Genomic DNA, 122,054 nt, shown 5'->3' on the forward strand with positions numbered 1-122,054 from the left:
GCAGAAGAATGGTCCAAAATCCACCTGAGCAATGCAGGCGACTAGTGTCTCCATACAGGATGTGAGGAGTGTGTGCAGAAGAATGGACCAAAATCCACCTGAGCAATGCAGGCGACTAGTGTCTCCATACAGGATGTGAGGGGTGTGTGCGGAAGAATGGACCAAAATCCACCTGAGCAATGCAGGCGACTAGTGTCTCCATACAGGATGTGAGGAGTGTGTGCGGAAGAATGGACCAAAATCCACCTGAGCAATGCAGGCGACTAGTGTCTCCATACAGGATGTGAGGAGTGTGTGCGGAAGAATGGGCCAAAATCCACCTGAGCAATGCAGGTGACTAGTGTCTCCATACAGGATGTGAGGAGTGTGTGCGGAAGAATGGACCAAATCCACTTGAGCAATGCAGGCGACCAGTGTTTCCATACAGGATGTGAGGAGTGTGTGCGGAAGAATGGACCAAAATCCACCTGAGCAATGCAGGCGACTAGTGTCTCCATACAGGATGTGAGGAGTGTGTGCGGAAGAATGGGCCAAAATCCACCTGAGCAATGCAGGCGACTAGTGTGTCCATACAGGATGTGAAAAGTGTGTGCGGAAGAATGGGCCAAAATCCACCTGAGCAATGCAGGTGACTGATGTCTCCATACAGGGTGTGAGGAGTGTGTGCGGAAGAATGGACCAAAATCCACCTGAGCAATGCAGGCGACTAGTGTCTCCATACAGGATGTGAGGAGTGTGTGCGGAAGAATGGACCAAAATCCACCTGAGCAATGCAGGTGACTAGTGTCTCCATACAGGATGTGAGGAGTGTGTGCGGAAGAATGGGCCAAAATCCACCTAAACAATGCAGGCGACTAGTGTCTCCATACAGGATGTGAGGAGTGTGCGGAAGAATGGGCCAAAATCCACCTGAGCAATGCAGGTGACTAGTGTCTCCATACAGGATGTGAGGAGTGTGTGCGGAAGAATGGACCAAAATCCACCTGAGCAATGCAGGTGACTAGTGTCTCCATACAGGATGTGAGGAGTGTGTGCGAAAGAATGGACCAAAATCCACCTGAGCAATGCAGGTGACTAGTGTCTCCATACAGGATGTGAGGAGTGTGTGCGGAAGAATGGGCCAAAATCCACCTGAGCAATGCATGCGACTAGTGTCTCCATACAGAATGTGAGGAGTGTGCGGAAGAATGGGCTAAAACCCACCTGAGCAATGTAGGCGACTAGTGTCTCCATACAGGATGTGAGGAGTGTGTGCGGAAGAATGGGCTAAAATCCACCTGAGCAATGCAGGTGACTAGTGTCTCCATACAGAATGTGAGGAGTGTGTGCGGAAGAATGGACCAAAATCCACCTGAGCAATGCAGGTGACTAGTGTCTCCATACAGGATGTGAGGAGTGTGTGCGGAAGAATGGGCCAAAATCCACCTGAGCAATGCAGGCGACTAGTGTCTCCATACAGAATGTGAGGAGTGTGCGGAAGAATGGGCTAAAACCCACCTGAGCAATGCAGGCGACTAGTGTCTCCATACAGGATGTGAGGAGTGTGTGCGGAAGAATGGACCAAAATCCACCTGAGCAATGCAGGCGACTAGTGTCTCCATACAGGATGTGAGGAGTGTGTGCGGAAGAATGGGCCAAAATCCACCTGAGCAATGCAGGGGACTAGTGTCTCCATACAGGATGTGAGGAGTGTGTGCAGAAGAATGGGCCAGAATCCACCTGAGCAATGCAGGTGACTAGTGTCTCCATACAGGATGTGAGGTGTGTGCGGAAGAATGGACAAAATCCACCTGAGCAATGCAGGCGACTAGTGTCTCCATACAGGATGTGAGGAGTGTGTGTGCAGAAGAATAGGCCAAAATCCACCTGAGCAATGCAGGCGACTAGTGTCTCCATACAGGATGTGAGGAGTGTGTGCGGAAGAATGGGCCAAAATCCACCTGAGCAATGCAGGTGACTAGTGTCTCCATACAGGATGTGAGGAGTGTGTGCGGAAGAATGGGCCAAAATCCACCTGAGCAATGCAGGGGACTAGTGTCTCCATACAGGATGTGAGGAGTGTGTGTGGAAGAATGGGCCAAAATCCACCTGAGCAATGCAGGTGACCAGTGTCTCCATACAGGATGTGAGGAGTGTGTGCGGAAGAATGGGCCAAAATCCACCTGAGCAATGCAGGCGACTAGTGTCTCCATACAGGATGTGAGGAGTGTGTGCAGAAGAATGGGCCAGAATCCACCTGAGCAATGCAGGTGACTAGTGTCCCCATACAGGATGTGAGGTGTGTGTGCAGAAGAATAGGCCAAAATCCACCTGAGCAATGCAGGCGACTAGTGTCTCCATACAGGATGTGAAGAGTGTGTGCGGAAGAATGGGCCAAAATCCACCTGAGCAATGCAGGGGACTAGTGTCTCCATACAGGATGTGAGGAGTGTGTGTGGAAGAATGGGCCAAAATCCACCTGAGCAATGCAGGTGACCAGTGTCTCCATACAGGATGTGAGGAGTGTGTGCGGAAGAATGGGCCAAAATCCACCTGAGCAATGCAGGCGACTAGTGTCTCCATACAGGATGTGAGGAGTGTGTGCAGAAGAATGGGCCAGAATCCACCTGAGCAATGCAGGTGACTAGTGTCTCCATACAGAATGTGAGGTGTGTGTGCAGAAGAATAGGCCAAAATCCACCTGAGCAATGCAGGCGACTAGTGTCTCCATACAGGATGTGATGAGTGTGTGCGGAAGAATGGGCCAAAATCCACCTGAGCAATGCAGGCGACTAGTGTCTCCATACAGGATGTGAGAAGTGTGTGCGGAAGAATGGACCAAAATCCACCTGAGCAATGCAGGGGACTAGTGTCTCCATACAGGATGTGAGGAGTGTGTGCGGAAGAATGGACCAAAATCCACCTGAGCAATGCAGGTGACCAGTGTCTCCATACAGGATGTGAGGAGTGTGTGCGGAAGAATGGGCCAAAATCCACCTGAGCAATGCAGGCGACTAGTGTCTCCATACAGGATGTGAGGAGTGTGTGCGGAAGAATGGGCCAAAATCCACCTGAGAAATGCAGGTGACTAGTGTCTCTATACAGGATGTGAGGAGTGTGTGCGGAAGAATGGACCAAAATCCACCTGAGCAATGCAGGCGACTAGTGTCTCCATACAGGATGTGAGGAGTGTGTGCAGAAGAATGGGCCAGAATCCACCTGAGCAATGCAGGCGACTAGTGTCTCCATACAGGATGTGAGGAGTGTGCGGAAGAATGGGCCAAAATCCACCTGAGCAATGCAGGCGACTAGTGACTCCATACAGGATGTGAGGAGTGTGTGCGGAAGAATGGACCAAAATCCACCTGAGCAATGCAGGTGACTAGTGTCTCCATACAGGATGTGAGGAGTGTGTGCGGAAGAATGGACCAAAATCCACCTGAGCAATGCAGGCGACTAGTGTCTCCATACAGGATGTGAGGAGTGTGTGCGGAAGAATGGACCAAAATCCACCTGAGCAATGCAGGTGACCAGTGTCTCCATACAGGATGTGAGGAGTGTGTGCGGAAGAATGGGCCAAAATCCACCTGAGCAATGCAGGCGACTAGTGTCTCCATACAGGAGGTGAAGAGTGTGTGCGGAAGAATGGGCCAAAATCCACCTGAGCAATGCAGGTGACTAGTGTCTCCATACAGGATGTGAGGAGTGTGTGCGGAAGAATGGACCAAAATCCACCTGAGCAATGCAGGCGACTAGTGTCTCCATACAGGATGTGAGGAGTGTGTGCGGAAGAATGGGCCAAAATCCACCTGAGCAATGCAGGTGACTAGTGTCTCCATACAGGATGTGAGGAGTGTGTGCAGAAGAATGGGCCAGAATCCACCTGAGCAATGCAGGCGACTAGTGTCTCCATACAGGATGTGAGGAGTGTGCGGAAGAATGGGCCAAAATCCACCTGAGCAATGCGGGGACTAGTGTCTTCATACAGGATGTGAGGAGTGTGTGCGGAAGAATGGGACAAAATCCACCTGAGCAATGCAGGCGACTAGTGTCTCCATACAGGATGTGAGGAGTGTGTGCGGAAGAATGGACCAAAATCCACCTGAGCAATGCAGGGGACTAGTGTCTCCATACAGGATGTGAGGAGTGTGTGCAGAAGAATGGGCCAAAATCCACCTGAGCAATGCAGGTGACTAGTGTCTCCATACAGGATGTGAGGAGCGTGTGCGGAAGAATGGACCAAAATCCACCTGAGCAATGCAGGTGACCAGTGTCTCCATACAGGATGTGAGGAGTGTGTGCGGAAGAATGGGCCAAAATCCACCTGAGCAATGCAGGCGACTAGTGTCTCCATACAGGATGTGAGGAGTGTGCGCAGAAGAATGGGCCAAAATCCACCTGAGCAATGCAGGTGACTAGTGTCTCCATACAGGATGTGAGGAGTGTGTGCGGAAGAATGGGCCAGAATCCACCTGAGCAATGCAGGCGACTAGTGTCTCCATACAGGATGTGAGGAGTGTGCGGAAGAATGGGCCAAAATCCACCTGAGCAATGCAGGCGACTAGTGTCTCCATACAGGATGTGAGGAGTGTGTGCGGAAGAATGGGCTAAAATCCACCTGAGCAATGCAGGCGACTAGTGTCTCCATACAGGATGTGAGGAGTGTGTGCGGAAGAATGGGCTAAAATCCACCTGAGCAATGCAGGTGACTAGTGTCTCCATACAGGATATGAGGAGTGTGTGCGGAAGAATGGCCAAAATCCACCTGAGCAATACAGGCGACTAGTGTCTCTATACAGGATGTGAGGAGTGTGTGCGGAACAATGGCCCAAAATCCACCTGAGCAATGCAGGTGACTAGTGTCTCCATACAGGATGTGAGGAGTGTGTGCAGAAGAATGGGCCAGAATCCACCTGAGCAATGCAGGCGACTAGTGTCTCCATACAGGATGTGAGGAGTGTGCGGAAGAATGGGCCAAAATCCACCTGAGCAATGCAGGCGACTAGTGTCTCCATACAGGATGTGAGGAGTGTGTGCGGAAGAATGGGCTAAAATCCACCTGAGCAATGCAGGTGACTAGTGTCTCCATACAGGATGTGAGGAGTGTGTGCGGAAGAATGGACCAAAATCCACCTGAGCAATGCAGGTGACCAGTGTCTCCATACAGGATGTGAGGAGTGTGTGCGGAAGAATGGGCCAAAATCCACCTGAGCAATGCAGGCGACTAGTGTCTCCATACAGGATGTGAGGAGTGTGTGCGGAAGAATGGGCCAAAATCCACCTGAGCAATGCAGGCGACTAGTGTCTCCATACAGGATGTGAGGTGTGTGTGCAGAAGAATAGGCCAAAATCCACCTGAGCAATGCAGGCGACTAGTGTCTCCATACAGGATGTGAAGAGTGTGTGCGGAAGAATGGGCCAAAATCCACCTGAGCAATGCAGGGGACTAGTGTCTCCATACAGGATGTAAGGAGTGTGTGTGGAAGAATGGGCCAAAATCCACCTGAGCAATGCAGGTGACCAGTGTCTCCATACAGGATGTGAGGAGTGTGTGCGGAAGAATGGGCCAAAATCCACCTGAGCAATGCAGGCGACTAGTGTCTCCATACAGGATGTGAGGAGTGTGTGCAGAAGAATGGGCCAGAATCCACCTGAGCAATGCAGGTGACTAGTGTCTCCATACAGGATGTGAGGTGTGTGTGCAGAAGAATAGGCCAAAATCCACCTGAGCAATGCAGGCGACTAGTGTCTCCATACAGGATGTGATGAGTGTGTGCGGAAGAATGGGCCAAAATCCACCTGAGCAATGCAGGCAACTAGTGTCTCCATACAGGATGTGAGAAGTGTGTGCGGAAGAATGGACCAAAATCCACCTGAGCAATGCAGGGGACTAGTGTCTCCATACAGGATGTGAGGAGTGTGTGCGGAAGAATGGACCAAAATCCACCTGAGCAATGCAGGTGACCAGTGTCTCCATACAGGATGTGAGGAGTGTGTGCGGAAGAATGGGCCAAAATCCACCTGAGCAATGCAGGCGACTAGTGTCTCCATACAGGATGTGAGTAGTGTGTGCGGAAGAATGGGCCAAAATCCACCTGAGAAATGCAGGTGACTAGTGTCTCTATACAGGATGTGAGGAGTGTGTGCGGAAGAATGGACCAAAATCCACCTGAGCAATGCAGGCGACTAGTGTCTCCATACAGGATGTGAGGAGTGTGTGCAGAAGAATGGGCCAGAATCCACCTGAGCAATGCAGGCGACTAGTGTCTCCATACAGGATGTGAGGAGTGTGCGGAAGAATGGGCCAAAATCCACCTGAGCAATGCAGGCGACTAGTGTCTCCATACAGGATGTGAGGAGTGTGTGCGGAAGAATGGACCAAAATCCACCTGAGCAATGCAGGTGACTAGTGTCTCCATACAGGATGTGAGGAGTGTGTGCGGAAGAATGGACCAAAATCCACCTGAGCAATGCAGGCGACTAGTGTCTCCATACAGGATGTGAGGAGTGTGTGCGGAAGAATGGACCAAAATCCACCTGAGCAATGCAGGTGACCAGTGTCTCCATACAGGATGTGAGGAGTGTGTACGGAAGAATGGGCCAAAATCCACCTGAGCAATGCAGGCGACTAGTGTCTCCATACAGGAGGTGAAGAGTGTGTGCGGAAGAATGGGCCAAAATCCACCTGAGCAATGCAGGTGACTAGTGTCTCCATACAGGATGTGAGGAGTGTGTGCAGAAGGATGGGCCAGAATCCACCTGAGCAATGCAGGCGACTAGTGTCTCCATACAGGATGTGAGGAGTGTGCGGAAGAATGGGCCAAAATCCACCTGAGCAATGCAGGGACTAGTGTCTTCATACAGGATGTGAGGAGTGTGTGCGGAAGAATGGGACAAAATCCACCTGAGCAATGCAGGCGACTAGTGTCTCCATACAGGATGTGAGGAGTGTGTGCGGAAGAATGGACCAAAATCCACCTGAGCAATGCAGGGGACTAGTGTCTCCATACAGGATGTGAGGAGTGTGTGCAGAAGAATGGGCCAAAATCCACCTGAGCAATGCAGGTGACTAGTGTCTCCATACAGGATGTGAGGAGCGTGTGCGGAAGAATGGACCAAAATCCACCTGAGCAATGCAGGTGACCAGTGTCTCCATACAGGATGTGAGGAGTGTGTGCGGAAGAATGGGCCAAAATCCACCTGAGCAATGCAGGCGACTAGTGTCTCCATACAGGATGTGAGGAGTGTGTGCAGAAGAATGGGCCAAAATCCACCTGAGCAATGCAGGCGACTAGTGTCTCCATACAGGATGTGAGGAGTGTGTGCGGAAGAATGGGCCAGAATCCACCTGAGCAATGCAGGCGACTAGTGTCTCCATACAGGATGTGAGGAGTGTGCGGAAGAATGGGCCAAAATCCACCTGAGCAATGCAGGCGACTAGTGTCTCCATACAGGATGTGAGGAGTGTGTGCGGAAGAATGGGCTAAAATCCACCTGAGCAATGCAGGCGACTAGTGTCTCCATACAGGATGTGAGGAGTGTGTGCAGAAGAATGGGCTAAAATCCACCTGAGCAATGCAGGTGACTAGTGTCTCCATACAGGATATGAGGAGTGTGTGCGGAAGAATGGCCAAAATCCACCTGAGCAATACAGGCGACTAGTGTCTCTATACAGGATGTGAGGAGTGTGTGCGGAATAATGGCCCAAAATCCACCTGAGCAATGCAGGTGACTAGTGTCTCCATACAGGATGTGAGGAGTGTGTGCAGAAGAATGGGCCAGAATCCACCTGAGCAATGCAGGCGACTAGTGTCTCCATACAGGATGTGAGGAGTGTGCGGAAGAATGGGCCAAAATCCACCTGAGCAATGCAGGCGACTAGTGTCTCCATACAGGATGTGAGGAGTGTGTGCGGAAGAATGGGCTAAAATCCACCTGAGCAATGCAGGTGACTAGTGTCTCCATACAGGATGTGAGGAGTGTGTGCGGAAGAATGGACCAAAATCCACCTGAGCAATGCAGGGACTAGTGTCTCCATACAGGATGTGAGGAGTGTGTGCGGAAGAATGGGCCAAAATCCACCTGAGCAATGCAGGCGACTAGTGTCTCCATACAGGATGTGAGGAGTGTGTGCAGAAGAATGGGCCAAAATCCACCTGAGCAATGCAGGCGACTAGTGTCTCCATACAGGATGTGAGGAGTGTGTGCGGAAGAATGGGCCAGAATCCACCTGAGCAATGCAGGCGACTAGTGTCTCCATACAGGATGTGAGGAGTGTGCGGAAGAATGGGCCAAAATCCACCTGAGCAATGCAGGTGACTAGTGTCTCCATACAGGATGTGAGGAGTGTGTGCGGAAGAATGGGCCAAAATCCACCTGAGCAATGCAGGCGACTAGTGTCTCCATACAGGATGTGAGGAGTGTGTGCGGAAGAATGGGCTAAAATCCACCTGAGCAATGCAGGTGACTAGTGTCTCCATACAGGATATGAGGAGTGTGTGCGGAAGAATGGCCAAAATCCACCTGAGCAATACAGGCGACTAGTGTCTCCATACAGGATGTGAGGAGTGTGTGCGGAAGAATGGGCCAGAATCCACCTGAGCAATGCAGGCGACCAGTGTCTCCATACAGGATGTGAGGAGTGTGTGCAGAAGAAAGGGCCAAAATCCACCTGAGCAATGCAGGCGACTAGTGTCTCTATACAGGATGTGAGGAGTGTGTGCGGAAGAATGGCCCAAAATCCACCTGAGCAATGCAGGCGACTAGTGTCTCCATACAGGATGTGAGGAGTGTGTGCGGAAGAATGGGCCAAAATCCACCTGAGCAATACAGGCGACTAGTGTCTCCATACAGGATGTGAGGAGTGTGTGTGCGGAAGAATGGGCCAAAATCCACCTGAGCAATGCAGGGACTAGTGTCTCCATACAGGATGTGAGGAGTGTGTGCGGAAGAATGGCCAAAATCCACCTGAGCAATGCAGGCGACTAGTGTCTCCATACAGGATGTGAGGAGTGTGTGCAGAAGAATGGGACAAAATCCACCTGAGCAATGCAGGTGACTAGTGTCTCCATACAGGATGTGAGGAGTGTGTGCGGAAGAATGGGCCAAAATCCACCTGAGCAATGCAGATGACTAGTGTCTCCATACAGGATGTGAGGAGTGTGTGTGGAAGAATGGACCAAAACCCACCTGAGCAATGCAGGTGACTAGTGTCTCCATACAGGATGTGAGGAGTGTGTGCGGAAGAATGGGACAAAATCCACCTGAGCAATGCAGGTGACTAGTGTCTCCATACAGGATGTGAGGAGTGTGTGCGGAAGAATGGGACAAAATCCACCTGAGTAATGCAGATGACTAGTGTCTCCATACAGGATGTGAGGAATGTGTGTGCGGAAGAATGGGACAAAATCCACCTGAGTAATGCAGATGACTAGTGTCTCCATACAGGATGTGAGGAGTGTGTGCGGAGGAATGGGACAAAATCCACCTGAGCAATGCAGGTGACTAGTGTCTCCATACAGGATGTGAGGAGTGTGTGCGGAGGAATGGGCCAAAATCCACCTGAGCAATGCAGGCTACTAGTGTCTCCATATAGGATGTGAGGAGTGTGTGCGGAAGAATGGCCCAAAATCCACCTGAGCAATGCAGGGACTAGTGTCTCCATACAGGATGTGAGGAGTGTGTGCGGAAGAATGGCCAAAATCCACCTGAGCAATGCAGGCGACTAGTGTCTCCATACAGGATGTGAGGAGTGTGTGCAGAAGAATGGGACAAAATCCACCTGAGCAATGCAGGCGACTAGTGTCTCCATACAGGATGTGAGGAGTGTGTGCGGAAGAATGGGCCAAAATCCACCTGAGCAATGCAGATGACTAGTGTCTCCATACAGGATGTGAGGAGTGTGTGCGGAAGAATGGGACAAAATCCACCTGAGTAATGCAGATGACTAGTGTCTCCATACAGGATGTGAGGAGTGTGTGCGGAAGAATGGGCCAAAATCCACCTGAGCAATGCAGGCGACTAGTGTCTCCATACAGGATGTGAGGAGTGTGTGCGGAAGAATGGGCCAAAATCCACCTGAGCAATGCAGGCGACTAGTGTGTCCATACAGGATGTGAGGAGTGTGTGTGGAAGAATGGCCCAAAATCCACCTGAGCAATGCAGGTGACTAGTGTCTCCATACAGGATGTGAGGAGTGTGTACGGAAGAATGGACCAAAATCCACCTGAGCAATGCAGGTGACTAGTGTCTCCATACAGGATGTGAGGAGTGTGTGCAGAAGAATGGGCCAAAATCTACCTGAGCAATGCAGGGACTAGTGTCTCCATACAGGATGTGAGGAGTGTGTGCGGAAGAATGGACCAAAATCCACCTGAGCAATGCAGGTGACTAGTGTCTCCATACAGGATGTGAGGAGTGTGTGCGGAAGAATGGCCAAAATCCACCTGAGCAATGCAGGCGACTAGTGTCTCCATACAGGATGTGAGGAGTGTGTGCAGAAGAATGGGCCAAAATCCACCTGAGCAATGCAGGGACTAGTGTCTCCATACAGGATGTGAGGAGTGTGTGCGGAAGAATGGACCAAAATCCACCTGAGCAATGCAGGTGACTAGTGTCTCCATACAGGATGTGAGGAGTGTGTGCAGAAGAATGGGCCAAAATCCACCTGAGCAATGCAGGGACTAGTGTCTCCATACAGGATGTGAGGAGTGTGTGTGCGGAAGAATGGGCCAAAATCCACCTGAGCAATGCAGGTGACTAGTGTCTCCATACAGGATGTGAGGAGTGTGTGCGGAAGAATGGACCAAAATCCACCTGAGCATTGCAGGTGACTTGTGTCTCCATACAGGATGTGAGGTGTGTGTGCAGAAGAATGGGCCAAAATCCACCTGAGCAATGCAGGCGACTAGTGTCTCCATACAGGATGTGAGGAGTGTGTGCAGAAGAATGGACCAAAATCCACCTGAGCAATGCAGGCGACTAGTGTCTCCATACAGGATGTGAGGAGTGTGTGCAGAAGAATGGGCCAAAATCCACCTGAGCAATGCAGGGACTAGTGTCTCCATACAGGATGTGAGGAGTGTGTGCAGAAGAATGGGCCAAAATCCACCTGAGCAATGCAGGTGACTAGTGTCTCCATACAGGATGTGAGGAGTGTGTGCGGAAGAATGGACCAAAATCCACCTGAGCAATGCAGGGACTAGTGTCTCCATACAGGATGTGAGGAGTGTGTGCGGAAGAATGGACCAAAATCCACCTGAGCAATGCAGGCGACTAGTGTCTCCATACAGGATGTGAGGAGTGTGTGCAGAAGAATGGGCCAAAATCCACTTGAGCAATGCAGGTGACTAGTGTTTCCATACAGGATGTGAGGAGTGTGTGCGGAAGAATGGGCCAAAATCCACCTGAGCAATGCAGGTGACTAGTGTCTCCATACAGGATGTGAGGAGTGTGTGCAGAAGAATGGGCCAAAATCCACCTGAGCAATGCAGGTGACTAGTGTCTCCATACAGGATGTGAGGAGTGTGTGCAGAAGAATGGACCAAAATCCACCTGAGCAATGCAGGCGACTAGTGTCTCCATACAGGATGTGAGGAGTGTGTGCAGAAGAATGGGCCAAAATCCACCTGAGCAATGCAGGGACTAGTGTCTCCATACAGGATGTGAGGAGTGTGTGTGCGGAAGAATGGCCCAAAATCCACCTGAGCAATGCAGGTGACTAGTGTCTCCATACAGGATGTGAGGAGTGTGTGCAGAAGAATGGGCCAAAATCCACCTGAGCAATGCAGGTGACTAGTGTCTCCATACAGGATGTGAGGAGTGTGTGCGGAAGAATGGACCAAAATCCACCTGAGCAATGCAGGGACTAGTGTCTCCATACAGGATGTGAGGAGTGTGTGCAGAAGAATGGACCAAAATCCACCTGAGCAATGCAGGTGACTAGTGTCTCCATACAGGATGTGAGGAGTGTGTGTGCGGAAGAATGGACCAAAATCCACCTGAGCAATGCAGACGACCAGTGTCTCCATACAGGATGTGAGGAGTGTGTGCAGAAGAATGGGCCAAAATCCACCTGAGCAATGCAGACGACTAGTGTCTCCATACAGGATGTGAGGAGTGTGTGCGGAAGAATGGGACAAAATCCACCTGAGCAATGCAGGTGACTAGTGTCTCCATACAGGATGTGAGGAGTGTGTGCGGAAGAATGGACCAAATCCACCTGAGCAATGCAGGTGACTAGTGTCTCCATACAGGATGTGAGGAGTGTGTGCGGAAGAATGGGACAAAATCCACCTGAGCAATGCAGGCGACTAGTGTCTCCATACAGGATGTGAGGAGTGTGTGCAGAAGAATGGGACAAAATCCACCTGAGCAATGCAGGCGACTAGTGTCTCCATACAGGATGTGAGGAGTGTGTGCAGAAGAATGGGACAAAATCCACCTGAGCAATGCAGGCGACTAGTGCCTCCATACAGGATGTGAGGAGTGTGTGCAGAAGAATGGGACAAAATCCACCTGAGCAATGCAGGCGACTAGTGTCTCCATACAGGATGTGAGGAGTGTGTGCGGAAGAATGGGACAAAATCCACCTGAGTAATGCAGGCGACTAGTGTCTCCATACAGGATGTGAGGAGTGTGTGCGGAAGAATGGACCAAAATCCACCTGAGCAATGCAGGGACTAGTGTCTCCATACAGGATGTGAGGAGTGTGTGCGGAAGAATGGGCCAAAATCCACCTGAGCAATGCAGGCGACTAGTGTCTCCATACAGGATGTGAAGAGTGTGTGCAGAAGAATGGGCCAAAATCCACCTGAGCAATGCAGGCGACTAGTGTCTCCATACAGGATGTGAGGAGTGTGTGCAGAAGAAAGGGCCAAAATCCACCTGAGCAATGCAGGTGACTAGTGTCTCCATACAGGATGTGAGGAGTGTGTGCGGAAGAATGGGCCAAAATCCACCTGAGCAATGCAGGTGACTAGTGTCTCCATACAGGATGTGAGGAGTGTGTGCAGAAGAATGGACCAAAATCCACCTGAGCAATGCAGGCGACTAGTGTCTCCATACAGGATGTGAGGAGTGTGTGCAGAAGAATGGGCCAAAATCCACCTGAGCAATGCAGGGACTAGTGTCTCCATACAGGATGTGAGGAGTGTGTGTGCGGAAGAATGGCCCAAAATCCACCTGAGCAATGCAGGTGACTAGTGTCTCCATACAGGATGTGAGGAGTGTGTGCAGAAGAATGGGCCAAAATCCACCTGAGCAATGCAGGTGACTAGTGTCTCCATACAGGATGTGAGGAGTGTGTGCGGAAGAATGGACCAAAATCCACCTGAGCAATGCAGGGACTAGTGTCTCCATACAGGATGTGAGGAGTGTGTGCAGAAGAATGGACCAAAATCCACCTGAGCAATGCAGGTGACTAGTGTCTCCATACAGGATGTGAGGAGTGTGTGTGCGGAAGAATGGACCAAAATCCACCTGAGCAATGCAGGGACTAGTGTCTCCATACAGGATGTGAGGAGTGTGTGCGGAAGAATGGGACAAAATCCACCTGAGTAATGCAGATGACTAGTGTCTCCATACAGGATGTGAGGGGTGTGTGCAGAAGAATGGGCCAAAATCCACCTGAGCAATGCAGACGACCAGTGTCTCCATACAGGATGTGAGGAGTGTGTGCAGAAGAATGGGCCAAAATCCACCTGAGCAATGCAGACGACTAGTGTCTCCATACAGGATGTGAGGAGTGTGTGCGGAAGAATGGGACAAAATCCACCTGAGCAATGCAGGTGACTAGTGTCTCCATACAGGATGTGAGGAGTGTGTGCGGAAGAATGGACCAAATCCACCTGAGCAATGCAGGTGACTAGTGTCTCCATACAGGATGTGAGGAGTGTGTGCGGAAGAATGGGACAAAATCCACCTGAGCAATGCAGGTGACTAGTGTCTCCATACAGGATGTGAGGAGTGTGTGCGGAAGAATGGGACAAAATCCACCTGAGCAATGCAGGCGACTAGTGTCTCCATACAGGATGTGAGGAGTGTGTGCAGAAGAATGGGCCAAAATCCACCTGAGCAATGCAGGCGACTAGTGTCTCCATACAGGATGTGAGGAGTGTGTGCAGAAGAATGGACCAAAATCCACCTGAGTAATGCAGATGACTAGTGTCTCCATACAGGATGTGAGGAGTGTGTGCGGAAGAATGGGCCAAAATCCACCTGAGCAATGCAGGCGACTAGTGTCTCCATACAGGATGTGAGGAGTGTGTGCGGAAGAATGGGACAAAATCCACCTGAGCAATGCAGGTGACTAGTGTCTCCATACAGGATGTGAGGAGTGTGTGCGGAAGAATGGACCAAATCCACCTGAGCAATGCAGGTGACTAGTGTCTCCATACAGGATGTGAGGAGTGTGTGCGGAAGAATGGGACAAAATCCACCTGAGCAATGCAGGCGACTAGTGTCTCCATACAGGATGTGAGGAGTGTGTGCAGAAGAATGGGCCAAAATCCACCTGAGCAATGCAGGCGACTAGTGTCTCCATACAGGATGTGAGGAGTGTGTGCAGAAGAATGGACCAAAATCCACCTGAGTAATGCAGATGACTAGTGTCTCCATACAGGATGTGAGGAGTGTGTGCGGAAGAATGGGCCAAAATCCACCTGAGCAATGCAGGCGACTAGTGTCTCCATACAGGATGTGAGGAGTGTGTGCAGAAGAATGGGCCAAAATCCACCTGAGCAATGCAGGCGACTAGTGTCTCCATACAGGATGTGAGGAGTGTGTGCAGAAGAATGGACCAAAATCCACCTGAGTAATGCAGATGACTAGTGTCTCCATACAGGATGTGAGGAGTGTGTGCAGAAGAATGGGCCAAAATCCACCTGAGCAATGCAGGCGACTAGTGTCTCCATACAGGATGTGAGGAGTGTGTGCAGAAGAATGGGACAAAATCCACCTGAGCAATGCAGGCGACTAGTGTCTCCATACAGGATGTGAGGAGTGTGTGCAGAAGAATGGGACAAAATCCACCTGAGCAATGCAGGCGACTAGTGCCTCCATACAGGATGTGAGGAGTGTGTGCAGAAGAATGGGACAAAATCCACCTGAGCAATGCAGGCGACTAGTGTCTCCATACAGGATGTGAGGAGTGTGTGCGGAAGAATGGGACAAAATCCACCTGAGTAATGCAGGCGACTAGTGTCTCCATACAGGATGTGAGGAGTGTGTGCGGAAGAATGGACCAAAATCCACCTGAGCAATGCAGGGACTAGTGTCTCCATACAGGATGTGAGGAGTGTGTGCGGAAGAATGGGCCAAAATCCACCTGAGCAATGCAGGTGACTAGTGTCTCCATACAGGATGTGAGGAGTGTGTGCAGAAGAAAGGGCCAAAATCCACCTGAGCAATGCAGGTGACTAGTGTCTCCATACAGGATGTGAGGAGTGTGTGCGGAAGAATGGGACAAAATCCACCTGAGTAATGCAGATGACTAGTGTCTCCATACAGGATGTGAGGAGTGTGTGCGGAAGAATGGGCCAAAATCCACCTGAGCAATGCAGGTGACTAGTGTCTCCATACAGGATGTGAGGAGTGTGTGCAGAAGAAAGGGTCAAAATCCACCTGAGCAATGCAGGTGACTAGTGTCTCCATACAGGATGTGAGGAGTGTGTGCGGAAGAATGGGCCAAAATCCACCTGAGCAATGCAGGCGACTAGTGTCTCCATACAGGATGTGAGGAGTGTGTGCGGAAGAATGGGCCAAAATCCACCTGAGCAATGCAGGCGACTAGTGTCTCCATACAGGATGTGAGGAGTGCGTGTGGAAGAATGGGCCAAAATCCACCTGAGCAATGCAGGCGACTAGTGTCTCCATACAGGATGTGAGGAGTGTGTGCGGAAGAATGGGCCAAAATCCACCTGAGCAATGCAGGTGACTAGTGTCTCCATACAGGATGTGAGGAGTGTGTGCAGAAGAAAGGGTCAAAATCCACCTGAGCAATGCAGGCGACTAGTGTCTCCATACAGGATGTGAGGAGTGTGTGTGGAAGAATGGACCAAAATCCACCTGAGCAATGCAGGCGACTAGTGTCTCCATACAGGATGTGAGGAGTGTGTGCAGAAGAAAGGGTCAAAATCCACCTGAGCAATGCAGGTGACTAGTGTCTCCATACAGGATGTGAGGAGTGTGTGCGGAAGAATGGCCCAAAATCCACCTGAGCAATGCAGGCGACTAGTGTCTCCATACAGGATGTGAGGAGTGTGTGCAGAAGAAAGGGTCAAAATCCACCTGAGCAATGCAGGTGACTAGTGTCTCCATACAGGATGTGAGGAGTGTGTGCGGAAGAATGGCCCAAAATCCACCTGAGTAATGCAGATGACTAGTGTCTCCATACAGGATGTGAGGAGTGTGTGCGGAAGAATGGCCCAAAATCCACCTGAGCAATGCAGGTGACTAGTGTCTCCATACAGGATGTGAGGAGTGTGTGCGGAAGAATGGACCAAAATCCACCTGAGTAATGCAGATGACTAGTGTCTCCATACAGGATGTGAGGAGTGTGTGTGGAAGAATGGGCCAAAATCCACCTGAGCAATGCAGGTGACTAGTGTCTCCATACAGGATGTGAGGAGTGTGTGCGGAAGAATGGGACAAAATCCACCTGAGTAATGCAGATGACTAGTGTCTCCATACAGGATGTGAGGAGTGTGTGCGGAAGAATGGGCCAAAATCCACCTGAGCAATGCAGGTGACTAGTGTCTCCATACAGGATGTGAGGAGTGTGTGCAGAAGAAAGGGTCAAAATCCACCTGAGCAATGCAGGTGACTAGTGTCTCCATACAGGATGTGAGGAGTGTGTGCGGAAGAATGGACCAAAATCCACCTGAGCAATGCAGGGACTAGTGTCTCCATACAGGATGTGAGGAGTGTGTGCGGAAGAATGGGCCAAAATCCACCTGAGCAATGCAGGTGACTAGTGTCTCCATACAGGATGTGAGGAGTGTGTGCAGAAGAAAGGGCCAAAATCCACCTGAGCAATGCAGGTGACTAGTGTCTCCATACAGGATGTGAGGAGTGTGTGCGGAAGAATGGGACAAAATCCACCTGAGTAATGCAGATGACTAGTGTCTCCATACAGGATGTGAGGAGTGTGTGCGGAAGAATGGGCCAAAATCCACCTGAGCAATGCAGGTGACTAGTGTCTCCATACAGGATGTGAGGAGTGTGTGCAGAAGAAAGGGTCAAAATCCACCTGAGCAATGCAGGTGACTAGTGTCTCCATACAGGATGTGAGGAGTGTGTGCGGAAGAATGGGCCAAAATCCACCTGAGCAATGCAGGCGACTAGTGTCTCCATACAGGATGTGAGGAGTGTGTGCGGAAGAATGGGCCAAAATCCACCTGAGCAATGCAGGCGACTAGTGTCTCCATACAGGATGTGAGGAGTGCGTGCGGAAGAATGGGCCAAAATCCACCTGAGCAATGCAGGCGACTAGTGTCTCCATACAGGATGTGAGGAGTGTGTGCGGAAGAATGGGCCAAAATCCACCTGAGCAATGCAGGTGACTAGTGTCTCCATACAGGATGTGAGGAGTGTGTGCAGAAGAAAGGGTCAAAATCCACCTGAGCAATGCAGGCGACTAGTGTCTCCATACAGGATGTGAGGAGTGTGTGTGGAAGAATGGACCAAAATCCACCTGAGCAATGCAGGCGACTAGTGTCTCCATACAGGATGTGAGGAGTGTGTGCAGAAGAAAGGGTCAAAATCCACCTGAGCAATGCAGGTGACTAGTGTCTCCATACAGGATGTGAGGAGTGTGTGCGGAAGAATGGCCCAAAATCCACCTGAGCAATGCAGGCGACTAGTGTCTCCATACAGGATGTGAGGAGTGTGTGCAGAAGAAAGGGTCAAAATCCACCTGAGCAATGCAGGTGACTAGTGTCTCCATACAGGATGTGAGGAGTGTGTGCGGAAGAATGGCCCAAAATCCACCTGAGTAATGCAGATGACTAGTGTCTCCATACAGGATGTGAGGAGTGTGTGCGGAAGAATGGCCCAAAATCCACCTGAGCAATGCAGGTGACTAGTGTCTCCATACAGGATGTGAGGAGTGTGTGCGGAAGAATGGACCAAAATCCACCTGAGTAATGCAGATGACTAGTGTCTCCATACAGGATGTGAGGAGTGTGTGTGGAAGAATGGGCCAAAATCCACCTGAGCAATGCAGGTGACTAGTGTCTCCATACAGGATGTGAGGAGTGTGTGCGGAAGAATGGGACAAAATCCACCTGAGTAATGCAGATGACTAGTGTCTCCATACAGGATGTGAGGAGTGTGTGCGGAAGAATGGGCCAAAATCCACCTGAGCAATGCAGGTGACTAGTGTCTCCATACAGGATGTGAGGAGTGTGTGCAGAAGAAAGGGTCAAAATCCACCTGAGCAATGCAGGTGACTAGTGTCTCCATACAGGATGTGAGGAGTGTGTGCGGAAGAATGGACCAAAATCCACCTGAGCAATGCAGGGACTAGTGTCTCCATACAGGATGTGAGGAGTGTGTGCGGAAGAATGGGCCAAAATCCACCTGAGCAATGCAGGTGACTAGTGTCTCCATACAGGATGTGAGGAGTGTGTGCAGAAGAAAGGGCCAAAATCCACCTGAGCAATGCAGGTGACTAGTGTCTCCATACAGGATGTGAGGAGTGTGTGCGGAAGAATGGGACAAAATCCACCTGAGTAATGCAGATGACTAGTGTCTCCATACAGGATGTGAGGAGTGTGTGCGGAAGAATGGGCCAAAATCCACCTGAGCAATGCAGGTGACTAGTGTCTCCATACAGGATGTGAGGAGTGTGTGCAGAAGAAAGGGTCAAAATCCACCTGAGCAATGCAGGTGACTAGTGTCTCCATACAGGATGTGAGGAGTGTGTGCGGAAGAATGGGCCAAAATCCACCTGAGCAATGCAGGCGACTAGTGTCTCCATACAGGATGTGAGGAGTGTGTGCGGAAGAATGGGCCAAAATCCACCTGAGCAATGCAGGCGACTAGTGTCTCCATACAGGATGTGAGGAGTGCGTGCGGAAGAATGGGCCAAAATCCACCTGAGCAATGCAGGCGACTAGTGTCTCCATACAGGATGTGAGGAGTGTGTGCGGAAGAATGGGCCAAAATCCACCTGAGCAATGCAGGTGACTAGTGTCTCCATACAGGATGTGAGGAGTGTGTGCAGAAGAAAGGGTCAAAATCCACCTGAGCAATGCAGGCGACTAGTGTCTCCATACAGGATGTGAGGAGTGTGTGTGGAAGAATGGACCAAAATCCACCTGAGCAATGCAGGCGACTAGTGTCTCCATACAGGATGTGAGGAGTGTGTGCAGAAGAAAGGGTCAAAATCCACCTGAGCAATGCAGGTGACTAGTGTCTCCATACAGGATGTGAGGAGTGTGTGCGGAAGAATGGCCCAAAATCCACCTGAGCAATGCAGGCGACTAGTGTCTCCATACAGGATGTGAGGAGTGTGTGCAGAAGAAAGGGTCAAAATCCACCTGAGCAATGCAGGTGACTAGTGTCTCCATACAGGATGTGAGGAGTGTGTGCGGAAGAATGGGCCAAAATCCACCTGAGCAATGCAGGCGACTAGTGTCTCCATACAGGATGTGAGGAGTGTGTGCGGAAGAATGGCCCAAAATCCACCTGAGCAATGCAGGTGACTAGTGTCTCCATACAGGATGTGAGGAGTGTGTGCGGAAGAATGGACCAAAATCCACCTGAGTAATGCAGATGACTAGTGTCTCCATACAGGAGGTGTCTGTAAGTTTCATCACCAACAATAGGAGAACTCTGAGTCCGTATCAAAAACACACATTTAATTTTTCTATAAATCCATTAGACAAAAACATTATTTTTAAATATCATGATCCCAATTCACATTATGAAATAGAAAGCTGATAGATCCGAAACACTTCATTATATGGCTCTCCCCATTATTATATCTCTCCATGATGAAACGTCTTTCTTTTATTCCTTAGATTTGCCAGACTAGGTTGTATGCTGAGATTAATTGCGTATTAATCAATATACCGCTATTCCATTACAAAATATAATACCAGCCAATATGCTAATATCCTACCCAGCCATAAATATATTACGCCCTAGACTTTTTTTATATACAGTACAGACTAAAAGTTTGGAGACAGCTTCTCATTCAAAGAGTTTTCTTTATCTTCATGACTCTGAAAATTGTAGATTCACATTGAAGGCATCAAAACTCTGAATTATCACATGTGGAATGAAATACTTAACAGAATAGTGTGACACTACTGAAAATCTGTCTTATATTCTAGGTTCTTCACAGTAGCCCCCTTTTGCTTTGATCACTGCTTTGCACACTCTTGGCATTCTCTTAATGAGCTTCAAGAGGTAGTCACCGGAAATGGTTTTCCAACAGTCTTGAAGGAGTTCCCAGAGATACTTAGCACTTGTTGGCCCTTTTGCCTTCATTTTGCGGTCCAGCTCACCCCAAACCATCTCGATTGGGTTCAGGTCTGGTGACTGTGGAGGCCAGGTCATCTGGCGTAGCACCCATCACTCTCCTTCTTAGTCACATAGCCCTTACACAGCCTGGAGGAGTGTTTGGGGTCATTGTCCTGTTGAAAAATAAATGATGGTCCAACTAAACGCAAACCGGATGGAATAGCACTCCGCTGCAAGATGCTGTGGTAGCCATGCTGGTTCTGTATGCCTTCAATTTTGAATAAATCCCCAACAGTGTCACCAGCAAAGCCCCCCCCACACCATCACACCTCCTCCTCCATGCTTCACGGTGGGGACCAGCCATGTAGAGTCCATCCGTTCACCTTTTCTACAAAGACACGGTGGTTGGATCCAAAGATCTCAAATTTGGACTCATCAGACCAAAGCACAGATTTCCACTGGTCTAATGTCCATCCCTTGTGTTCTTTAGCCCAAACAAGTCTCTTCTGCTTGTTGCTTGTCCTTAGCAGCGGTTTCCTAGCAGCTATTTTACCATGAAGGCCTGCTGCACAAAGTCTCCTCTTAACAGTTGTTCTAGAGATGAGAAGGTGTGTCCAAACTTTTGGTCTGTACTGTATGTCAAATCCAGGAGTTCAATATGAACACCAAACGCGTTTTGAGCAGTCCTGCTCTTTTACATGGTGAATATGACAAAAAAGGCGTATTGTCATGATCCAGGCCGGTATCTGCTGCTGGGGTTCCCCATCACCGGTCTGGTCATGTGAGGGGTTAATTCCTCCCTGCCTTGTTCCGGTCCCAGAGCGCTATATTCTGGCACTGCACCTCTGGTTCAGTGCCAGTGATAGTTCTGCCTTGCAGGGCGTGTACTGGCTCTGGTGAGTGTCCTTGATCTTCTTCCTTCCTCGTTACCATGTTCTGACCCGTACCCCCTCTGTCTGTCTGTTTGTCTCGGTCCCTCACTACCCGCTCCTGCCTACTGTTTATCTCTCCCTGTCTGACTGATCCTGGTCCAGACATGTTTGTCCTCTTCCCACCACAGTACTCTGATTTCCTGGCCCTGACCTGTATCCACGTTCCTGACTCCGGCTCCTGTCTCTCCCTTTGGTATATTCATAACTCCTTGGCTTCTGACCCTCTGCTATCACCTGACCACGATTGGTCTCGACCTCCTGCTGCTGACTCGGATTACTGACTATTCTACTGCCCTATAGTGGTCTGTTGGCTAACTGCACTCTGAGGCTACATTGCTTGTATCTTCAGCAGCCGTCATAGTATAGTGTGACACGCATAGAGTGGCTGCGTAGTATACCACATTACAGTAGACTGTGAGCCCTCGTGGGCAGGGACCTCTCTCCTCCTGTACCTGTCTGTGTCTTGTATTCTTTATGATTATTGCACTTGTCCCTATTATGTATACCCCTTTCACATGTAAAGCGCCATGGAATTGATGGCGCTATAATAATAAATAATAATAATAATAATAGTAATAATTACAGGTGTTCTACAAAGGTCAAAGGGAAAACGCAATAAAACCATATGTAAAAACAATTACTTGTGGACGACATAAAATCAGTGGAACCTTGGATTACGAGCATAATTGGTTATGGGAGTGCGCTCTTAAACCAAGTTAAGACTGCTTTAGGCGGGCTTTGCACATTACGACATCGCAAGCCGATGCTGCGATGCCGAGTGCGATAGTCCCCGCGCCCGTCGCAACTACGATATCTTGTGATTACTGGCGTAGCGAACATTATCGCTACAGCAGCTTCACATGCACTCACCTGCCCTGTGACATCACTTTGGCCGGCGACCCGCCTCCTTCCTAAGGGGACGTCACATGGCAGGCGGCCAATAGGAGCGGAGGGGTGGAGATGAGCGGGATGTAAACATCCCGCCAACCTCCTTCCTTCCGCATAGCCGCCGGCGGCAGGTAAGGAGATGTTCCTCGCTCCTGCGGCTTCATACACAGCGATGTGTGCTGCCGCAGGAACGAGGAACAACATCGTACCTGTTGCGGCAGCGTAATTATGAAAAAGTCGGAGAATACACCGATGATACGATAAAGACGCTTTTGCGCTCGTTAATCGTATCATCTAGGCTTTACACACTACGATGTCGCCTGCAATGCCGGATGTGCGTCACTTTCGATTTGACCCCACCGACGTCGCACGTGCGATGTTGCAACGTGCAAAGTACCCCTTACACGCTTCAATAGATCTTTCAATCCGTCGTCGGGGTCAAGTTGTAAGTGACGCACATCCGGCATCGTTCGTGACGTATTGGCGTGTGACACCTACGTGCGATCAAGATTGAACGCAAATACGGTGATCGCATACACGTCGTTTATTCCTCATACATTGGACGTTTTGTTGTACGAACATAGTCAATTGAAACGTGTGACATCCCTCATACGATTTTGCAAATCCAACTTCTATACGTCAGAAGCTGTGCGGGTGTGTTGTTGAACGTCAAGCTTTTACGCCCATCCCCATACAGTTAAATAATCGCACTTGCGTTACGGCTTAATCTCTCTTTAATGGCGTCCTGCAATGCCTTGAAACACTGCCATGATTCACAAACATTATTAAAATCAAGCCATTACCTAGCAAGTTACAAAAACAAGAATGACAATTCAAGGGAAAAAAAAAAAGAAAAAAAATAATTAGCAATTTTAACGCACGTGCGATATTTTTATAGTGGGTTGCCAGATTAATCATGCTTTGCAAGCCTTTAATAGTCTTGAATGCAACGCACATATTTCTGGTGTATTTTATAAAACAAAAATATAACGTAATCGCGTCAATTGATGGTTGTAATATAAATAAAAAAAAGAGTGCACAATGCATACGTCAGAGAACACATGATATAGAAGATCGCACATAATATTGATCAATTAAAAAAACACTACTAACGCTCGTGTGACAGCAAATAAACGACCTATGTGCGATCTCATTAGATCCCATATGCGACCTGGGCGCGTCACATCGCATACGAGATCGCACACCTAATTGTAAGGTGTAAAGCTGGATTTACTCTTATATCAAAGCGAATTTTCCCATAGGAAATAATTGAAACACAGACAATTCGCTCCACAACCCAAAAATATTTACTGTATTTATACAAACTGATTACAGTAATACAAAATAATGCACAGTATTCATATAAATTACAGTCACTAATACAAAATACTGTACAGTAAAAAACGTAAAACAAATTAAACTGCACATCAGCGTCCAATAGGATTGTTGGTGCGGGAGATACAGTATAAGCAATGTGCGGCACTGGATAGCAGAAAGAAAAGTACAATACTGTATCCACCAATGCAAATTGATAGAAATGCTATATAGTATATACTGTACTGTGCAATGGTATACTGTATACAGTACATATGTACAGAAAGTTACCTCCAGAGCGGGTCAGAGCACGGGGAAAGGACAGAATCGGTAGTGTGCACGGTGAGTATTTGCTCTTATTGCAAAGCATTGCTCTTAAACCAAGTTACACATTTGTAAAAAGCTTTGCTCGTCTTGCAAAACGCTCTCAATCCAAGGTTCCTCCGTGTATCAAATCAGATAACAAAACTAATGAATAGATGATCAGCGGTGAAGACCAATTTCGTTTTTGAGATTTAAGCCAAAAAATGATTAAGGCCACATTGAAAAGATCCAAAACGCCCCCCTATGTCCCGATGTTTGTAGTTATTATTGGATATACCTGGAAATGACTGTTATTGCGTTTGCTGCATTAGATATATCTCTATCAGAAGTGTCTGTAATTTCCTGCACATGCTCTGATGCTACACTGTGGCTTTCTCTTTGCTGAGCGCACATGTTTTACGTCACATTCTTTACATGATACAATGTATATAACACTATCAGAATTGCTGTTATAGTCTTGTTGTTATTGGGTTTATTACATTCCTGTTTTTTTACGGAAAGTTATATTTTGCAAGTGAAGGCGCCGCATTGAGAATATCCCTGCATAGCCACTCTATACTCAGCAGGTATCAGCAGGGCTGCGCAATACACATCAGGGTTCATACTGCGGATTTTACACATTTCCCATGTGAAAGTTGAAATTGTCTGATTTTAAAGTTTCTACTAAAGACTGGATTTTACTGCAATTACCAGAAGCGGGATCATCTATGCTTTTCCCTGTGCAACGCGTGATTGTTTTTAAAAAAAAAAAAAAATGTACAATTTGTTTTCCTTTTTTTTTTTTGCTTAGTCTCTATGAGAGATATTACATTCTACTGCCCTGATCGCAGTTTTCATGTATTGCAATGCACCAGGATTGCAATACACTATAGCTGTCATTGCAGCGCTGACAGAAGCCTCTGAGATAAGGCTTATGCATGATCCCACAGGCTTTCTGTTGCTGCGTGAGCCACAGGCTGTCATGACAACCTTGGGTTACCATGGCAATGATCAAAGTGAAGATGGAAAGACGGAGCGTGATCCCTCTCCTAGACCCATAAATACTGCGATCGATATCAATTGCAGCACTTAGGGGGTTGAAACAGTCAGACACGGTAAGTTAACCTTCCCTGACTGTGAGAGCCGGGGCTCAGCTTTCAGATAAGCTAAGTCTCTAAGGAAATCTCTGAGGCACAGAGCCTGTGTCCCGCAATAGCCATGATATACCCAATAAGTCGTGGGTCTGGAACTCATATTCACCCATGACATATTGCTATGTCAAAGGTCTTGAAGGGGGTAAATAGTCCTCCTCATCATGCTGTTCACATATTGACATCATGAGACCAAGATGACACCTAACAATTGATCAACAGTACTGCAGCATTGCGAGGCTTCAAGCAAGATGTTCTCAGACAAAAATGTCCACTGAGCTTAGAGTGTCACCAGCAGGTTGTACAGTGATACAGAGAGACTGGTAGAGTTACAGACAGGCAGAGAAGTGGTTACTGGGATCAGAGCATCACAGAGTGTCACCAGCAGGTTGTACAGAAATACAGAGAGACTGGAAGAGTCACAGGCAGAGAAGTGGCCACTGAGCTTAGAGTGTCACCTGCAGGTTGTACAGCGATACAGAGAGACTGGTAGAGTTACAGACAGGCAGAGAAGTGGCCACCGAGCTTAGAGCATCACAGAGTGTCATACGCAGGTTGTACCGAGATACAGAGAGACTGGAAGAGTCACAGGCAGAGAAGTGCCCACTGAGCTTAGAGTGTCACAGAGTGTGACCAGCAGGTTGTACAGAGAGACTGGAAGAGTCACAGGCAGAGAAGTGGCCACTGAGCTTAGAGCATCACAGAGTGTCACCAGCAGGTTGTACAGTGATACAGAGAGACTGGAAGAGTCACCAAAAGGCAGAGAAATGGCCACTGAGCTTAGAGCGTCACAGAGTGTCATACGCAGGTTGTACTGAGATACAGCGAGACTGGAAGAGTCACAGGCAGAGAAGTGGCCACTGAGCTTAGAGTGTCACAGATTGTAACCAGCAGGGTATACAGAGACACAGGGAGACTGGAAGAGTCAAAGAAAGGCAGAGAAGTGGCCACTGAGGTCACAGAGTGTCACCAGCAGGTTATACAGAGATGCAGATTGACTGGAAGAGTCACAGGCAGAGAAGTGAACACTGAGCTTAGAGTGTCACAGAGTGTCACCAGCAGGTTGTAAAGAGATACAGAGAGACTGGAAGAGTCACAGGCAGAGGAGTGACCAATGAGCTCAGAGTGTCACCAGCAGGTTGTATAGAGATACAGAGAGACTGGAAGAGTTACAGAAAGGCAGAGAAGTGGCCACTGAGCTTAGAGCATCACTATCAGGTTATACAGAGAGACTGGAAGAGTCACAGGAAGGCAGAGAAGTGGATGTCCTTTGCCCACGTCCCACACTAATCACCACTTCACTATGAACAATGCCCTTAAGAACCAGATGATGAATGCCACAGAACTCCAGGATCATATAAAGGGAATTAGTCACCAGGCTTTTGCCACCTAATCTGAGAGCAGCACAATGTAGGGGCAGAGATCCTGATTGCAGTGATGTGTCACTTACTGGGCTGTTTAGTGTAGTTTTGATAAAACCACTGATTAATCAGCAATGGATTATCATTATCAACTAGTCTGATTGCCGTATGTGGAGTCAGGAAGGAATTTTTTTTCCCATTGGAGCTTGTTTGACACATTGAGGTTTTTTTGCCTTCCTCTGGATCAACATGTTAGGCTATGGGTTGAACTAGATGGACTTAGGCGGGCTTTGCACGTTGCGACATTGGTAACAATGTGTTACCGATGCTGCAGCGATAGTCCCGCCCCCGTCGCACGTACGATATCTAGTGAAAGCTGCCGTAGCGATTATTATCGCTACGGCAGCTTCACACGCACTTACCTGCCGTGCGACGTCCCTCTGGCCGGTGACCTGCCTCCTTCCTTAGGCGGGCGGGTCGTGCAGCGTCACAGTGACGTCACACGGCAGGCGGACAATTGAAGTGGAGGGGCGGAGATGAGCAGGATGTAAACATCCCGCCCACCTCCGTCCTTCTCATTGCAGCCGGCGGCAGGTAAGGTGAAGTTCCTCGCTCCTGCGGCTTCACACACAGCGATGTGTGCTGCCGCAGGAGCGAGGAACAACATCGCACCTGTCGCTGCACCGGCATTATGGAAATGTCGGAGGCTGCAGCGATGATACGATAACGACGCTTTTGCGCTCGTTCATCGTATCAAAAAGGTTTTACACGTTGCGATATCGACTGCGACGCCGGATGTGCGTCACTTTCGATTTGACCCCATCGACATCGCACGTGCAATGTCGCAACGTGCAAAGCCCGCCTTAGAGTCTCCCTTCAACCTTAAAAACTATGAAACTATGAAACTATTACAGGACTACTTGACGTGCGGCAGGTAGTCCAGCATATTCATGTCTAACTTATCATTCTCACCCACAAAGCTCTACACAGTTCTCCACCTCCCTACATCTCCTCCTCATCTCACAGTTCTGCACTGCTCTACATCTCCTCCCTCATCTCTGTCTATCACCTACTCGTCCTTTCCACAGTTCTGCACTGCTCTACATCTCCCCCTCATCTCTGCCTATCTCCCTACCCATCTTCTCCACAGTTCCACACCGACCTACATCTCCTCCCTCATCTCTATCACCTACCCATCCTCTCCACAGTTCTGCACCGCCCTACATCTCCTCCTCACCTCTGTCTATCACTCTACCCATCCTCTCCACAGTTCTGCACCACCCTACATCTTCCTCATCTCTGTCTATAACCTACCCGTTCTCTGCACAGTTCTGTACTGCCCTACATCTCCTCCTCATCTCTGTCTATCACCTACCCGTCCTCTCCACAGTACTGTACCCCCCTACATCTCCTCCTCATCTCTGTCTATCACTCTACCCGTCCTCTCGACAGTTCTGTACCGCCCTACATCTCCTCTCTCATCTCTGTCTATCACTCTACCCGTCTTCTCCACAGTTCTGCACCACCCTACATCTCCTCTCTCATCTCTGTCTATCACCACACCCATCCTCTCCACAGTTCTGCACCACCCTACATCTCTTCCCTCATCTCTATCTATCACCACACCCGTCCTCTCCACAGTTCTGCACCCCCTACATCTCCTCCCTCATCTCTGTCTATCACCCCACCCGTGCCCTCCGCTCTGCTAATGACCTAAGACTGACATCCTCAACAATTCTAACCTCCCACTCCCGTCTTCAAGATTTCTCACGAGCTGCGCCTATGCTCTGAAACACACTACCAAGAGCAATCCGATTAATTCCCAACATCCACACCTTTAAGCGGGCCCTAAAAACGCATTTCTATAGTCATTATTATTATTATTATTTATTTATTTATTATTATAGCGCCATTTATTCCATGGCGCTTTACAAGTGAAAGAGGGTATACGTACAACAATCATTAACAGTACATAACAGACTGGTATAGGAGGAGAGAGGACCCTGCCCGCGAGGGCTCACAGTCTACAGGAGGAGAGAGGACCCTGCCCGCGAGGGCTCACAGTCTACAGGAGGAGAGAGGACCCTGCCCGCGAGGGCTCACAGTCTACAGGAGGAGAGGACCCTGCCCGCGAGGGCTCACAGTCTACAGGAGGAGAGAGGACCCTGCCCGCGAGGGCTCACAGTCTACAGGAGGAGAGAGGACCCTGCCCGCGAGGGCTCACAGTCTACAGGAGGAGAGAGGACCCTGCCCGCGAGGGCTCACAGTCTACAGGAGGAGAGAGGACCCTGCCCGTGAGGGCTCACAGTCTACAGGAGGAGAGAGGACCCTGCCCGTGAGGGCTTGCAGTCTACAGGAGGAGAGAGGACCCTGCCCGCGAGGGCTCACAGTCTACAGGGAATGGGTGATGGTACAATGGGTGGACAGAGCTGGTTGCGCAGTGGTCTACAGTCTACAGATCCCTCATCTAATCCAGTCCCTTTCTGCCCTTCATAAAACTTACTTCCAGTTCTTGTCCCCTGGATCTTCTGGTTCCTTCCTCTCCATGTATTTTTTGCACTCTGTATGTATAAATTCTGGCCGATGACGGGTCCATGCAGCTGGTTTTGAATCCCCTATTAAATCGATGGCTGGACCATATATGACGAGCTTTTCTCCCCCCATTCACCTTTTGTGTCTCCCCTATTTCCTCATAGACTGTGGCTTACGAGCGCGGCCCTCACTCCTCCTGGGATCTGAGTTACTCTGTATTGTCTCATATCGTCTGCACATGTCCTCTCTGAATTGTAAAGCGCTGCAGAATATGTTGGCGCTATAGAAATAAAATGTATTATTATTACTATTATGTCCCTTTTTGTATATGCAGCCTCTATTGGGTATATATAGTAGTAAATGCTTCGGCACTTTCGGAACTTGCTTCGGAGTTCTTTTCTAGAATGCTTTTATTTTCGTGATCAAAAAGAAAAAATGTCGCACATCCCGTCCAACGTTTCAGCTTAAACGTCAGCCTTTTTCAAAGATTACACGTCTGTGATAAAACAATGTGGTAACAAAACAATACATTAAAAGAAGTTACAATCACATATTCACATACATTCTAGGCAGAATGGTTATACACTATGGTCACATGCTATCAATACAAAGGAAATAGCAGCACAAAATACAGGTGAAGAAAAATGATGAGGCGAAATATAACAAGGAACTAGCATAACAAAAGGTATGATTCGTGTAAGAATAACATCACAAAGTGCAATAAGGGACAGTACATACCAAAGAGGGGTCTGGGGGGGGGAGGAAAGCCACCATAGATAGCAAGAAACAGGGTTGATGGCCTGTAAAAGAATATATAGATTAGTACGCATCGTAGGAAAAACTGTATGTAGAACACGAGTGCATAGTGTTTATATCCAAAAACACCAACGTACGCAAATGTGGCACCCCTGAGGCTTCAGTCGCCACAGGGTACTGCACCTCACTTAAGGTGCAGTGTGCATCTCGGGTAAGGAGGGGGTTAATCACCGGTGTTTCCACATTTACACTTTACATACAGCTTAGGTGCCTTGTCACTGGGGACTGGACTAGGGTAGGCTGGGGGGTGGCCTTCAGGATGCATGGGACTTTCCCGGTCACTAGCACAACCACCTCGGGGGAGGATACTACTTGGGGTAGAGGTAGGAGCAACCTGGACACAATCTTCAGCCAAGTCGGAACTCCAGTTGTGGCTACACAACACCACTTTCTTCTCTCTTTTCTTCACAGTACCTGAGGCTTGGAGCGGGAAGCTCAGCCCGAGTTCCTCACTTCTAAAGGGGCATCCCTTAGGAAAGGACACTTTCAAGCACTGATGGCTACCTCAACCTTACCCGGGAACGGCTGGAGCCCAGCATGGCAGAGACTGGTACCTCCCAGGCAATCCACGGACAGTGAGTAAAGACCTGGAACTGCAACTACTGTGTCCGCCCTTCATTGCCGGCGCCGGGTAGTAGCAGCCAGGGACGGTATTACTCCCCACAGGTGGAGCGGGCCCCTGGGAGGATGATGAGGGAAGTAGTAATGGCGTTTGGCGCCGAGGCACGAGGCGACGGTTCCAGTAATCAAGAGACAGAGTCTATGGCTGCGGTTTCAGGTGTCTTTACTCACTCTTTGTGCTGTGCTGCTCACCCATATAGTACCGGTCACCCGCTGTGATGGGCTCCGTCGACCCCAGGTAAGTTAGGAGAAGTCACCGGTGCTGGAAAGAAGAATGAAGTCCCTTGTCAGAGTGCTCCTTGTAGATGTGAGGCATCCGGGCTGAGCGGTAGCACCCCCAGTCCCAGGCCCTATGAAGAGAGAAGAAAGAAGTGATGGTGTCCCAGAACTGGTGTCCCGGGTAGACTGTCTCGTGATTGTATGAGTTTGCTCCTATTTCTACCACAAGTGGAACCCGTCCCTAGGTGGTTGTCCTAGTGACCGAGAAATTCCCATGCTTCGTGATGGCCACCCCCTACCTACCCTAGCACATCTCCCCAGAGAGAAGGCTCCTAAGCTTTAAACTGTGAATGTGGAACACCGGTGATTAACCCCCGCCTTACCTCAAGGTGAATACCACAACTAAATGTGCTGCAATACTCTGTGGCAACTGAAGCCTCAGGGGTGCCACACATGCGCAGTAGCAATAATCATAGAAAGGATGGGTGACGGAAAGATGTGAGCTCCAGAGAGGGGAGGATGGATTACAGAGTGCACAGACTCTTGGGGGAAGGAAGAGAACGGAGAGAGACATTATAGGATACACATGCATAATGGGGTATATAGTCCACAGCCACTATTGTATATACAGCCCACAGACTCTTTTGTATGAAGACTCTTGTGTATGCAATCTCTATTGACTATACAGCCAGCAGCAACCTCTACTGAGTACATAGCACGCAGCACGCAGCAGCCTCTATAATTTTATATATATATATAAAATTATACAGTATATATCTATATACAGTTAGGTCCAGAAATCTTTGGCCAGTGACACAATTTTGGCGAGTTGGGCTCTGCATGCCACTGTGGCGCCCCTGACCTGGTCAGGCACCACTGAGTACTGCACCCATGCTGGGGACAGTACAATACAGGTAATCCAGAAGGCTGACAGGGGTGTGGAACACAGGCGCATAGTAATCAGCTCTCACACATGTACCCATGAGGGGACCCCTGGGGATCCCAGGAGGGGGAAAAGCCTTCACCTTCACTGGAATAGTGGAGGGGGCCAAAAGCCTCCATCTCCTCTCAAGGGGTGTGGTAAGAGAGTCTGGTTGCTAGGTGGCGTAGGCAAGAACAGGAGAGGAGGAGCAGTGAGTCAGTTAGAGCAGAACTCCATAGGGCTCAGTGAGGAGCAGACCTGTGGGGCTGTTGCTGTCTAACAGCGCCCGCGCAGTGGCTACCGACGGGGGAGAACGGTCACCTAGGAGTGCTACCCGAAATCCATCTTCAGCTAAAGAGAGAGCACGGAGTGGGAAGTAAGGAGACTGCTAGAGAGTACCAGGCCCAAACGGGCGGCAGATCCCGGAGCGGAGATAGATCCAACTTTCTTTTGCTAAACCTGCTGGTGTGGGGCTCTCAAAGCCCACGCCACAACATTACAAAAAGCCGCAGCCACGTAGCCACAGTTAGGGCCCATAGCTCACAGGAGGCAAGAAGCTGGAGTGATCTGGTCCAGGCGACAAGCACACGGCAAACGAAGGGGAGAGAGGCTGCAGCATCTTCCCTGGGTGACCCCCATAGGGACTCAAAGTCGGGGTTACTCCAAACACAAAAAGGGCTAAGGAAGGCGAGTTGGTAGTCACCCTCATAAAGTCAGCCTGAAGGATACCTGGTTCCCACCTGGTTCATCTCAGCTACGCCCGGGCTACTCACCCTGCCATCAAATGTGAGTTAAGCCCTTGAAAGACAGTTCTGCCTGTGTGAGTCATTCTGCGACTTGTAGTACTACGCACCTACATCGGGCCCTGGGTCTTGCCTCACTCTCAGGAGGCTATTCCAACTAACTGCACATACCATCAGCCCCAGGCGACCCTCAACCTGCAGTGGCGGTCCCCACTGACCGCAATTCTGAGAGTGGCGTCACGACAAGAAGAAGATCTCCTACCTGTGACCAGATCCAGCCGAGTGGAGTCCCTGAAGGTAATGCACCGACACAACACCTGTGGGGCTTCACACCACCACATTGGATTTGAAATGAAACCTCTACAACAGAATTCAAGTGCAGATTGTAACGTTTAATTTGAAGGTTTGAACAAAAATATCTGATAGAAATTGTAGGAATTGTCACATTTCTTTACAAACACTCCACATTTTAGGAGGTCAAAAGTAATTGGACAAATAAACCAAACCCAAACAAAATATTTTTATTTTCAATATTTTGTTGCGAATCCTTTGGAGGCAATCACTGCCTTAAGTCTGGAACCCATGGACATCACCAAACGCTGGGTTTCCTCCTTCTTAATGCTTTGCCAGGCCTTTACAGCCGCAGCCTTCAGGTCTTGCTTGTTTGTGGGTCTTTCCGTCTTAAGTCTGGATTTGAGCAAGTGAAATGCATGCTCAATTGGGTTAAGATCTGGTGATTGACTTGGCCATTGCAGAAGGTTCCACTTTTTTGCACTCATGAACTCCTGGGTAGCTTTGGCTGTATGCTTGGGGTCATTGTCCATCTGTACTATGAAGCGCCGTCCGATCAACTTTCCGGCATTTGGCTGAATCTGGGCTGAAAGTATATCCCGGTACACTTCAGAATTCATCCGGCTACTCTTGTCTGCTGTTATGTCATCAATAAACACAAGTGACCCAGTGCCATTGAAAGCCATGCATGCCCATGCCATCACGTTGCCTCCACCATGTTTTACAGAGGGTGTGGTGTGCCTTGGATCATGCGCCGTTCCCTTTCTTCTCCAGACTTTTTTCTTCCCATCATTCTGGTACAGGTTGATCTTAGTCTCATCTGTCCATAGAATACTTTTCCAGAACTGAGCTGGCTTCATGAGGTGTTTTTCAGCAAATGTAACTCTGGCCTGTCTATTTTTGGAATTGATGAATGGTTTGCATCTAGATGTGAACCCTTTGTATTTACTTTCATGGAGTCTTCTCTTTACTGTTGACTTAGAGACAGATACACCTACTTCACTGAGAGTGTTCTGGACTTCAGTTGATGTTGTGAACGGGTTCTTCTTCACCAAAGAAAGTATGCGGCGATCATCCACCACTGTTGTCATCCGTGGACGCCCAGGCCTTTTTGAGTTCCCAAGCTCACCAGTCAATTCCTTTTTTCTCAGAATGTACCCGACTGTTGATTTTGCTACTCCAAGCATGTCTGCTATCTCTCTGATGGATTTTTTCTTTTTTTCAGCCTCAGGATGTTCTGCTTCACCTCAATTGAGAGTTCCTTAGACCGCATGTTGTCTGGTTACAGCAACAGCTTCCAAATGCAAAACCACACACCTGTAATCAACCCCAGACCTTTTAACTACTTCATTGATTACAGGTTAACGAGGGAGACGCCTTCAGAGTTAATTGCAGCCCTTAGAGTCCCTTGTCCAATTACTTTTGGTCCCTTGAAAAAGAGGAGGCTATGCATTACAGAGCTATGATTCCTAAACCCTTTCTCCGATTTGGATGTGAAAACTCTCATATTGCAGCTGGGAGTGTGCACTTTCAGCCCATATTATATATAGAATTGTATTTCTGAACATGTTTTTGTAAACAGCTAAAATAACAAAACTTGTGTCACTGTCCAAATATTTCTGGACCTAACTGTATATATATATATATATACTGTATATATACTGTATAGTGCCTTGCAAAAGTATTCGTCCCCCTTGAATTTTTCAACCTTTCCCACATTTCAGGCTTCAAACATAAAGATAAAATGTGAATGTTCTGGTGAAGAATCTACAACAAGTGACACAATTGTGAAGAGGAAGGAAATTTATTACTTATTTTAAATTTTTGTAAAAAATAAATAACTGTAAATTGGGGCGTGCAATATTATTCATCCCCTGTAAGTGAATCCTTTGTAGCGCCCCCTTTTGCTGCAATTACAGCTGCAGTCTCTTGGGGTATGTGTCTATCAGTTTTGCACATGGAGAGGTGAAATTCTCGCCCATTCTTCCTTTGTAAACAGCTGGAGCTGAGTGAGGTTGGATGGAGGCGTTTGTGAACAGCAGTTTTCAGCTCTTTCCACAGATTCTCGATTGGGTTCAGGTCTGGACTGTGACTTGGCCATTCTAACACCTGGATACGTTTATTTGTGAACCATTCCATTGTAGATTTTGCTTGATGTTTGGGATCATTGTCTTGTTGGGAGACAAATCTCTGTCCCAGTCTCAGGTCTTTTGCAGACTCCAACAGGTTTTCTTCATGAATGGTCCTGTATTTGGCTCCATCCATCTTCCCATCAATTTTAACCATCTTCCCTGTCCCTGCTGAAGAAAAGCAGGCCCAAACCATGATGCTGCCACCACCATGTTTGACAGTGGGGATGGTGTGTTCAGGGTGATGAGCTGTGTTGCTTATCGTTTGGCATTGTGCCCAAATAGTTTGATTTTGGCTTCATCTGAGCAGACCACCTTCTTCCACATGTTTGGTGTCTCCCAGGTGGCTTGTGGCAAACTTTAAACAACACTTTTTATGGAAATCTTTGAGAAATGGCTTCTTCTTGCCACTCTTCCATAAAGGCCGGATTTGTGCAGTGTAGACTGATTGTTGTCCTATGGACAGACTCTCCCACCTCAGCTGTAGATCTCTGCAGATCATCCAGAGGGATCATGGGCCTCTTGGCTGCATCTCTGATCAGTCTTCTCCTTGTGTGAGATGACAGTTTGGATGGACGGCCGGGTCTTGGTAGATTTGCAGTGGTATGATGCTCCTTCCATATCAATATGATCGCTTGCACAGGGCTTCTTGGGATGTGTAAAGTTGTGGAAATCTTTTTGTAACCAAATCTGGCTTTACACTTCTCCACAACAGTATCATGGACCTGCCTGTTGTGTTCCTTGGTCTTCATGATGCTCTCTGCGCTTTACACAGAACATGAGACTATCACAGAGCAGGGGCATTTATACGGAGACTTGATTACACACAGGGGCTTATATTTATCATCATCAGTCATTTAGGACAACATTGCATCATTCAGAGACCCTCAATGAACTTCTGGAGTGAGTTTGCTGCACTGAAAGTAAAGGGGATGAATAATATTGCACGCCCCAATTTTCAAAATAAGCAATAAATTTCCTTCATCTTCACAATTGTGTCCCACTTGTTGTTGATTCTTCACCATAAAATGTAAATTTTTATCTTTATGTTTGAAGCTTGAAATGTGGGAAAAGGTTGAAAAATTCAAGGGGGCTGAATACTTTTGCAAGGCACTGTATAAATATACAGCCTGTGTACTCACATATGCAGCAGTTTTTCCAGGAGTGCCTGGTGGGACTATGAAATGCTCAAGGGATGGAGGCAGAACTGGGGTGGAGCCTGGGGGGAGTCTCAAGGGGGCCCAAAAATTTTGCCAGTATGGAGCCCTGAAATTCCTAGTGGCGGCCTTGATCTCATGTATAAACACCTGAGCTAAAGACTTAGCATTAGATAACGACAGTAAGAAGATAAAATGTGTCATCTTAGGGGTACTTCTCACAAAGCGAGATCGCTGCTGAGTCCCAGGTTTTGTGACGCAGCAGTGACCTCATCAGCGATCTCGCTGTGTGTGACACTAAGCAGCGACCTGGCCCCTGCTGTGAGATCGCTGCTCGTTACACACAGTGCTGGTTCATTTTTTGCTCGTTGCTCTCCCGCTGTGAAGCACACATCGCTGTGTTTGACAGCGAGAGAGCAACGATCTGAATGTGCAGGGAGCAGGAGCTGGCGTCTGGAAGCTGCGGATGCTGGTAACCAAGGTACACATCGGGTAACTAAGCGAAGCACTTTGCTTGGTTACCCGATATTTACCTTGGTTACTAGCGTACGCCGCTCTCAGGCTGCCAGTGCTGGCTCCCTGCACACGTAGCCAGAGTACACATCGGGTAACTAATCGAAGCACTTTGCTTAGTAACCCGATTTGTACCCTGGCTACGAGTGCAGGGAGCCAGCACTAAGCGGTGTGCGCTGGTAACCAGGGTAAATATCAGGTAACCAAGCAAAGCATTTTGCTTAGTTACCCGATATTTACCTTGGTTACCAAGCGCAGCATCGTTTCCACGAGTGGCTGGTGGCTGGTCACTGTGAGATCTGCCTGATTGACAGCTCACCAGCGACCATGTAGCTACGCACCAGTGATCCTGACCAGGTCATATCGTGGTCGGAATCGCTGGTACGTCGTTTAGTGAGACGGTACTCTTAGAAAACCTATCCACCACCACAACAAAAATGACCGTATTACCAGCAGAGGGAGGAAGTTCCATAATAAAGACTTTGGAAATGTCTGTCCAAGGTTGGCTAGGGACACTCAAGCACAGATGGCACACATAGAGACATAGGTTACCACATCCTTCCAGATTCTGGGTCATCAAAAGTGACATATGAGATCCAGAGTGCCCTTCACCTCAGGGTGACCAGCCAGGACGGAATGATGCTCCTCCAGAATCCTAAGACAAAGATTCAGAGGAACAAATGACTTGTTCCCCCAGAAGATGCCTCACCTTGAGAATCAGCAATCTCAGATTCCACATCAGTACTGAGCGCCGACCCCACCACTCCCTTCTGAAGATTGGGGACAGGTTCCTCACAGGGGTCCACTCCCACCATCCCCCCGGAAAACTCTTGGGCAAAGCATCAGCTTTAATATTCTTAGACCCTGGACAATAAGTAGCAAAATTTTAACATATTGGAAAACATTGACCACCATGCTTGTCTTGGTGTAAGACGCTTAGCTAACTCATGAAAGAAAAGGTTTTTATGGTTGGTATTTAGTGTCACAGGATGAGCAGTTTCCTCAAGAAAGTGTTGTTATTTCTCAAATGCTGACTTGATCACCAGTAATTCCTTGTTACCTATATTGCAATTACATTCCGCTGAAGATAATTTCTTAAAAAAAGAAAGTGCATGTACACAGTTTACCACGTGATGGACCTTGAGACAACACAGCTCCCACTCCCACCTCTGACGCATCAACCTCCACTGTAAAAGGTTGAGACACGTCAGGCTGTACTAATACAGGTACTGATGAGAAGCATTTCTTAAGACATATAAAGCACCCTGACTCCATCTACAGAAGTCCGTACTCTTCTTGTTAGTAAGCGGTCTTGCTATGGCAGAGAAATTCTTAATAAACCTCTAGCAATAATTCGCAAAACCTAAAAAAACGTTGCACAGCTTTGAGGTTCTCGGAACGGTCCCATGTCAAAATAGCCTGTAATTTACTGGGATCCATCTGAAAATCTGAAGCAGAAATAATGTATCCCAAAAACTGGAGTTCCTGACACATTTTTCTAACTTAGCGTACAATTTATTCTTTCTGGCATGTTCCAAATGAGACACAAAATTTTGTGAAGTACTGAGAATGTCATCAGGGTAAATGATTACAAATTTCCCTAACAGGTGAGAAAACACATCATTAACGAAGTGCTGGAATACGGCAGGCGCGTTGGTTAGACCGAACGGCATCATCAAATTTTCGAAGTGCCCCTCCAGCGTATTGAACGCAGTCTTCCACTCATCCCCCTGCCTGACCAGGATCAGATTATAACCCCCCTAATGTTGAGTTTAGAGAACTAATTAGCATCTGGGAACTGGGGGTCCTAAAGTGACCCTGAAGCTAAGGGGCCCTGTGCTATCCCAAACCTCAGGGATACTCCCAATGGTGGAGAGGCCTGAGTTTTCTTCCTGACTCTGCTCCTCATCTTATTCCCTCATCTTATTCCCTCTCCCCCAAGGGAGGGACGGGACAGGAGTGTGTTGAATACCACAGAAAAAGACAAACAAGGGAAAAAACAAAACTCTGTCACACAGCACACACACAGAAGAATAAGACAATAAGAGTTTAGGAGGAAAACAAGAGCAGGAAGGAAGCAGCAAGAGAACAGGGGTAAACTCCACAACTGTTCCGAGTCTGGGACAACAAAGCCCACAGACCAACATAGAATAGCCTATAGCTGGGGGTAGAAGGATTCCACCAGCATAAATAGGTAAGGGATCAGATGTGATTGGCTTTCCCACCAAATGTGATCACAGGAGCTTAACAAGCAGACCAGCAGAGATTAACTCTTGCTAGCCTTCCTATGACTGAGCCCACAGCAGGTTGACGCCCGAGTCTGCCAGTGTTGATCTTGAATTTGCAATCTGAACAGAGCCTGACATTACTATGACAGTCAGCAAAGTTTGTGCAAAACTCCGTGTGACATTTGATCTTTTCTTCTCCTTCTTTAACATTCTCATCAATGTCTGTTCCAGGTTGAGGAAGAGTTTGAACAGAATATGGTTCAGATTCCCATTTTTCATCTAATTTGCTGGACCCATGATTCGTTTTCAACCAAACATGATCTCCAATGTTCAAAGGTCTAGCTCCGGCATCCATGTTATACTTCTCGTCTTGCTTTTGACATACGATCTTCATGTAGTCCTCCACAATGGCATTGGCTTCGTTTAGGCGTCAATGATGTTCTCTGACCCAATCGTGATGTGGAAGAGGGTTAACCGTCTCTCTGACGTGGACTTGCATGGCAGTGTCAGATGGTAGTCTTCCCTGATGGCCAAACATTATGAGTGTATCCTGCAGAGAAGTGGCTGGTAATATTCTACACATCCATCAATCCTGACACGTGGCCCGTCTGCTCTAGGATGTAACGCGCCCACGGCGTCTGGGGGGTTACTCGTCACCGGGCCGGTGTAGAGGGTGGGATGTCATGGCAGCCAGGCCCGGTTCCGTGATCCCGGCGGTGTCAATAAAGATGGATGAAGGGAATATTTACAGAGTATAAGAGCTTGTATTTGTGACGCCACCTGTGGTTTGCGGCTAATATAGGAGATGCCGTTGCGGGAGGTATCCTCTGGGGCAGATGGTAGCGCAACTCGGATCGTACAGCTCTCCACAGGCAGAGCTCAGGACCAGGGATGTTGGGAGTGGTAGTCTTGGTGATTTAATGTTGGGGTGCAGGACTGAGGACTCCGGTAATAACTGGACAACACAGAGGCTGTAGTTTCCTTTACCTTTACTTGGCAGATGTTATTACAGGCCCGGGAGTCTGGTCCAGAGGATAATGAGGGTCCGGTCAGTCTGGAAGCAATGAGGGGATTCACCTTGCCAGGTGGGTTGGAGGCCTTCCTTGTTGCACTAAGTGTGTGAGTCTCTGTGGCTTGGAGCCACACAGTGGCCCTCTTCCTAGTTATTGTTGTTTGTCCTTTCCCTTTTGGCAGGCAGCGTGAGCCGTTCACAGGTACCGCCTGTGTAGCTGCGGCCCCAGGCTCTATCTTGCTACTTCACCTTTGGGTGTTCTTTTGGGTCAGGGGACTTGAAATCTCCTGCCCTCCGGGCTTCACTGATGGGGCTTTAGCACCCAACAGTCTAGGACCCCGGGATCCTGCTTACTGCGCCTGGTCCTGGGAGAGCTATCTGAGACAGCTCTCTTTCAGCGTCCATCTGTATTGCTTGCCTCTGATGGTCTGAAGTGTTTTACTTTCTGTTTCTGTGTGTGTGACTGTAATCCCTCCTCCAGGCCAGTATACAGAGGGAAGCTCCCCTCAAAACGGGTTCTTGAGCACCCTTTACTGGTCTGGAGTTAGGAAATGTTGTGTGTTAGTGGACCTAGCATGGGAGGCCCCCTCCTTGCCTCCTGGCATGGCATCACCCCCTGTGAGGAGGGCAATGCCACTGTGGCTCCCAGACCCCTGGGGTGCCACAGATGGGCATGTATTAGTACAAAGCATCTCAATTAACATTTGGCTCGCACTGTGGATAGTTTGCAGATGTTCTCAACGTCTTACATCCATAGAGGGACCAAAGTTTTTTAACCAGTTGTGACTAAGATGCAGATCCTCTATCAGCCAAAATATTTTTTGGATATCTGTAGGGCTGAACAAAGTTCCTCCAGAAAACTTCAGCAGTGGTTTTAGTTGTAAGGTCTCTCACAGGTCCAGCTACTGCAAGTTTAGTATAATGATCAATGTTGGTCAGGGCCTGAACAACTCCACATTAGCTGAGCTGTAGTTTTACATTATTTGGGTCAACTAGCTCCAATGGCTTGTGAGTGATGATGGGATGGACATGCACCTTGACTCAAAGTACATGCAGTACATAGGCTGCACCTTCTCAATATCCTTATACATGCTGATCCAAGAATAATAATCTTCTTATGGTATCCTCAGTCTTTTGACATCCGAAGTGACCTGATTGGTCATGATAGGCCTCCAAAATTGTGATGGCACCCTGCCTGGGCAATACGATCTGGACCACATGCTTATGAGTAATCGGGTCTGTAGTTTGCCAAACTAATATGTCTCTCTCTAAGAATAGCTGCCTCTGACATCTCCAAAGTTTGATCACTTCAAGATCTGCTCTTCTGCGCTGGTCTCTATCGAGTTCTCTTTTTGCTCCAAGAAGCCTCTTAAAATCTCTCAAGACTTTCCTCTCCCTGAATCTGAGGACAGTGGACTTTATCTGTCTGCAGGTTTTGTTCTGCTTGTGCAGGTGAGATCTGGCTCCTCTTCTAGTCATAAGAGCTTTGTGGTTGGTGGCATTAAAGTAGAAGGTAGGCATTTCCACTTCTTCCCAGTCTTCTTCATCTCTATTAGTATCTTCTTCAGTAGTAGTCGGGATAGTGCATCTGCATTTGTGTTACATTTACCAGTTCGGTACTTGTTAGTGAATTGGAAGTTAGTGAGATGGGACGGCCATCTTCGTTCCATGGCACCAAACATAATTTACATGAGCCAGTGGGTTGTTGACAGTAAAAATGACAAAGATTGCCCTATAATCTTTACTTCTGTCAGTGACAGTCCGGACCATTGCTAGGAATTCCAGCTTAAAGCAGCTGTAATTCTTGTCATTTGTCTCTGTTGGTAGGAGTGCTAGACTTTCATAGGTAATCACTCTTGCTTTTCTGTCCTGTAGTTGGGCAAACTCTGCTCCAAGTCCTCCTTTGCTGAGATCCGTACAAAGACGGAAAGGACAGTTGTAGTCGGGGTAGCCTAACACTGGTGCTTCAGTTACCATCTTCTTCAGTTGAGTGAATGCAGCTTCATTGGTCTCAGTTCCGTGGATGGGTGCATTTTTGGATGACTTGTGACAAGGTTGACCCTGTAGTAGTTCTTTCAAAAGTCCTGCGAGGTCCTGTGTATGGTATTATTTGGGCACTGTGTGGTGGTAATATGTAGTCTGGTCACAGTGTGGTGGTATTTCTTTGTTGTCTGTGGTATTATTTGGTCATTTATGTGGTCTGGACATAGTGTTGAGGTATTTCTCCCTTGTATGTGGCAATATTCAGTCATTATGTGCTCTGATTATGGTCTCTCTTGTATGTGGTTGTATTCGGTTACTATGTGGTGGTAATATGTGGTCTGGTCATGATGTATAGGCATTTCTCCCAGTATGTGGTATTATTGGTCTTGGTAGAGTGGACTGTGTTTTGTTTTTGTGTGTTTTTCTCTCTATCAATAGAGGAAAGATTATTTCCAGTAGAGATTAAATACTTGAATGTTTAACTCCTCCCTGTCCTATTACACTGTAGTAAATATGCTTAGTAATCGTCTATTCTAAGGCCATGTGCCCATGTTGAGTATTTGGTCAGTATTTTACCTCAGTATTTGCAGCCAAAACCAGGAGTGGTAAAATCAGAGGAAAAGTCTAATAGAAACATTTGTGCATTTATCACCCAATCCTAGTTTTGGCTTAGAAATACTGATGTAAGATACTGACCAAATACTGAGCGTGTGAACATGGCCTAAGGATAAGTTATAACTTATTCATCTGTGGGGACCCATCGCTGGGACCTGCACTGATCGTGCAACTTTTATCCCCTTGAAAGTGGAGCTGATGTCCGACTCGTCCCCGGATCCATTCATTCAATAAGTGATCACCTACCAAACCTGTGGATCACTTGTTTTCACCAAAGATCCCCCTTACTGCAAACTACTGTAATTATACATCAGTAATTGTGTGTGCACAGGAGATGTGCAGGAGCCGGCTGTGCTTTACAGTCAGCGCTCCACTAGAATGAGGATAACGGCTAACAGGTATTTGCATATCGCTGTAAGGTGGGCCCCTGGGGTTAATTCCTCTGGTGGGCCCAATAAACCCCAGGCCAAGCCTGACCACAAGTTCATAAAAAACGTTGTTTTACTAAACATAAACTTGTCAACAACAATGTGCACTAGATGGCGGACACAAATCTTCTTACAAGTTTCAGTATCACAGAGGATCATTAAGCACACGTTTCACTTCAGTTGTTCCAACCTCCATTAGTCCTTTTCTTCCCTTCACTACTCAGCCTAGCACCACATCACAGTCCTTGGAAGTCCTTCTCCTCCTCAAGCAGTTACACGTCTTTTCCCTCTTAGAGGGATGTGGCCAATATGGCTGGACTGAGCTATAAGATACTGAAGACACCTCAGGGACACTTGCTCAAGACAATCACTCCATTCCTTGTCCTGCTCTGTCTTGCACCAGGACCTGTCTCTTTCGGTCTCTCGCTCCTTCGGTCATTGCACTGACCCAGTTCCTCTACATCACTCCGTGTCATGGTCACCTCCTTCTCTTTCTCAGTTGTTCCCTCTTTTCCTCAGTCACACCATACTATGTAATGGTCTCCCTCTCTTCAGGACACACACGTCATGGGGCTCTACTGCTCCTCACACCTGAGCTCTATTTCTGTCACAGGCTGAGGCCTGACTGACGTTCACACAGAAACCGTCCCTCTCCCTCAGCAGTAGCTCCTCCCCTATAGGCTAATCCCAACTGTCAACTGTCTATTGTTGGGCAGACTTAACCTTTCACCTTCATCCCTATAACACTTATCATACCTTATTAAGCATCCTACCTTATATATATAGTAGATAACATTACACCCTATACCAATACAGACATTACATCAACACTGCTACACCTCTACATAGTAACATTCTTAACTCTGCTACATCTTGAACATTCCTACATAATATCACTTTATATCTTAATATTAAAATATCTATCTATATATATATATATATATATATATATATATATATAAACACATTTTGTGTCTTCAGGGGCAGGAACTCGTCCATCATCTTACAAAAGAGCCCAGAAAAACCTATAAAGAGATTAACGGTGAACTTCAACCTCCAGGAACATCAGTGTCAGATCGCACCATCCGTCGTTGTTTGAACTTCTGGGAGAATGTCCTATGGATAGATGAGACACAAATGGAACTTTTTGGCAAGGCACATCAGCTCTAGGTTCACAGATGGACAAATGAAGTATATCAAGAAAAGAACATTGTCCCTACTGTGAAACATGGAGGAGGCTCTGTTATGTTCTGGGGCTGTTTTGCTGCATCTGGCACAAGGTGTCTTGAATCTGTGCATGGTACAATGAAATCTCAAGACTATCAAGGGATTGTAGAGAGAAATGTGCTGCCCAGTGTCAGAAAGCTTGGTGTCAGTCACAGGTCATGCGTCTTGTAACAAAATAATGACCCAAAACACACAGCTAAAAACACCCAAGAATGGCTAAGAGGAAAACATTGGACTATTCTGTGGTGGCTTCTATGAGCCCTGACCTAAATCCTATTGAGCAGCTTTGGAAAGAGCTGAAACGTCTGGAAAAGGCAACTTTCAAACACCGGACACAAGGAGCAGTTTACTCTCGAGGAGTCACCAAAATACCTGTGGAGAGGTGGAGAAGTCTGATTGACAGTTACAGGAATCGTGTGATTGCCTCAAACGGTTGTGCAACAAAATATCTTAAGGAGGAAGATCAGAAGGAAGAGGAGGAGGAGGGAGGAGGAGGAGGAGAAGGAAAAGGAGGAGGGGGAGGAGGAGGAGTAAGAGGAGGTGGAGGAGGAGGAAAAGAAGGAGGAGGGAGGAGGAGAAGGAAGAGGAGGAAGAGGAGGAGGAGGAAGAGGAGGAGGAGTAAGAGGAGGAGGAGGTGTAGGAGGAGCAGGAGAAGGAAAAGGAGGAGGGGGAAGAGGAGGAGTAAGAGGAGGAGGAGGTGGAGGAGGACGAAGAGGAGGAGGAAAAGAAGGAGGAGGAGAAGGAAGAGGAGGAAGAGGAGGAGGAGGAAGAGGAGAAGGAGTAAGAGGAGGAGGAGGTGTAGGAGGAGGAAAAGGAGGAGGGAGGAAAAGGAGGAGGAGTAAGAGGAGGAGGAGGTGGAGGAGGAGGTGGAGGAGGAGGAAAAGGCGGAGGAGGGAGGAAGAGGAGGAAGAGGAGGAGGAGGAAGAGGAGGAGGAGAAGTAGGAGGAGGAGGGAGGAGGGAGGAGGAGGAAGAGGAGAAGGAGGAGGAAGAGGAAAAGAAGGAAGAAGACGAGGAGGAAGAGGAGGAGGAAACGAGAAGGAGGAAGAGGAGGAGGAGGAGGAAGAGAAGGAAGAGGAGGAAGAGAAGGAGGAGGGGAGCGCCACAACCATTTCTGTCCAGACCTGTGTCATGAGTGGAAGCAGAAAAGCAGCAATCTCTGACTTTCATCTGTTCATTTTCATAGATTTTTATTTATTATTACTTTTGTCAGATTCAAGTTATTTCTGTGATCATTACTGGTTTTTCTTTCATGAAACGAAGGACGAGGGGTGACAACAATTTTGACCACGTGTATGTAAAAAAAATTATAGAAATGAAAACGCCAAACCGTCCCGCAAAAAAACAAGCCCTAATATGGTTCATTCAGGAAAATAATAAAAAAGTTACCGCTCTCAGAATCCGGAGATGCAAAAACAAATACATTTTTGTAAAATACAGATTTTAGTGTGTAAAAATTACAAAGCAGAAAAAAGTGACATGTCAGGTTTCGCTCTAACTGCACCGCCCCGAAGAGTAAATCCGTCCTATCACTAATACAGCACAGTGAACCGCGCACAAATAACTATTCCTCTACTGCCGCCTATTCCTTCATTATTCCTCCCAAAAATCGAACCAAGGCTCGGCTGACATTTATCCTGCGCTCTCCACTGAGCGCTTACATCGGGGTTTCCATGCAAATCCCAAAAATTGCGATTCAGGCAAAGCCTCAAAACCCCTGACAGAACCACTCACTGAGGCAAATGGCGACACTGTGGACTCCGTCTGGTCTCCAGTCCAGCCGTGTCTCGTCATTTTAGACGTCTTTTCAGTGCACAAATGTAGACGACCGGAACAGACTCTAAACGGAGTCTACATTTTTGGGGGATTTACATGGAAACCCCGATGTAAGTGCTCAGCGTAGAACACAAGAATGTGCTCCCAGCCGTACCCTAAAACCTATCAAAAAATGTTCTGTGCCCCAAAATGTTACCAGTAAAACCCCGAACTTATCCCACACAAACCCAGCCCCCACTCAGGTCCGTCATCTGTCACTAGAAATATCGGGGGGTCCACATAACTGATAGAAGAAAGACTCTGGAAAAGTGATAAAGCTCCCACCCCCCAAATAGAATCCAATGAACTCTGTGGTCCCAAATCTAAATGCACCCCTCCTTCAGAGCCCCCCATAACTACACTGACATAAGCGGTCGTGTGTGTCATTATTTTAGTGGGAAGAGCGCACTTAACAATTTACGGGATGCGTATCTCCAGAAGCACAAGCTGGGCACAATATATGAGGGCGTAATATATGGGAGCGCAAGAATATATGGGGGCACAATATATGGGGGCGCTACAATATATGGGGGCTCAATAGATGGGGTCACAGTGTATGGGGGCACTACAGTATATGGGGATACTGTGTATGTGGGCGCTATAATATTGGGGGCAAAATATATGGGGGTGTTATAATATATGGGGACACTACAATACATGGGGACACAATATGGGGGTGCTACAATATATGAGGGCACAATATATGAGGGAACTACAATATATGGGGGCACAGTGTATAGGAGCACTATAGTATATGGGGGCTCAATATATGGGACGCTACAATATATGAGGCACAATGTATGGGGGACCGGGTCACAATGTAAGGGAGTGCTACAATATATGGGGGCACAATGTATGGGGGCGCTACAATATATGGGACATAATGTATGGGGACACTACAATATATGCGGGCACAATATATGAGGGCACTAGAATATATGGGGGCACAATGTATGGGGGCAATACAATATATGGAAGCACAATGTATGGGGGACAGGGCACAATGTATGGGGGTGCTAAAATATATTGGGGCGCTACAATATATGGGGGCATAATGGTTGGGGTGCTACAATATATGGGGGCACAATGTATGCGGGCACTACAATATATTGGGACACAATGTATGGGGGCACGGGGCACAATGTATGGGGGTGCTACAAACTATGGGGGCACAATGGATGGGGGTGTGGGACACAATGTATGGGCATGCTGCAATATATGGGGGTGCAATGTATGAGGGCGCTACAATATATGGGGGCACAATGTATGGGGGTGCTTCAATGTATGGGGGCACAATGTATGAGGCTGCTACAGTATATGGGGGCACAAGGTATGTGGGTGCAGAAATATTTGGGGGACAATAAATGGGGGCGCTACAATATATTGGGGCACAAAATATGGGAGTGCTATAATATATGGGGCAAAATGTATGGGGGTGCTACAATATATGATGGTGCAATGTATGGGGGTGCTACAATATATCGGGGCACAATGTATGGGGGTGCTACAATATATGAGGGCACACTGTATGAGGGCAGTACAATATATGGGGGCACAATGTATGGTGGAGCAGAGCACAATGTATGGGGGTGCGATAATATATGGGGGCACAATGTATGAGGGCGCTACAATATTGGGACACAATGTATGGGGGCGTGGGGCACAATGTATGAGAGTGCTACAATATATGAGGGCACAATAATATATGGGGGCACAATGTATGGGGGTGCAGAAATATTTGGGGGTGCAATGTATGAGGGCGCTACAATATATGGGGGCACAATGTATGGGGGTGCTTCAATGTATGGGGGCACAATGTATGAGGCTGCTACAGTATATGGGGGCACAAGGTATGTGGGTGCAGAAATATTTGGGGGACAATAAATGGGGGCGCTACAATATATTGGGGCACAAAATATGGGAGTGCTACAATATATGGGGGCAAAATGTATGGGGGTGCTACAATATATCATGGTGCAATGTATGGGGGTGCTACCATATATGGGGGCACAATGTATGGGGGTGCTACAATATATGAGGGCACAATGTATGAGGGCAGTACAATATATGGGGGCACAATGTATGGTGGAGCAGGGCACAATGTATGGGGGTGCTATAATATATTGGGGCACAATGTATGGGGGGCATGGGGCATAATGTATGAGAGTGCTACAATATATGAGGGCACTACAATATATGGGGCACAATGTATGGGGGAGAAGGGCACAATATATGGGTGTGCTAAAATATATGGGGCGCAATGTACGAGGGCACTATAATATATGGGGCACAATGTATGGGCATTAATCTAGCATATTTGTAATTTCCTGGAAAAAACTTGTAGATGCTACAAAGTAGTTGCTGCAGCCATAGATAAATTCTTTGAGAGGTGTAGTCACTTTTGGGGGTTTCTTCTGTTCTGACACTTCAGGGGCTCCACAAATGACCGCAAATTATTTTAGTAAAATCAGTGCAAATATCTCCTTCTTGCTCAGCCTGGCCGTATGGCCAAACAGTAGTTTCTGATGAAATATAGGGCATTGCATTAGGGAGAAATTGTGCAATACATTTTGGGCTCCATTTTCATCTTTTCACCCTTGTGTTACAAATTTTCAGCTAATAAAAAGTAAAAATTTTACTATTAAAATAATATGTTTCTACGTCCCAATGTTATAAAATTCTGTGAGGCCCCTGTGGTTCAAAATTCTCACTGCACTCATAGATGAATTCCTGATGCAGTGATATTTCCAATGTGGAGTCACTTGTGGGGGTTTTGGCTGATCTGGCACCTCAGGGGCTCTGCTAATGGAGGCTACAATCTATTCAAATGGCATTCTAGACATGCTCCTTCCGATCTGATCCCCGCTGTGCACACAAATAATAGTGTATAACCACACATGGGGTACTGCTACATTCTGCAAAAATTGCATAACAAATTATCCTGTCCATTTTCTCCTGTTACCATTTGTGTGACTTGAAGTTTTCAGGCTAAAGTTGAATCTCAGAGGAAAAACCCTACAATTAATCTAAATTCTGTGTAATTTGTGGGTTAAAAATACTCATCACACCAATAGATGAATTCATTATAGGATTTAGTTTGCCAAATGGGGTCACTTTTGGGGGTTTCTACATTTTTGGCACCTCACGGGCTCTGCAAATGCAACATGTCCATATCTGCGTTCCAAAATTCAAGAGCTGTTCACTTTCTGAGCCTTGCCATGAGCCCAAACTTTAGTTTTTGACCATGTATGAGGGATCATTGTGTTTGGGAGAAATTGTGTAACAGATAATGGAGTCTGGTTTTGCCTATTATCCAATGTCAAAATTACAAATTTTGGGAAAAAAATATAAGCATCAATTTCATATCCCCATTTGAAAAAGCTCTGTGAAGCATCTAAGGGTTCAAAATGCTCAACACAACCCTACATAAATTACATGATCGGTCTATTCTCCAAAATGGGGTCACTTGTGGGGGTTTTCTGCTGTTTAAGTCCCCCAGGGGCTCTGCCAATGCAACATGGTACCCGCAATCTTTTTCAGACAAATTTGCTTTCCAAAATTCAAATATTGCTCCTTCCGTTGCAAGTCCGGTCGTCTATCCAATCAGAACTTTCTGACCACATGTCGGGTATCACCAAGCTTATTAAAAAGTGGGTAACAAACTGTGGGGTCCCTTTTCAGTGTCACCTCTTGTAAAAGTGCAAAATTTGTTGGTAAAGCAACATATTTGTAAAAAAAAATAAATTAATATTTTCAATATGACGACCTAATGTTAGCAAATTCTGTGAAGTACCTGTGGGTTCAAAATGCTCACTATACCCCTAGATAAAATGCTTGAGGGGTCTAGTTTACAAAATGGTGTCATTTGTGGGGGTTTCTGCTGTTTAGGTATCTTAGGGGACCGGCGAATGGAACATGGTGCACACAGTGTATTTCAGCCAAATTTGTGTTCCAAATTTCAAATATTGCTTCTTCTATTCCGGGCCCTCCCATTTGTCCAAACAGGTTTCTGACCACATTTGAGGTCACGTTTGGGTATTTTCTGTCACTTAGGCCTCTCAAAGTCACTTCAAACGTGATGTGGTTCCTAAAAAAATGGTTTTGTAAGTTATGTTGTACCTGCTTTGGGGGCCATGTGTTCCTGTGCTGAGATAATCTTATATATGTGCCCCTGCTGTGTACTGTGTAATGGCCGTGTCTGACCGTACAGGACATGATCTGATCACACCACATCTACTGAGCCAGGGGGGGGGGGCACTGAAAAGTACACAGACAATACAGCATGGGATCAGAAATATGTCTTTCTGTGAGGTAAAACATTGTTTAACAACAGGAAACAAAATGTTTTACCTCACAGAAAGAATCATCTGTGATCATCTGTGATCCTGTGTTGTCCTGATTAGATTATCCCAGCACAGAGACATTTTTATAACATCAAATTGTGGAAATTATTATTCCAAAATTATAGATTAAAATCAACTTTAAAATGAACTTTGTTTGTGGGAAAACTTCTTTAAATCTCTGCTATTTCTTTTTATTTTTCCCTTTTCCTGTTTCTTTCCTCCATTCTGATTTCTGTTATTTTTCTGTTTATTCTTTTCCATCTCTTCTTTTATTCCTCCTGTATATACTTTTCTTTTCCACCATCTCTTTATTTCTCCCTCTTCTTATGTCTCTTCTTTTTCTCCTTCCTCTTTTTTCTCACTCTTCTTATTCATCTTCTTTCTCCATCTCTTTTTCTTCTTTATCTTCTTCTACCTCTTCTTTCTCAATCTTCTTCTTTCTCACTCTTCTTTGTCCTCTTCTTTCTTCCTCTTCTTTCTCCCTCTTCTTTTTTCTTCTTTTCACTCTCTTCTTTTTCTCCTTCTTCCTCTTATTTCAATTTCTTCTTTTTCTCCTTCTTCCTCTTATTTTTCTTCTACGTATTTTTTTCCTCTCCTTTTTCCCTCTTTTTCTTCCTCATCCTTTTTCACTCGTTTCATTTTCTTCTGCTTCTTCTTCTTCCTCTTTTTTCTCCCTCTTCTTCCTCTTTTTCTTTCTCTTCTTCCTCTTTTTTCTCCCCTTCTTCCTCTTTTTCTTTCTCTTCTTCCTCTTTTTTTCTCCCCTTCTTCCTCTTTTTCTTTCTCTTCTTCCTCTTTTTTCTCCCCTTCTTCCTCTTTTTCTTTCTCTTCTTCCTCTTTTTTCTCCCTCTTTTTCCTCTTTCTCTTCTTCCTCTTTTTTCTCCCCTTCTTCCTCTTTTTCTTTCTCTTCTTTCTCTTTTTTCTCCCCTTCTTCCTCCTTTTCTTTCTCTTCTTCTTCCTCTTTTTTCTCCCTCTTCTTCCCTTTTTCCTTCTTTTCTTCCTCATGTATGTACTGTTCTTCTCCACCTTCTTGATTAGAGCTGATCCTCCATTATGTTTTCTTTCAGAGACCCTGTCATGCCCGTCTTCCACATCCGCCTCTACCAGGCCTCAGATTACCACACAGTCAGAGACATCTTTGTTGGTGGTATTTCGGAGCATGTTGGCGTTGCCTTCCGTCATACACTTCGTCTCCCGCAGGTTTGGTTCCCCGCTCTGGTGGTGACCGGGCTTCCTCTCCTGGTCTCCGGATCTCCTCTCACTTCTGTACTGGTCGGGATCGCTGTCCTAGGTCTCGTCTGGTTCATCAATAGACACATCTTCACCTCTTATACGGAGCACAGCTTGAGGGATGACTTGTTGGACATTCAGAAGTATTATCTGCAAGGGCAGGACCGCTGCTTCTGGGTGGCAGAGTCAAATGAAGAGATCGTAGGGATTGTGGCGGCAGCTCCAAAACTACAAACAGGAGAAGAGAAGCAAATGGAACTCAGAAGATTGTCAGTTCCTAGAAGACACAGAAGACAAGGAATAGCGTCAGCCTTGTGCCGCACCGTCATCGACTTTGCTCGGGAAAGAGACTACAGGGCGGTGGTGCTGGAAAGCTCACTGCACCACATAAGCTCCTGCAACCTCTATGACAAGATGGGATTCAGGAGAACACACTACTGTTACCCAGAATACTGGTGTACCAGATACATAGACCTCATAGATGTTTACTACCGATACGATATCCAATCACAGGATAAAAAAACTTGATGCACCCTGTCACGATTGGGGGGTAACAAGCAGGAGTCACACTCCTCCTTTATACCTCCCAACCGACAGACAGAGCACGTGACGCACTCTCTAGCGCCCCTATTATCGTCAGGCCAATTATGGAATTGCCCGACAATAAGCAAGGAGGCCGCTATTCTACTGTGCCGATGCTTGAAGGGCTCCTGGTGATAGTAAGGTATATATTCCCCCCGACGTCCGCGGACGGAATATATAAAAACCTCCCCAAATCTCACTGGCTGCCCCACAATGATCCTTGGCACAAACTCGCTGCCACCAACTGATTTACGGTAACTATTAACCGAGCACACAGACGTGGGATTCAAGATCGAGATAACAGAACAGCCCAAGATTAATTATATAATTTAATCGGCCTAAGCCACACTAGAAACTACAATATATACAATAGGGAATCTACAGAATATACAGTTAGGTCAGAGTACATTTACAGGCAAAGTATGGATTACAAACAGGCATACAATTCAAGCAGTTACCTTGTGTGTCTGGCCACAGGGGGGTGCTGTAGACCAGGTTTCCAGGAACTATCTCACAGGTGTATCCAGACGTGACCCCCGGCAAAGAACAAGCCAAAATGTCTGAACTGTGGTTATCAACCTGGCCGAATCCCTGTCCCCATCTACCTTCGTGACCTCAGAGGGAAGCACTGCCACTCCCCTGGCTGGATTCCAACGTAATATCCCAAAAGGAACTATTACCCGCAACTCCAGACTGGGAGGTCCGATCAGGACGGTTCTGGTGTCATCAAATCCGCCCGGGTTCCCTCTGCATTTTGAGTCCAAGCACGACTCATCTACCGGACTCCTACTAGCAGTTCTCTATATCTCGCTGCCCCAAGGTGCAACATAGACTTCAAGGATATACAGAGATGCGGCTCGAAGTCCCGATTTTAATGATGTAGGGGGTGTATGGCTGAGACGCACGGTAATATCATAACTGTGTATGATATTACGGAACCAGCAATATGCTCTCCTGCTGTGACTAGCTTCCTTTTGGTTTTGCTAAGTCCCTGTCCACTCTCTTTGATGAATGGACACAACCCCCCAGGGGGTCTTCCTCTCCCTTAGTTGTAAAGGCCTGACAGGACACCTAATCTCCATATCATAGGAGATTGCTTTTGGATGTGTACCTGGGATTTGACACCTTTCCAGATGCTGGGCATCTGAGAAGGATCTCGGTGTGTGAAGGGAGAAGGGAGGGGGTGCCACCAGGGAGTGATGAGAGAAATTATGACTGGGCATCATAATTCCTCTTCATATCCCAGGATTTACCTCACACCTCCCCCCTTTAGAGGGCGCTAGGGGGCAGCACACTCCGGTGTTCCCCCGGGCGCCCGTCCGCGACCACTCCTTGTCAGGACAGCCCATCTGCGTTACCATGGTCACGGCCCTTCTTGTGGCGAATGGTGAAGTTGTACTGCTTAAGCACAAGGCTCCACCGCAACAACCTTCCATTCGTCCCGAAGACGGTGTGTAACCAGCTGAGGGGGTTGTGGTCCATCTCCACGATGAAGCGGCGCCCATACAAATAAGGTTGCAGACGCTGCAGAGCCCACACTATAGCTAGGCCTTCCTTTTCCATCGTGGAGTAGGCCACCTCCCTCGGCAACAGCTTCCTGCTCAGATACAAGACGGGGTGCTCCTGGCTCACAGAGTCCACCTGGCTGAGCACCGCACCGAGGCCGAAGTTACTGGTGTCGGTTTGTACTACAAACGGCCGCACAAAGTCGGCTGCCTGTAGTACTGGTGGGCTGGACAGGGCACCCTTTAGGGCCCGGAAGGCTGTCTCGCAGTCCACTGTCCAATCGACTGCTGAGGGCAGCTTCTTCTTGGTGAGGTCCGTCAGGGGCTTCGCCAGGCTACTATAGTGTGGAACAAACCTCCTATAGTACCCGGCGGTCCCCAAGAAGGACATCACCTACTTCTTGGTCCTGGGGGTGGGCCAGGACATAATGGCCTCCACTTTCTCAGGCTCTGGCTTTAGAGCTTCCCCGCCTACCCGGTGACCCAGGTACTGGACCTCGCTCATGGCCAGCTGACACTTTCCCGGCTTGATGGTCAAACCTGCCTGGTGGATCCGCCTGAGCACCTGGGCTAGATGCTCTAGGTGGTCCTCTCAGGTGGGACTGAAGATGGCAATGTCATCCAGGTACGCGGCCGCGTACCCTTCAAGTCTCTTGAGCAGGGTGTTGACCATCCGCTGGAAAGTGGCAGGGGCATGCCTTATTCCAAAGGGTATCACCATGGACTCATACAATCCAAATGAGGTAATAAAGGCAGCGCGTTCCCTGGCCTTGCGAGTCAGGGGGATCTGCCAATATCCCCGGTTCAGATCCATGATGGTCAGGTACTGAGCCCCGGCCAACTGATCGAGCAGGTCATCGATGCGTGGCATTGGGTACGCATCGGCGACCGTGACAGCATTGAGCCCCCTGTAGTCCACGCAGAACCGAGTGGTTCGGTCCTTCTTAGGGAGGAGGACTATAGGCGAGGCCCAAGCGCTGTTGGATGCCTGGATCACCCCAGCTTCAGCATCTCGTCAATCTCCTGGCGCATGTGTTGCTGCACCTCCAGGGAGACCCGATATGCTGAACGCCAGATCGGTGGATGATCCCCAGTGTCCACGTGATGGCCGGCCAACTCAGTCCTTCCGGGCTGGTTGGTAAACAACCCCTGGAAGGGTTATAGGGTGGCCCACAGCTGGGACCGTTGGTCCTCCAAAAGCTGGTGGCCAACCTCCACAGTGTCAATGGATCCACCTGCCCTAACCTGGGCTAGCATATCCAAGAGGGTTTCCGCCTCTCCCTCCTCAGTCAGGTTGCACACGGGGAGCGCACACGCCTCCCGCTCATGATGTGCCTTCATCATGTTCACATGGAAGGGCTTCCGCCTTCCACGGGCAGGGTCCAGGGTGACCAGGTAAGTTACAGGGTTGAGCTGCTGATACACGAGGTATGGGCCTTCCCAGGCTGCCTGAAGCTTGTCCTGTGGTACGGGACCAGTACCCACACCTTTTGACCCACTTGGTAGGTCCTCTCACAAGCATTCTGGTCGTACCAACGCTTCTGATCGGCCTGGGCTTGAGGCATATTGTCGTGCACCAGCTGTGTCAAGGCCTGCATTTTGTCCCGGAAGCACATGACATACTCAATGACCGACACTCCAGGGGTGGCCAAATCCCCTTCCCAAACCTCTTTCACTAGAGCCAGGGGGCCCCACACACGTCGCCCGTACAGGAGCTCAAAAGGTGAGAACCCCGTTGAGGCCTGTGGAACCTCCCGGTAAGCAAATAACAGGTGTGGGAGATACCGCTCCCGGTCACGCCCATGGGAGTCGACCAACATCTTCAGCATCTGTTTAAGGTGCCATTGAACCGCTCGCACAGGCCATTAGTCTGTGGATGGTACGGGCTGGCCACCAGATGTTGCACCTGGACTTGCTTAGAGGGACTCCATCAGCTGTGACATGAATTGGGTCCCCCGGTCAGTGAGCATTTCCTGGGGAAAACCCACTCGGGAGAAAATCTCCAGCAATGCGGTGGCCACCTTGTCAGCCCAAATGGATGACAAGGCCACTGCTTCGGGGTACCGGGTGGCATAATCTACTACCGTCAGTATGAAGCGTTTCCCGGAGCTGCTGGGGATGGCCAGCGGGCCGACCAGATCGACAGCCACTCTTCTGAAAGGCTCATCGATGATGGGCAAAGATTCCAGTGGGGCTTTGGGCAGTGGCCCCGCCTTCCCCACACTCTGACAGGTGCCACACGAACGGCAGTAGGCAGCCACATCGGTCCCCATTTTTGGCCAGTAGAAATGCTGGGTTAACCTGGCCTTGGTCTTAGCGATCCCAAGGTGTCCGGCCATCGGAATCTCATGTGCAATCCGCAACAACTCCGTCCGGAATGGATAGGGTACCACCAACTGTCGGTCCCTGGGCCACGCCTCTGGTGAACCTTGCTGGACCGTGCCCCGGTACAGCCGTCCTTGGTCCCAGACCACTCGCTCCGGGTCTGAGTCCGAGGGAGGCTGTGCCGCCTGCTCCTTAAGAGCTTTCAGGCTGTCGTCAGCTTCTAACGCTGCCTGAAACCCCTGACTAGATGTGGCCAGAATCGACGAGACTGTCACATCTTCGGTCAGTACCCCGGGACCTGTGTCCTGGCCTCCGCCTGACTCGGCTGCCACTTGGTCAGAAGGGGAAGAGCTATCGGACCTCCGGGAGGCCCCTTGACTTCCAGCACTCCCACTGCGGGTGACAGCGGCCACAGCCGCTGCAACCGTGGGTCGTGCCTGCTCCTCCTCCATTCCTGAACAAGTCACCGGTTCAGGCAGACCTACCTGGCTTCCTGACACCCCGGTTGTGGGGGAACCCTGCACCGAGATCTTACCTGGGAGCACTTCCGCTCCTGGACCAGCCCCAATCTCACCTGCCTGTTCCCCCGCTGCAGCAACAGAACCTCGCTGTGAAATCTCTGGGGACCCCGAATTTGCTGTGGTAGCCCCCACCCCACACCCTGGTTCTCCCCATGCAGTACCCTGCTCTCTGCTTATCCCTGCAGAGGGCAACAGATCCCAGCTCACTGGCTGAACACTTGTAGGGGCATTGTCACACCTTTCTCCAACCCCCTCCCCTGTCACAGCTGCAGCTGTGTATGTGTCTATGGTGTCTGTGTAAGCAGAAAAATCCGAGTTCACACCCTCCTCCCTTACATCATGCATAGATAACACATCAACATTATTGGGGGGTATGTCCGTACTGGCCGAAAGATCAGCCCTTGGGGATTCAGGGGCCTCAAACTGGGAGGTTATCCGCCCCAAATCTGTCCCAAGTAACACTTTGGTGGGAATCCGATCAGTTATCCCCACCTCCCTCACCCCACTCCAAATAAATGTTGGCGATGGGCAGTGCCGGGTCAATGCCTCCAATCCCAGAGTGAGCGATGGTTTTTCCGGGTACCAAGTCTTGGGGGGACACCATCTCAGGCTGTACCAGAGTCACCTCAGCGGCGCAGTCTCGCAGTCCCATGGTCATAGATCGGCCGACGGTGACAGGTTGGAAGTTGTCCAGGGACCTACCACCCCCCCCCCCCCACCCACACAGCACACCGTGGGCGGTTTTTGGGCCGAGGCCTTGGGGCGCTGAGGGCACATGGCCTTGAAGTGTCCGGGTTGGTTGCACTGGTGGCACCGCCTTGGTTCTGCCACGGGCCTGGAGAGGGGAGTTGAGGGGGGCACCCCTGCGGTCTAGGGGCAGGTGGGGCAGTCGCAGAATTCATCTTACCCCCTCTCCAGGTGCTGCTGGCGGCTGCTCTCCTGGCCTCAGGGGCCCGATTGTTGGTGTAGTCATCTGCCAGGGCAGCTATAGCCATGGACTCCTTTGGCTTCTGGTTTCGGATGAACTGGCGGAGGTCCTCAGGGCAGTTCCACAAGAGTTCCTCCGTGATAAACAAGTCCAGGATCTCTGGTCCGGTGGTAAGCTGCAGGCCTTGGGTCCAGTGGTCGGCAGCTCGGGCAAGTGCCCACCGGTGGTCAGCCCAGGAGTCCTTTGGTCCCTTCTGTAGGCTCCAGAACTTCTTGCGGTAGGACTCCGGAGTGAGGTTGTACTGTTGGATCAGGGCCCGCTTGATGGTGTCATAGCCCTGATCTGTCTCAGCAGGCAAGTCCCCAAGGACATCCAGGGCCTTACTCCTTAAACGGGGGGTCAGGTATTTGGCCCACTGGTCCTTGTCCAGATGGTGCTGCCGGCAAGTCCGTTCAAAGGCAGTCAGAAAAGAGTCCAAGTCTCCATCCTTCTCCAGCACTGGGAAGTCCTCAGCACAGACTTTTGGAAGCTTGGTGTCTCGATGGTCATGGGTGGCTGATGAGGGCCGGAGCTGAGCTAGCTGCAGCTGGTGGTCACACTCTGCCTGGCGCTCTCGCTCTGCAGCCTCACGCTCTGCCTTGCGCTCCGCAGCCTCACGTGCTGCCTTGCGCTCTGCCATGAGGTCCTTGTAGCCCTCCCGGTCTCCAGCCTAGAGTAGGGCCATAGCCAGTTGTAGCAGAGCATCCGAGCCTGCCAGGCTCGGAGGATTGGCAAGTGGTGATCTGCGGCACGCTGCAGAGCCAGGTGATTCACTGTCCATTTCAGAGCGCAGGACTGGCATCTGGCTCCCTGAGGACATTTGAGTGAGCTGCTCCTCATCTTGTCCATGAGCGCCAGGTTGTGCGATGTCCTCTACAGAGCTGTTCTCTGGCGTCAGGCTCTTGGAGGGCTCGTGGACAACCTCCTCATTGCGGTCCACAATACCGTTCTCCATCTCCTCGCCTCTGGCCAGAGCATCGGCCAGTTCTTTAGCTTTGCGGCCCCTGGTGCTCTCTGCCATTCTTGCAGACTTTGGTCACTGACACAGAACTGCCACCTGATGCGCCCACACACCTTACAGTATCTGCACTCTGACACTCTAGTGTTGGTCTGGTCTGAAGACCCCAGCAGCCACAGCTGCTGCTGGCAGTCTTTAGTGTCTGGGAGTATGGGTCTCACACTCACACACACTATTATCTCGATCCCACCGCTTGCCACCAATATGTCACGATCGGGGGGTAACAAGCGGGAGTCACACCCCTCCTTTATACCCCCCGACCGACAGACAGAGCACGTGACGCACTCTCTAGCGCCCCTATTATAGTCAGGCCAATTATTGAATTGCCTGACAATAAGCAAGGAGGCCGCTATTCTACTGTGCCGATGCTTGAAGGGCTCCCGGTGAGAGTAGGGTATATATTACCCCGACCTCCGTGGACGGAATATATAAAAACCTCCCCAAATCTCACCCCACAATGATCCTTGGCACAAACTCGCTGCCACCAACCGATTTACGGTAACTATTAACTGAGCACACAGACGTGGGATTCAAGATCGAGATAACAGAACAGCCCAAGATTAATTATATAATTTAATCGGCCTAAGCCACACTAGAAACTACAATATATACAATAGGGAATCTACAGAATGTACAGTTAGGTCAGAGTACATTTACAGGCAAAGTATGGATTACAAACAGGCATAAAATTCAAGCAGTTACCTTGTGCGTCTGGCCACAGGGGGGCGCTGTAGACCAGGTTTCCAGGAACTTTCCCACAGGTGTATCCACACGTGACCCCCGGCAAAAAACAAGCCAAAATGTCTGAACTGTGGTTATCAACCTGGCCGAATCCCTGTCCCCATCTACCTTCGTGACCTCAGAGGGAAGCACTGCCACTCCCCTGGCTGGAGTCCAACGTAATATCCCAAAAGGGACTATTACCCGCAACTCTGGGACTGGGAGGTCCGATCGGGACGGTTCTGGAGTCATCAGATCCACCTGGGTCCCCTCTGCATTTTGAGTCCAAGCACGACTCATCTACCGGTCTCCTACTAGCAGTTCTCTATATCTCGCTGCCCCAGGGCACAACAGAGACTTCGAGGATATACAGAGATGCGGCTCGAAGTCCTGATTTTAATGATGTAGGGGGTGTATGGCTGAGACGCACGGTAATATCATAACTGTGTATGATATTACGGAACCAGCAATATGCTCTCCTGCTGTGACTAGCTTCCTTTTGGTTTTGCTAAGTCCCTGTCCACTCTCTTTGATGAATGGACACAACCCCCCAGGGGGTCTTCCTCTCCCTTAGTTGTAAAGGCCTGACAGGACACCTAATCTCCATATCATAGGAGATTGCTTTTGGATGTGTACTGGGATTTGACACCTTTTCAGATGTTGGGCATCTGAGAAGGATCTTGGTGTGTGAAGGGAGAAGGGATGGGGTGCCACCAGGGAGTGATGAGAGAAATTATGACTGGGCATCATAATTCCTCTTCATATCCCAGGATTTACCTCACGCACCCAATAATTAAGTGGCAAATTCTAGAGCCTCTCCTATGTGTTCAATGATATATAACCAGGATGAATTGTCAAGGCGACAGCAGGTGGGGGGGGGTCACAAAGATATCCCACCGCTGTCACTAATGTGTCCCAAACAACACTGCTACGCCAGCTATTGGGGAACTCAGTGAGCGTATTCTATAAATGCACATGATTCCAACGCATGGAATATATATATATATATATATATATACGTCAGTACATTCACTGCCAAACTCCAAAATAACCTAAGAAATAGTATTGACTGTCTCCATCGCTTATCAGCCTGATAAGACACTGTTACAGGTAGTGTATGACTTCGGGGTTGCGATTTATAGAGCAAGAGAATCAAAGCTATTATATTTTATATATTTAATCCAACAATGAGGCAGTGCTTATAAAAATCAAGATGTGCTAAAAAAGGAACAAGATAATACAATATATACAATTACACTTGTGACGGGGTGTACATCAGAGCAAAGAGAGACAACAGGCCGAGGATGATCCAACAGGTTTACTAACAGGAATACAGGAACAGCACACGACAAGTCCAAATAAAACAGATTCGGGGGCACCTCCCGATAATCCAAAGTGCCAGATCACAACGTAATAGTCCTTTTCAGAGTCCCAGAAATCCCACACAATCCACTGGACGGCGAGGTCTGTCCGCAGATTCAGATCTCGCTCCCTTCCTCTTCAAAAACTCAACTCCCAACTGCATTTAGAAACAGGAGTGAATTGTTTGAGCTCGTGGGCCCGCCCCTCAAGGGTAGGGGTCTATGCAATGGTTGGGCCCACTAGAAGATTCTAGAAGGTTGGCTCCAAAATGTCTACAGGTTTGTGTAGTTGGCGTTATCCACTGCTTACGAAACAATGAGAAGTTCCCCTGGCTGTGTGGACAAGAGATAATTGCATTATGGGCCCAGAGACACAGGAGATGGGGGGAAGGTATGGTTACTTACATCCCAAGACATTTCAAAGTGTTCAGTAAGTACAACCAAAGGAAAGTGACATCACATCCTGACATAGTATTACAGCAAATACAGTGAGAAGGTAAAATACATCATGACAATTCCTTCCCCTCCCAACTTGTGTACGTACTAGGGACCTCTACAGGTCGCTGGTTAAGTACACGCAGGCATGGCTGACAGGACTCAAGGCTCCTCTTGCCTGGACAGTCCATCTGCATTTTGGTGTTGGCTGCCCCTTCTATATTGTATGGTAAAGTTATAGGGCTGCAGAGCCAGGCTCCATCGCAGTAAGCGTCCATTGTCCCCAGAGACTCTGTTCAGCCAGGTGAGGGGATTGTGATCAGTAACCACAGTGAATTCCCGTCCATACAGATACGGCCGTAGTTTCTTAAGGGCCCACACTACAGCCAGACATTCCTTCTCAACAGTTGCATAGGCCACTTCTCGGTCCAGCAGTTTCCGGCTGAGATAGGCGATGGGGTGCTCGTCCCCAGCTGCATTCACCTGGCTGAGGACAGCTCCCAGTCCATAAGCAGAGGCATCCGTTTGCACAATGAATCTCCTCTTGTAGTCTGGAGCAGCCAGGACAGGATCGCAGATCAAAGCATCCTTCAGCCGGTTAAAAGCCTCATCACAGGCTGGAGTCCAGATCACCAGCCGGGGCATTGTTTTCTTGGTCAGGTCGGTAAAAGGCTTGGCCACAGTACTGAAATGAGAAACAAATTTTCGGTAATAACTGGCAGTGCCCAGAAAAGCCATAACTTGTTTCTTAGTTTGGGGTACAGGCCAGTCTCTAATAGCCTGGATTTTGGCAGGCTCAGGTCGGAGCTTCCCTCCTCCCACTCTATGTCCTAGGTACTGGACTTCCCCCATCCCCAATTGGCATTTATCGGGTCGAATAGTTAGGCCGGCTGCAAGAATCAGGTCCAAAATAATGGCTACTTGATTCAGATGTTCCTCCCATGTGTGGCTGAAGACGGCGATATCATCCAAGTAGGCACAAGCAAAGTCATCACATCCCCGGAGGATCTGATCCACCATTCTCTGGAAGGTGGCCGGGGCATTTTTCATTCCAAAAGGCATGCTTAGAAATTCATACAGACCAAAGGGGGTTATAAAAGCGGACCGTTTTCTCCCTTCATCCGTTAGAGGGATCTGCCAGTATCCCTTACTGAGATGCAAGGTAGTGACATATCGGGACCCAGCCAGTCGGTCTAGAAGTTCGTCAATACGAGGCATTGGGTAAGGATCGCTGACGGTATGGTCGTTTAGTCGCCGATAGTCCACACAAAATCGAGTACTCCCATCCTTCTTGGGTACTAACACCACAGGGGAGGCCCAAGGGCTATGGGAGGCCTGGATTACCCCAAGCTGTAACATCTCCTCCAGTTCGTGCTGCATGGTGTTTCGAACTGATTCAGGTACCCGGTAAGGAGCCAGTTGTATGGGACGGATGCCCTGAGTGTCCACATGATGTTGGGTGACGGTGGTTCGACCTGGTTGGGATGAGAAAGCAGCCCGTCTCTGTTGAAGCACTTCCAGCATCTGGATTTTCTGTAAGGAGTCCAGGTAATCTCCCAGGGGAACCTGTTCCACAGTGGATGGGGCTCTCGCTGCTTCCACGAGATCAGGTAGAGAGTCCTCATCCTCTTGACCATCTTCTGAAGCCAACCGACAGCTTGCTATCATTGGAATGTTCCGGTCATGGTATTCCTTAATCATATTCACATGGACAGTCTTTTGCCTTAGCCCCTGATCATCTAAAGCAAGAAGGTAATTGGTATCATTCAGTTTTCTGAGAACCCGGAAGGGACCCTCCCATGTGGTCTGCAGTTTATTCTGCCGATGGGGAACAATCATTAAGACTTGTTGTCCTTCTACAAACTCCCGATAGCGTGCGTTACGGTCATACCATGTCTTCTGTCTGGTTTGAGCCATACGCAAATGACTCTGTGCAAAACTAGCAAGTTGGGCCAAGGTTTCTCGCAGCTTTAGGACATAAGGGACAACAGGGGTTCCTGTATCTTCAACTTGCCCCTCCCAGTATTCCTTGAGTAGGGTTAAGGGTCCTCGGACCTTTCTTCCATAGAGTAGTTCAAAGGGGGAGAACCCAGTGGACTCCTGGGGAACTTCCCGATAGGCAAACAAGAGATGGGGTAGGTACTTCTCCCAGTCTGAATCTCGGTCCGTGAAGGCCCTCAGCATATTCTTCAGAGTGCCGTTGAATCGTTCACAAAGTCCATTTGTTTGGGGATGATACGGGGTCGTTCGGATCGCTCGTACTCCACAGGTGCGCCACAGACACTGGACCAACTCTGACATAAACTGGGAGCCTTGGTCCGACAAGATCTCACTGGGGAATCCTACTCTGGTAAAAATAATAACCAAGGCCTCGGCCACCTTGGCTGCAGAGATACTTGACAAGGCCACGGCTTCTGGATATCGGGTGGCGTAGTCCACAACAGTGAGAATGTACTGCTTTCCAGATTTACTTGGTTTAGCCAGAGGTCCAATGATATCAACAGCTACTCTTTGAAAGGGTTCTTCTATTATAGGGAGCGGTTGCAGGGGTGCCTTTGGGTGATCTCCGGGTCGCCCTCTACGCTGACATATGTCACAAGTTCGGCAGAAATGCGCCACTGCTTGGGAAATCCCCGGCCAATAAAAAGTTTGAGTCAATCGTCTCTCGGTGCGGGTTTTGCCTTGATGGCCAGCCGTAGGAATGTCATGAGCCAGGTGTAATAGGGGAATTCTGTACTTCTGAGGAACAATCAGCTGTTTGCTATAAGTCCAGGGCTTATCTAGGGAGTCGGCATTGGCAACCCGATACAGAAGTCCATTTTCTCTGATAATTCTTTCTCCGTTTTCCCCTAGCTGCCCTATTTCAGCCCGAGTTCTAAAACTAGCAAGGGTGGGGTCAGTCTCTACTTCTTGTCTAAACTGAACTTTATCCCAAGTAACATTCATATTATCCCCACAAGAAGAATCACTCACCGGCTGTAATGGCAGTTCTGATGGCCTCAGTTCCATGGATGGGTTGTACACATCCACATGGGCTGCTCTCTTGGCTTGACTTCTGGTTACCGCACCGACAAAGTGGCAATGAAGATTCCCCACATCATTTCCTAGAAGAACGTCTGCAGGGAGGCCGCTCATCACACCGACCACACATTGTTTTGCCCCAAAGCCATAATCCAGGGTCACACTCGCTCTTGGAATATATCTCTGGGTACCTCCTGCCAGTTCAATGGCAATTCCTGGTCCCTTTTGAATTGCTTGTGGTTGAATTACTCGGGGATCGGCTATGGTGAGGAAAGCCCCAGTGTCACGGAAGCCAACAACTTTTTGGCCATCCAGCACGACCTCCTGTAGATGTTTGTCCTGAAGATCAGAAGAACAGGTGGCTGGAGCTCGCACCCCATAGACTCCGGGTAGGGGAGCCAGGATATCTGAGTCACTTGGCAAGTCATCAGGCACAGAATCCAGCTCTTCTCCTGGTGAAGGTGTCTGTAGGTAATGAACAGGCAAAGGCGGTCTGTAGCTGTTCTGTCTACGAACACCTGGACATTGGAATTGCATGTGCCCAGGCTGCCCACATCCATAACATCTGCGCTCTGGGATTCTTCCTCCGCGTCGTATTCCCAAAGGTGGAGCATGAGTAATGCGAGGCACAGTCACACGAAGGTCCCCATGAGTTGACGGTCTAGGGTGATGGTGAACATTGGGGCCAGAAGGACCAGGGGCCACCAGCGTTGGGGGGTTGGTGTTTTTTTTCTCACTGGGTAGTAGTTTTTTCCACTGAGGCTTGATGGTGAGAGCCTCATCAGCTAGAGCTGCAGCTTCCTCCACAGTGGCTGGTCTCCTTTCACGCACCCATTCCCGGATCTCAGCGGGGCACTTGAAGTAAAACTGCTCTTTTAGGAGGACCTGGAGGACGGTCTCCAAGGTTAAGGCCTCCTCTGCCTCCAACCAACGATGCCACAGATGTTTGAGTTTGTGGGCATACATCTTGAAGGACACTTCCTCATCACATGCTAGAGTACGGAACTGAGTCCTGTAAGTGTCTGGCGTTACAGCATAATGTTCTAGAATAGTCTGTTTAATATCCGCATACTCACAGTTCCACCGAGGGTCCATAGCTCTATAGGCTGCAGCAGCTCCACCCTCTAAGAGCCCAACCAGATGCCGGACGCGCTCCCTTTCTGGGACTTCCATTAATCGACACTGATGCTCAAAGTCCTGGAAGAAGCCCTCAATGTCACCAGCAGCCTCATTAAACTGCTTGAAGTCTTTGCGGGACACTCTGGGAAGTTCCCTCATGATGGGTGCTGGGGTTACAGTCTGTCTGGAACCTCTTGCGGCTTCCACAGCGAGCTGCTTATCCAGCAATGCCATCTCCTCCATCCTGCGCTCCTTCTCTTCAGCTCCACGCATGGCCTCCCTCTTATCTTCTATGGTGGCCTCATCTCCAAGCAGTGCCATCTTTTCCTTGTACCACACAACCCATTGACTTTTTTGGGTATTCACCTCCGGCTCCCGTCTTTGCTCCCCTTGCTGTGGAAATTGTTCCTCGGTGCCATCTTGCAGGCAAGCGTGTTCCAATGCCTCAATTAGTTGCTCCTTAGAGAGTCCTTTGTAGCCGACACCTAATTCACGGGCCTTTGTTTGTAGACTCGCCACAGTCCAGTTCCTGTATCCTGAGGTTCTGGTTTCAGACGTCGATTGGCTGTTGTCCTCCATTTCTTCTGCTCTGATCCCGCTGCTGCCACCAGTTTGTGACGGGGTGTACATCAGAGCAAAGAGAGACAACAGGCCGAGGATGATCCAACAGGTTTACTAACAGGAATACAGGAACAGCACACGACAAGTCCAAATAAAACAGATTCGGGGGCACCTCCCGATAATCCAAAGTGCCAGATCACAACGTAATAGTCCTTTTCAGAGTCCCAGAAATCCCACACAATCCACTGGACGGCGAGGTCTGTCCGCAGATTCAGATCTCGCTCCCTTCCTCTTCAAAAACTCAACTCCCAACTGCATTTAGAAACAGGAGTGAATTGTTTGAGCTCGTGGGCCCGCCCCTCAAGGGTAGGGGTCTATGCAATGGTTGGGCCCACTAGAAGATTCTAGAAGGTTGGCTCCGAGATGTCTACAGGTTTGTGTAGTTGGCGTTATCCACTGCTTACGAAACAATGAGAAGTTCCCCTGGCTGTGTGGACAAGAGATAATTGCATTATGGGCCCAGAGACACAGGAGATGGGGGGAAGGTATGGTTACTTACATCCCAAGACATTTCAAAGTGTTCAGTAAGTACAACCAAAGGAAAGTGACATCACATCCTGACATAGTATTACAGCAAATACAGTGAGAAGGTAAAATACATCATGACAACACTGTCATAATAAATTGTAAGAATATCATTTATTATGTTAATGCATATATTCATCAATGTCATAATAAGTGTAATAATATTATCTCCTTATAAATGATTACGGTATGCATATATTTATCAAATATATGATTAAAAGCTCGTGATCTTATGACCTTACACTTTTAGTAAAACATCTGATATATTCCACTTGTTTTTAGCTGAGATGAAGATTATTATCGTTGTGATTTGCCTCGTTCTGAGCCTCATTGTGAGCCTCGTTCTGTGCCTCGTTCTGAGCCTCATTCTGAGTCGTGGTATGAGCCTCGTTCTGAGCCTCATTCTGAGTCGTGGTATGAGCCTTGTTCTGACCCTCATTGTGAGCCTCGTTCTGAGCCTCATTCTGAGTCGTGGTATGAGCCTCGTTCTGAGCCTCATTCTGAGTCGTGGTATGAGCCTTGTTCTGAGCCTCATTGTGAGCCTCGTTCTGTGCCTCGTTCTGAGCCTCATTCTGAGTCGTGGTATGAGCCTCGTTCTGAGCCTCATTGTGAGCCTCGTTCTGTGCCTCGTTCTGAGCCTCATTCTGAGTCGTGGTATGAGCCTCGTTCTGAGCCTCATTGTGAGCCTCGTTCTGAGCCTCATTCTGAGTCGTGTTTTGAGCCTCGTTCTCAACCTTGTTCTAAGCCTCGTTTTCAGCCTCATTTTGAGCCTCATTCTGGGCATCGTTCTCAGCCTTGTTCTGAGCCTCCATAGCCTTTGAGCAGCAGCCTCTCCCAGCACACACTGAACTCAGTAACGTCACCGCTCATCATAATGGGCGAGTGTCGTGGAGCGCAGTGGGAGTCGGGAGTGGCTGCTGCTCAAAGGCTGTGATCACTCAGTGGACTACGCTGGATTTGGTGGACTACGTCAGATCTGCATGGATTTTTTATAATAAATTGATGAACCAGGAAAGGAGAGTGGTTTTTATTTTTGTGTTTCTATTTTGCTTTTCAATCCCTGGGTTAGTAATAGGGGTGTCTGATAGATGCGTCTCCATTACTAACCTCTGGGCTTGATACCAGCTGACACTATACAGCTGACATCAACCCCAAACATATTACCCTGGATGCCACCGCACCAGGACAACCGGGAAGAGCTGGGCGAAGCACCAGAATTTCATCATCTAATGGAGGCACCACTTTTGGGTCGACTGCAGGCTGCTATTTTTAGACTTGGGGGGGCCATAACCATGGACCTTCCCAGCCTGATAATACCGGTGCCGAGCTGTCTGCTTTACTTTGGTTGTTTATCAAAAATGGGAGGAACCCCGATTGGCTTTCATTGGGGTGCCAGCTCCCATTATGTACTGAATTTTAGAAACAAGCACAGGAACAGTGAGAATCTACCAAGCATGAAATCCCGCAGGAACAAGAGGAGATGTTCACACTTGTCAGTGGTGAAATCTAGCACATACAGAGCCTTGCAAAAGTATTCATACTCTGACAACTTTTTATTTTTACATTTTTTCATGTTACAGCCACAAACTTATAAATATTATTTAGATTTGGGATTTTACGATACCATCACTAAGTGCAAGTATCTGTGAGATGTAAAATAAATGAGGCCTGGTGTTCTAAATATATAAAAATATAAATGTGATACTTATACTATGCATCTTTATTTACACCCTGTGATCAAATAACAGAATAGTGACTGCAGCTCTGAATATCACAGCAAAATAGTGACCGCAGCTGTGGGGGTGACTAGAAGATAAGATGTGAGGTAACAGCAGAATAGTGACTGCAGCTCTGGAGGTGACTGGAGGATAAGACAAGATGTAACAACAGAATAGTGACTGCAGCTCTGGAGGTGACTGGAGGATAAGACAAAATGTAACAGCAGAATAGTGACTGCAGCTCTGCAGGTGACTGGAGGATAAGACATGATGTAACAGCAGAATAGTGAGTGCAGCTCTGGAGGTGATTGGAGGATAAGACACGATTTAACTGCAGAAATGTGACTGCAGCTCTGGAGGTGACTGGAGGATAAGACACAATGTAACAGCAGAATAGTGACTGCAGCTCTGGAGGTGACTGGACGATAAGACACAATGTAACAGCAGAATAGTGACTGCAGCTGTGAAGGTGACTGGAGGATAAGACACAATGTAACAACAGAATAGTGACTGCAGCTCTGGTGGTGACTGGAGGATAAGACACAATGTAACAGTAGAATATTGAGTGCAGCTCTGGAGGTGACTGGAGGATAAGACACGATGTAACAGCAGAATAGTGACTGCAGCTCTGGAGGTGACTGGAGGATAAGACACGGTGAAACAGCAGAATAGTGACTGCAGCTCTGGAGGTGACTGGAGGATAAGACACAATGTAACATCAGAATAGTGAGTGCAGCTGTGGAGGTGACTGGAGGATAAGACATTATGTATCAGCAGAATAGTGACTGCAGCTCTGCAGGTGACTGGAGGATAAGACGTGATGTAACAGCAGAATAGTGAGTGCAGCTCTGGAGGTGATTGGAGGATAAGACACGATTTAACTGCAGAAATGTGACTGCAGCTCTGGAGGTGACTGGAGGATAAGACACAATGTAACAGCAGAATAGTGACTGCAGCTGTGGAGGTGACTGGAGGATAAGACATAATGTAACAGCAAAATAATGACTACAGCTCTGGAGGTGACTGGACGATAAGACACAATGTAACAGCAGAATAGTGACTGCAGCTCTGGAGGTGACTGGACGATAAGACACAATGTAACAGCAGAATAGTGACTGCAGCTGTGAAGGTGACTGGAGGATAAGACACGGTGAAACAGCAGAATAGTGACTGCAGCTCTGGAGGTGACTGGAGGATAAGACACAATGTAACATCAGAATAGTGAGTGCAGCTGTGGAGGTGACTGGAGGATAAGACATTATGTATCAGCAGAATAGTGACTGCAGCACTGCAGGTGACTGGAGGATAAGACACAATGTAACAACAGAATAGTGACTGCAGCTCTGGAGGTGACTGGAGGATAAGACATGATGTAACAGCAGAATAGTGACTGCAGCTCTGGAGGTGACTGGAGGATAAGACATGATGTAACAGCAGAATAGTGAGTGCAGCTCTGGGGGTGATTGGAGGATAAGACACGATTTAACTGCAGAAATGTGACTGCAGCTCTGGAGGTGACTGGAGGAAAAGACACAATGTAACAGCAGAATAGTGACTGCAGCTCTGGAGGTGACTGGACGATAAGACACGATGTAACATATTATCATTATTATTTTTACTGGGCTACATTTGGCTCTTTGCCCCTTACATGGGTCGTGACTCATGGGTGACATATGTTGTGGGTCCCTGAGGCCTGGGAGGAGGCAGTCGCTGGTTGGGGGCTGCACTCTATGGGCCCTGGTGGCCCCCAGCTGCAGCAGTCATCTGGAGGTTATTGCTTCCCCACATTGTAGGGTGTCATGGCACACAGAGGGCACCGGTGCCAGCCTGGCAGGGGCAGGAGCTGACGCCCAGTCCCAGCTGTCACAGATCTGCAGAAAATACACAGGCTGCTGGATCTAAGGCAGAAACTATAGAACTATAGGCACAAACTACAAGTCCCAGCAATCCCCCCAGTCACACACCCTGTTACCTGTGGTGGGCGCCTCTTGTGCTGTAACCAGAGGGCAGCGCTGGTTCTGTAATTGCATCAAGAGGCTGTCACCAAATGGTATATAACAAAGGCTAAACTAGCCAAAAATAACAATGAGTCCAAACAGTCACTGAGGAGGCTACCAAAGCTGCAATAAGGCCCCGGAGTCACAGTGAGAGCCCGACGCGTTCCTCCAGTCACGCTCTCTTCCTCAGTCAGATGGCATCTCCTGTGTGACCGGAGGAACGCGTCGGGCTCTTACGGTGACTCCGGGGCCTTATTGCAGCTTTGGTAGCCTCCTCAGTGACTGTTTGGACTCATTGTTGTTATTTTTGGCTAGTTTAGCCTTTGTTATATACCATTTGGTGACAGCCTCTTGATGCAATACAAGCACATTCTCAGCATAGATGGAATATACCTGATTTTCTATAAGAATACCCAGATAGGGGAGTATTGCTGTTACCCTCAATACGCTGTCTGTGCATTCATATGTCCCGTGTTGGAGGCGATGTTTAGTGTTTATGTCTGATTTTAAATGATTTTAAAATTGTGAGTGTTTGCCACCCTTTATAAATAAATAAATATTGTATTTTTTGCTCACATCAAGGTCTATTCCATATTAATTATTTATTATTCATAAGTCTGGTGCCTCTTTGTGCCATATTGTGTGTGTTCTGGAGGATAAGACTCAATGTAACAGCAGAATAGTGGCTGCAGCTCTGGAGGTGACTGGAGGATAAGACAGGATGTAACAGCAGAATAGTGGCTGCAGCTCTGGAGGTGACTGGAGGATAAGACATGATGTAACAGCAGAATAGTGACCGCAGCTCTGGAGGTGACTGGAGGATAAGACATGATGTAACAGCAGAATAGTGGCTGCAGCTCTGGAGGTGACTGGAGGATAAGACATGACGTAACAGCAGAATAGTGGCTGCAGCTCTGGAGGTGACTGGAGGATAAGACACAATGCAACAGCAGAATAGGGACTGCAGCTCTGGAGGTGACTGGAGGATAAGACTCAATGTAACAGCAGAATAGTGACTGCAGCTCTGGAGGTGACTTGAGGATAAGACTCAATGTAACAGCAGAATAGTGACTGAAGCTCTGGAGGTGACTGGAGGATAAGACATGATGTAACAGCAGAATAGTGGCTGCAGCTCTGGAGGTGACTGGAGGATAAGACATAATGTAACAGCAGAATAGTGGCTGCAGCTCTGGAGGTGACTGGAGGATAAGACTCAATGTGACAGCAGAATAGTGAGTGCAGCTCTGGAGGTGACTGGAGGATAAGACATGATGTAACAGCAGAATAGTGGCTGCAGCTCTGGAGGTGACTGGAGGATAAGACATGATGTAACAGCAGAATAGTGGCTGCAGCTCTGGAGGTGACTGGAGGATAAGACATGATGTAACAGCAGAATAGTGGCTGCAGCTCTGGAGGTGACTGGAGGATAAGACATGAGGTAACAGCAGAATAGTGAGTGCAGCTCTGGAGGTGAGTAGCTATTATATTTGGACAGGATGTTATCAGTGATAGGTCCCTGCAGGGGTTAATGGTGACGTGAGTAGGGGCAGGTTTGGGTCTGATCCAGGGGACCTGATTTCACCTGATGACGCCCTGATTACAGAACCAGCGCTGCCCTCTGGTTACAGCACAAGAGGCGCCCACCACAGGTAACAGGGTGTGTGACTGGGGGGATTGCTGGGACTTGTAGTTTGTGCCTATAGTTCTATAGTTTCTGCCTTAGATCCAGCAGCCTGTGTATTTTCTGCAGATCTGTGACAGCTGGGACTGGGCGTCAGCTCCTGCCCCTGCCAGGCTGGCACCGGTGCCCTCTGTGTGCCATGACACCCTACAATGTGGGGAAGCAACAACCTCCAGATGACTGCTGCAGCTGGAGGCCACCAGGGCCCATAGAGTGCAGCCCCCAACCAGCGACTGCCTCCTCCCAGGCCTCAGGGACCCACAACATATGTCACCCATGAGTCACGACCCATGTAAGGGGCAAAGAGCCAAATGTAGCCCAGTAAAAATAATAATGATAATATGTTACAATAGTAATGATAATATTAATAATATTTACCAACAATAATGATAAAATAATAACAGCAAATTATTATTATGCAATAATGGTAATGATCCTGATGGACTATTGAGGGAGCAGAGGAGTCTGAAAGAGGATAAAGGAGTCTAGAGGGACTGAGGAGTCTGCAGGAGGAGGGAAGAGGAGTCTGGAGAAGGAGGGCAGAGGAGTCTGGAGAAGGAGGGCAGAGGAGTCTGGAGAAGGAGGGCAGAGGAGTCTGGAGGAGGAGAGCAGAGGAGTCTGGAGGAGGAGGGCAGAGGATTGTGGAGGAGGAGGGCAGAGGAGTCTGCAGGAAGAGGTCAGAGGAGTCTGGAGAAGGAGGGCAGAGGAGTCTGGAGGAGGAGGGCAGAGGAGTCTGGAGAAGGAGGGCAGAGGAGTCTGGAGAAGGAGGGCAGAGGAGTCTGGAGAAGGATGGCAGAGGAGTCTGGAGGAGGAGGGCAGAGGAGTCTGGAGGAGGAGGGCAGAGGAGTGTGGAGGAGGGCAGAGGAGTCTGCAGGAAGAGGGCAGAGGAGTCTGCAGGAAGAGGGCAGAGGAGTCTGGAGGAGGAGGGCAGAGGAGTCTGGAGGAAGATGGCAGAGGAGTCTGGAGGAAGATGGCAGAGGAGTCTGGAGGAGGAGGGCAGAGGAGTCTGGAGGAGGAGGGCAGAGGAGTCTGGAAGAGGAGGGCAGAGGAGTCTGGAGGAGGAGGGCAGAGGAGTCTGCAGGAGGAGGGCAGAGAAGTCTGGAGGAGGAGTGCAGAGAAGTCTGGAGGAGGAGAGCAGAGGAGTCTGGAGGAGGAGGGCAGAGAAGTCTGGAGGAGGAGGGCAGAGGAGTCTGGAGGAGGAGGGCAGATGAGTCTGCAGGAGGAGGGCAGAGAGGTTTGAGGGAGGGCAGAGAAGTCTGGAGGAAGAGGGCAGAGGAGTCTTCGGGAGGAGGGCAGAGGAGTCTGCAGGAGGAGGGCAGAGAAGTCTGGAGGAGGAGGGCAGAGAAGTCTGGAAGAGGAGGGCATAGAAGTCTGGAAGAGGAGGGCAGAGGAGTCTGGAAGAGGAGAAGACAGAGGAGTCTGCAGGAAGAGGGCAGAGGAGTCTGGAGGAGGAAGGCAGAGAAGTCTGGAGGAGGAGGGCAGAGGAGTCTGGAGAAGGAGGGCAGAGGAGTCTGGAGGAGGAGGGCAGAGTAGACTGGAAGAGAAGGGCAGAGGGGTCTGGAGGAGGAGGGCAGAGGAGACTGGAAGAGGAGGGCAGAAGGGTATGGAGGTGGAGGGAAGAGGAGTCTGGAGGAGGAGGGTAGAGGAGTCTGGAGGGGGCGATGGAGTCAAGAGGGACAGCATAATCTGGAGGAGAGTAGAGGAGTCTGGAGGAGTAGAAAAAAAGGTCCAGAAGGACAGAGGAGGGAGTTGGAGGAGTCTAGAGGAGGACAAATAAGTCAAGAGGGACAGAAGAGTCTGAAAGAAAAAGGCAGAGGAGTCTAGAGGGGACAAAGGAGTCTAGTGGAACAGTGAAGTCTGGAGAAGGAGGTCAAAGGAGTCTGGAGAAGGAGGGCAGAGGAGTATGGAGAAGGAGGGCAGAGAAGTCTGGAGGAGAAGGGCAGAGGAGTCTGGAGGAGGAGGGCAGAGGAGTCTGGAGGAGGATAAAGGAATCTAAATGGACAGATTAGTCTGAAGGAGGAGGGCAGAGGAGTCTGGAGGGGACAAAGGAGTCTAGAGGGACAGCAGAGTCTGGGGAAGGAGAGGGAGGGCAGAGGAGTCTGGAGGAGGAGGTCATAGGAGTCTAGAGGGACTGAGGAGTCTGGAGAAGAAGGGCAGAGGAGTGTGGAGAAGGAGGGTAGAGGAGTCTGGAGGGACAAAGGATTCTAGAGGGATAAAGGAGTCTAAAGGAGGAAGACAGAGGAGTCTGGAGGGGAAAAATAGTTTGGAGGAGGACAAAGAAGTCTGGAGGGACAGAGGAGACTGGAGGAAGACAAAGTGATCTGCAGGGGGCTGAGGAGTCTGGAGGAAGAGTGTAGAGGAGTCTGGAAGAGGACATAACATTCTATAGGGACAGAGGAGTCTGGAGGAGGAGTCCAGAGGAGTCTGGAGGAGGAGCGCAGAGGAGTCTGGAGGAACAGCGTGGAGGAGTCTGGAGGAGGAGTGCAGAGGAGTCTGGAAGAGGACTAAGAAGTCCATAGGGACAAAAGAGTCTGGAGGAGTACATAGTGATCTGGAGTGACAGAGAAGTCTTGAGAAGAAGAGCAGAGGAGTTTGGTGGAGGACAGAGAAGTTGAAAGGGACAAAGGAGTCTGAAGGAGGAGGGCAGAGAAGTCTGGAGGAGGAGGCCAAAGGAGTCTAGAGGGACTGAGGAGTCTGGAGAAGGAGGACAGAGGAGTCTGGAGAAGGAGGGTAGAAGAGTCTGGCGGAGGAGGGCAGAGGAGTCTGGTGTAGGAGGGCAGAGGAGTCTGGTGTAGGAGGGCAGAGGAGTTTGAAGGAGGAGGGCAGAGGAGTCTGGAGGAGGAGGGCAGAGGAGTCTGCAGGAGGAGGGCAGAGAAGTCTGGAGGAGGAGGGCAGAGAAGTCTGGAGGAGGAGGGCAGAGGAGTCTGGAAGAGGAGGGCATAGGAGTCTGGAGGAGGGTAGTGGTGTCTAAAGGGACTGACGAGTCTGGAGAAGGAGGACAAAGGAGTCTGGAGGAGGAGGGCAGAGGAGTCTAGAGGAGGAGGGCAGAGGAGTCTGGAGGGGACAAAGGAGTCTGTAGAAAGACAAAATTCCCTAGAGGGGCAGAGGCGTCTGGAGAAGGAAGGCAGAGAAGTCTGGAGTTGACAAAATATTCTGGAGGATGACAAAGTATTCCTGAGAGACAGAGGGGTCTGGAGAAGGACTAAGAAGTCCAGAGACAAAAAAAGGGACAGTTGCACTCTGAAATGCTAAAGCATGCAAACATTGAATGCAAGAATATAGATATGCATAGATATACATTATAGAAATCAAGGAAAAATTTAGATTTTTTTTATCACAAAACTGGCAATTTCAATTTCTGCCCAGTAGCCATGTCAAGGCATATATCGTTACTGGGAACCTACACTAAACTGAAGCCTCTCTCTGGGCTACAACCCTCCTGTGTATGGGCATGTAGGAACCTGCTACTGAAGAATAAAATCACCTGTGGCTAGTGGGGGAGGGGTGCACAGTCAGAGGGCATGACTCCATAATCTGGATAAAAAGACTGATGGCACTGACTGTGTGACGCCCTGGGCAAGCCAGGGGTCACAGGTCACTGTTAAAAAATATACTCTTAAATATATTTTTCTTCAAATACGTAAAAGCGCATGAAAGAAAGAAACTATAAAAAATGTAAAAAAATAAATATATTTTATCTATTTAAAAATGGTTGCCAGGGTTCAGTTACAGAAAGGAAAAATAATATACTTTGATAGCTTACGCAAAGAGTTCATTTAGTCCATACTGATCAATGGGAAGTCTTTACCCATCTCTCTTTGGGTCCTGAATGGCAAAGCAGGGGGTGTCATCTCTTAGCGTGTCTTCATCTTGCAGCCTCGGGTCTTCTCACAGCAGGCAATGTGGAGGAGCGACCATAGCCCCCTCCATCGTGTGTTATATAACAACTGTCCAGTCCATATTAGGGGTTTTAGTTAAACATAGTTCCATATGACATAATGTTCTAGAAGCTACCAGAAGCTTCTGGAAGGATTTATATATATCCTTCCATGCTCAGCATATATATATATTCAATATGGATATTTTAATACTTATTCCTTATAAAAACTTTATTAATATACTATGCCCTTCAACATAAACAGAACTGTAGACATATATGTCTTACTATGAAATATTTGATAACTAGATGTATTAATTTTAATGTTTTTACAAACCCCCCTTGAAGCGGGTGGAGTAACCCCGAAAATTAATTAATACATCATTAAAATAACAAATCTTTTTTCCTTATTTGGTGATAATATATTAATATCAATAATAATGATGAATAATAATTAATTTGCATTATTCATGTTGTAAGTTCAATAATATAATAATGTTGATTCATGTTATGACAGGCTGTGACTGATCAATCATATAAAAATATATAACTACACTTTGCTAGACCTAAAAAGAAATGCAAAAAACAAATCCGGTCACCATATGATGTCCTCTGAGTTGATGTCTTCTTATCTCCGATGTAATCCGGCATAAACACAGTCTCTTAGAAATAAATCCTTTGATAAAAATGAATGGTTACCAATTTATACAGTCCCATATTGCGTTTATCATTGTTAGATCAAAGTCCATAAACCTTATTCTTTATTGCAAAGTCCATAGCCAATGTTGATAAACCACAGTTCATGAGTGTAGAAGAATAGCAAAAGTCTTTGATGTCTGTGCAGTGTAATTTGCGTTAGTCACCTTGTATCCTTCATGCTGCCTGTTGTCAAATCCTAGAACAGATGTTAAGACGTTCTTGGTCAGCACGACAGGGGTTAACTTTAACACGTCCTTGCTCTTCTTAGTAACTTTAGGGAGGTCTTAATGTACAGACCATGTGTCATTGTCCATCATAGGACCACTATGTTTCTGAGATGCAAACGCGGTAAGTGTATTTTGTATGTTTCACAGTCTTATTTGAGACGTTACCTTTTGGACCTTTTTGCAGAATCCCTTTTAACTTTAGGAAAATTATAAAGTCTTTTTATCTTCTATAATCTTGATTGAAGACTTCATTCCCTAATCTAAATACCAAATATGGCAATAACTATCACTAATAAATGTCACAGCGTATCATAACTCCAATACTATAATACCATGTCATTATTATTATCGTAGAAGTATTAATATAATTGATACTCAGAAGATAAAATACTGCATAATGGTATAGACAATAGTATTCTCTTGTAATGACCTTTTTTGTCATTGGTGCATTACCCTTCCAAACCCATAGGTAGCAATGTGTTGAATGTAACCAAAATATAATATAAAATATGAAACAATATAATGTGTACCTATAACATGTATCATATTATAAATATGAAAGGCAACAATGTGGCTTTTTAGTTAGATCATTTGTAAAATTATAAACCAAAGCAAATAACCTTTTGGAAAAGACTGGATGATTCCATCAAAACACAATAATACCCATTATAAATTATTATTGATTAAAAATATAATATATATTATTTGTAAATTTAGAAAGGTAAACCTAAATGTACCTTGATCTTCCATCTTTATTATTCTAATTTAATTTATTTGATTTGTCTATTATTTATTAAATAACCTACTATAAGGAAATGTGTAACTATAATTAATATTTCATCCTTATTGTGTTAACATACTAATATAAAAATAATGTATTACTAGGAAGTAGACAATTGTATATACTGATGAAGGAAGTATTCTTTTCTTCCAAAAAAAGTGGAACTTTTCCCTTTTAATATGATTCATATTTAATAAAGTAATATTCTTATATTAGATATTACTGAACTAAATATTGAAGTGTTTTCTCGATTGAGATATTTAAAATCTGAAGAAAAAATAAAAATTGTAGAATTAAGATTTTGATTAAAAAAAATGTGAATATTAAATAATAATTAATATAAAAAATAGGAATAAAAGGAAAAATAAAAATCGGAATAAAAAAATAAAAATTGAAATAAAAATAAGGCCTTCTATGTATATAACACCTTTATCTTCAATAATACATAACCTTAATGTTACCAATATCTTATAGGATTCCCATACCTATCATAAAAATAATTAAGTCATGTAACCTTGCAAATAATACACTTCTCTTAGTATATAAATGCATTATGACATACTTCAAATATATTTTTTTTTTATTCCCAATTCTTCCTTTGTACTTGAAATATTAATTATTAAAGTATCCTGTAAACACATATATTTATCAAATATAAAATGTGTGATTGAGACCAAACCTCCCCCTTTCAATATCATGAAATATGATTTTATAAAAATTAATAGGTTTAGATTAAATTAAATTAAAATTTGTGTTGTATATCTTCAAGACCATATTATAAATATCACTTCCATATTTGAAAAGAAAAATGATTACCAATCTATGTATCAGTAAAAGAAGTGACTTAACACAAAAGATCCTAACATCTCTATATTAAAGAAATATGTCTAAGAATAATATATATATATATCCGGTATAAATTCCTTCATTTATACTTATGTACTATAACCTATTTATTCTAATAGTATACATACATATATTATAACCTCGAAGTTAAAACAAAAATTCCCTTTTTTTTTCTTTTCTGGATCCAAGTACTCAACATTGACATTAGCAGCTGCTCAAACAATCAATCATTCATAGACACATCTATGCACACAAGACTGCCATGATTCTTTAACATATATTTTCACATAAAAACATTGACGGACACAAATCCCTGTTTTCCCAATTATTCTATGCACATTTCAAAGATTATGTTACTAATTTGAAGTACTTCTCGAAAAAATACAAATTCCAATGTATTACATACTGTACATTTTGACCATAGAACAAACATTTATATTAGCTTTAGTACCAAGTCACATGCTCTAGTACGTGCAAAGAACACCATTCCAAAACAGCAAGCAGTTTTACTACACTCCAAAGCTCAGATTACATTTCTAATAACTCTAAAGAAGATGTATGTATATTCATAAAAGAAACGTTAAAGTAATAGTTCTCTGGCAATTGGTACCTGAGAAAATAATATTATTAATCGTGCTTTCGCGATTAACCTTACCCAATAAAATATATGTTACCTGATTGAGGACAAGAACAAATGTATAAATAAAAAGTTAATACTTCATCAATCTGCTTTACTGATAAATTCTGAGGGAAATAAAAGAATAAAATTATTATCATATTTATGATAAAAATGAAATATATATATATATATATATATTCACTGTATATGAAAAATTATGATTATCAAATAGCAAAATTAATTTATCCAGAAATCCCCTTTTATCCAGCTAAAGACCAAACCTCAATTTTTGCAAGATTCGATTTATTACAGTAATTTCCAGAATATTGGAATTGAAATTATTTTGTAACTCAATTTTTGTCCTTAAATGAGAAAAAATGTCTTTCTCTGAAAAACCACCCAGCTGTCGCTGGCTGTAAAATTCTCTGGACGACCTTTTTTCTTTCACTAGTGACTAGGGGAGAGAATCTGCACAAGACACCTGTTTCTGTCTTTCAGGGCTTTTAAAAATCGCTTGTCTGAGATAATCGGTATCAGATTTTGTGACAATTTTCTCTTTCATTGAAGGTGACAAGGAAAGAGGGGGGGTGTATGACTTATAATTCACATGAAATTTCCTGCGAATTTCATACATCTTGTCACAGAAATATTTGGATCTGGGAGACACTGTTGGTTTTTCACAAAAACTCTCCCTTTTTTGTATTGGTTTTTCAGAATTAATTAATCTCTGTCTTGATTGACTTTGGCGACTTCTAACAAAATCGATAAATGTCGTACATTCGAATAGGGACTTTTTATTTAATGCCACCGCACAGGCTGCATTGTCAAGGAAATGAAATTTCTTGATGAATAAACGTATCATTCCATCCAATCTGACATTTGGAATGACTGCCCTATACAAACGTTCAAAAACGGACATAAATGAGAACGTACTCTCATTCTGTTCAATTTGTAATTCCTTCAACATCTCATAGTTTGGATCAGATTCATTCCTTGCACAGAAGATGAGATATTTCAGCCTTATGATATCGTTATCATTTGAACAATCAAATGTCTCATTGTCAGAAGACTTTTTTAATGCCAATTGTCTAAAAAAATGCTGAGGTAACCACATACGGAATAACTGATTCGTCTCACTATTGGTTAAATTTAACTTCTCAACGGAACTTTCAAATATCTCTGAATTTCTGCAAACATGTATTTTAGGATTATATGCGGGAATTAATTTGCATATGTCCAATAGACTCTTTCTAAGTTTAATCCCTAACTTAGCCTGTTCTATTTTTAGAAACTGATCGTCGCCATTTTCTCTCTCCACATGTCCTTTCTGCACGTGTCCCACTCTGGCTCCTCCGCCTTCTGGCTTCTCTACGTCATTTCCTGCGTCTTTCCCAGTGTCCTGAAAATGACCTTGATTACGTAGCACATGTCTGCCGCCATTATCAAAATTCTGATTTGCAAAATTACAGTCAAAATCTAATTTATCATTTCCAACATTACAGTCAGAATTCACAATATCACTGACTGACATTCCAGGGTCTAAGCAGTCTTTAGATTTCTCTGTCACTGACTCTCCTGACAATTCAGGTTGTCTATTTCCACCATTTTTACACTTTTCTACGATTAACTTGTGAAAATCATAGACTAAATGACAGACATTTCTGATTTTCTGTTTCTCTCTATTAAAAGACTTTGCACATTCTATACGTGAATTCTCAAGTTCACACTCCTCATAAAAGCGTAACCAAATCTCTTCCACATTAGAAATATCTGGATAAGTGAACTGAAGTTTACTTTGCTTAACATATGAAGAGATAAAATCCATTTTCTTACCTGAAATGATCAGATGATCTCATGGATGATCCTTTAAGACTTGATTCACTTTGTTCAGCACGTCCAATACTTCTTATGGACTGACTTTATCTTTCTTGCTCAAAAATACGTCAAAAGTTAACTTCTGTGGCTTAGTAAAGACTTTAAAGTTCATTCAAAAAAAAAAAAAACATTCATGCAACTTGACTTATACGTATTTCCTAGGTTCTGCGTGATTTTTATAAATTGTCGATTCCTGATCCTTTGCAGGAGATACTTAAGATACTTCGACCCCCCTTATGCAAAGTGAAGGAACAACACAAAATGTAAAAAAATTACGAATGGGTGGCTCGCCAAAATGTTAAAACATATACTCTTAAATATATTTTTCTTCAAATACGTAAAAGCTCATGAAAGAAAGAAACTTCAAAAAATGTAAAAAAATAAATATATTTTATCTATTTAAAAATGGTTGCCAGGGTTCAGTTACAGTCCATAGGGACAAAAGAGTCTGGAGGAGTACATAGTGATCTGGAGTGACAGAGAAGTCTTGAGAAGAAGAGCAGAGGAGTTTGGTGGAGGACAGAGAAGTTGAAAGGGACAAAGGAGTCTGAAGGAGGAGGGCAGAGAAGTCTGGAGGAGGAGGCCAAAGGAGTCTAGAGGGACTGAGGAGTCTGGAGAAGGAGGACAGAGGAGTCTGGAGAAGGAGGGTAGAAGAGTCTGGCGGAGGAGGGCAGAGGAGTCTGGTGTAGGAGGGCAGAGGAGTCTGGTGTAGGAGGGCAGAGGAGTTTGGAGGAGGAGGGCAGAGGAGTCTGGAGGAGGAGGGCAGAGGAGTCTGCAGGAGGAGGGCAGAGAAGTCTGGAGGAGGAGGGCAGAGAAGTCTGGAGGAGGAGGGCAGAGGAGTCTGGAAGAGGAGGGCATAGGAGTCTGGAGGAGGGTAGTGGTGTCTAAAGGGACTGACGAGTCTGGAGAAGGAGGACAAAGGAGTCTGGAGGAGGAGGGCAGAGGAGTCTAGAGGAGGAGGGCAGAGGAGTCTGGAGGGGACAAAGGAGTCTGTAGAAAGACAAAATTCCCTAGAGGGGCAGAGGCGTCTGGAGAAGGAAGGCAGAGAAGTCTGGAGTTGACAAAATATTCTGGAGGATGACAAAGTATTCCTGAGAGACAGAGGGGTCTGGAGAAGGACTAAGAAGTCCAGAGACAAAAAAAGGGACAGTTGCACTCTGAAATGCTAAAGCATGCAAACATTGAATGCAAGAATATAGATATGCATAGATATACATTATAGAAATCAAGGAAAAATTTAGATTTTTTTTATCACAAAACTGGCAATTTCAATTTCTGCCCAGTAGCCATGTCAAGGCATATATCGTTACTGGGAACCTACACTAAACTGAAGCCTCTCTCTGGGCTACAACCCTCCTGTGTATGGGCATGTAGGAACCTGCTACTGAAGAATAAAATCACCTGTGGCTAGTGGGGGAGGGGTGCACAGTCAGAGGGCATGACTCCATAATCTGGATAAAAAGACTGATGGCACTGACTGTGTGACGCCCTGGGCAAGCCAGGGGTCACAGGTCACTGTTAAAAAATATACTCTTAAATATATTTTTCTTCAAATACGTAAAAGCGCATGAAAGAAAGAAACTTCAAAAAATGTAAAAAAATAAATATATTTTATCTATTTAAAAATGGTTGCCAGGGTTCAGTTACAGAAAGGAAAAATAATATACTTTGATAGCTTACGCAAAGAGTTCATTTAGTCCATACTGATCAATGGGAAGTCTTTACCCATCTCTCTTTGGGTCCTGAATGGCAAGGCAGGGGATGTCATCTCTTAGCGTGTCTTCATCTTGCAGCCTCGGGTCTTCTCACAGCAGGCAATGTGGAGGAGCGACCATAGCCCCCTCCATCGTGTGTTATATAACAACTGTCCAGTCCATATAAGGGGTTTTAGTTAAACATAGTTCCATATGACATAATGTTCTAGAAGCTACCAGAAGCTTCTGGAAGGATTTATATATATCCTTCCATGCTCAGCATATATATATATTCAATATGGATATTTTAATACTTATTCCTTATAAAAACTTTATTAATATACTATGCCCTTCAACATAAACAGAACTGTAGACATATATGTCTTACTATGAAATATTTGATAACTAGATGTATTAATTTTAATGTTTTTACAGTCACACACCCTACATCCCAGTTAAGAACACCAAAGCTAACCAAAAATCCTTGTTGCCTTCCTCCAGAGGCTGATGATTCACACCAGGGGGTGGGCCAGGCGGTTGGCTCCGCCCACTGAGGAGTTCACAGCTCTGGAGGCGGGAGAAACCAGGCAGATTAGCTCAGGGGGAGCTTGAGTGAGGAGCTAAGTGGAGGAGTTAAGGAAGTGAAAGTAGAAGGAAGTAAAGTGGTAAAGGAGGAAAGCAAGAGTGGTGACAGGAAAGAAAGAGAGTGGAAAGCCTGAAGGGTCCAGCTATGTGCAGGACCAGGTCAGCAAGGTCAGCAACGACGGTGACTGTCCAGAGGGGTGACTGTTCAGGAGTTCCTGGAAGGACCGCGGACGGGTAGTGACCCGGCGGTTTGGAGCAGCGTGCAAAGGACAGTCAGCACCAGGGCAGGGGCCTCTCGGACCCCGGCAAGGCTAGGAGTCGCCATAATTTGCCGAATCCGTCAGTGAAGGGGACGTAGATCCCCCAACAACCAAGTCCCGATTGAAGTCAACAGTCCAACCAGTAAAGAGAAACACCGCCACCGCCAAGGCACCAGTTCCTCAGGGCCAGCGTCTGCAGGCAAAGTAGAGCTCCTCTGGTCCAGCTTGAAGCCGGGGAGCGGGTTACCGGTGGGGACCCATCGCTACCAACCTAGAAACATCAGGTGCAGGTCAGAGGGACGTCACCGTTACCTACTGGGAGAGCAAGTGCAGCCGTCCGTGGGAACCGTCTTTCCAGCCGTGTGGTTTACCGTAAAGCTGTGTCAACGTCTCAGGCTGAGTGAGTACCACAGTGCCGCAAGGCACAGCGCTGCCCCCGCGTCCCTGCGCCCACCAGGCCCTGCATCTCCCTCACCATCACCGGGCCCCGGGATCACCAACCCCTACCCACGGAGGGGCAACGCAACATCTCGCTGCTACACACCATCATCCCCGGGCCTATAGAGCAGCGGTGGTGAAATCACCACAACCGTGGGTGGCGTCACGGACAATAAACAATTCCCACACCCAACAAACCCCCTTTCACTCACGGGCGAGGAGTGCCGCTCGAGAACCCCCGGGATCCGGCCCACAGCTCGAGCCACCACTGAGCAGCAGCCGCCGGACCCGAGCAGAAGGGGTGAGCGTAGTGTGCTGACACCCTCCTCCCCGCCCGCGACAACTTGGCGTCACGAACAGGATCTTACCGCTCTGCCGTTTGGTAGAGGTGCGCCTTGTTACCGCCGGAGGTATCCGGCTGAAAAATTTCAGAAGTCGCCATCTTTGGCGCGAAAAGTTCCCGCTCGAGCGTCTTCTCGAGTAGTGGAGGCGAGAAGGCCAAAACCCCGCCCCGAGAGAGGAGGGGCCGGAAAGAGCTAAGGGGGACGGAAACAAGATGTCTGCGCCCGACGGAGCCGCTGGAGGAGCGGTGGTCGCAGCCGCAGTGGCACCCGCGGATGGGAATGGGCCTGCCCAGGTCCCGGCCGTACTGGCGGGAGGTGCCGCGGCCCCCGCGCTCGCTCAGGTCATGCCGTTCTCCTTGCCCTATGCGCCCGGAGCTGCCTGGCTACCGCAGTATGACGGTAAACCGGATGCCTTACAGGCCTTCCGGAAAAAGCTTAACCCGTTGCTAGAGCTGTACCTCCTGACTGATAAGCAACGTGCAGCGATAGTGCTAGGCCTGTTAACTGCTGCGGCTGAGCAGGAAGCGGAGACCTGGGCCGAGGGGGACCGGCTCTCTGTAGCCACTATCTTTGAGAAGCTACAGACTGCCTTTGAGACCCGGACTGAAGCTGAGCTGAGGATGCAGTTTTACCAGTGTCAGCAACAGGCTGGGGATAGCATTCGGGACTATGCTTTACGTCTGCAAACCGCCCTCCGCACGCTGAAGCGGGTGAACCCTGTTAATGAGGCGGATAGCAACAAGATATTGATAGAGCAATTTGCGCAGGGGATGAGGTCCCCTGAGGATCGTAAACAACTCCGGCTGTGGGCCCTGGAACACCCTGATGTGGACTTTGCTGTGTTAAAGGGACGGGCTATTAAAGCGCTACAGCCCCCAGCTGCAGAAGTTCGGGAACCTGCCCCGTGGCCCGTCGAGACGGCCCCCGTTGTGGCGGCCCCTGCCCTACCAACCTCTTCAATACCTACAGCCCGAAGCAGCACAGTGGAAAAACTGCCAGCCCAGGTCCGTCGCATGGACGGAGACCTCGCCAAGATCCTTGCTGCACTCCAACCTCTGACCAGATCTCAGCCTCCAGCACAGATACAGCTTGCTGACAGTCCCGAGGATGTTCCCTGGATGCAGCGGAGAAGTGCTAATAACCCGCGGAGCAGACCTCCAATCTGCTACAAGTGCCGTAAGCCAGGTCACTACTTTCGACAGTGCCCGTTAAACGAGCAACCCCTGGGGCCCCGGGCCAATCCTCAGGAGTAGAACATCGTGGCCCCCCGGACTGGCGAGACCGATATATCGGGGCCCGCCCTATCATCCCCGTGGCTGTGGACGGTATACCGGTGATGGCTCTCTTGGACACTGGATCACAGGTAACCACCATACCATACACGTTGTATCAGCGGTATTGGGGAACGGACGAACTGGCACCCCCAGATACTAGTATAACACTGATTGCTGCCAATGGACTTCCATTGACCCAAGTGGGGTATAAACAAGTGGCTATGACTGTGGGGCAAGCTGAACTACAACACCAGGGTATGATTGTGATCATGAATGAACCCAGTGATCATAACCCGAAGATAGTGCTAGGAACCAATGTGATGGAGCACTGTATGACTGATGTGTTGACCCTATTACAACAGCTGGCCGCCACGGCAGCAGGAAGCCGGCAGAGAGCTGTGCAGCGTGAGATCCGGGCTCTGATGTACCGCCAGCATGTAAGCTCAACAGGAGGAGAGATTGGTGGAGTGAGAGTAATGGATGTAGCTCCGTTGACTGTGCCCCCTAGGAGTGAGATGATGATTTGGTGTAGGGCAGCAGTAGGGCCACAGGGGCATAATTACCCGGCCATGATGGAGCCCATACCCTCTGAGCATTGGCCCACTGTAATGGCCGCCCGAGGGGTGGTGGATGTGAAGAAAGGGAGAGTGCCTGTGAGAGTGTTGAACTGTGGAGAGGAAGAAGTCAGGCTTCCCCGGTATGCCACCATTGCCAAGCTGCTCACCCTGGACCCTCACACTATCCATGAAGCCAGTCCATCAACACTCCCACCTACCACTAGCACTTCACCACACCAGGGGGAGACAAAGGAGTGGCACCAGCAGCTACATGTAGGCACTGATGATACCCCTACACATCACAGGGCAGGGGTATACAGGGTGGTGCAGGAGTACGAACAGGTTTTCAGTAAGCATCCCCTAGACTTTGGGCAGATCAAAGGGGTCCAACACCACATTCCCACCGGTGAACACCCCCCTATCAAAGAGAGGTACAGGCCTATTCCCCCTGCACATTACCAGTGTGCCAAAGATATGTTGAGGAATATGAAGGAGGCAGGGGTTATTCGAGACAGCTGTAGTCCCTGGGCCGCTCCGTTGGTACTGGTCAAGAAGAAGGATGGTACCATGCGGATGTGTGTGGACTACCGGAAGATTAATCAAATAACCCATAAAGATGCCTACCCACTGCCTCGTATCGAAGAGTCTTTGGCTGCACTGAGAACTGCAAACTACTTCTCTACCCTTGATCTCACCAGCGGGTAGTGGCAAGTGGCCGTGGCCCCAGAGGACCGGGAGAAGACCGCCTTCACCACCCCGATGGAGCTCTGCGAATTCAATAGCATGCCGTTCGGGCTGTGCAATGCCCCCGGAACCTTCCAACGGCTGATGGAGTGCTGTCTGGGACATCTAAACTTCGAGACCGTCCTGTTGTACTTGGATGATGTGATTGTTTATTCCCAGACGTACGAAGCCCACCTGGGGCACCTGGCCGAGGTGTTCGCATCCCTTGCCAAGTGCGGGATGAAATTGAAGCCTTCTAAGTGTCACCTGCTGAAACCCAGGGTGCAGTACCTAGGGCACCACTACCGTCAGTATGAAGCGTTTCCCGGAGCTGCTGGGGATGGCCAGCGGGCCGACCAGATCCACAGCCACCCTCCTGAAAGGCTCATCGATGATGGGCAGAGATACCAGTGGGGCTTTGGGGCGTGGCCCCGCCTTCCCCACTCTCTGACAGGTTTCACACGAACGGCAGTAGGCAGCCACATCGGCCCCCATTTTTGGCCAGTAGAAATGCTGGTTTAACCTGGCCTTGGTCTTAGCGATCCCTAGGTGTCCGGCCATCGGAATCTCATGTGCGATCCGCAACAACTCCGTCCGGAACGGATAGGGTACCACCAACTGTCGGTCCCTGGGCCACGCCTCCGGTGAACCCTGCTGGACCGTGGCCCGGTACAGCCGTCCTTGGTCCCAGACCACTCGCTCCGGGTCCGAGTCCGAGGGAGGCTGTGCCGCCTGCTCCTTAAGAGCTTTCAGGCTGTCGTCAGCTTCTAACGCTGCCCGAAACCCCTGACTAGATGTGGCCAGAATCGACGAGACTGTCACATCTTCAGTCAGTACCCCGGGACCTGTGTCCTGGCCTCCACCTGACTCGGCTGCCACTTGGTCAGAAGGGGAAGAGCTATCGGACCTCCGGGAGGCCCCTTGGCTTCCAGCACTCCCACTGCGGGTGACAGCGGCCACAGCCGCTGCGACCGTGGGTCGTGCCTGCTCCTCCTCCGTTCCTGACCAAGTCGCCGGTTCAGGCAGACCTACCTGGCTTCCTGACACCCCGGTTGTGGGGGAACCATGCACCGAGATCTTACCTGGGAGCACTTCCGCTCCTGGACCGGCCCCAATCTCACCTGCCTGTTCCCCTCCTGCAGCAACAGAACCCCGCTGTGAAATCTCTGGGGACCCCACATTTGCTGTGGTAGCCCCCACCCCACACACTGGTCCTCCCCCTGCAGCACCCTGCTCTCTGCTTATCCCTGCAGAGGGCAACAGATCCCAGCTCAAAGGCTGGTTACTTGTAGAGGCATTGTCACACCTTTCTCTGACCCCCTCCCCTGTCACAGCTGCAGCTGAGTGTGTGTCTATGGTGTCTATGCAAGCAGAAATATCAGAGTTCACTCCCTCCTCCCTTACATCATTCATAGATAACACATTAACATTGTTAGGAGTCATGTCAGTACGGGCTGAAGGTTCAGCCCTTGGTTGGGGCCCAAACTGGGAGGTTATCTGCCCCAAATCTGTCCCAAGTAGCACGTTTGCAGGGATCCGATCAGTTACCCCCACCTCCCTCACCCCTCGCCCTGCGCCCCAGTCCACATAAATGTCAGCAACAGGCAGCGCCGGGTCAGTGCCTCCAATCCCGGAGACAGCGAGGGTTTTTCCAGGGATCAAGTCTTGGGGGGACACCATCTCAGGCCGCACCAGAGTCACCTCCGAGGCGCTGTCTCGCAGTCCTATGGTCACAGACCGGCCGACGGTGACAGGTTGGAAGCTGTCCAGGGACCTACCACCACCCCCACCCACACAATACACCTTGGGCGGCCCTTGGGACGGGGACGGAGCCGGGGCCTTGGGACGCTGAGGGCACATGGCCTTGAAGTGTCCAGGTAGGTCGCACTGGTGGCACCGTCTTGGTTCCGCCACGGGCCTGGAGAGGGGAGTTGAGGGGGACACCCCCTGCAGTCTAGGGGCAGGTGGGGCAGTCGCAGAATTCATCTTACCCCCTCTCCAGGTGCTGCTGGTGGCCGCTCTCCTGGCCTCAGGGGCCCGGTTGTTGGTGTAGTCATCGGCAAGGGCAGCTGTAGCCGTGGACCCCTTTGGCTTCTGGTCTCGGATGAACTGGCGGAGATCCTCAGGGCAGTTCCACAAGAGTTGCTCCGTGATGAACAAGTCCAGGATCTCCGGTCCGGTGGAAAGCTGCAGGCCTTGGGTCCAGTGGTCGGCAGCTCGGGCAAGTGCCCGCCGGTGGTCAGCCCAGGAGTCCTTTGGTCCCTTCTGTAGGCTCCGGAACTTCTTGCGGTAGGACTCTGGAGTGAGGTTGTACTGTTGGATCAGGGCCCGCTTGATGGTGTCGTAGCCCTGATCTGCCTCAGCAAGCAAGTCCCCAAGGACATCCAGGGCCTTACCCCTTAAACGGGGGGTCAGGTATTTGGCCCACTGGTCCTTGTCCAGATGGTGCTGCAAGCAAGTCCGTTCAAAAGCAGTCAAGAAAGAGTCCAAGTCTCCATCCTTCTCCAGCACTGGGAAGTCCTCAACACGGACCTTTGGAAGTTTGGTGTCTCGAAGGTCACGTGTGGCTGATGAGGGCCGGAGCTGAGCTAGCTGCAGCTGGTAGTCACGGTCTGCCTGTCGCTCTCGCTCTTCACGCGCTGCCTGCCGCTCTCGCTCCGCAGCCTCACGCTCTGCGTGCCGCTCCGCAGCCTCAGCGTCACGCGCTGCCTGCCGCTCTGCCCTGCGCTCTGCCAGGAGTTCCTTGTAGCCCTTCTGGTCTCCAGCCTGGAGAAGGGCCATAGCCATTTGAAGAAGGCTATCCGAGCCTCCCAGGCTCGGTGGAATGGCACGTGGTGATCTGCGGCACGCTGCAGAGCTAGGCGATTCACTGTCCCTTTCAGAGCGGAGGGCTGGCATCTGGCTCGTTGAGGAACCTTGGGTGAGCTCCTCCTCATCTTGTCCAGCAGTGCCAGGTTGCGCAATGTCCTCGGCAGAACGGTTTTCTGGCGTCGAGCTCCTGGAGGACTCGTGGGCAACCTCCTCATTGCTGTCCACAGCACCGTCCTCCCTCTCTTCGGCTCCTGCCTTAGCATTGGCCAGTTGCATAGCTCTGCTCCTGGTGCCATCAGCCATTCTTGCAGACTTTTGGTCACTGACACAGAACTGACACCTGATGCCTCCACACACCTTACAGTATCTGCACTCTGACACTCTAGTGTTGAGCTAGTCTGAAGACCCCAGCAGCCACAGCTGCTGCAGGCAGTCTTTAGTGTCTGGGAGTATGGGTCTCACACTCACACACACTATTATCTCGATCCCACCGCTGCCACCAATATGTCACAAACCACCGGGGGGTCACTCAGAAATCCCCCGCGCTGGCTACCAGTACGTCACAATCGGGGGGTAACAAGTGGGGGTCACCCCTCCTTTATACCTCCCGACCGACAGACAGAGCACGTGATGCGCTCTCTAGCGCCCCTCTTATAGTCAGGCCAATTATGGAATTGCCCGACAATAAGCAAGGAGGCCGCTATACTACTTATGCCGATTATTGAAGGGTCCCCGGTGAGAGTAGGGTATATATTCCCCCGACCTCCGCGGGCGGAATATATAAAATCTCCCCGAATCTCACTGGCCTCCCCACAATAATCCTTGGCACAAACTCGCTGCCACCAACCGCTTCACGGTAACTATTAGCCGAACACACAGACGTGGGATTCAAGATCGAGATAACAGAACAGCCCAAGATTAATTATATAATTTAATCAGCCTAAAGCACACTAGAAACTACAATATATACAATAGGGAATCTACAGAATATACATATGTCAGAGTACAGTTACAATCAAAGCATGGGTTACAAACAGGCATACACAGTTCCAGCAGTTACCTTGTTGCGTCTGGCCACAGGGGGGCGCTGTACCCAGGTTTCTAGGATCCTTCCCACAGATGTTTCCTACACGTGCCCCCAGCGAGAAGAACACTGGAAAATGGCCGAAGTAGGGTTATCAACCTGGCCAAATCCAGGTCCCCTCCTACCTTCGTGACCTCACAGGGAGCACTGCTCCACCCCTGGCTTGAGTTATGGACAATATCCCAACATGGAATATGGGCCATAACTTTGCCTGGGAGCGTCGTAGGCGGACGCCAATGCTCTCATTGTGACAGTTATGAATTTAGCTACAGAACGAGGGGACTCATGACCTGTCTGCCAGTTCCCCATTGGCTGATATCACGCCTGGGGCATTTCCCAATGTCCTGCTCCCATAAAAAGGGTGTGCCGGCATCGTCCGCATGCAGAGACACCATTTTTATGGTTGCCATATTTATCGGAAATATGGCTTGCGAGATATGAACCATTTTTTACTGGAGTCGTTCTGTCTGGCTATTTCCATAGCCTTGCTAATGAGATACAGCTCTTGTTACAGGGTGACGGCAGGGAGTCATCCTGTGTCCATTGTTCCCACACCACCTCATTTCCATATCACAGGACATGGCCATGGAGGTGTAAGTGGAACACTGAGAAAAGAAGGGAGGGGGCACTGCCAGGGAGTGATGAGGGACTATGACTGGAGTCATAATTCATCTTCATATCCCGGGATTTGCCTCACAGGCACGTGGTGAGTGCAGACGGTGTCGCCCCCGACCCTGAGAAGATTACTGCCATCCAGAGCTGGCCGAGACCAACCACGGTGAGGGAAGTAAGGCAGTTTCTGGGCCTGGTGGGGTACTACCGGCGCTTTATAAAGGGGTACACGAAGATGGCTGCCCCCATGCAGGATCTCCTCGTGGGACAGACCAAAGGTGGTAGACCCATTGGAGCCCCACTGTTGTGGGAGGACAAGCATGAGGAATCCTTTTGCCAGTTGAAGGCGGCCTTGACCGGAGAAGAGGTCCTGGCGTACCCTGATTATGGGCGCCCGTTCATCCTCCACACAGACGCCAGTAACGTGGGACTAGGAGCAGTCCTATCCCAGGTTCAGGATGGAAAGGAGAAGGTGATCGCCTATGCTAGCCGAAAACTCCGGCCGACTGAAAGGAACCCTGAGAACTACAGCTCCTTCAAGCTCGAGCTCTTGGCGTTGGTATGGGCTGTCACGGAGCGGTTCCGCCACTACTTGGCGGCAGCAAAATTCACCGCATTTACGGACAACAACCCGCTGACTCACCTGAACACGGCCAAGTTGGGCGCGCTGGAGCAGCGGTGGGTAGCCCGGCTAGCCAACTATGATTTCACCATAAAGTACCAAGCCGGTCGTGTCAACATAAATGCTGATGCACTCTCCCGAATGCCCCATGTGTTAGAAGAGGGGTGCGAGGATGACGACCTCGAGGAGATCGAGTTGCCTGCATTTCACCAGCCGCCTACTGAGAGGGTACAAGTACATCAGCAACGGGTGGATCTGGACCCACGGCACAGTCAAGAGTGGCAGGAAGCTCAGAACCAGGCGCCGGCTGTTCGCCTCGTCAAGACTCTGGTGGAACAGGGTGCTGTGGGAATAGACCCTGCCGCTCCAGCCGAAGCCCAACGCTTGTGGAAGGAACGGAAACGGCTTTACCTACACCAAGGGAGGCTGTACCGTGAACTGATCAACCAGAAGACCCATGAGAAAATATGCTAGTTGGTCGTTCCTCAGGCTGACGTGGCTACTGTCCTGCGGGCATACCATGATGGTGCTGGGCACTTCGGATGGAAGAAGCTGGAGATGCTGTTGAGGGAGCGGTTCTATTGGAGTGGGATGCGTGAATCGGTGGAAGCCTGGTGCCGAGAGTGTGGTCCTTGTACGCTGAGGAGAAAGGACCAGACTAGCCAGAGGGCGCCCCTACACCCAATAGTCACCCATCAGCCGCTGGAGCTGGTCGCCCTAGACTATGTCAAGCTCACCCCCAGCCGAAGTGGGTACACCTACGCATTGACCATTGTAGACCACTACTCAAGATTTATGGTGGTAGTCCCCGTTAAGGACCTAACTGGTCGAACTGCTGCTCGAGCGTTCCAGGCTTATTTTTGCCGACCCCATGGATACCCAGAAAAGGTGCTGACTGACCAAGGCCTGACCTGGCCTTTGAAGCAGAGGTGTTCCACGAATTCTGCCAGTTGTACGGCTGCAAGAAGATCCGGACCACTCCTTACCACGCCCAGACCAACGGCATGTGTGAGAAAATGAACCACTTGGTCCTGGGGCTCCTCAAGATGCTACCACTGGAAGAACGGAACCTGTGGCCGGAAAAGTTACCCGACTTGGTCGACATGTACAATAATATCCCGTCTAGTTCAACGAAGTGCACCCCAGCGTATCTGATGAGGGCTCGGCCTGGCCGCCTGCCGGTGGATCTGGAAATGGGGTTGGAGGCCCCAGAAGCGCTCCCTTCGACAGCGGAGTGGGAAAGTCGGAGGAGAGCACAATACCGGCAAATCCAGGAGTATGTGGAGAAAAACCTCAGTCGAAGTCGAGAACAGCAGGAGCACCGGTTCAATCAGAAGGCGTCTGCGGGTCCTTTCCAGCCAGGAGATGTAGTGTTAAAGCGGAAGAGGAAGACCCACAAACTGGATGATCAGTGGGAACAAGTTCCTTACGTCATACAACCCACAGAATGGGGAGATGGGAAGGCCTACCAAATCAGTCGTGACCAAGGGGGCACTCTGGCCACAGTTTCCCGAGACCATCTAAAAAGGTGCCCACCAGCATTGAGGGCAGAGGCTGAAGTACCGGTTCCTCCACCAGCAGAGAAGGCAGCAGAGGTAATCCACACTGTAATGGGTGACTTCCCAGCAAACTGGCCTACACAGAACGGCGCGGTGATTCTTCCAGTGATACTGTTCCCACAACCCATGGATGAAGAAGTAGTGGAAGCGGTCAACCGTGAGCCAGAACCAGTGCCAGTGCCCAGGGATGAACCTGTACCCAGCTCCCCTATACCTCCGCCTGCTCCACACTATAGCAGGGAGGAGGAACCGATTGTTCCCTCTACCCCACTGTCTAGCCTCACTGACACCGGGCCCCGGAGGTCCACTCGTCCCAACCTAGGTAGACCCCCACTTAGCTACAGGGAGACCGTCCTGTGAGTAAAAGGGGCCAGGGAATGTAAAGAGTTGTATGTTTGTTTGAAAGTTCTGATGATGAAAATGATTACCAAGTACTTCACCTGATTGTCTACTTGATTTGCAACCGGCTGGAGCCGGCACCGTTGTCCCCGTGGGGACCGTTTAAAAAGTTTGCATGGAGGACTATCCATGGACAAGCCCGTGAACTTGCAGGGCAACCACAAACGTTAAGTGGCTTGTAAATAAGTTGTTTACCGTTACTGTTTTCCGCAATGCCGCCTCCGGAGAGGCAGGTTAGAGGGAGGGCCCTCAGCAGAGCAGGCTGGGGCCCAGCCACCAAAGGAACCAGTGGCTACCCTCTGGAGGGGAAGGACAGATCCCGCTCGGGTAATTTGTGCGGGAGAGAGCGGAAACCGTAACCGTAAACCGTTTGCAACGTTTAAGAAATGTGCCTCCCGTTATGGGAAGAGTTATTAAAAATGTATATATGTGTTACCGTTACCATGTTATATTTTTCAGAAAAATAAAACCGGTGTTGGACGGGCAGCCCGCGGACGGTCTGCATTTTGCTAAGGGGGAATGTGACGCCCTGGGCAAGCCAGGGGTCACAGGTCACACACCACACACCCTACATCCCAGTTATGAACACCAAAGCTAACCAAAAATCCTTGTTGCCTTCCTCCAGAGGCTGATGATTCACACCAGGGGGTGGGCCAGGCGGTTGGCTCCGCCCACCGAGGAGTTCACAGCTCTGGAGGCGGGAGAAACCAGGCAGATTAGCTCAGGGGGAGCTTGAGTGAGGAGTTAAGTGGAGGAGTTAAGGAAGTGAAAGTAGAAGGAAGTAAAGTGGTAAAGGAGGAAAGCAAGAGTGGTGACAGGAAAGAAAGAGAGTGGAAAGCCTGAAGGGTCCAGCTGTGTGCAGGACCGGGTCAGCAAGGTCAGCAACGACGGTGACTGTCCAGAGGGGTGACTGTTCGGGAGTTCCTGGAAGGACCGCGGACGGGTAGTGACCCGGCGGTCTGGAGCAGCGTGCAAAGGACAGTCAGCACCAATGCAGGGGCCTCTCGGACACCGGCAAGGCTAGGAGTCGCCATAATTTGCCGAATCCGTCAGTGAAGGGGACGTAGATCCCCCAACAACCAAGTCCCGATTGAAGGCAACAGTCCAACCAGTAAAGAGGAACACCGCCACCGCCAAGGCACCAGTTCCTCAGGGCCAGCGTCTGCGGGCAAAGTAGAGCTCCTCCGGTCCAGCTTGAAGCCGGGGAGCGGGTTACCGGTGGGGACCCATCGCTACCAACCTAGAAACATCAGGTGCAGGTCAGATGGACGTCACCGTTACCTACTGGGAGAGCAAGTGCAGCCGTCCGTGGGAACCGTCTTTCCAGCCGTGTGGTTTACCGTAAAGCTGTGTCAACGTCTCAGGCTGAGTGAGTACCACAGTGCCGCAAGGCACAGCGCTGCCCCCGCGTCCCTGCGCCCACCAGGCCCTGCATCTCCCTCACCATCACCGGGCCCCGGGATCACCAACCCCTACCCACGGAGGGGCAACGCAACATCTCGCTGCTACACACCATCATCCCCGGGCCTATAGAGCAGCGGTGGTGAAATCACCACAACCGTGGGTGGCGTCACGGACAATAAACAATTCCCACACCCAACAAACCCCCTTTCACTCACGGGCGAGGAGTGCCGCTCGAGAACCCCCGGGATCCGGCCCACAGCTCGAGCCACCACTGAGCAGCAGCCGCCGGACCCGAGCAGAAGGGGTGAGTGTAGTGTGCTGACACCCTCCTCCCCGCCCGCGACAACTGCATTTTGTGAGTGCCCTCAGTCTTTTATCTAAGAAGTCCAGAGATACAGAGGTTATAAGATTCTGGATGGAAGACAGGTGGCTTCTTAGGTTAGAGGAGTCTGGAGGAAGCCGGAAGGTCAGATGATTATGGTAGAGAGTCTGCAGAGGGTAGAAGATTCAGGTGCAGGCAGAAGTCTGGAGGAGAGTAGGAGATTCTGGGGAGAATAGAGGAGGGATGATCAGAGGAGTCTGTAGGGCAGAGAGCTGTTTGGAGAAGACACTATAGTCTGGTGGAGGTCAGAGGAGTCTGGAGGAGAGAGGTGTTTGGAGAAACCTTCCTTTCATCCTTTATTCTCTTCTATCCATTATTTGAACCACCATTGGAGGCTGATCAGGTAACATCAATGGTCAGGAGAAGGAGGAACAATAGATCATTTCCTGAAACCTCCTGCTACTACCCGCAGCTTTCATGGAGCTGATATTTTTTGGGCCCTATGTATTCATTTTACTTCCCCGCTGCTACCACTTTTTAAGAAATAAACACAATCTATTAGATACAAAGTGAAATGCAGTATTTAGTTTGTAAGACGTGCTATGTGGGCCTCCATGGCCACCATCATCAGGGCTGCCCTTTTTTGGGGAGATGCACACTTTTTCATCTAGTTGGGTAGAGAAATGGTGTGTACAGGGGTTGGACTGTTCTGCCTTTTTATATGGAATAAGCTCCCCAGAGAGACCTGGATATTTATCACTTACTGGGCTGTATTCGTGTTTCTGGACTATTTTACCCTCTGTATGGTGGATTATGTTATGGACCATTTGATTTGCTTGGAATAAATGTTCTTTGAATTGCTCATCCATCTCTTGCTCTGTTGATGGTGTGTAAATACTAATTAAGGACACTTGAAAACCATCCCTATACTGGAGATACCTCATACAGTGCCTACAAGTAGTATTCAATCCCCTGCAGATTTAGCAGGTTTGATAAGATGCAAATAAGTTAGAGCCTGCAAACTTCAAACAAGAGCAGGATTTATTAACAGATGCATAAATCTGACAAACCAACAAGTTTTGTTGCTCAGTTAAATTTTAATAAATTTTCAACATAAAAGTGTGGGTCAATTATTATTCAACCCCTAGGTTTAATATTTTGTGTAATAACCCTTGTTTGCAATTACAGCTAATAATCGTCTTTTATAAGACCTGATCAGGCCGGCACAGGTCTCTGGAGTTATCTTGGCCCACTCCTCCATGCAGATCTTCTCCAAGTTATCTAGGTTCTTTGGGTGTCTCATGTGGACTTTAATCTTGAGCTCCTTCCACAAGTTTTCAATTGGGTTAAGGTCAGGAGACTGACTAGGCCACTGCAACACCTTGATTTTTTCCCTCTTGAACCAGGCCTTGGTTTTCTTGGCTGTGTGCTTTGGGTCGTTGTCTTGTTGGAAGATGAAATGACAACCCATCTTAAGATCCTTGATGGAGGAGCGGAGGTTCTTGGCCAAAATCTCCAGGTAGGCCGTGCTATCCATCTTCCCATGGATGCGGACCAGATGGCCAGGCCCCTTGGCTGAGAAACAACCCCATAGCATGATGCTGCCACCACCATGCTTGACTGTAGGGATGGTATTCTTGGGGTTGTATGCAGTGCCATCCAGTCTCCAAACGTCACGTGTGTGGTTGGCACCAAAGATCTCGATCTTGGTCTCATCAGACCAGAGAACCTTGAACCAGTCTGTCTCAAAGTCCTTCAAGTGATCATGAGCAAACTGTAGACGAGCCTTGACATGACGCTTTGAAAGTAAAGGTACCTTACGGGCTCGTCTGGAACAGAGACCATTGCGGTGGAGTACGTTACTTATGGTATTGACTGAAACCAATGTCCCCACTGCCATGAGATCTTCCCGGAGCTCCTTCCTTGTTGTCCTTGGGTTAGCCTTGACTCTTCGGACAAGCCTGGCCTCGGCACGGGGGGAAACTTTCAAAGGCTGTCCAGGCCGTGGAAGGCTAACAGTAGTTCCATAAGCCTTCCACTTTCGGATGATGCACCCAACAGTGGAGACAGGTAGGCCCAACTCCTTGGAAAGGGTTTTGTACCCCTTGCCAGCCTTGTGACCCTCCACGATCTTGTCTCTGATGGCCTTGGAATGCTCCTTTGTCTTTCCCATGTTGACCAAGTATGAGTGCTGTTCACAAGTTTGGGGAGGGTCTTAATTAGGCAGAAAAGGCTGGAAAAAGAGATAATTAATCCAAACATGTGAAGCTCATTGTTCTTTGTGCCTGAAATACTTCTTAATACTTTAGGGGAACCAAACAGAATTCTGGTGGTTTGAGGGGTTGAATAATAAATGACCCTCTGAATAAACTTTTCACAATTTAAAAAAAAAAAAAAAAAAAAGAAATAACATTCTTTTTTGCTGCATTTCCCACTTCCAGGCTGATCTACAGTCCAAATGTCACAATGCAAGTTATTCCGAATGTGTAAACCTGCTAAATCTGCAGGGGGTTGAAGACTACTTGTAGGCACTGTATATTACACCCAGTATCCCGGAACACCCAGCAGTGGGGTGGAACTGGATAAATTTCAGACGTCACGACTCACTCCCAGCTCCATATAATAATAAATGGCATTATGCGTGCACCGGTGTGGCCCATGTCTGACCGTACGGTATAATACTGCCTTAGCCCACATCAGCCAGCAGTGGTTATAGTGGTCCGGGCCAGCACGGTCCATATAACGCTTTATAGCCACAGTGGTGCGCACGCTCCTCGCTGCTGCATGGGCCGGTTACTGACCCGAGTTCCTGGAATTATCAGGACGCAGTTAATACATTAATAGAAGTGGGTGACAGGGACGAGCGCCGCCAGGCAGTGCTTACACTGTACATTAATGATTGCTAACTGGAGGCTGTAAAAGCTGGATATTGTCCTGTCCCCAAACTACAGCATCGGGTGAGAGCCGAAGAACCACAAGTACCAGGTGTGTCTCATATTTATATATACTCTATAAGCCGATAACCTGCTGCCTTGTCATTCTACCATACAAAGGGCTTTGAAAAAATATTCATACCCCGTGTTTTCCACATTTTGTCATGTTATACTCACAAACTTAAATGTATTTTATTGGGATTTTCTGTGATACCGGCACTGAGGACAAGGATTAGTGAAGTGTAAAGGAAATGATACATCACCATTTATATATATATATATATATATATATATATATATATACTAGAAGGTGGCCCGATTCTACGCATCGGGTATTCTAGAATTTACGTATTGTGTAGTTCATGTATGATTTTTGTTATATATATATATAGAGAGATGTTGTTGTGTGTAGTTACCAAGTGTTTGTGTAGGCGCTGTACATGTTCTGGGTGTTGTCTGGGTGTGACGGAGGGTGAGAGCGGTGTGGTATGTGTGTTGCGTTGTTTGTGGAGCGCTGTGTGTCTGTAGCGTTGTGTGTGTGTGTTGCGCGGTTTGTGTGTGTGTGGTGTGTTTTGGGGGGAGGTATGTTTTGTGCAATGTGTGTGTTGTGCGGTATGTGCGTATATTTGTGTGTGCCGCGGTGTTTGTGTGTTGGGTGTTGTGTGTGTGCAGCGTTGTCTGTGTGTGTGGGTGTCTGTGTAGGGCAGTTGTTTGTGGTTCCCAGTGTGTGTGTGGTGTGTTGTGCAGTGCGCGCGCGTGTGTGTGTGTGTGTGTGTGTGTGCATCAGCCTCTCTTCTCTCAGCCTACCTCTCCCAGCCTCCCTCCTCCCAGCCTCCCTCAGCATCAGCCTCCCTCTCCCAGCCTCCCCAAGCATCAGCCTCCACCAGCATCAGCCTCTCTCCTTCCAGCCTCCCCCAGCATCAGCCTCCGCCAGCATCAGCCTCTCTCCTTCCAGCCTCCTCCAGCATCAGCCTCCCTCTCCCAGCCTTCCCCAGGATCAGCCTCTCTCCTCCCAGCCTCCGTCCTCCCAGCCTTCCCCAGCATCAGCTTTCCCCTCCCAGCCTCCCTCAGCATCAGCCTTCCCCAGCATCAGCCTCTCTCCTCCCAGCCTCAGCCTCTCTCCTTCCAGCCTCCCCCAGCATCAGCCTCTCTCCTTCCAGCTTCCCTCAGCATCAGCCTCCCCTTCCCAGCCTTCCCCAGGATCAGCCTCTCTCCTCCCAGCCTCCTTCCTCCCAGCCTCCCCCTCCCAGCCTCCCTCAGCATCAGCCTTCCGCTCCCAGTCTCCCCCAGCATCAGCCTCCCCATGCATCAGCCTCCACCAGCATCAGCCTCTCTCCTTCCAGCCTCCCCCAGCATCAGCCTCCCCTTCCCAGCCTTCCCCAGGATCAGCCTCTCTCCTCCCAGCCTCCTTCCTCCCAGCCTCCCCCTCCCAGCCTCCCTCAGCATCAGCCTTCCGCTCCCAGTCTCCCCCAGCATCAGCCTCCCCAAGCATCAGCCTCCACCAGCATCAGCCTCTCTCCTTCCAGCCTCCCCCAGCATCAGCCTCTCTCCTTCCAGCCTCCCTCAGCATCAGCCTCCCGTTCCCAGCCTTCCCCAGGATCAGCCTCTCTCCTCCCAGCCTCCTTCCTCCCAGCCTCCCTCAGCATCAGCCTTCCCCTCCCAGTCTCCCCCAGCATCAGCCTCCCCAAGCATCAGCCTCCACCAGCATTAGCCTCTCTCCTTCCAGCCTCCCCCAGCATCAGCCTCCCCAAGCATCAGCCTCCACCAGCATCAGCCTCCCTCGTCCCAGCCTCCCCCTCCCAGCCTCCCCCAGCATCAGCCTCTCTCCTCCCAGCCTTCCCCATGATCAGCCTCTCTGCTCCCAGCCTCCTCCAGCACGCCGTGCTCCTCTGCCGACACTCACACACCCGATCGCATCCACTCACACACACCCGATCGCATCCACTCACACACACCCGATCGCATCCACTCACACACACAGACACTGACGATATCGCACATACGCGCTTATACTCACAACATCCGGAGGTATCACATGCTTCTGGCCATGTGATCCTCCCGCAGGTCCTGGAAGCTCACAACAGCACCGTATCAAGGCCGAGAAGCAAGCGATATCCCAGGATGTTGTGAGTATGTGGATGCGATGTGATGTGTGTGTGAGAGTGAGTGTGATCTGATTTGTGTGTGTGTATGTGTGTGCTGTTATGTGTGTGTGTATGTGTGTGCTGTTATGTGTCTGTATTTTCCGCCGCTGCAGGACCTTGATGTGTGGATGCGATGTGATGTGTGTGTGAGGTGTGTGTGAGAGTGAGTGTGAGCCGGTGTACACTGGTAACTATGATACACATCGGGTAACTAAGGGACCTTAGTTACCCGATGTTTATAATGGTTACCAGCTTTCACGGCCTCCGTCAAGATCCCAGCATCGCAAGGTTATGTCTGGCGCTGCCGGGATCCTGACGGAGCCGGTGTAGAAGCAAGCGATATCCCAGGATGTTGTCAGTGTGTGGATGTGATGTGTGAGGTGTGTGTGAGAGTGAGTGTGATCTAATGTGTGTGTGTACTCACCTGGGAGTCGCGGCTCCGTGTCAGTTGGGCCAGAGCGAGCGTGCATTGCGTGAGGGGGGCGGGGCCTGCAGAGAGCCGGGGCGAGAGGCCAATCCGTGTGGGGGGGCGGGGCCATGGCGAGCCCAGCGGCCAATCAGCTTTGTGTCACCGTAAGGACACAATTTCGGAGCATGACAGACAGACAGACAGACAGATAGACAGACAGACAGACAGACAGACAGACAGACAGAATAAGGCAATTATATATATAGATATATATATATATAAATCTGATAATTGTGCCATGCATTAGTTCTCAGCCCCTGGAGTCAGCATTTTGTAGGACCGCTTTTCTCTGTCTTGCATTAGTACTCAGCCCCCGGAGTCAGCACTTTGTAGGACCACCTTTCTTTGTCTTGTATTACTATTGAGCCCCTGGAGTTAGTACTTTATAAGACCATCTTTCTCTGTCTTACATTAGTATTCAGCCCCCGATGTCAGCACTTTGTAGGACCACATTTCTCTGACTTGCAATAGTATTCATCCCCCAGAATAAGTACTTTGTAGGACCACTTTCCCTTGTTTTGCATTAGTAGCCCGCACTTTGTAGGACCACCTTTCTGTGTCTTGCATTAGTATTCAGCCCCTGGAGTCAGTACTTTGTGGGACCAACATTCTCTGTCTTGCATTAGTATTCAGCCCCCGGTGTCAACACTTTGTAGGACCACATTTCACTATCTTGCAATAGTATTCAGCCCCTGGAGGAAGTGCTTTGTAGAACCACTATCCTCTGTCTTGCATTAGTATTCAGCTCCTGTAATCAGCACTTTGTAGGACCACCTTTCTCAGCTTTTTGGGGTCTCTCCAGCTTTGCTCATCTAGAGGTGATATTTTCCTCTTCTCCTCTTGCTCAGTGAGATTGGATCGTGACGCCTGTGATCTCGGTGGATTTGGGTCTGGACTGTGACTCGGCCGCTCACACACAGGAATATGCTCTGATCTGAACCCTCCATTGTAGCTCTGCAGGATGTTGAGAGTCGTTGTCCTGCTGGAAGGTGAACCTATGCCCCGGTCTCAGGTCTTCTGCAGCCTCTAACAAGTTTTCTTCTAGAATTGCCCTGTACTTAGCTCCATCCATCTTCCCATCACCTCTGACCGCCTTCCCTGCCCCTGCTGAAGAAAAGCCTCCCCACAGCAGGATACAGTCTCCACCATGTATGATGGTGGGGATGATGTTTTCATGGTGATGTACAGAGTTAGTTTCCACACACCGCATTTTGCTTTTAGCACAGAAAGTTCTCCTTTAGGCTATGTGCACACAGTGCGTTTTTCTCGGCGTTTTTGCGCGTTTTTCGGGTGCGTTTTTGGCCTCAAAACTGCATGACTTTGCTTCCCCAGCAAAGTCTATGAGTTTTCATTTTTGCTGTCCCCACACCTCTGTTTTTTTTCAGCTGCGTTTTTGTGGTGCCACAAAAACGCAGCATGTCAATTATTCCCGCGTTTTTCACTGCGCTTTTCATCCATTGAGTTCAATGGGATGTTGAAAGACGCAATAAGAAACGCAAATAGCTGCGTTTTGGTGCGTTTTGGTGCGTTTCTAAGACCAAAAACGCAGCTATAAACGCAGGAGGTGGGTGTAAAGTGACGTGTACAGGAAGAGGATTCCTTCTGTCAGTAAACACAGAAGCGTGAATCCTCCCGGTACCGTCACCGTCGCTTCCATCTCCCGTCCTGTGCATGTATGCTGCCGTGCGGCGCCATGTACAGGCAGGAGGTGGAAGCGGCTGCGAAAACAAAAGTTAACAGTAGAAAAAAAAAAAAAAGTTATACTCACCTGTCTGCAGGGTCCCGGTGCCATGTCCGCTCCCAGATTCTGTCACGGTATTGCCGCTCCGGCAGTGTGCAGTCTCCCCGGGTACGTATGCCTGCAGGATGCAGGACCTGGCGATGGATCACCTGATGCAGTCACCTGACGCATCAGGTGATCGTAAGTATCGCGGTGACGCGGGCGCCCGGCCGGTATCAGCTGATCCTGCCGTCAGGAGACTTCATCCCTGATTACCGGCAGCTGCTGCAGCGATCGGACAGGATCAAACTCCCGCCCCATCGCTGCAGGAGCTGCCGGTAATCAGCACATAAGTGAGTGTTATTTTTTTTTTTTTTGCACCGATGCATCAGCTGATTGTATAATCGGCTTTTATACAATCAGCTGATGTGTGATGTGATTCACGTAGTTTAACCTGACACATCTGATCGCTTTGCCTTCCAGCAAACCGATCAGATGATATTGGATCCGGATTGGACGGCGCGGGACCCTAACCCAGGATTACTGCGGAGGGGGGTTCTTTATTTCAATAAAGATGGAGTCACTAATTGTGTTGTGTTTTATTTCTAATAAAAATATTTTTTTGTGTGTTGTGTTTTTTTTTTTATCTTTACTAGAAATTCATGGTGGCCATGTCTAATATTGGCGTGACACCATGAATTTCGGGCTTAGGGCTAGCTGATAATATACAGCTAGCCCTAACTCCATTATTACCTAGCTAGCCACCCGGCATCAGGGCAGCTAGAAGAGTTGGATACAGCGCCAGAAGATGGCGCTTCTATGAAAGCGCCATTTTCTGGGGTGGCTGCGGGACTGCAATTCACAGCGGGGGTGCCCAGAAAGCATGGGCACCCTGCACTGTGGATTCCAATCCTCAGCTGCCTAGTTGTACCCGGCTGGACTCAAAAATTGGGCGAAGCTCACGTCATTTTTTTTTTAAATTATTTCATGAAATTCATGAAATAATTTAAAAAAAAAGGGCTTCCCTATATTTTTGGTTCCCAGCCGGGTACAATTAGGCAGCTGGGGGTTGGGGGCAGCCCGTACCTGCCTGCTGTACCCGGCTAGCATACAAAAATATGGCGAAGCCCACGTCATTTTTTTTGTTTGGGTGGGCAAAGAAATCCTGCATACAGTCCTGGAAGGAGGATGCTGAGCCTTGTAGTTCGACAGCTGCTGTCTGCTCTCCTGCATACACTATTGGATGGAGGATGCTGAGCCTTGTAGTTCTGCAGCTGTCTGCTCTTCTGTATACACTAGTGGAGAATGAAGAACACATTGAAGAAGGAAATGACATCAGACCTTTTTTTTTTGTTCACTGATAAAAAACGCATAAGGACGCAGTGAGCAAAAACGCAGCAAAACGCAGCAAAAAAACGCACCAAATCGCGGCAAAACGCGTGCGTTTTTTCGACGCAGGTGCGTTTTTGTGCGTTTTTAGCGGCCAAAAACGCACAAAAACGCAGCGTCAAAAAAACGCAGTGTGTGCACATAGCCTTAGTCTTATTTGACCAGAGCCCCTTCTCCCACTGATCGTTGTGTCCTCTACATGACATGTGGAGGAAGAGGCTCTGGTCAGATGAAATCAAAGGAGAACTTTTTGTGCTAAATGTAAAAAGCTATGTGCAGCAGAAAACTCACCCTGACCATCCCCCTGAAAACACCATCCCCACCGTAACACATGGTGAAAACCGCAACCTGCTGTGGGGAGGTTTTTTCAAGCTGGTAAGTGTAGCGAAAGTGGTCCTACAAAGTATTGGCTCCAGGGGCTGAATACAAATTCACCTCACAATTTTCAGATATATATCTTTAAAATATTTAGAAAACCAGATGTGAGGATATACTGAGAAATATTATGAGGATTATGACACTCATTCATGCCATCCAGCTGTCACATTCCATTTGCACACCCTCTGACCTGCAGCCAGAAGAAAGCATCTTGCTCTGCCTCAAGGGCTAAATGGCCAAGGTGACAAATTCAATTAAGTCCAAGGAAGCCAGCAATGCCCCCTGCTGACAAGCAGGAAAGATGGGCAGGCAACTCAGGTTTTTACAAACTTACAACCGAGCTTGAAAGACAGTTATCAGGCTGGAAGTGAAATGTAAGAGTTACAATATTGGGGAACACATTGACCCCACAAATAAGGTAGGCATATTTCCAGATTCCTGACAGCAAGACACACATCACACACATCACACACATTCCCTCTAAATTGTGAGACGTGCATAGCAGTTAATAATGAATAACTCTCCAAAGGGAGCCCACAGACCTATCATGTTTCATATCTAAAGATAGTTCAAATAATAACTGGAAATATGATGGTCATATCTTCCGTGTGGGGCGCTCAGGGGCTGAGATATGGGGAAAACTGAAAATCCAAATTTCCCTTGAAAGTAAAAAGGCACACCCATGTCCTGTGATTCATAAAATCAGTGCGGACATGTTGTGGGTGTACTTCTCTGAAAGGTCACGTGTGATAGACCTGTGAGGAGTCCCAGGAAAACCCGTGGCTTCACAGCGACCCCCTGTGCCAGCCAACCACCAATCACATTCTTAGGGAACAAGGTAACTGATACATATGTGTATCTGTCTGTAACTGTACTTCTGACATATATATTTTGTAAATCACATCTTGTATATAGTGTATTATGTAGTGTGCCCTTAAGGCGATTAAATATAAAATTTAATGTGGAGTTGTTGCTTTTGTCTCAATTCCTGAATCCCATGTCTGTGAGCTCGGCTTAGCTTTATACGCTACCTGGGTTGGCTTCTGTCCCGATATAGTCCTGTTAATGGACCAGGACTATATCTAACGAGGAACTGGTGGCAGTCTACCACACTGTACTGGAGCGGTAGAATTCTGCTCCACTGGGGCTAGTAGAAAGTTACTGTTGGCCTGTCGGGGTTGTGGGAAAGCTGGGTGCCACATCGGAGGTTGCGCGATCTGCTCAGTTTTCCTTCCTATGTCTCCCTGTGTCCCCATAGGGACAGGAGGTGTCAGTGTTGCATGGTGCTAAGCGGACCTTACGTACCCCTTATGGGGGGGTGGAAAGTCACGTGATAACGGAAGTGACTAAGACGTATTGCGTGGCTCCGACGTATTAGATACGTCAGGGTGAGGCAGCGAGGTGTGGTTTCGTCACAGATTGACAGGTTCACGACCATGCGGAGGGACGTCCGAGTGCCCCCCCCCCCTCCCCGGGCTGGTTCGTGACACCAGGTATTATTCTCTTTACACTCCAGAGATACTTGTACCTAGTGTTGGTATCTCACATGTATCCCAATAAAATACATTTAAGTTTGTAGGTTATCGTAAAGAAATGTAGAAAAAGTCATGGGGTATGAAGACTTTTTTAAGACACTGTATTTCTTACTTTCCTTATGTGGCTTTGTGTTCTAGACTTCTATCAGCGTAAAATAAAAATATTGTTCTGCAGAATACGGCAGCAATCCACGGCTCTGTGTAACTGAACATGCCATGTGTTACCCAGAATACAAAGTATCCATCTAATAATACTCGTCACAGACAGGATCAGAGGCAGAATCACAGACAGGATCAAAGGCAGAATCACAGACAGGATCAGAGGCAGAATCACAGACAGGATCAGAGGCAGGATCACAGGCATCACAGGCAGGATCACAGACTGGATCACAGACAGGATCACAGACAGGATCACAGACAGGATCAGAGGCAGAATCACAGACAGGATCAAAGGCAGAATCACAGACAGGATCAGAGGGAGAATCACAGACAGGATCAGAGGCAGGATCACAGGCATCACAGGCAGGATCACAGACTGGATGACAGACAGGATCACAGACAGGATCAGAGGCAGAATCACAGACAGGATCAGAGGGAGAATCACAGACAGGATGAGAGGCCGGATCACAGACAGGATCACAGACAGGATCACAGACAGGATCAGAGGCAGGATCACAGACAGGATCACAGACAGGATCAGAGGCAGGATCACAGGCATCACAGGCAGGATCACAGACTGGATCACAGACAGGATCACAGACAGGATCAGAGGGAGAATCACAGACAGGATCAGAGGGAGAATCACAGACAGGATGAGAGGCCGGATCACAGACAGGATCACAGACAGGATCACAGACAGGATCAGAGGCAGGATCACAGACAGGATCACAGACAGGATCAGAGGCAGGATCACAGACAGGATCACAGGCAGGATCACAGACAGGATCAGATGGAGAATCACAGACAGGATCACAGACAGGATCACAGGCAGGATCACAGACTGGATCACAGACTGGATCACAGACAGGATCACAGGCAGGATCAGAGGGAGAATCACAGACAGGATCACAGACAGGATCAGAGGGAGAATCACAGACAGGATCAGAGGCAGGATCATAGACAGGATCAGAGACAGGATGAGAGGCCGGATCACAGACAGGATCACAGGCAGGATCACAGGCAGGATCACAGACTGGATCACAGACTGGATCACAGACTGGATCACAGGCTGGATCAGAGGGAGAATCACAGACAGGATCAGAGGGAGAATCACAGACAGGATCAGAGGCAGGATCACAGACAGGATCAGAGACAGGATGAGAGGCCGGATCACAGACAGGATCACAGGCAGGATCACAGACTGGATCACAGACTGGATCACAGACAGGATCACAGGCAGGATCACAGACAGGATCAGAGGCAGAATCACAGACAGGATCAGAGGCAGAATCACAGACAGGATCAGAGGCAGAATCACAGACAGGATCAGAGGCAGGATCACAGGCATCACAGGCAGGATCACAGACTGGATCACAGACAGGATCACAGAGAAGATCATAAACAGACTCACAGGCAGGATTACAGACAGACTCACAGGCAGGATCACAGACAGAATCATAAACAGGATCAAAGACACAATTACAGACACTCACCTGCAGACAGGCCATATATCACAGCTCACCTCCTTCTCACACCTGCAGACAGGGCATATGTCACAGCTCACCTCCTTCTCACACATGCAAATGGCATATGTCACTCTAGGACATATTTTTCTGGATGTTAGGAGCAGTATAATCTGGAGCTGTTTCTTTTTGTGATACAGATTTATATCCAGTGATGTTACTTTTAGAACCTTGATTGTTTTCCTGTTTTCATTGCTTCTTTTGTTCTTTCTCGTTTTTCAGGAGACGACATGTCGAGTTACAGTATCCGTCTATACACGGAGAGTGACCGTCGCAGGGTCCATGAGATCTTCATCTCTGGCTGCCATGAGCACATCCCTACAGCTTTCTACCTCGGCTTGAGACAACCACACAACTGGCTGCTGCTGGTGCTGGGACTGGTCCTTCCACTGGTCACTACTGGTTCCGTGGTGCTCTCCATCCTGGGTGTCATTGGTGTGTTGTTCGTGCTGTGGCTGCCCGGCAGAGAGTTTTACCTTTATCACATTAGGCGAGGCCTGGCCAAAGACTTGAAGGACATCAGAAAACATTATCTGCAGAGGGAATATTACTCCTTCTGGGTGGTAGATCTGGATGGAGAAGTGATCGGCATGGTGGCCGCCATCCCAGCCATTACCCCTCAGGAGAAGAACATAGAGCTGAAGAGGATGTTCGTAGCGGATCACCACAGAGGCAAAGGGATCGCTAAAGTGCTGTGCCGGACGGTGATTGACTTTGCTCGGAGGACTGGGTGTGGTGCCGTGGTCCTGTCCACGACCAACGTACAGGTCCATGCTAGGTGCCTGTATGAGAAGGTGGGCTTCAAGCGAACAGCCCCCACTGAGTACAATGCATGGCTCAGCCTGGTGGGAATGGCCTGGGTGAGCTACCGATACGATATCCCCTCTGACACATGACGCTTCGTCACCGGACTGCCCCGGCTTTGAATATATAATGTAAGCTAAGAGCTTGGTTGAGTTGATGTGTCTAACATTTAGGACGGTGCACAAGGTGAGCACCACCATGGTATGACATGACCTTGAATTGATGCTACAGGTCATGGATGGTTATAGGAATTTCAACACATTCCGTCTTTACTAGCTTCTCCGACGTCCATCATCTGAGATCTAAGAGACAGCAAACATCTTATTCCATAGAAAAGTCTTCAAATATCACTAAAAACCATCAAATGTCCTTTCTTCTGTTCAGTTCCTCAAGTTTCCTATAAGTTCCAGATTTCAGATTCTACCTATTAGACACAAGCAATGGAAAGCTTCTTCCACCTTGATCCTAGAGAGCTTCACACTGAAATCTCGTCTTTGCTTTCTTACATATCTTTATAAAGAGCTTCTTCTTTGTAGTCTGTCAGTGCTGAGTCCTCCTCCTGTCTCTTCCGTGGTTCTTCAGTCCTCAGTCCTATTTCTACATTCATGATACAATCAGCTCCATGTTTGTCCAAGTCCAGAGTCTTTATCATGAATGAGCTCAAGAACATCAACTTCTCCAAGAATTAAACTCGTAACGTTTTCCATGCACATTATCTTGTGGTGGATCCTGTGAACCCTACTCTCCGAGAACAGAAAGGAACGGGCGTGTCAGACATCTCTACGGTTGTCCTGCAGAGGAACGTTGCCCGAGATGTCCCCACTTGTCACTGCTCAATCAGCCCTGCACCTGCTTCTTGGTTAATAGGTATAAATTAATGCACATAACTCAGTAGACCATGGGATATCATGAGTGATCATCAATAAGACCACGAGGAATCTCTTTAATCAGGAACTATCAAACTGACCACATGTTTTTTTCATTTCCATCAGTTGTTGTATTGTTTTGATTTTGACTTTTATATCGTGACCACTGTCCTCTGGATGAGACTTCAATGACCTCTCAGGTGGTCTTCTAGACTTTCTAACATACAGACCACCTCAAAAATATGAGCATAGCTGCTAGTAGTGATGAGTGAGCATGTCCATCACTGTTTGACACTTAGTTAAGCATTGTAGTGTTCGGGCGCGTTTCTTACTTGATTGAGTATTGCAGGTCCTCAAGCACTATGCTTGCGTTCACGCCCAGCATGGTTCGCAGCTTTTAGACAGCCAATCAACAAGTGAGGATTGCCTGCCATACAAGGTAATGCAGCAGCCTCATTGACTACTGGCATTACTGTGATTGTTCGGCCGCATCACACCATCGGGTTTTATATGAGACCCGGGAGTGCGATGCTCCTCACACTGCATTTCATGGCGAGTTGATGTAGGAGGGAGAGCTTACATTACAGCAGGGTTGTACACTTGCATCCTATAGTGTCTTTCATGTGGCACGAAAGGGTGTTTTTAGTCTTGTTTAACCTAATAAATAAATCATTTAAAGAAACTGAGTGGGGTCTCCCCTATTTTTGATGACCAGTGAAGGTAAAGCAGACAGTTTGGGGCTGATATTATCAGGCTGGGAACGCCCATTTTTAGTTGGACCTTCCCAGCCTAAAAATGGCAGCCTGTAGCTGCCCTAGAAGTGGTGTATCCATTAGATGATCTTTTTCTTGGGTTATTCCCTGCTCTTCTTGATTGCCCTGGTGTGGTGGCAATTAGAGTAATACTTTTGGGGTTGATGTCAGCTGTGTAATGTCAGCTGGCATCAAGCCCAGGGGTTAGTAATGGAGAGGCATCTATCAGACACCCTCGTTACTAACTCGGCAAGTGAAAAAAATAAAAAACACCCACCGCAGAAAAAAATAGTTTATTTGAATAAAGACTACCCTACACTTTCCCTCGTTCACAAATTTATTATGAAAAATGTTCCCACGAAGCTCCATCGTAGTCCACGATCCACGAATGCAGCTCTTCACAGGTGCTCGGTGACCATAGCTCACATCAGAGCTGCCGGGTCACTGGCGACACTAATGTGAGTTGTCATCACTCCCCAGCCCTATGAATCGCTGAACTTTACTGCATTCACAGTCACCAAAGCTGCATTCGTAGATCGTGGACTACGATGGAGTTTCGGCGGAACATTTTTGATAATAAATTGGTGAATGAGGGAAAGTGTGGAGAAATCTTTATTCAAATAAACTATTTTTTCTGTGCTTGTTTCTTGGGGGGATTACAGGGTTAGTAATGGGGTTGTCTGATTGATACCTCTCCATTACTTTCCCCTGAGCTTGATGCCATCTGTCACTTACAGCTGACATCAACCTAAAAACTTATTACCCAATTGCCTCTGCTCCAGAGCAATCTGAAAGAGTCGGGTACAGCTCCAGAATTGGAGCATCTAATGGATGCGCCACTTCTGGGATGGCTGTGGGCTGCTATTTTTAGGCAGGAAAGGGCCAAATAACCGTGGGCCTTCCCACATGATAATACCAGCCTCCAGCTGTCTGCTTTACCATAGCTAGTTATCAAAAATAAGGGATACCCAACTCTTTTATTTTTAAATTATTTATTTATTTAGTTCTCAGCAGTGACCGGGGAGTCAGAGATGAGTCCAGACATCATCCCCGTGCTGTTCCCATTCAATTTTGGTGCTGTTTTCATCCATTTCAGTGATTTTCCTGCCGCCCCCCCCCAGCGCTCCTGGGAGGGTCTTCACAAAAAATGGTCATGTTTCCCATTGACTTCCAGTATACTCGTTACCTGTCTGGGTGTCCGACCTACTCGATTGGAGTAATGAGCACTCGAGCATTTTAGTGCTCACTCATCACTAGTTGCCAGTATATTATATTGTATATTTTGGTCAGGACTTGTGTATTCCGCACATTCTGTATTGTTTTTTTTCACTTAAGTAATAAAGATTAGTCCTAATCTGCCATGCAGAGTTGTGCGGTTCTCTCTATTACATGGATTATATAATTGTAATCGCCTCTATGAATGGTTTAACCACACTATGACTGTAAGAGACAGTGCTCCCCTATGTGGTGTGTTTTTGTGGACTGGCCGGCAGAGTCTGCACTCCCCTCTGAACTGTGCAGTTGGACTAATCCTGCCCAAAAAATGCGAGAAACAGAGAAAAAAAGGAAGAAGAGGTTAGGGCATGAACAGGCAGGGGCGAGCTGGGCTGGGGGGGCAGGGGTGCAAATGTCCCCCAGAGCGCTCTCCTACCGTAGCTGCTGTTCAGGGCAGCACACATGGCCGCATACAGTGAAATGCAAGCGGCCGTGTCTCCTGTACTGTGATGCAGCCAGGCCGGCACACTGACACATTTACAGGCGCAATGTCGGCAGTCAGCTGCATTATAGCACAGGAGTACTACGCGTGTCCATGTGTGTTATAATGGTGTCATGCAGCGCGCACTGCCTCCGTCCTGCCGAAGAGGAGCATTAAACTAGGATAGTAGCTAAATCCCAGTGGCTAGAAGGACCTTCCTAGTTAGTGGGCATCACCAGCTTGGTTAGTGGGCGTGGCCGGCTTAGTCGATCGGTGTGGCCCTGTTTCCTCTCGTCTACTATAATGATGCAAGGGGTTTTTATCCCCATGCTTCCGCTCCTATTATAAACAACTCCAGGACCACAAGGAGTTTCTTCCTGGCATCAGCTATGTTGGCTTCTGGGTGCATGGGCATGACATCAGCAGAGGTTCTTTAGCCCACTGGGATTTAGCCTCTACCATGAAACAAGTATGGGCTTGATGCCAGGTGACATTAAAGCTGGTATCAACCCCATGTATTACCCCGTATGCCACCGCACCAGGGCAGCGGGATGAGCTGGCGCAAAGGGCCAGGATTGGCGCATCTAATCGATGTGGTACTTCTGAGGCAGCTGTAGGCTGCTATTTATTTTTAAGTTGGGAAGGACCAAATAACCATGGCCTACCCTGAGAATACCAGACCCCAGCTGTCAGCTTTACCTTTGCTGGTCATCTAATTTTTGGGGGGACTCCACATTTTTTAATAATTATTTATTTATAAATAATTAAAAAAACTGCATGGGGTGTCCTCTGCTTTGGATCACCAGCCAAGGTGAAGTTGCCAGTTGCGGTTTGCAGGCTGCAGCCGTCTGCTTAACCCTAGCTGGCTATCAAAAATGGGGGGGACCCCACGGCATTGTTTTAATTATTTATTTTTTAGCTAAATACAAGGCTAAACACCATTTAGTGCCACATGAAAGTCAATGAAGGGTGCCAGCTTAGAATATGCAGGGAGGTGGGACATTTTATATGTGTTTTACCTCTATCAGTCTATCTATCCTAGCTTTTTAGGCTGTGTGCCCATGATCAGGGTGTTCAGCGTTTTGGACAGAGTGTATTTGCTGCGTCCAAAATGCTGCATTGTGCAATACAAGCACAGTGGATGGATTTTTAGAAATCCCATGCCTACTATGCTTTTAGCATAAACTGACCTGTGGCGCAGCTTTCTGAGCCTCAGCATGTCACTTTATGCTGTGGAGATGAGTGTTCTCCGGGGGGAGAATAGGACTAAAGTCCGCAGCAGCCTGGACCCAGATTGTGGAAAACACTTGCATCTCCGCAGGAGAGCTGACACTGCGTTCTAGATGCCATGTTACCGGATTGTGGGCACATAGCCTAAAAGTGAGAAATTTGGCAGTACAGCAACATTTTTGTGACGTATCTGTGGATTTCACATGCTCACTATAACCCTGAATAAAATTCTTGAGGGGTCTAGTTTCCAAATTGGGGTCACTTATGGGGGCTTCTGCTGTATAGGTACCTGTAGGGGCCCTGGAAATGTGAATGGTGCCCACAATTTATTTTAACTTTTCTAATATTCACATGGTGCTCCTTCTGTTCCGAGACCGCCCGTTTGTCCAAACAGAGGTTTTTGTCCACATGTGGGGTATCCCTGTGCTAATAAGAAATTGGATAACAAACTGTAGGTATTTTTTGGTATTTCCTCTTGAAATATTAGAAATTTGGTGCTAAAGGAACATTTTAGTGAAAAAACTGAACATTTTCAATATGACGACCTAAGATTATCAAATTCTGTGAAGTACTTGTGTGTTCAAAATGCTCACTATACTCCTGGCTAAAATCCTTGAGGGGTCTAGTTTCCAGAATGGGGTCACTTCTGGGTCAGCTCCACTTTTTAGGCACCTCAGGGGTTCTCCAAACGTGACATGGCATTCGCAAATGATTCCAGTTGTTTTCACAGTTAAATGGCGCTCTTTCCCTTCTGAACCCTGCCGTGCACCCAAACAGTTGATTTCCACCACATATGAGGTATCTGTGAAATCAGGAGAAATTCCACAATAAATACTATGGTGCATTTCTTCCTGTTACCCTTGTAAAAAAAAAAAAAGCTACCTCTTTGAATTAACAATTTTGTGGTAAAAATTATTTTTTTTTATTCACGGCTCAACATTATAAAATTCTGTGAAGCAACCGGGGGTCCAAGGTGCACACCAAACATCTAGATAAATTCATTGAGGGGGTCTAATTTTCATAATGGGGTCACTTGTGGGGGTTTTCTACTGTTTAGGTACCTTAGGAGCCCTACAAATGCAACATGGTCCCCACAATCTATTTCAGAAAAATTTGCTTTCCAAAATTCAAATATTCCTCCTTCCAATCCGAGCCCTCCCATTTCTCCAAACAGAACTTTCTGACTACATGTGGGGTATCACCAAGCACATAAGAAAGTGGGTAAAAAAGCGTTGGGACTATTTTTTGGCGTTACCTCTTGAAAAAGTGAGAAATGTGATACTAAAGCATTATTTTAGTGAAAAAAATGAACATTTTCAATATGACGGACTAATGTTATCAAATTCTGTGAAGTACTTGTGGGTTAAATATGCTCACTATAACACTAGCTAAAATCCTTGAGGGGTCTAGGTTCCAGAATGGGGTCACTTGTGGGGGGTTTCTGCTGTTTAGGTACCTTAGGGGCCTGGCAAATACAACATGGTGCCCGCAATCTATTTCAGACAAATTTGTGTTAAAATTTGAAATATTGCTCCTTCTGTTCTGAGCCCTCCCATTTGTCCAAGGAGTAGTTTCTGACCACATTTGGGGTATCAGCGCGCTCAGAAGAAACTGGGGAACAAATTTTAGGGTCTATAATGATGTGAAGTTGTGTCGCCAGGGGTTAAGGGGATACCCAGAACCGGGCCAAGGGGTTGCTTCTGGAAAGGGGATCACGGTGTCGTGGCCCGGTCCGTGCTCCCTGGTTCCACAAGAAAAAGGGGGGTTATGTTCGTGACGCCACCCGTGAAATGTGATCAGAGATGACCACCGCTGCTGCAGAACCTCCGGGGTGATGGAAGGCAGCTTGAGATGGGACGGCTCCCCACGGGTAGAGCCTTTTCCCCGGGGCAGTATGTTAGTCTATGGGGGGAGTGCAGGACACGAGCACAATAAACAGGCAGACTCACGGTTTTGCAGTTTCTTTGTCCTTTACTGATGATGGTATTCAGCAGAGTACTGGCCACGGAGTCTGTGAGGAGTTCAGGGTTTCTCCCACCCAGCCGGGCCGTTTTGGCTTCCTTGCCTGCACTGTGTGTCTGTGGCCCTGCTGCTGCGTGAACTATGCAGCCGGCCCTGTGCTCCTCGGTACCGACCTGACAGGCAACTCGAGTCCTTACTAGTATGTTCCTGAACTCTCCTATGTTGCTTGTGTCTGTGGTACAGGTGAAAGATCTGGAATCTTCACTTCTCTGGTGGTAACTGTGCAGTATGTAACTTGCAGTCTCGGATCCAGCATCCGTTCTGTGTGCTCCACTGGGATAATCTCAGCAATGCTCTGTCTCCCAGGAATGTTCCTCTGTGTACACTTTCTCCTTTCCTCAGACCCTCAGCTAGGCCTGGAATTGGTCAGTGGATCCTGAGGTGAGCTAAAGCCAGCTTCCAACCTGCAGAGATCCTGTCTCCTCAGTGCTCTGCACTGAACTTCCAAACTGAAACTACTCCTGACCATTTCCTCCCCCCCACCAGAATATACAGGGAAGCAGCTTGGTCTCCCCCTTCTGGCCAGGAGGTCTTGGTGTTGTGTGTGGGGAGTTAACCCTTTGTGTTGTTACTGTGGCAACCCTGGGGTGCCACATTCCCCCTTAGTGAAGAACAGTACTCCGGGACTGTGAAACAAACAAACAAGTTATCACAACAATTATGTATATACAGAGTCTCAAAAGGAAAAAGTACAAAAACCTTAAAGCTCAAAAAGAGTCCAAAATGTTCAAAAATATATGTGTTCATACAGTATAGTCTCTGTAGGTACTGGGCTTTTGGTCTTAACGTTGCAATTAAATAAACATTTTAATCAACAAACACTTCTTAAAGGTGTCTCTACTCTGGTCGTAAGTGCAGTAGGCCTCACGGCCCTCGGGCCACCAACAATGTGATCAAGTTGTAACTCTCCGTGCTGCCACCTTACACCACTCTTCTCTCACCTTTTCTGTACAATAAACTGTTACGGTTTTTCATATAAACATTATAACATATGTACATAGTATATGCAATTCCACATTAGTCTTTATATCTTGCTGGTATCTGACCCTGAGTACTACGCTGTGACCTGCGTACTGCTGGTGTACTGGGTGTACTTAGCATAATGGTGTGAGTGGAAGTGTACCTATTTGGTGTTTCTAATATTTGCGAGGATGGGGGGCTGACTGTAGGACTGGCAAGCTCACTGGGACCAGGAATCTGTTCTTCCTCTACGGTTTCAACTTCCAGTTCTTCATGTATTGGGACTTCTTGTGGTACGAGTTCTGATGGTGGTTCCACCACTTGAGGGAAGGCGATCATTGGGACTACTACTGCTCCATAGTAATTTGGCCATGTTTTTGGGAAATCTCCTAAGACTGTATGGAATACATCTTCTTCCTTCTTGACAGGTTGTACCTGTACGGGTAAGGTGACTTCTGGTGTCTTCAGGGTTTCAGGACACGGTTTGAGTTGATCTCTTGACACGACAGCTGATGTCCTTCCTTCATCCTTACTGATTAGACACACTTTGGGATTATCCATACTGGATGGTAAGACTGTATATGGGGTGGTTTCCCACTGATTATCCAATTTGTTTGTGCGCCGTTTCCTCTTGAGAACTTGGTCACCAGGTTGCAATGGGGTTGCTAGAGCATGCTGGTTGAAGGTTCTCTCCTGTCTTCCCCTAGCTTGTTGGAGACTTTTCTCTACGCACTCTTGTACTTTGCGATACTGCTGCTGACGTAGGGTATCCCAATTGGATTCTTGAACTTCCGCATCTGGCTTCAGAATTCCCATATCTAAATCAATTGGCAGTTTACCGGGCCTTGCACGCATGAGGTAAGCGGGGGTGCAGTTTGTAGAACTCACCGGGACATGATTGTACAAGTCCACCAAGTCTGGCAATTTCTCTGGCCATTGATTTCTTTCTGACTCTGGTAAGGTCTTCAACAGGTCAATCACAATATGGTTCATCTTCTCACATAAGCCATTTGTTTGGGGATGGTATGCCGTTGTGCGAATCTTTTTACAGCCATACATGTTGCAGAATTCTTGGAAGATCTGTGATTCGAAAGCTGGACCTTGATCTGCAAGGACTTGTTCTGGGTAACCATGGGGTCTGCAAAAGTACGTCTGGAATGCTTTAGCTGCTGTTCTAGCTGTAAGGTCTTTCACGGGTACCACCACTAAGAAGCGTGAGTAATGGTCCACGATGGTTAAGGCATAAACATAGCCGGACCGGCTTGGTGACAACTTGACGTGGTCTAATGCGACTAGCTCGAGTGGTTGCTTGGTTACTATGGACTGGAGTGGAGCTCTCTGGTTCTGTTGATCCTTTCTTCTGAGGTTGCACGGTCCGCATTTTCTACACCAATCTTCAATTGATTTTCTCATGCCAACCCAGTAGAATCTTTCTCTTAAGAGCACTTCCAACTTTTTCCAACAAAAATGACCAGCACCGTCGTGGTAAGCTTCCAGAACCATCTTGACGTCTCTCTTGGGCACGATGATCTGCCAGACCAACTCATGTGTTTTTGGATTGGTGTGCCTTCTACAGAGCTTCCCTTGGTACAGGAACAATTTACCTCTCTCTTTCCAGAGATGTTGTGTCTCAGCTGGGGCATTCTGATTAGGGTAAGCACCTTGTTGTGTAAGCAGTTCTTTCACTAGCTTCACAGCTGGATCGCTGTCTTGTGTGTCAGCCCATCCGTGGTGTGCTAATGGGTTGAGAGTTGCCTGCTGTTGTTTTTGGTAGACACTCGGTTGATACTGCCCAATCTTAGGATGGTGAAAGGCCGGCAGCTCAATTTCTTCCAGTCCCTCCGGTTCCTCTTCCACGTCCCCCGAGTGTGGCATCCGGGATAAGGCATCTGCATTCCCGTTCTTGTGGCCTGCCCTGTACTTGATGACAAAGTTGTAGTTTGACAGTCGGGCTATCCATCGCTGTTCCAGCGCACCTAGTTTTGCAGAGTCCAGGTGGGTCAACGGATTGTTGTCAGTAAAGATGGTAAATTCTGCAGCTGCCAGGTAGTGTTTGAAACGCTCTGTTACAGCCCAAACTACTGCCAGTAGTTCTAACTTGAAGGAGCTGTAATTCTCTGGGTTTCTTTCTGTAGGCCGGAGCTTCCTGCTTGCAAAAGCAATAACTTTCTCCTTGCCTTCCTGCTTTTGAGACAATACTGCTCCCAGTCCTACGTTGCTGGCATCCGTGTACAAAATGAAGGGTTGATGGTAATCTGGATATGCCAGGATCTCTTCTCCTGTCAGTGCCCACTTCAACTTCTTAAAGGACTCTTCTCTCTCATCACTCCACTGGAAAGGAGGATTTCGGGCTGCAGACTTCTTTGACTGTCCTACCAGGATGTCTTGTAGGGGAGCTGCTAGCTTCGTGAACCCTTTTATAAATCTTCTATAGTAGCCCACCAGTCCCAGGAATTGCCTCACCTCTTTCACGCTGGTGGGTCTCGGCCAATCTCTTATCACGGTAACTTTTTCAGGATCTGGTGCTACCCCTTCTGAGCTCACGACATGTCCCAGGTACTGTACCCTTGGCTTTAGAAGGTGACACTTGGATGGCTTGATTTTCATGCCATAGCCGGATAAGGCTTCAAACACTTCTGCCAGGTCTTGTAGATGCTGTTCATAGGTCTTGGAGTAGACTATGACATCATCCAGGTACAGGAGGACAGTTTCAAAGTTCTTATGTCCTAGGCAGCACTCCATCAGTCGCTGGAAGGTTCCAGGTGCGTTGCAGAGTCCAAACGGCATACAATTGAACTCACAGAGGCCCATCGGCGTGGTGAATGCTGTCTTCTCCTTATCAGCCTCTGCCACAGGAACTTGCCAATACCCACTAGTCAGATCTAGGGTGGAAAAGTAAGTAGCGGATTTTAATGCAGCCAATGACTCTTCTATCCTAGGTAATGGGTATGCATCCTTGTGTGTAATGCGGTTGATCCGTCTGTAGTCTACGCACATCCTCATGGTCCCATCTTTTTTCTTAACTAGCACTAGTGGGGCTGCCCAGGGGCTACAACTGTCTCTTATTACCCCTGCTTCTTTCATTTCTTTGAGCATGTCTTTGGCGCATTGGTAGTGAGCCGGTGGTACTGGTTTATACCTCTCCTTTATGGGTGGATGGTGACCTGTGGGTATAGTGTGCTCTACCCCTTTGATCTGCCCAAAGTCTAATGGGTGTTTGCTGAATATTTGTTCATATTCTTTCACTACCCTGTATACTCCATGCTTTTGATGGGAGGGTGTAGAATCAGTACCTACATGTAGCTTTTGGCACCAATCCTCCAGCTTTCCCTCTGAGCCATTGTCCTCCGCCTGATTTGACGGCTTCAAGGGCTCAACGGTGGTGATGGCGTTGTTATCAACCGTATATAGCTTAGCCATGGTAGCATACTTTGGTAGGGTGACCTCATCTTCCCCACAATTTAGAAGGCGTATTGGCACTCTTCCCCTGTGTACCTCAACTATTCCTCTGGCCGTCAGTACAGTGGGCCTACTGTCTGAGTACACGGGTTCTACCAGGGCCTGATAGTCTCGCCCTCTGATGCCTATTGCGGCTCTACACCAGACCAGCATTTCTGTTTTGGGAGGAATTACAATAGGTATTGGGTCACTTACCCTTGCACTGCCAATTTCACCTCCTGACATTTCTACCTGCTGCTTCAGCATCAAGGCTTTAATTTCCTTCTGCAGGAGTCTCTGTTGCCCAGGTTTGGCAGTCTCGACGATCTGCTGCAAGACAGTAATTACCTCTGCAAAACAATTTTCAATTACATTCATTCCTAGCAGCATAGTTGGTTCACGTTCTCGTCGGTCAACATCAACAATGATAATACCCTGATTCTGCAATTCTACTCTCCCAATCTTAATGGTCATTTCTCTGAAACCAACCTGTGGTACTAATTCACCATTGCTAGCCCATATATTCAATGCAACATTAGATGGACCACTGCTAACGTCTGAATCAGCCCAGTACCTCTTATAAAGGACATGCGGAATTGATGTTATTTGGGAACCAGTGTCCAGCAAGGCGTTGAGCGGAATGCCATCCAGCACGATGGGGATGACTGGACGTCCCCCCACATACTTGTCGTGCCAGGGTGAAGGACCTTGAGAGTTCATTCCTGAGGAGCGGCCCGCCTCCCCAGGGGATCCCCATTTAAAGCACATTCACGGGCAAAGTGACCTGGCTCCTTGCAACGGCGGCAAATGGGCTGTCCATCCGGCTGGTAGCGGTCGCTGGGTCGTCCTCTCGTCGCTTGGTATCTCCTAGGCCTCATCCACGGGACATCCTCCTTGCTGGTCGCCAGCTCAATCTTGGGTGCAGACTTGGATCCACGCAGCTCCTGGACGATTCTAGCCATGGAAGCAACAGTGTCCGTAAGGGCTTCAAGCTTTTGATGTAGAGCCTCATTAGTGATGGGCTCCAGGTGGTTAGCAACAGCCGCTGACATGGCCGATGTCACCGGCACTACTGGCTGCTGGGGTGCCACTGTAAGTTGTTGAACAGAGTCTATATCCTGCGGCTCCTCCACCTGCTGGAGGCGGATGGCTCTATCCTTTAGCTGGGCAAATGTTAGTCCTGGATCCTGGATCACCATCATGCTGAGTTGTCCCCGGTGGGAAGGGGATGAGAGTCCATCCAGGAATTGGTCTATCAGCAGCTTATCTGCTCCAGGGGCTAAGGCAGGTTCTGCTAATTTAAGTGCTCTGAGCGCCTCCTGCAAGTTTAAGGCAAAGTCTCTTGCGCTCTCTCTAGGTTTTTGCTTGCATCCAAAGAACCTCATTTTAGCCCGGCTGCCAGCAGTGGATTCAAAAGCTGCTTTTAGTCCAGCTATTATATGCTCTACAGTGTCCTTTGCATCGTCCGGCCAGGATGTAACCTCCCGCTGGGCATTGCCAGTTAACTGTCCCATAAGCATACCAACACGCTGAGCTTCTGTCAGGGGGTACATGCTGTAGTAGATTTTTAGCTTTCCGATAAAGTCATTAAGTGTGTTGGGCTCACCTGAGTACTGCGGCAGCCACACTGCACCCGGGGTGTACGGCATCAGGAACGGCATGATAGGTGCACCGCCGGGCACAACAGCGTCTCCCTGCTGCGACATCTTTGCGCCCCCTTAGTTAATTTCACCAGTCTTCTTCACAGCAAGCCTGGGACACTTTTCTGCGTTTTCGTTCGGGTCGCAGCACCAAGCGCACCTCCTCTGCAAGCGGTGGGCGGAGTCTTAGTTTAGGCGCGATGTTTTCCCGCGCGTAGCAGGTAATGGCGTGATTAAAGATGGCGCCTGGAAAATTTTACCAATGATGTTTTTGGATTTTTCCAGGTATCTTTGCAAAGTTTAAAGTCCGTTCTTTGTTGCAACAATTCACAGTGCAAGTCTTTTATGCGATGCAATAAGTCTTTACAGGCACACGTCACCCGGGTTGCAGCCGGGTCCAGTCCGCATCCTGTTCGTGACGCCAAAGTTGTGTCGCCAGGGGTTAAGGGGATACCCAGAACCGGGCCAAGGGGTTGCTTCTGGAAAGGGGATCACGGTGTCGTGACCCGGTCTGTGCTCCCTGGTTCCACAAGAAAAAGGGGGGTTATGTTCGTGACGCCACCCGTGAAATGTGATCAGAGATGACCACCGCTGCTGCAGAACCTCCGGGGTGATGGAAGGCAGCTTGAGATGGGACGGCTCCCCACGGGTAGAGCCTTTTCCCCGGGGCAGTGTGTTAGTCTATGGGGGGAGTGCAGGACACGAGCACAATAAACAGGCAGACTCACGGTTTTGCAGTTTCTTTGTCTTTTACTGATGATGGTATTCAGCAGAGTACTGGCCACGGAGTCTGTGAGGGGTTCAGGGTTTCTCCCACCCAGCCGGGCCGTTTTGGCTTCCTTGCCTGCACTGTGTGTCTGTGGCCCTGCTGCGGTATGAACTATGCAGCTGGCTCTGCTCCTGCTCTGCTCCTAGGTACCGACCTGACAGGCAACTCGAGTCCTTACTAGTATGTTCCTGAACTCTGCGCTTGTTGCTTGTGTCTGTGGTACAGGTGAAAGATCTGGAATCTTCACTTCTCTGGTGGTAACTGTGCAGTATGTAACTTGCAGTCTCGGATCCAGCACCCGTTCTGTGTGCTCCACTGGGATAATCTCAGCAATGCTCTGTCTCCCAGGAATGTTCCTCTGTGTACGCTTTCTCCTTTCCTCAGACCCTCAGCTAGGCCTGGAATTGGTCAGTGGATCCTGAGGTGAGCTAAAGCCAGCTTCCAACCTACAGATCCTTTCTCCTCAGTGCTCTGCACTGAACTTCCAAACTGAAACTACTTCTGACCATTTCCTTCCCCCCAGCAGAATGTACAGGGAAGCAGCTTGGTCTCCCCCTTCTGGCCAGGAGGTCTTGGTGTTGTGTGTGGGGAGTTAACCCTTTGTGTTGTTACTGTGGCAACCCTGGGGTGCCACATTATTTTTTCTAAAAGTGAATAAATTGAGGCTATAGCAACATTTTTAG

At 48.4% G+C, this 122,054-nt stretch overlaps 2 protein-coding genes across 3 annotated transcripts; both read left to right on the forward strand.

The window, feature by feature from the left end:
* The first annotated feature begins 51,063 nt into the window (after window positions 1-51,063).
* Window positions 51,064-51,744, forward strand: LOC142269257 (N-acetyltransferase 8B-like). The gene has a single exon (XM_075332398.1). It carries the CDS (start codon window positions 51,064-51,066, stop codon window positions 51,742-51,744), a length of 681 nt encoding a protein of 226 aa, XP_075188513.1.
* Window positions 51,745-71,237: 19,493 nt separating this feature from the next.
* Window positions 71,238-110,975, forward strand: LOC142269406 (N-acetyltransferase 8B-like). Of its 2 annotated transcripts, none has more exons than XM_075332409.1 (2): window positions 71,238-71,300; window positions 107,417-110,975. In XM_075332409.1, the coding sequence occupies exon 2, from the start codon at window positions 107,425-107,427 to the stop codon at window positions 108,088-108,090; it is 666 nt and encodes a 221-aa protein (XP_075188524.1). In that variant the 5' UTR covers window positions 71,238-71,300; window positions 107,417-107,424; the 3' UTR covers window positions 108,091-110,975. The 2 variants fall into 2 exon arrangements, with proteins under 2 accessions (XP_075188524.1, XP_075188526.1); XM_075332411.1 differs by lacking the exon at window positions 71,238-71,300 and adding an exon at window positions 97,908-97,929.
* Window positions 110,976-122,054: the final 11,079 nt, after the last annotated feature.

This window comes from Anomaloglossus baeobatrachus, chromosome 1 (genome assembly GCF_048569485.1).
Source record: "Anomaloglossus baeobatrachus isolate aAnoBae1 chromosome 1, aAnoBae1.hap1, whole genome shotgun sequence".
NCBI classification, from domain to species: Eukaryota; Metazoa; Chordata; class Amphibia; order Anura; family Aromobatidae; genus Anomaloglossus; species Anomaloglossus baeobatrachus.

What these genes read in the sequence shown, in the direction of transcription:
- LOC142269257 (XM_075332398.1), top strand. Translation starts at nt 51,064, where the DNA reads ATGCCCGTCTTCCACATCCGCCTCTACCAGGCCTCAGATTACCACACA.
- LOC142269406 (XM_075332409.1), top strand. Translation starts at nt 107,425, where the DNA reads ATGTCGAGTTACAGTATCCGTCTATACACGGAGAGTGACCGTCGCAGG.